This window comes from Parus major, chromosome 5, assembly GCF_001522545.3.
Source record: "Parus major isolate Abel chromosome 5, Parus_major1.1, whole genome shotgun sequence".
Lineage (NCBI taxonomy): Eukaryota > Metazoa > Chordata > Aves > Passeriformes > Paridae > Parus > Parus major.
In genome coordinates, this window is record NC_031774.1 from 31,147,751 (window position 1) to 31,291,929 (window position 144,179).

A 144,179-nucleotide genomic window follows, 5' to 3' on the forward strand; every position below is an offset into this window, starting at 1 on the left:
CTGACACCAGTTTCCTCATACTTCAGCTCTTGGTGAGGCATTACCCATTTTCTAAGAACAGACTGTTCTATAGTTAGTGCACAAAACTTGCACAATGTGCTGCTTCAAAGATCACATGACAATTGAAAAGAAAAAAAAAAAAAAAAAAGGAAATAGAATTGATACCCAAAGTGATTTTTTTTCCATTTAGGGGATCTGAAGAGGTCCTGTTTCATGGTAGTACTGTTGCATTCATCACAAGCTTGGACTCCAGCTCCTTGGGAATCTCACCTAAGCAGCAGCCTAAGTACAAAATAGCCTATAATAAAGTCTACAAGTACTCATGATGAAAATGAAAGATTCAAGGTTGAAATGAAAGAGCATTGATGCACTCTGGAATGACAGTTCACACATTCCTAGCACAGACAACATATTTGCTTTTCATTATTCCAGGCCTTACTCCTCTGTTTAACTGTACTCATTGCTCCTCTATTCCGTGCTAATTGGCATGCAGCATCAGTTAATGCCAGCTTAAGAAGAAGTGTTTATTAATTGGCTGTTAATTGATGTTGTGTATGCTAGTCTCATTGTCAAAGCTCTTTTCTTTAATTCCGATTATGAATCAGGAACAAATTTTGATTAGTTTTCAGTCAGGTAGGAAAAATTATCAGAAGTTTTCGAACATTGGAAATTCCTAAAAATACTGTATGAAAGAGAAATAGGCCTTTGCAAACGCTGTATGGAAGAAAAGGACCTTAAAGTAATTGAAGGAAGAAGGTGACTGTCAATATGAAACTTGTTGCTGATTTAACATAAACTGAGAATGATGGACATCTAACCCAAAGTAAGCTAAAGTTTCACTGACTGTCCCTCACAACTTGCACAGGCCTTGTGGGATCACTGCTGTATTAGTCCGAAGCACAGTGCACTTTCTCATGCAAAATGAGACTACAACACTTATGGTGAAACCAAGAACAGCTTTTTCACAGTTCAGAGCCCTTACAGATGTTAAGCCTAAGGCACAAACCCATAGCTTTAGTCTGTGCTGAAAGAAAAGCAGAGGTAAACAGCATCTCAGAGAAGCAGAGTGAATGAAAATCTGTGCCTTTTTCTGATATAACTGGGTGTAGGGTGCAGTGTGCCCTTACTGCTTTATCACAGACCTCATCCCTTGTCTTGGTCTGTTTAATTAAGGTACTGAGTAAGCTAGGCTTGTGTAGTTCTTTTGAACTCAAAAAATTTTACTTCAGTTATCAGCACTTTCACCACCAGTAACATCAAAACTAGACAGAACTTCTCAATGTAGTTTTTAATCTCCATTTAGAGGAAAAAACCAAAACAAAACAGTAATTCTTTCCTAGGATCCTGGCATTTTCTAAATAGTCAAATAAATAATTGTTTAAGAAAAGGATCCTTAAGAAAGGTGCTTAAGAGCAGAAGAAAGTATTAATTTAGATTAGTTCTTTATAAGGAAAAGCTAATTTGATTGCTTTTTCTTTTAAATTATCCAGAAAAAGTTGTACCAGCTTAAATTTGGCCAGTCAATAAACAAATCCCCTCTCATCTGCAGGAACATTTCAAAAAGTTATTTCTGAACAGCTTTATTTTTTGCTGTTTTGGTGACTGAATGTTGTTTCTGTTTAGGTTAATTATACAGTAATGAACAAAAGGATGCTGTTCTATGAATTAATTTTTGGAGTCTTTCATGGACATTGGTGTGCTAAGCACTGTAAAGACATGGACAAAGTGCTTGTTCCTCCTTGGCTATACTGTTTCTAAACAGGCAAAAAGGGAAATAAGATGAGGGAGATGAGAATTTGACCAAAGTTACACAACTGACTAATAGCAAACAAAGGATTTCCTGCATTTAAGCCTGATAAGCAGGGAACAAAGCTGCTTTTTACATGTATGGCTTGCAGGGAAAACAAAATACTCCATTTTTTTCACTTGCTAGAATGTGGATATTACACTGGACTAAGATAAACAGTTCTGAATTCTCTGTTTTTGTGTCTTGTTTTCAGTCTGGTTTGCTAAGGAAATGAAACTTGTGCAATCACGGTGGGTGTGTATGGGTGGCTGCACACATGTCCTGGTAGTAACTTCTGAACCTGTTGGCAAACTGTAGCAAACTAGACACAAAGTATTGGTCTCACAGTAACGTAATTCAAAAGTCTTGGTCTCAAAAGTAAAGTTATACAAAGGTTGTGAAAACAGGGGGACAGTTGTAGGTTCCAGGCTGTAGCTGGATAGCATGAAAATTCACGTGACAGAAATCATACTGCTTTAGTTTTGATATTAATGGAACCATGCACTTTCTTCAGTTATGTTTTAGAGGTTTCCTCTGTATTAAAAAATTCACTAATTAAAAACCCAACAACAAAATGAAACCTCATAAAATAATGCAACATTATGAACTGAGGCTTAAAGGAAGAAAGCCAGATCCAGTGTTATCCATAATAAAATTATGGACTAGATGTTCATGGATGGATGGTACCAGGTTTCCAGATTTTCCTTCAGAGGGTAGAACTGGTGGCAGCAGAAAGCTTCACTGCTGTGCTTAAAGGAAAAAGGAGGAAACAGGTGAAAACAGGGATGAAGATATGTTCATGATGGAGAATATTTATGTTATGATCTTGCCATAATGAGCCAAGAATCAAAAATAATCACCATGTACAAGGCCTCACTGTGGCTCAAGGAAGGCAACAATTCAAGTTCTAACATTAGAATATTTGGTTTGAGCACGTGTCTCATGCTGGAACTTGCTTCTTTACAAGCACTGCTCCCTGTCCTGCTGGTGAGATACCCTGCCAGGAGGGTGGGATGGAAGCTGGAGAGCAGGTACGTTTGATTTAATTTCATTTGCTTCCTTTGAGTACTCTGGAGCAGGTCAGAAATTTTATTTCCCCTTTTAAAACAAGAGTTCCAGTATAATTCAGTTCCTCCTGCTTCACTGTGAGCAGCTTTCAACCAAACCAAAGCACACAATTTCCATTGTATCATACACATTCATTCAGCATAAGAATAAAATGCAGTGAGAGACCTTTCTACATGGGATGGGCTAGGGAACGTTTTTATTCTTGTTGCTATAGTAATGAATGCAGCTAATTGTGCAATCACTGTGATTACACGTTTTAAAAGGGTGGTACTTTCAAACAGTACCAATACAACTGCAATGTGAAAAAATGATGTAACCAAGGAAAGATGGAAGCACAAGTCAACAGAATGCTTAAGACATGTTTATTGGATTATGATGAAATATTTTAAAGAGGAAGTCTGGCTTAGTTAAGATACTTGCATCAGCTTCTCACACTAAAATCAACATTTTGCTCTTCCACAGCTTTCTTTTGTGACCTTGACCATGAAACACAGAGCTGACTAACAGTTATGAGCAGTAACAAGCCACTTTAGGTGGAACAGAATCCAGAACCTAAAGTTACTCAGATTGACCACAGACTGCACTCTGAGTTGGGAGCAAATGAACACAGTTCGTGGTCATTCTTTGTGTAAATTATATCCCAAAACATCATTTGAGGTGCAGAAGAGGTCTTTGTTGGAAGAAGACATTTCCTTTAATTTGAGGTTATGGAATTTGTTCTGAAGACAGATTCCTTTCAAAAGGAAAGGAAGTTAACAGTTTGGTTTTGTAATTCATTTAAATTCAAGGGCTCAGATATTGGGAGCCCTAATAGAGATGCTCTCACTCATAGAGAACGTTCTGACACTCATTATATCATTCTATGAGACACCTAAGTTCAATTCCTTCCACTGTTGGTAAAAATTCAAATCTTATCTTAATATCTGAAATGCCAGGCTATCAGGTAGGACGCCCTCATTCTCCTATTCAGTAACTAAAAAGCTGTGTGCGTGCACAGGAAATGCACACAACAAACATGAACACTGCCAACTACCAGAATACTTCCTTGGGAAGGGGAGATTCAAGCCACATATCCAGAGGAACAAATAGCCAATGGATTTTGATTGTTGGGGGCTTACTAGCCTGACCAGAAACAGAGCTTAGATGCCACCTGATTGAGAAAGCAGCTATGTCGGGATATTAAGAATTTTAACTCAGACCTAAAGATTTTGAAAGACAAAATACTCTGTGAAATAAGATATCAATCCTGCTGAACACTTGTTTGTTTGTAAAATCACCATGTTGGTAGTTCCTTAATTACCCCAGGTTCTGTGTGATTAACTACACTAAAATTGTCAGAATATCAGAAATTACCACCACGTGGCCATGGATAATAAAATAAACTGATAAAGATTTTGCAAAGTTAAATAGCTTCAAGTTCAAGATTCCTTTAAGCAATTTTTCAAAGTATGAAAAATATTGAAAGAATAAAGCTTGCAAAAATCATAGTGTTTGATCACTCAAAACGTAGCACAATTAGGGAATGCTTTGCTGTTTTTCAAAACATATTCCATAAACCGACTGTAAAGAGCTTTCAGTTATTGCTTTTTAAAATAATTTGTCTTGTGAGAGCCAGAGGCAGATTAGATACAAAGAAATAAAAAAGGAAAAGGAGGTATTTGCACAACAGATAAACAAAATTTTAAAAAAACCTCAAAACAACACGTTTGGATTGATACATAAATGTCACAAAAATGAAAAAGAAAAGGCTGATGACTGAGATAAGCTTGTTAAATAGCTTGAGTGACTTCCTGAATTTCCTCTTATCCCTAATGTTTCCAAAACCACTGAGATCAGAGTCCAAGGAACAGGAAAATAAGGTAAATGAGGAAAGTAGTTGAGACATACAAACAATGCCTGCAAAGGTGGCTGCAAAGTCATTCATACTGTATTTAAATAAATACAGGTAACTCAAATAAAACATAAAACCAAAGGAAAATAATCAATTAAATGTCTCTTCATGGTATACCTAAGCATGTTCTGTTCCAAAGGAATGACTTCCTATAGAAGCATGTCAAATATTAAAATTATGTCTGCTTCTCTGAACATCACCACAATGATTAGTGTAGCACAATCGTGGAAATTTGCATGAAAATGAGATGGTCTAGCACAGCTACATAGCCGCCTGACTTCTAGTGGTGATGAACAATGTTGGGACGTCAGTATGGCACGTGCATGCTTCCCATGGTAGGTCTACAGACATATTCTGTTTAAAAGTTTCCACTATTTTTTCACTGTCAGAACCAGAGACTGAGACAAAAGCACTTTAACAATTTTCCAACCTGAACACAAATATTTTGCACTATTTAAAACAGTGATTTGAATATTGATAGAATATGACACGTCCATCTAAGCACAATTTCTTTATTGTCATTGTTCTACTAGGGAACTACAAATTAAATTCTTTTTGTCTACAGTCTTAAATAATATTCTGTAACTGATGCTGAGAATAATAATGTGTGGCATGCTCTTAAAAGCAACATAAACCAATCTGCATTACAAACCCTAGTTCAGTTACTCTGGCTCATTAGTCACACAGTTTACTGACAATGTTTTTCCCTCCTCTTTGTTTTCTGAACTTTTAAAGATAATACTAAGTTTAAATACAAATTTTAAAATGTGCTTGTATTTGACAAAGAAATAGCACACTTTTTTTAACCTGTGAGTCATCCTGAGCAAACATTAACAGATCTTCCTTTCAAAATTCCAAAGAAGTGATAAAATAGAACAGGTAGATAGGTAGAGAGAACACACACATACAACCATTCTTCAGATAGAAACAGAAACTCTAACTTCCACTACTGTATTATTTTCAGGTTGTTATAAGATTCCACTGGTCTTGTTTATACCACAGGATTTAAGAAGCTTTCAGAAGTGTTTGTCCTGGTTTCAGCTGGGATAGAGAAAGGTACTGTCACCTTTATCACAGATGACTGAGGAAGCAAAATGAAAACAGTTTTGAAAGACCTTCTACCTGAGGCTATGAAAAACTTTGAATACTTTGCCTAACCCTCTTGTAGACTGACAAGCAGAAATATTAGCAGCAAAAGTTTTTGTCATATCTTGACAATTGTGCATTGTTTTCTAAGTTAGATATTCAGAGACACCTATAATTAGAGACTAAGCTCTGGAACCTAATTATACTTGGGCTAGGGCTTTACAAGGACCCTTTTATATTGCCCCTAGAGGAGCTCTTAATAAATAAGGATGTATTTTAAACAAGATTAATTTCCAGCATATGAATTTTCAGCTCCCTGTTTGGCATTTTGCAATAAGAGTGCATTTAAATGTGAATACACTGAGTTTGCTGAATTGCTGTCTTCAAATGATATGATTCAATCAAATGATTGAATACCTTCAAATGATTCAATTATTTATATGCTACTGAACACTGATAATGGTATGTATTCACCATTTCATTTTGTTCACTACAGTTACTCTCCCTGATTAAAACTGAGGCCAACAATAGATAGGGTTTCTAATCCAGAAAAGTGACAGTAATACTTAACAATATTGCTATTCTGAGCAGTCTTTTAAAACAGGAAACAATGCACATCAATTTAAAGTTGAAAAGGTAACGAGGTATAAAAGTGGGAAAAGGAAAGGATCTGAGAAGTTCAGGAAAATTTACATAATTTTAGGTCTAAGTAATTGACATTACCCTCTATTCATTTCACATATAGCCACAATGGACCACCAATATCCATTTTCTCTCTGCTGACTTAAAATTTTCTTAATTGCATTAATTTTCCTGATCCTGTTCCCAACAGCATTTATTTCAAAGCATCTATTAAATCTAGGAAACTCAGGAGCAGGTTTTACATTCCCTTCCTGTAACTGTAAGTTTGATGGTGTCAACAAAAGAGTGTTTTTAAGTATTTTCCTGTAAAGGGTCTGAGAACAGTTTTGCTCCTCCACCTCTTCAAGGTATTTTCACCATAAATGTAAGACCTGTAGAGCCTGACCAGTGTGTTGCCTTATCCTGATATTCTTCAGGGACAACAGAGGAGTTCAACAAAGTACTGTGATGGGTAACAAGTTTTGTAAACAGCTTTGAAAAAAACCCAGGATTTTTTTCTAAATAGCTCCAAATATATTATGAAATATCAGCTCTCTTCAGCTTAAACAGCATCAATTAAATTACACAGTCTACCACCCTTCCTACTGGGCAGGTGGAGCAAAGAGCCTCCAGGTCTAGCCATAAGTATACAGACTAACTGAGAACAAGGGAACACATGGGCAAAAAATGGAGTCTTAGAGAGCTTAAACCTTCCCTTCATGCACACACATGGCTGGTAAATTTACCATTTGCAGCCCACACTAAGATTACTTTTTCCTTTTAAATAACAGTCAACTCAATGTTAGTTCTTGTACCAATAACAGCAGGAGAGAGCCACCTTTGGCAGCCACTGTTACCTGTAACCACATGTTCTTAGCCTGGTTCTGCTTCCTTCTGATCCTCCAGGATTGCTGGAATGGGTTTGAGGGAAGATGCTCTTCCTTCCCTATCCTCTCCCCTTCTTCTCCATTTGACTCACATAATGACAATACCAGAGAAACAGAGAGAGGGGCAAGCAAAATGTGGTGAGCAGAGCAGAGAACCTTCCATTTAAAGTGATGGAACAGGAAAGTCCCTCAGGAGGGAAGAATGGGGCTTGTCTATGTGGCACATCATGTCCACTTACATTTTCAGCATTCAATTCAGTGCTCAGTTGAAATCAGCACAACCTCACATTTCAGGGTGAACTCCCCTTGGAAAAGGTTCCTGCCCTGCAGATGGAATCAGAAAGGGCAGAGAAACACCACTTACCACACCCACGTCCTGTGAAACCCCTATGACTACTCTTCATTTCTTGTCACCTCACAGTCACCAGGAGCTGTCACTCCTACTTGTTCACACTGCCACTGACTTTGTCACTGCAAATAACAAGGGCAAAATTATTATCACTGACCTTGAACACTGCAGCAGCAAAATAAAATTTTGTCCACTCAGTTTGGAAATTTTGAAGCAGTACATGGAAACCATGCCTACATTTCTTTCCAATTTGAAGGACCAGTGTAATTTTAGAAAAAAAATAAATAAACATTACATTAAAAAACCAAACCCCAACACTTCTGTGAGTCTTTCATCCTGTTATACTTTCAAAGGAGCTGATATATCCACAGCAATTTAACTGTGAAACCACTTTTAAAATGTTTAAACAATACACGTAGTATATTTCTAGAGAGTGATGTCTGGCCTCTTACTGCTGTCCAAGAGATATCCTGTAAAGGAAGTAGCTAATCACTGTCTCCTTGGAAAATGTTTACAAAGGGAGTTTGGGATGATGTTATCTACATCCTGTTTAAGTAGTTATTTTGTTCTCTTAAATCAGATGGTAAACCAAAAAGAAGCATTCTTAGTAGTATTGTTATGCTTTTCCTTTCTGTATCTTGAGTTTCTGGACAGTTATTTCAAGGGTACCAGCTGTTTTCCACCTTATCCATCCATACTTTGTATACATGTGTTTTAATAAAGTGTTTTGTGCTATTCTTATCAAAATCAGTAGGTAAATTTTATGTACAGGTAAGCAACCAAATCAAAACTGACCAAATATATTTATTCTTACAGATCATAAAGGAAAGAAAGCTACTTTGCTGTGGACCACTGGAAGGAGATAAAAGTTATGATAAGAATGCTGTTGGACACAGTTGTAGTAAACAAAAACTTTTGTCTTTCTCTGATGCCAGAATTAAATGTGATTTTATTGATACAGGATACAGATTTCAGTTTGCAAAATCATGATCTTTCACTGCATATTGCCCCACTGTGTGCTGTTCTGAAATTTGTGCAAGGTAGACAGATGACCCAAATAGGCAGATGATCATTATTTACTGTATTTCAGTATTTCTCCTAAATAGCAAAATATCAAAATCTTGAATCAATAGAAAGGCTGGGGAACTGAGCCTAAAAGCCACACAAATCAGTGAATCTACTCAGAAGTATGCCACCAGTTAGTAACATCTCCTAACTCACCTGACCTCTTGATGATTTTGTTATCAAGATATATGTTCATTGCTCTTTCTAAATTTTACTAGAAGAATTAATTTTAGTCCACTGCTGTTTAAAATTTTCTTGATTAAAACCAACAATATCTAAGTTTCAGTTATACATAGCTGATAGTGCAAGACTGCTGTCAGTCATTGGCTTGCAAATTATCTGTACATATCCCTAGTGATAAACTTAGGCATAGATCCTAAAGTAAATTTTAAACACCCTTATGATTTTTACCTTTACTTACCTTGATGAATCTGTGAGGGAGCCAAGTTATTAAAAATCAGAAATATCTAAATTTTACTGTGCTGGCTAACACCTTATTTTAAGATTTATCTGAACAGAAGAAAAAGGGAAGAGAAATCTAGCTGTTTTGGGGGGATTTGTCTCTGCCCAGAGTCCAAATCAGATTACTGATGAAACTGGAGTTCTATATGCACTGCCTGATGCATTTTTTCATCTATCAGTCTCAAATTTCCTGGACTGAATGAGAAAACCTCTAATTTGGGTTGCAAAACCATGTGCTCATGTGCATCCCTGGAATATATGAACACTTTCACAATCACATATACAATTCTTTTCAGAGTATACTACTAAGCAATTGGATAAATATTTATCAAACCAACTGCGTATAAAAAAAGACTTTATTGCTCATTGTTGTGAAGGACAGTGAGAGTTTTTTTCCTGTTTAAAAGGGGGAGCAGACACACAAAGGAAGGGCCACAGAAGTTGTAGTATTCAAAATGGGACTAGGAGGACCGTTTTAGGTTGGTTTTTTTTTGCAAGAAACTAATTAGCATTACTTAGTCCTTTGCATGACAGAAGAAGATGTTTTTTAATTAATTTCCACTACTGAATGCTCAGAGTTCTGCAATTTCTGCAGGTAAAATAATGACCAGACAGCACCTAAGGAATAGAGCAAACAAATGTGTAGAAAACTCTTTTTGGCATCATTGCTTAATGGGCAAGGAGCTAGCTCTATAGAGCTCATAGAAGATGCACAAGTAGCTTACACTTATCTCAGTCATTAAACAATAATTTTATTTCTCCAATCCTCATTCCCTAGCGACTACAAGCCATCTAACTTCTGGAATCAAAGCAGCTGAAAATGGCAATTCCCACCAGTATGGCTCTTTATTTGCCCCTACTACATATCCATTCTATGATTTAAATTGAAGCAGAGGTGCTATGAAAGAAATGATGCCTTGTTTCATAGTTAAAGGCAGTATCAACACCCCTACACAGGAAACATGAATTTTGAAATTCATGTCTTTTGAGTCTTCAAGGGGCCTCTCTACATGGTTACACTGTCAACTGCAATGGCTTAATGACACATTCAAGACAAGATTTTTAGGTGTAGATAATGTCTTTTATTGGAGCAGGAAGTATCAGATAGGAAAAAGTACACAGATTTCCAGATGCTGCTGTTTTGTAAGTCTGCTAAATTTTAGCTTCCAACATGATTTCATATAAGGCTACTGCATTCAATTTGGGAAGTCTGGATGAGTGGGCAGCTAGATACACACCTAGTAAAAAGCTTTTTGAATGGCCAGGTTCAGGGAGTAGGTGTTTTACTGTAACTGGAGTCCAGTAGTGAGCAGTGCTGGGGGAGCTGATGCAGTGCTCTCTCCTCAAGCTGATGCAGGCAGCATAAAGAATTGGGATGATGATTCAGTACACATGAGGCCAGGGCTGCCATCCAGAGAGATGTAGACAGGCTGGAGGAGGGATGGACTGACCAAGGACAAATGTACAGTCCTGCACTGAGGAAGGAAGAGACCCTTGCACCAACACAGGCTGGGTACCAGCAAGCGGGGAAGCAGCACTGCTGGAAAGGAGGTGGAGGCTTTGTGCTAATATGAGTGGGTGGTGAAATGAATTAAATTATTAGTTCTGTATGGCAGAATGTGTATAATTTTTATTTAGGTTGTCTGAGTTTATTTTCTTGCCTGGATTAGTTTTTGTGTTCAGTCCCACATATGGTAGTACCTGCTCCACTATCTGGCCCACTGTAAAGAGCAGGTACAGACCCAGGAAAAATAGAAAATTGAATAAGCTTAAAATAAATCTGAAAGCACATCTTCCAGAAAATTACTTTTACTCTGATTCAAGGCTAAGCTATGCTTGTGGACTTGCAGTAATTTGAAGGTAAAAAGGTGTATCTTGAAGACCAACTGAACTCCAAAGATCCAGCTTGAGCTGTGGCAGTAATATGGTTCTTTCACTTGGTTCTGATGGTAAAATCCAATTTATAAGTTACTATTGCTGCAAAATCTTCCAGGAATCTGAGCACATGAGTACAAAAATACCTAGTTGGTTATGTTCCCTTGGGAGCAATATGGCTCATCCTAGCCATTAGCATCTTGCAACTCTTTTAGTGTAGTATCTTTGTATCATAAGTTATACTTCAAAGCAATTAACTACTGATTGGAGCTCTGAGAATGGAAGAAATATTTTGCTTTTCCATAGAGCATATATCTGATCCTCTGAGATCACAAACCAAGCATGAATCTCCTTTACACTAGGAGACCATTTCATCTGAAGAATGTCACATTCAAGGATCAGTATGTCAGACTGCTGTCTGGGCATATAAATTAAAACTGAATGTTTGTATGAGGTTGTGTACTATAAAATTTACTTATGGATTACCTCCAGGCCACAAAGCCAGAAAGCATTCTTTCTGTCAAACTTCCATCTCTTTGTGCATGTATGCATGCATGTGAACTTCCCAAGGAAAATGTGCTAAAGAAAAAGCAAAGATGGCTGGGCTGTACTTCTCTGAAGTACGATTCAGCCAGATTGGCTTAACAACACAACTGCCACAGAGCACATGATATGTGACCTTGGATATATATTAATTGTGTTCCTTAAACCAAGCTCTATGCTAGGAATGAGCTTACAACTTACTAAAAAGAATATCACCTGCTGAATGTGATTTCCAGGAATATGTAGGGTTTTTCCTTTTACCTGGAATTCTTCAGCAAAGCAAAAGTCAGGTTGCCCCAGTCTCTGCTGTGATAATGGTATTTATCACTGCCTCTGAGAAAAGCCAGGGAGCAAAATCGACCATTTTGGAAACCTGAAAAGAAATGCGCCCTGATTGCTGGCAGAAGATTATTTTGAATGTTTGAACCTTATCAGTTAGTCTTAAAATTAAAGAATTAGTTTATGAAATCTGTCTGGATCTTGGTGTGAGGCATGTTGGCAATTATGATGACTAACTAATGTTTAAAAACATAAAATGAGCTCTAAAACAAGATCTTGATAATGCAGCATCTACAGGACCCTGTATTTTGTACTGCTCTGTTGAGTGTATTTCTCAAAAAAACCCCAACTATTTTGGCAAATTTCTGTTAGAAGATAGAGGGTGGCTTTGCCCTTTCAGATTTCTTCCCTATTTCTTCTCAGAAGTAGAAAAGTTGACAACGTTGAGTTGGAAGAGCTCTCAGAAACTCCTAACCGTGATACAAGAACCATGAAAAGCACTGGTCCCCTTTCCTTGCTGTGCAGTTAAACTGGAGGGACAGCGTAAGGTGCCGGATAAACCTTTAAGACGGCAATCATCAAGGCGGGCACCTCAGTTTTGTGCCTCCAGCTCAGCATGGCACAGAGGCACGACCCGGGCACCTCGCCGTGAGCGGGACCCCGGCCAGGCCCGCCGCCCACCCTCTGGGGCTGGCTGCGGGGGTCCTGCTGGCCGCTCGCCCCCCGCTCCATCCGCTCGCCCCCCGGCCCCGGCCCCGCCGGGCGAGCTCCGCGGGCGCGGCTCAGCCACGCGTGAGCGAGCCCCGGCGGCTCGGAAGCAGCTTGCTCAGAGAGGAGGGGAGGGGAGGGCAGAGGAGGGGAGGGCAGGTCCTGCCCTGCCTTGCCCTGCCCTACCGAGCCGAGGTGGTGCCCTGGAAAAAAGTTGAGGCGGCTTCAGAGCCGGGCGGCGAGAGCCGGGAGCGCGTGTGTGTACCTGGTAAAGCCGGCGGCTTCAGAGAAGAGGAGCCCCAGCTCAGTACTTCCTCCTGCCGATAAGATCTCCGCCGCCGCCGTCGCTGCCCTACTTGAGTCGGTTTCAGCCTCGTCCCGAGGCGAGACGGGCGCGGGAGCGAGGAGGCGATGCGCGGGGCCGCGCCGCTCCGCCCGGCCTCCTCCGCCCCGCGCAGCCCCGCTCCCTGCGCTGCTGCTGCTGCTGCTGCTGGCACGGCCGGCCGGCGGAGCTGCGGCTGGAAGCGCCATGGGGACCTTGGGCAAGAGGAGAGAAAACCAGTGAGTTTGCCGTGCTGCTTTCTGCCCGCTGCGGGGGTGCCGGGGTCGGTGTCACCGCCGAGCCTGAGAGCGAACGGTGCCCGCGGGGTTTCCGTGGGGCACGGCGGTACTGCCGGGCCTCCCGAGCGGGACAGGGAGAGGGGAGGAGAGCGGGAGGGGTGAGCGGGGTAGGATTTCGTTTGGCCCTTTGGGATGGCAGTTCTCGCCGGGCAGGAGGGTCAGCGGGCTGGAGCAGCCTCACGTTACAGCGGAGCGGGAGGAGGCGCGGCGCCCGCCCGGGCTCGGCTCCTGCCGCACGGCCGGGGCCGCCGGGAGAGGCTCCGGGAGCGCCGCTGTCACCGCCCCGCCGACACCTGCTCCGGGGTCAGTCCCCAGAGGACTGACATTTATTTGTGATATCCTCCCCACCGCCAAGCGCGTACAGTGGAAATGCAGGGCGGGCACCCCCGCTGCCCCTCAGTGCCGCTGCCCGTCAGTCCTCACTGCTGCGAGAGGAGCTGCTCTAAGGAATAACCAGAGGTGCCGCCGGCTGAGCTTTGCCTGTCCAGCTTGGCCAAGTCGGCCACAGTATTACTGTAAACTTTTTCAGCTGTGGAAACTTCAGGTTTTCTCCTGGGTGTTGCCAAAGCCTGAAATATCTTCTGCCTTAACTCCTGCTTTGTTACTGCTTGCTGGGATCCTCTGCCCTGTGTTGAAGAGGCACTGGAATAAAGCTAGGAAAGGGGCTTAAGCTTGTAAAAAGAAAACGCTGAAAGCAGACCAGGCCCTTGTTCTTTTTATATGAGAACAGGAAGTCAGATCACAAAGCTAAGAGGGAAATTGAGAAAAAGGGGGAAGGGAAGAGAGCATTTACATGTCAGCTACTGTCAGCCTAACTACGGAGGAGCTCAGTGATGGTTACTGCCTCTGAAGGATCAGGCGTGTATTTTCCTGAATTTGAAACTATGGAGGCCTGGGATCAGTGTTGGGTTGTAAATGACACCGTGGTCAGTTTCGTGGCTTTCCCAGCATTCAAATGAGATGGAAAGGTAAGGATAAGGCTAGACTTTCATGGGGATGAGGAAGGGTCCATATGCGTATCTTCTTAAGGCATGCATATTTTTAACTCCATGCAGGAGTGTCTATTCGGCAATGTCTGTGAATTTACTTATACTGTCTCTATTGAATATGCACACTGGAGAAATTTCTATGCCTTTTCTTTCTGGGACTGTCAGCTGGTTAAAAGAGTCTTGAAAGAAAAGTTACATGAAAGCTTAAGATAGCAGCTTAAAGATGCTGGAGTCACTTGTTTAGGAAGGCTGTAGAGTGTCTGAAATAAACCCAAAGAATCCCTGAAATTTCAGGAGTCCCTGAAATAAACCCAAGTTTTATTGAAATGGTGGTGCTTGTTGTTCTTTTGTGAACTGTATGGTTATACTCTCGAGTCAGGTTTTGCAGTGGTTCCTGATATTTGCAGGTGAATCCGTTTCATCACTTTTCATCAATACAATATTGTTCCAATTTACTATTTTATACAGAAATATGAACATGTATGCAAGCAACAAAAATAGCCTTTAATATTATCCATAGATATACACATTCTTGAAGTAGAGGTATTATATGGTCAAAACACAAGACTAAAATTGGATATGTGGGTTTTTTTGGTTTCATTTAAAATTGTTATTAAATGAATTTATTTGTTCATGTGTACTATTTAAAAACAATAGGAAATAATAGTATAGAATAGATGCAAATTAATATATTTGTTTCAATTGTGAAATACTCCACTCTTAAGTTTTGCTTATATTTTGTTTACTTAACAGTGACTTTTCAAATTAAATTACTAAAGTTAGTCTGGTGTTTTCCAATATGCAGAATATTTATTTATTTATTTCTCCTTTACATTTGGTGGGCATACAAACATCTGGCAGTAGGTTATTGTGCACTCTCCAACAAAGAGACAAGACTTCTGATTATCCTGACAGATCATTCAGGGAGCTCTATAACCATGTGCTCTGCAACTGACTTTTAGCAGAAAAGAAGTCACTTATTGAGCAGTCCCTTTGGTGTACACATTAAGTGGGAGGGTTATGTCTTTCAGCACCCTAACCAGAAGGAGTTAATTGTCCTTTACATCTCTCCTTTCCCATACAGCGTAAAATCTGCCACTCTGTCTTGTATTTACCTCACTATTGTGCTTTCTTCTAGGCAACCTGCCCAAGCATGCAGCAGTGCCCCTGAGTCAGCGCTGGAGCTGCAGCAGCACTGTCCCAGCCTCTCAAATCACACTCAGGTCATGATGGTGCCACTGGGGCACCTAGCCAAAGGGGCCACTTTGGAAGACCTTCTTGAAACCTGCATTCAGTCTTTTGGTGAGTGCCTGGAGGTTTTTAGAGTCATTAATTTGTTTCTGTCCTGGCTATGTTTAAATCCCTTAGAAGGGAACTAAATTGATTTATTGGTGGAGTAGAAAGGTGTTAACTAAGAATTGTCTGTGCTACAGGTGATTGTAGTTTTGGTTGATGGATGTGTTTATGCAGATGTGTGTAACGTATGCTGAGAAATTAGATTAACTACTGCTTCCTCTTGAGGGAACTGGAAAAATTCCAACCATCTGCACTTCTAAGAGTAGTTTCGTTGTTCCTTCATGGACCAATTTTGTAAACTTTAGCAAGTAAACCTTATATTTTTGCATATTGCAATAATGTTCTCACAATGCGTGTAAGCAACATGTTTGTATTAAACATTTTTAAACAAGGACTGTTTTTAAGTTAGGTGACATAACACTTATTGTGTTATCAGTATAGATTTAAAGATATTTCATTATAAAAGGGAAATAATCCAAACAGAAATGATAACTGTATTTTTTTAACTTATCAGTTATCCATTTATCCTTTTACAATAAGAATTGAAATATGGATAAGTGGAACCATTGCCTAACCCTTGTATCCCTAGCTTCCAACTTTTTCATTAGTAAATGTGTTTATATTCAATATTATTAAAATATGTTATTACTGGAGACACTTGAAGTGATTCTGAATAATTTGCTTATAAGCAGCACATCTGTTTGTTAATGCTGAGTCTTTCAGTGCTTTCAGCTACTCCCAGAGCATATGTGGCAAAGCCTTCAGAAGTAGTCCTTAGAAGATAAATGTACTTGAACACCCACTCAGCTCTAAAATAATTATCTATATAGTTAAATAGTAACACATCGTGCTGATCAACTGGTACAGTGCATAAATACTGTGTAAACAATGACTAATCTTTCGCATTTGTTTAAAATGGGTTTGGGTTTTTTTTTAACTTTAAAGCCTTCTAATCAGCATGAACAGAGAAATGCATGTCTGAGAAAAGCTGGTAAAACATGTATTTGTCAGTAATGTCTTGCTTCTTTTTTCTTCTTTTCTTCCCCATTTCATTATTGTGAAGACACTGAACTGCTCTAAAGCCCTAATTCTTCAACAAATGTTGATTGATATTTTTTATGTTTCCGTTCAATAGGAGTGGGATAAAATATCTAAAACATAACACCTTCAGGTAGTTGTAATATTGCAACTACTTGACCAATATTAATGTCTCCAAATTTTTATGAAAAAACAGTAATATAAATGTAGCATTATAAAAGTTTAGTATAATTATTAAAGTGATTAATTTAAAGTAGTGCAGGTGAAACTCTGAGTAGGAGATTATTTTGGGCTAATACTCTGTATAGCAATATAGACATGCTTAGGTGTTCTCAGATTCCTGAGTGTCAGTATGTTAAAAGGACTAAGGTAATGAAGAAAACCAAGTGTACCCGTGCAGTTCAGCTACACACGCATGTGAGTCTTTCTTAAGGGTTTCCCACTTCAGCTAGGAAATTGCTGTAGTCCACTAGATAGGGTTTCCTTGTCCCTGGACAAGCTGTGCATAAGTTGAGCAAGGTGAATTGTAGTGCATCAGCAAACATCATTATAACTCACTAAGGACTGCTAAAATGTTGTGTGCTGCAGAGGTTTAGACCTTTAGTTGGACAATAGTAGTGTCTGTATTTATACATCTTCTATGAAATTATACATGTTCTTTTGCTTTTTTGGAACTTCCCTTTAAGGTATTTAAATAAAATACAACTGTTACAACACTAGATAACCAGAACAGTGAAGTTCATTAAAGAAGGCTCTTATAGCTATCACCAAAACCAGTGCAAAATTCATTCACATTATTGTGCCAATGAAGGAGGAGATGAAAAAAACTTTAATCTGAGATTTTAAAATGAGTTGGGGGCAGGGAGCAAAATGGTGGGAAAAAAGCATAGCTGCAGAATGATTACAGAAATCTGAAGGATTGAGCAAGTTTCTTCTCATGCATAGTACTGAAATCTTTTAACCTCTATGCTAATAGTTCTAATATTATCAGCTAATAGGCTGAGATTATGTCTTCAGTCTTGGATATGCTGACCTATAATATTTTTGTATATTATTCTATAAAGTCAGTTTACTTTCTGGAAAAATCCATTGATTCATTTGCTGTCTAGTCTTAAGGAGAATGAGAGGCAGTAGATGGAGATGGTGATGTGTCACATTTCAGAATATATACTGCATCTCCTTAGCATAGTACTTCACAGTACAATCAGCACTTGCTGATGTTACATGTACAAGTACAGTTCCTCTGTAATGGAAGCAGCTGAGTTTGTATTCCTGGGCTCAATTATACAAGTTTGGAAAAAGCAAGCAGTGTGTAAGAGAGGCTGCTGTGCACAGTGGTATGTAAGGAAGAAGCTGGCAGCCTTTTGCTGAATATGCAGAGAATATCACAAGAAGGTCTAGCCAAGAAGGTATTAAGAATCACCACACACAGGTGTGAAGAACACAAGCATAAGTAGTTTATCTTACAACATGGATTAGGAGAAGAAAGGAGGAAGGGGACGTGCTAAATTGAAATTAAAAGTGTAATGACTAAACTTTGCTGCAGTATTGTAAATGACATTTTGTTGACTTTGTCCAGAGAACCAAGTTAATCCAAAACCTTATTCAGTGCAGTTAACTTAAATTCCTGCTTTGGGGTGATTAGTGTGTGTACTCTTTCACCTCTCAAACTTGCTCTTCTTTAGCTTGGACCGACGAATGACAGGCATGTGCCTTAGAGACAGAAAAACAGTGAGGGTCTTAAGAGGTAGTTTGAAGTCATGTAGGTGGTCACTACACCTGGAAGAGTAGCATCATACCAGTGTTTGTTCAATAGCATCATGAGGAGATGCTAAAAGTAGAGGTTTCTTCAAGTCCCATGGAAGTTTGAATCAGGATGACGAAGATGAATCATCCTGCAAATGAGTTGCCAAAAGTAAAGGCAAGGATGTAAGTGAAGGCAAGAGTTTGGGGAAAAAATAGCATGATGAGAGATTGAAGGTAGGAAGTGTCTTAGAAAGGAATATTGTTCCTTTCTTAGGAGATCTGTAGAGGCTTGAAACCACTCTCACCAGTTTTAAGAGAAGAGATTTGGTTCTACATGATTATGCATGTTACACAGGAGAGTGATTCAAAACATGTTCCAAGACATGTCTCAGAAAACCTCCCAACATTATAAGTAGCTACAGGATGGTGTTACTGCTGTGATCTGGATTGACAAGAATTGTAGGGCCCAAATAAATGCATCACATGTACTTGCCTTAGAAAAGAAGGGGAGGAAAAGAGAAAGAAAGAAGGGAGGAGAGTGCATAGAGAGGAAGAGCAGAAGGTAGGGTAAAATGATTAAAAAAACTAGAAAAGGCAGTAGCTAAAGAAAGGTTAGATTCAGTGCAACCTCTACATCAGAGATGTTAATCCTGAACAAAAAGCTCATAAAGACATAATTGAAAGTAGATTTTTCATTGGCAACAAAATGACTGAAGTTGTAAGCTCAGGGAAGCAAAGAAGTAGTTAATGAGTCTTGGTCTGGGATATGACAGCTTCAGGAGGGAGATAATTTATTCTGGAGGAAATTGTCATTAGTGGCTGTGATTCTGGAGTGGAATTTTACATAGAACAGTAACTTTAACCCCCTGCATCCATTTTTTCTTTTCATTATGTATTACATAAAATGTACTTTTGACTAGCAGACAGTTCTCTGAAAGTCAATATGGCTTTGTCTCCTATTTTGTTGCTAGTTGTAAAGGCACTTAACCTGTCAGCTTTGTTGTTGGAACCAGCACAGTAGGGTCTAGTTTGCTGGCAGGTCAGTAGAACACAGGAAGCATATACTTAATAGCACATTTTATGTGTGTTCATGTCACAGTTCTTACATTAATCTTTGTGAGACTATGTAAATGCATAACATATATTAAGTTCAGAAAGTGTTACAAATCAGTGATGAAAAATGTATTAGCAGTGTTCACTTCACTGGATACCTAACTTATTAACTTTGTATCTGCTAAATGTTCATGACATTTATGACCGGAGGGTATCCTCGTGCTACTGTAAACTTGAAGTTCTCAATAAGTGTCGTGAAGTCAATTTCTAATCTAGAAAATTTTCTTTTTTTTTTTTTTTTTGTAACTTCACAATATGTTAGCGCATGGTAAGACATCTCTGTTTCTTTCCTTCAACTGTATCTATTTTTATCTTATAAATCTGTCTTTTTATCTAAAGTTTAAGAGAGCTTATTTTTTTAACAAACATACCTTTCAAAGATTCAATGAGCTATTTTAGCATGCCTTCAAGCTTATAAACCGTATAGGGTCAGAGGGCCTTTTCCTTGCCCACACAAAATGTTTGTTTAAATTGTTTTTACAAGCATTTAAAGATTCCATTGCAGTCAGGGCAACGTGTGTCTTCAACATAGTGCCAGTTTGATATCTGCTTGTTTTCTCTGTAGTAATGTCCTGAAATGCTACCTAGAATTACCTGACAAACAATTCCAAGAGTGCACTTGAAAGCCATCATTTATTCAAACACTTACATTTTCCTAAAAAAGTCTGAGGATCATTTAAAAGCTGAGAATTCCATAAGAGCTGAAGATATTATTGTTATGAAGGTGTTTTTGTCCTTAACCTCCGAGTACAAGATCTTACTCATTGCCTTTTGCATTTGAGTGCTGGAAGTATGTTTACTGTAGCATAGGGATGGCCCATGCTTATCCTACAATTAAGATGCTTCAGTTAAAAAGAAATCAAGAGGTATCATCTTCAAATGTACATCACAGTACAGAGTCCCTGTGTTTGGTTTCTTTAAAGAGATGTAAGTTAAGGGCTTAAGGAAAGCAACAAAAATGTTTCTGAGACCATATAGCTTAATTCCATGTGAAATCTCATCCATGATAAACTGTTTGCAGTGGAGCTACATATATATGTCAGTTTTAATCCATGGAGGACTTAAAGGAAGTGAAAAATTACAACTTCAAAGATTAGCAATGTTCTTAATAGAATTTGTGTGAAACTAACGCAAATTTCAACTTCTAATGGTCATAATAGTCATAGACAGCTAGGTCTAGGAGTAGGTTGTGATAAGTTGTTCTGCAGTGTTTGATCTGTGCTAAACTAGCTTGTTGCCTCAATATGTGGTAAAGTGACATGTTTGTAAACCTTAGTAACACTGGAAACCATATCCAGACTAGTCTGGATGAAAGATGCCACAGAATTCTTTTGATAGAAATCAAAAATCTCTCAAAGGTGCTGATGCTGGTGGCCTGGCCTCTTAGGTGTAAGCTACCTAAAATGGGAGAAGTTAATCACAGTTGACGTTTTTGGGAATAAAAAATAACTACATTATTGAGTTGTGTAGTTACGTGAACAGATAATATTTTTATATTGCTCATATCAATATCATGCAAAAACATATTGAGACTTAGGAAGAGAGTCAGGTATGTATTGCATCCATCTTACAAAAAAAAGCCAGGCAATTTAGAGTTAATTCTTTAGAGCTGTAGGCATTTTCTCCTCTAAAATACAGAAAAAAATGAAAACTATCCAGTTTCTCCCATATCAGTTATCTGGAAAAACCCGCTCTACTTTTAACATACTTCCTTCCAGTCTTGTTCAAACACTCAATTACCTACTAAAACAATCACAGTTCAATTATGAGATTATTCCTTTATCAAATTTACTATAGAACAAATTCTGATATAGAATTCTGATTCAAAGGCCATAAATTCTTTCAAGGCATATGCACACCCACAGAATGCAACTATGGCTATTTGTTTTTTATCTCTCATGTTTGCCTGAACAATCATTTGTTTTTGTCTCATGCTGCACAAACTTGCAGTGTTCTATCCCTTGCCCTTGAAGCCTGGGCTGAATGTTGAGGTCTCCAATCCACCCTCCTCACCCCCTCCCAGGTAGTTAAATTTTATTCACGAAGCTGTTCTGTGTGAAAATGCTGTTGATCATTGTGTGTTAAGTAATCTGAGTGCTATTTGGTCAAACACAGCGCAGAAACCTTAGTATTGCTTGGCAACATAAACTATGTTAATGATCAATTAATGACATTGTGGGAGCAGTAGAGTCATTATTGCTCTGTAGAATGCATGACATTGTGGGAACAGAAAAGTAGTTACTGCTCTGGAGAATTCTAAGTGCTGTTTAGCTAACTGTTAAAGTTAATTGTGGTTGTACCAAAATGAAAATGATTTCTTTTTTAACCTGATGTCTGTGAAAAAAATTTCCCAAAGAAAAGGAACTTTAGATATCTTTATATATATATATTATAAAGTTCTATTTTGCAAATTTGACTTCACTTTTTTTCAATATAATTTTCCAAAGCCAATAAGTAAGTAATAAAACAAAATGAAGAAAACTTAGACTTTTTTCTTTATAAAGCAGTCTCTTTTTCTATTTACTACAGGGATATGATTGTAAATTTTTTCTTCATGTCTCTAAATGTAACTTCAGGAAAAATCAGGATAACTTTTATTTAGCAATGCAAAATATTCTAATTTCCCATCACCAGCCAGCTGATACCCAGACAGTTCCCAAGCAGCAGCAGCCCTGACAAACTTGCAGCCTGTTTTTAAATGCTAAGCATTACATGATATGACCTGAAATATCCCAGTGGTCAGCTGGGGTCAGCTGTTCTGGCTGTGTCCTGCCAGGCTCCTTGCTGCTGGGGCACTGTGAGAAGGCATCCCCAGCTGCTGGGTTACACGCTGCTTTGCCAGGTAAACACCAGTTCCACAAGCATACCTAGAGGCTAAAGCAAAGACTAGGAAGTGAAACGGGAAGTGAGGAATGCTAGAGCAGGATAAGAGCTGGAGCATGCAGCAGTAATGGAAATCGAGGTCAGGAAGTAGCATCCAAGCAATCTGCAACTTCTTCAAGCCCTTGGGAGACTAGCAGCTTGGAGTCTTCTAGGCTCTTGCAGTTTGAACCTTTGGGTGGGACAGGCTTCATCCTTCCCTGGATGTGATGACTAGGTGCCCCAGGATCAATCATGCAGTTAGAGGGAAGCTTGTTGTAAAACACTGCAGTGTAAGGGTTAAGCACACGTCTGGGTTCAGTGGTCAGACAGTGACACTGGCCTCAGAAGTTTCTGGTTCTGTTCTGGGAGTCTGTTTTTTCCTACCCATCAGTGTCTATGCTAGCACAGCTCTGTTGCCAAGGATTGCGCTTGAATTATTCAAGACTTGCCTGCAACTCAAAAAATTCACATGGCTCCAGTATCATGCCTTAAAGCTTTGGAAAAAAAGTCTTGAATGCTTGAATTATGTTTTGTAGGCTTTGGAGAAAAAGACTATTTGATTAAAATGTTCGCATCTAAATTTGCTAAAATCAATATTTTAAATATGCTGTAGAATGATGTGTGGTGTGCGTCCATGTGTGCAAACTTTTTATCTTCTTCTATGTACCTCATCTGAATTTCCAAGACTAATGGAATGCTTTACACCCACATTGCATTTGGTTTCTCTCAAAGTACATTTTAATTTCTGAAAATTATCCCATTTCCCTTTGACAAGAGCTTTTATCTCCTTGTTTTCATTTCAAAGAATTATCCACCTAGAGCTCTTTCTGCAAGATGTAGCTTTCCAAAAGCTGTTTCTGAGAGAGGGTAATGATTTTCCCTAGAGATTTTTTCTCCCCTAATGTTCCCTACCCTCACACAAAACAATCTTATTATTCTTTTTGGATGCATATTATCCTCACTTTTGTCTTGGATATATTTGCATTGTTTATAAGTATTTGGAGGAACAGGAGAGGGTTCCCCCTCCTCTATTCTGTAGGGAGTTTAAAGGGAGTAGACTTGAAGAAACACCAAGTTTATAGGGTTTCTCCTAACATGTGTGTTTGCTTGGCTTGCCTAGAGAGCTGTTGGTGCAGGATGGATCACAAAGTGGTGCAGTTCTTTCCTCTCAGGAAAATACTGATTTCTTCTAAGTTTAGTTTTGGAGTTTTTCTTCCTAAGTTCAATTACTTACATAAATAAATTTATGTAAAGCTCAATAGTTGCAAGCATGTATGGACAATAAACCAATTTAAAATGATACAAAGAAACAAACCCAAAACTTTGATGCAATTCCCTGAGTTTTTTGGTGCCATCTGCTGAACATCATGTCATTCTTTTGGCAAGATGGGGAATACCATCATCCTGTACAGAATTAAATGAGAGCTGGAGAGCTCAATATTTCACCTGCTTTCTGCTGCAGCTAAAACTAAAAAAAACATTCTATTACCTAATTCCTGTGTCATCTTTGTAAGGACATTCTTATTAAGCTGTATTATTTCTGAAAGATATCAACCACTTAACATAATGATTTGAAATAAAGGAAAATTCACTAAGGATCATTTACCAATTCACAAAAATCACAAATTTCTTCTTAGAGTAATCAGTTGTAAAAACAGTATGGTAAAGTCCTTCATATACAACATTTCTGCAGAAAAGGATCTCATTGTGAAGAGGGAGATTAAAACTGAAAATGGTATTAATTACAATTAATGATATTGTATCCCTGCAGAAACTCTGTGTGCATAGAGGGATGTGTGCACTTTCATATCTTTTGCATATACTTTATACATGCACATTTACTTACACTAAAATGTAGGTGTATACAAAGGTATTATGTAAAGGATATTAAGAATAATATTCTAGCTCTGGTGTTAAGATCTCCTCTGTAGTACTATACTCAGGTTTTCTTCATAATGGTGAGGGCTACAAAGGGTCCAGAAAACAACGTCAAAGTTGACCAGAGGATTAGAAAACCTTGAGTCTGAGGAGTAAAAAAAAAAAGACAAATTTGGTGTTCCTTAGCTCAGAAAATAGGTGAGGGATGCAACCCTTAAAAGGAAAAAAGATATTGATAAGGTAAAGACAATTTATTTCTGTCTGTTTGAGTCTGGGCTTAAGCAGCTCAAGTTGCCTGAAATGTTTGATTAGACAGAAAGGAGAACTCTTAAATAATACAGAAACTCAAGCACTGGAATAAGTCACCTACAAAAGCTGTGAAGTCCTCATCACTGTAGAAGTTTAAGAACAAATTAAACTGAAGCATTATTTTGAGAAAGCTGTTCCTATAGTGGAGCAGCAGAATAGAATATAGTCCTGGTATCTGACATCAAGTAAGTGTTTGGCTATGATTAAAAACAGTGTAAGTTAAATCTGATGCTGATTCTCAATAATGGTGTCACAGCTGATAAGGAGAATGGTGGCTTCTTATGAATCTGATTCTGACCAAATGTATTCAGTTTAATGAAGAGAGTTAAATGACTAGTTCTGTTACAGGGTATCAGATCCCAACACAGAAGTAGTAAGTCTGGAGTAAGAAGGTTACTATGGATTGCATAAGTTTTAAACTGAAGGGGAACAGACTGTTTCCTGTTTGTAAAGGGAATTTCCAGGGAGAATCTGTAAAATACTCTTGAAACATTTTATTTAGTTTTGGTTGCTTCTAGCCATTTTAAAGTTATCTTGCAGTAGTGCACCTCACATGTGGGGCAGATGCACTGACTTTTGGCTGTTTCATTTCAGTCACTAAACCCTACCACGTACTCCCACATGTATCTGCATATTTCATACCTGTCCGTGTGTTTCATCAAGGTCTTTGAAACCTTGAGATCTTAAGAACATAAGTTCCCTCAGTTTTCAGATCACATGTTGATTTAATAATCTCTGCAGTCATTTATAGCACCATCCCCACACCATCTTCTTTAAACTACTAGAAAAAAAAAATTTGCAGAAGTCTTGAAGAATTGTATGTAGCACATCAGAATAGCAACCCAGGGCTCTCAGCTTTGCACTTAACTTCTGGCAACTGCATTGTTTTTGGTGCTACATTTTGATAACCACTGGAAGACTTAAGGGAGTTTACAAGAAGATATTCGTGTTCTTAGCAGCTTAGTCACTTATCATGTGATGTCAGCGCTCAGTGATTCACTTCTGATTCATTTCAAATTGTACTCTAGGTGATACAGTTGGAACCTGCTTATGAAATAAAGGCCTCTTAGACCTAGAAAAGCTAACTTTTCTTTCCTGCAAAATTCAGTTTGGTTAAGACATCCTTGGCATTCTCATTACTGCCTTATCATTGGATTCATGCATCGGAGGGAAGGTCTCAGTACAGCGATGTTCTCTACTGAACACATGCTTTCTCTCAAGTGTATTTACCACAGGCTTGTGGCCATCAGGACCTGGTGGAAAACAGGTAGTTTGCTCTTAAAGCCTTATTTACTGACTTCTAAGTAATTTATTTCTCTAAAGTATTCAAGGAACAAGCGATACTTAAGCTATTTCTAATCACAGATTTTGAGGAGTCACTCACTAAATCATGCAATAGAGTGGCTGATGGGCCTGGATTAGAATGTTCTTACACTTGTGTGTTCTGAGTCTCACATCAGAAATGGAAATTCTGTAACTGTAGTTTTTAGTGGCCTTGTGCTACTACAAAGGTCGTAAAATACTTACCACTGTCATTGTGCTTTCCCTCATGGAGTTAAATGCTGGAAAAGATTCAACTTCTGCTTTCTTTTTTTGTTTCAGAGTATGTTTATTAAAAATTATAGTACAGTAAGGGAACTTACAGGAGAAAAACATGCAACCAGTTGGTTATTTGTATTTTGCTGCAGTGAGACTAAGCCAAGGCTTACACAGTAATTTGCAACTTTCTTTAATGTAAATTGATTAACTGAAACACACCCATCCCACTTGAGTTAGCACTCACCCAGTGGTTTTGCTCAGTAGGCTCTGTGGTTAGAAGCAGGTATACAAACGGAAATGAAAAGGAGTTTTAAAACAAGCTGCTGGGGGCTCAGGGGAATGCTGCATGAGAGGCACTCAGGCACGCTTGCAGCACAGTCAGGACACAACTCCTGCTGGCTCCAGTGTTTGCACAAAGATGCTTTGCCATTGTAAATTGTGCCCTGCTACAGCTCCATGCAGGCTTGCTCTTCACTGCTGTACTGGGAACACTTACATTTGTTTTTTGAAGAGTGATTATTTTGTTTTTAAGCCATCACAAACACAATGTTGTTTCATTTTATTTTTTCTTTTTTGTGAAGGTGAGTCTTTTAGTTGGATGAGAGAACAGATAGCCCCAAACCTAGCATTGCTTTAATGTGTGCAAAATAATTGCATGTCATTGTAATGAAGTGTATCTCTGTTACAAGATAATCAGGCCTAGATGTGGTGAAGCATAAATACACGTTTATTATGCAGGAGAACACCATAAATATGTTGACCTAATTGCTAATAGTAGGCAGAACATACTGTTTTTCTCTGCACCTTTGTGACATGAAAAAGCTAAATGGAAGAGAATCCATCTAGAAAACAGAAATTCAAATGGGAGCCTGTGTCCAAGTTATACCTGTGCTATGTCATACAGAGGATTTAGGAATGCACACAATGAAAGTGCTAAGGGAGAGAGAATGTTATTTTTTGTCTTTGTTGTCTGGAAATGATCTATATTGAGCATTTATGAGAAGCTGTATATTCTTAATAGTATGTGTGCACATATTTATTTGGCTTCCAAGTTAAGCATATATTGAACTGTTTTCCTGATTAAACAGGAGCTAGTGAATGGAGCTTCTGGCCGAACACCAAGTTTTGTCAAAGGATGAAAACTGATAGGACCCCCTGTGTGTGAGGCGTAAAATAATGTTACTCTTTGTAAAGACACTCAGAGTACAAAATGTCAAATACTGAAGGCCTGAATAAGTATTTATTCTTGATGCCCCAGCCTTCCCCTGCAAATATCCCACTTCTCTAGCAGAATAACTTGCTGGTTTGCCCTCAGTGCTCATGCTGTAATACCTAGGTAATTTGTATCTCAGAAGGATTCTTTCAGTACGGAATGAAATTATGTGTGCACACAAACAAGGAGCACATAAACTTTGATTCATGCTGTAAAACTGAAGAACTTTCTGTTACTTGGGGTCTATACTGCTCTCATTAGTGGGGCTGTAGGACAGGCAGACTTTCCCCTTGCCCATGTCACTGAAGGTGGATGGATACATTTGGTATCTTCCTGTAGAAGGCCATGGAAATTCTCACCCATTAACTAATGTGGATTATATTGTTTTGCAAATGGGCTAAGTTTAATGTTCCATTTTGGTGATGTGCAAGTTCCAGTGCCTTCTCCCTGCCTTCCCTAGCAATAGATGTCATTTCATTTACTGGAAATCTGCTGTTTCACATCCCTCTTCCATTTAGCTGTATTGTGCTTTGCTTCTCTATCTTGTTCCTGCTACTGCTTTTTAAAGAGATAGATTAACCTCTATGGGAACAAATGTAGCTATTTTAAATTATTAAAAAAAAACCCCATTTTGTTTTGTATTTGAAAGGGTGTCAAATTCCAGTTCAAGCTACTTAGGTTCTCTTACAACTGGCTGTGGGAGAACATTGTCAGTTAATATTTACACACACTCTCCCTACTGTTTGTTGCAGAAATGGAAACTTTTTAAAGTGTTCTGCTACATTTCATGTCCTTGATCTTTTTGGAATATGGGGAAAAAAACCAAAAACAACCCACAAGACCCAGAAGACAGATTTAGTCTAAAGCTCTTCTGCTGAAATCCTTGTAGTGCATAGCTCAAGTTGATGTGCAGTACTTTCAGGTCCACCACAGGGAGTATGCACAGGTTAACCTCCGGGTATCTAGCATATGCTGTATCTCATTCCATGTGCATCTGTGCACATCTGTGATCCAATCCCCTGTGTGCACTTGGGTGTTATGTGTGTCATCTGTACAAAAAGCCTCACAAACAGTTGGGAGTATTGCTGTTCTGTTTGGTAAGGGTAGTCATACCAATGACTGGCTGATCTGGATCAGTAACTGAACTATTTTGCTCTATCAGTTCAACTATTTGTTTCCTAGTTTATATTCATATGCCTAAAGCTAAGCATTTAAGTGCATTGCTATGCTGGGCTTAGATAATTATGCATAATTATTTGGGTATTCTGACTGCTTTTGAGACACAGCTGCTTTTTTGCTTGTCTTTTTTCTTTTCTTATTTATTTAAGCATCTTCCAAACACAGTAGTGAAATATAATAGTTGCTGTATGTCTCTCACCAGAAAAATGATGCACTCCCTAAATTAGTAAGTTACTGCTATCTTCGAAATGAACAGAACATACACAAACAGATCTGATTAGAATTAGGATTCTGGAAAAGGCTGTTGTGAATTGTTTATGAAGGTATAGCAAGATTTCAATATGAATAATCCTTTTTGTTTTTTAGATTTAGAAGGAAATGCATGTCAAAACAACCAGCTGCTAAAAATAATTCTGGCCATGCATCAGTTTTTCATCTCCTCTGCAGACATGCTTCAGAAACTCGTTGATCTATATCCTTTGTAATCTCCACCTGCTTTTAAGGTAACCTGATAGCCTGACAAGTTTGAAATGGGTAAGTAGAGGATATTTAATCTATGGGTGTATTAGTATTCCACTAATTAAATTGCATACTTGTTCTTTACGGTTTTTGGTAGTATGGTGTGCTTTTGTTTGGTTTAGGGTGGGTGTTTGTCTGGTTTAGCTTGCTATGCACAGAGGAAAAGATGAAGCTCCAAGCCAGGTTTTAAGTAGGATAAATCACCCTCTGTTGACTGTGAGGGAATATCTAGCAAGTGTTAGATGGATGCAGGCACTTCAGTCAGGTACTGTGAACCTGGGCCTAAATTCCAGATCTTTTTCTCTCTCTGTCCACTGTCAAGTCAAAGAGCAAAGAACAAAACTGTATAATCGGGATATGAAGATTTTCAACAAAAATTATTTGTCTCACACATGCTCAAAATTGCTGAAATAAATCATAAGATTTTCCTTTCTATTTGTTCCCATTTTGAGTTGACAGCCTGGACTCATATATGTGCGTTTCTGGCTCATTAGGTTTTTCACAATGTAGCTACTAGATCATATTCACAATACTGGCCTTTCTTTGGAATTTTTAATTGTGGAATATGTTACCTGTCTTCTTAGCTTTACAAAATGTTTACTTCTAATTAGATGAGCACAGTGCAGGACAGAGACCTGTCATGCTAAGAATCTCCATCCAATTTTGATACAATTCAATTGAAAAATCCTTTCTTTCCTCAAACTCTGTATCTTCCAGGCATTTACAAGCAGCATCCTTGACAGCAGAGCTTTAATGAAGCATCGACTGTCTGTCTGTAGCAGGAACATCCTGCTGCTTCTCTAATCCCAGGTGTTGGATCAATTGGATCAGTTGGGTCAGTGCTGAGCGTGGTGTGGTGCTGCATTCCACTTAGGCCCATGGGCTCTTGGAACATGGAACAAAGTCAGTGCTTGCATCTTCTTTCTGAGATGGAACACTTTCTACAACCAGAAAAGCAATTCAAGCTTTTATTAGACTAGCATATTTTGCAAGCTTGGTTTTTAACTCTGTGTATAGCTCCCTGTAAAGATATTGAAAGTTAAAGGCAGTTTTGAATGGATCAGGTAGTCTGGGACCCTGGATTTTGCAAAACTTTGCAAGTGTTCCAGCTCCACGATTTCCCACCCCCTAAATTATGGGAGTGATTTTAGGTGGTTGCAAGTTCTTTGTACGTCATCTAATTTCCGACATTCAGAGAGGAGCCCTTAAAAATATTTGGGAACTTATTCAGACTTCAGCAGTTCTATAGTCAGGCTAATGTAAACACACTTAAAGGGCAGATGGCCTGTACCCTCAGATTTGGTAGATTTAGGCTGCAGTTAATTGCAATCAGATTGTTAGAGGATCCACAAGGTATTTGTCATTAAATTGTTTTTCAGACCCTGAAAATATGTGTGTCATCTCCACCAGAAGAATCAAAACATGCGTAATGCATTTTGAAAATGGATTTTCCATGACTTCAACAGACATTGGCTACAATATCAAAACATGTTTTAAAGAGCTAATAGACTAAAAATATTGTTGTTTCTTTCAGTTGCCAGAGCAAGTCAAATGAAAACTGTTGTGTAGCTAGAAAGGTGAGGTTACTATGGAGAGGCATGTTACATTTTGCCCTACCATTGTCTACAACTGGTTATGTTTAAAAGAAAATAGCTTTTTAATTTTTTTTTTTAATGAATTAGCTGAAAAGGATTGCTTCATAAATACATAGATTGATACATTTGGTATGAATATTTCAAATTTTAGTGATTTGTGTCATTAAAGCACAAGTTTAATGAGAGATTATGAGGCATGTTGCAAAGAAAAATGTAGAAACAGAATGCCTTCACTGGTTAACACTACTCAGTACTCTGCCAACTGCATCAATATTACTCACAGTAGTCATAGCTGCAATAAACTTCAGTAACAACCTTGGGATATACTTTGTATACACTTAGGTAAAACCCAAATCTGATACAATATTTGCCATCAGCAGGATGGTTTTTACTGCTTACAGGTTGGGAATGACTTTATGTCATATGTGAATGAAAGTGGTTTTCCTTAACAGTTTTCTACCTATCTTAATGCTTTAGAAAATAACTCTTCCATGCTGTGTGTGAAGATATGCTATTTTGTGAGGTAAGTATATCCTTGGTTGGTAGCTGTTAGTTGTTAGTCTGCAGTCATCCATGTGAGAAATATAAATATATTTTTGCATATCTGAAGTTGACATTAAAATGAGAAACAGGTATTCTGCTTCAGCTTTTCAGTGTTCATTTTAACAGCTTTAGACAAAAAGGTCCAACTGGCTTTTAGCAGATCTGTTTAAGTCAGTGCATGAGTTGTCATGTCATGTCATCAATTTTCAACTGAGTCTATATGAATCTGTATCTTAAACATCTGTGAAAACTGACAGTGCTCAGGAAATGATAGAAGTGCATCTAATGTTATATAGGTCTATTAATAATTAAGTGGGATATTGGAGATATATTTATACTAAGCAAAGCTCAATTGCATTTGGTAGGTAATTCATCTTAGTAATTCTACTTCATCACTTGAAATAGTCCTGAAACACTTTTATTTTTACCTATTAAGTGTAATAAAGTTTGATATCTCAGTTTAGAGAAAACAGAAGAGAGGGAAAATATTCAGCTCTAATAGATTGATTATGCCTCTTTTTTTACACAAAGGGGAAAATTATTAGGAACAGGAAAGGAGAATTTGTTTTAAATTGTGATGATTTTATTATCTCAGAGCAGATTATTACTGGTTATGTCAGAATGCTTTAGTATTGTGTGAGATCTGGTAACATTTTTGCTTCCAGGCAAATTCGTGCATCCATAAGAATGTGCATTTCCATTTTTCCAGCAAGCACAGGTTTTTACATGTACAGTGTTAGGTACTGTGTCTGTCTGGGACGGAGCTCACTTTCTTCACAGCAGCCTCTCTAATGCTGTGTGTTGAATCTGTGAGTAAAAGCCAGCATTATTTTACCTGTTGCTGAGCAGTGATTGCACAGTATCGATGCCTTCTGCTTCACACTCTGTCCCTGCCGGAGTGTGGGATGGGTGTGAGCTTGAGGGTGGAACAGCTGACCTGAACTGACCAAAGCAACGTTCCAAGCCATGCAGGGTCATACTAAATTTCAGCCTAACTTGATCAAAATTTTTTTTTTTTTTTTGTATGTGCTTTAATTTTGATAGGTATTGGATTACAGAATTCTGGATTATGTTCAAAATGGACTCTAAACTATCCACAGCTATGGAGGAATTTCAAGAGGTGGTTCGAGCTAATGGTGAGGAGTTACATTGTCGTCTAATTGACACATCTCAAATGTGAGTGTCAAAGTCTCAATATATTCAGAAAACAAACTTCTGCTCTCAATTTCCTTTACTGGAATATCATGTTGCTCGTAAGACGTATGTTAGCTATCCCTAGAAGAATTTGTACTTTTTTGCAGATGAAATACACATTATATAGAGGAACAGGATGCCTTTCAGGAATGGCTTAGGTTGAATTTATCTGCAGTGTAGACTTTGTGCTGATTCTCTATGACAGCTAGGTTTTTACCCTGTTCAGGGAACTTAGAAAATTTGTAGATGCCTAATGGTTTTGCAAGATCAATTGAAATCAATGAAAAAGGAGAATACAATTTGATTGGGTTACAGATGAGATTAAAAAAGTGTGTTTATATTTTAGCAACAAGGTAAGTGAGAATATAGTTTATTACATTGTCAGACTCTTGATATTGTTTAGATGATTTTGGTTATAAAATACTTGTCATGACAAGAATAAATCCCATAGCTGTACATCACATAGTTCTTTCTTGGGAAGACATCTTTCACTGTTACATGAGAGTGGGATAGTTCTGTGGAACAGTGCAACTGACAAAACAAGTGTCAGTTTGTGCTTTTGAAATGCACAGGCTAAAGCAGAGAGGAATTTGGCATACATTTTGTGTCTGGTTATGAAAGAGGATATTTAGCTTTTCAAACTGAAATAAATTTTATTACTCTGTGGGTCAGTAGCAAAGGGGGGGACACTTCATACTCGGAGATTTCTCAAGGAAGTTCAACAATTATTAAATGGAGGAGTGCTGGATGTAGTCAGTGAAGACAAAGTTACAGACAGCTATTCTGAAAATGTAGAACTGGTTGCAGAAATTATATAGACTCTCATGCTGGGAGTAAGACAGTAGTATAGTACTGAAGATGCTACAGCAATACAATAATGCCTAACAATAATATTTTGTCATATAGTCTCTAATGCATGAAAGGAGTTTGCTGTTTAGAAATTCAGTAGTTCACTTTTTACTGCAGTAAGGCATGAGAACAATGTTACCTCTGACTTAGGGAAAGAGGAAAATTCTGCTCTTCAGTAAATAACTTGGAGTAATTGTGTTTTAAAAGAAATTCTAGGGATTGGTCTAGGAAGCTGACACAGCGTGTAAAGGCCAACACCAGTAAGAAACGGAAAGTCTCACTTCTTTTTGATCACCTTGAGCCAGAGGAGCTGTCAGACCATCTTACCTATCTCGAGTTTAAGTCTTTCAGGAGAATATCAGTAAGTTATTTTTATTTATTTATTTATTTATTTCTATTAAGCAAATATGAGAAAGACATAGAAAATATGGCAGAGAATCTAAGAGAATCTAAGTGGAACGTAGATTCTGAGTCAATACCCTTCTGCTACAACCATATGAGAGTGAGAGAATGAACCTCAGCTGTGGAAGAGTTGGGGCAAGATCAGTTGGAAGGAAGAGGAGTAAACCTTCTTCCAAATCCAAGATCATCTTCCAAAGAAGCTAGTTTTGTTAGAACAAGAGATGTCATGGTCCTTTGACTCAAATCAGTAATTGCTCTGGAGTGGGATGAAGGAAGAAGCTTGGAATATTCTCCTAGAATGCTAACCTTCTGTGGCTGTAGTGAGCAGTGCAGCAAGGCTGTGAAGTGTTTACTGGGCTGCACTGAAGATGGCCACTGGACTCTGCTCACCTTTTTTGATTGTGCATAATAAAATAAAGACTCGAGATAAGAAAGCACTTTAGAAAATGCCATTTTTAATGTAAGGGGGGATAAGCATATTTTATTATACAATTCTCAGGGATTTATCTAATTAATTTTTTCTTTCATTTAATTTGTTTTCTCAGTAATGTTTGTAGCCAATAAGATGCAAACTTCCCTATGCACCTTGGCTTCACTTGCATCATTGTATGCTGCAACGTTGCCTCTTTTCAAACCTGATACCGTTTACACATGGAAAAATGAATGTTAGAGATCTCCCCAACATCTAGGAGGCTTGCAGAGTCTGTGTGATAATAAGACTGAAAGCAAAGTTTTTTCAGTGTTTTTTTTCTGCTGTTGCTGTTATTTAGATGTTTTTGGTGGGATTTTTTGTAACACTACAATATGAAGCTGAACCTGTGCAAGAAAAGGGGCTCTCACTAGATGGTGGAAGATTTCAGTCGTGTTTTAATGTACTTTATTTTAAGCTGACAGTACGTGACTGTGATTTGTGTTAAACTCAAAAAGCTGTAGAACCGAAGTCATGCACAGATTGCTGCCTGTAGGCAGTAATAATATGCAAAGCTTATATAACTTACCATTTTCAAAATCTCTGTGCAGAGGTAAGGTAATTAATGAGTGTAACAAGTACGGTTTTAGTCAGTGTCAGATGTGTCATGGAGTTCCAACAGTCACACACATGAATACATTTTATATGCAGGGTACCTGCATATGTCTTTGTATAAATTGAGCTTACCAAGACTTCAGTCAGAAAATAATATGTAATTTATAATTAACTATATTATTTAAATATTTGAAGAATATGTTCATGATGCCCTAAGCCAAAAAATCCTTTTATTATTTTAATATGGCATCAAATACTGGGAGAAAGACTGAAAATGAACAGCTGTGTTACTAGTCACTGAAATAACTATTTAAAGGTTTGGGCATTTGAAAGTCAGAAGGGAATATTTGATCACATACACAGCATACGGAAAAATCTTCCATGAGATACTATCCATCTTGCAGCAAATTAAAATACAAGGAATGGTGTCCACAGAGTAGTGACTGGAGGCATGCTGGTGCTTGGGAAGTATTTTAATCTATAGTCATCAAGTGCAGGGTGGCCACAGTCCTTGGTAAGAATCTGGATTCTGGCTTCCTGTTGAGGCTCTTAAGTTAGCCATCACCAGAACAGACTCTTGCAATATTTAAGTACCAAAACTTCTTTACTGTATCTGCCATTAACAAGCTTGTTATAGCTGACCTCATTAATAAATGTGTGCACCACAATTAATTAAAGACTTTCAAGTCGTGTTTTAGAGATTAATTTCTTCAGCATTCAAAAGAAAAAAATTCCAAAGGAGATGACTGCTGAGAAAAAAATATAAACTGATTTGTAATTTTACTGAAACTGCTATCAAGTCCATTATTATGTAGTCAGATATCGAAAAATTACCTATCCATACAGAATACTTGCTTAAATTCCAAGATCCAGCCAAACCTGTCTGGGGTTCAAAATTCAAAGAGTAATTGTAATGTAAGTACGATGTAATCTCAGAGATAGCTCTGCTAATTACTAATATTTCTTCCATTTTTAATTTAACAAGGACAAATCTAGAGGTGCCTGCTGTCATATCTGCTTTTAAAGTGCTAATAATTGTTATTAAACAGATGGAAAAATTATAAAGCTGTGAGAAGGTGAGAGAGGGACAATAAGAAACAAAAACCAGCCTGATAATTTATGACCTTTGCTTGAAGATCAATGCTATTCCACATATTCCTGTGGAAAGAAATGTATCTCTCTTACAGCTATGAGTGGTTTTGGTATGATTTTATTAGTGGTCATAGTAAAGAATGGGTGTAAAAATCCCATGTCACATTTTCTGATGGTTCAAATTCATGTGTATTTTTGTTAATGGATAAATGAACAGAGTGGATAAAAATTGCATCAACAAAAGCAAATTATTTCTTTTCTTTAATCTTAATGTAAGAATGGCTTTTGAAAAAAGAAGTGTGTAACAGGTGTTATCTACTGAATAATTTCAGATTTCCTTGATTAAGTAAGAGAATCTCACAAGCTGTATTAAAAGTATTCAGGAATCTGTAGCACTCATTCTTAATGGTCTTATCTTGGTTTCTTATTAATCCCAGTGAACTTGCTTTTTCTATTCATGTAGTTAATTCAGAAGTGTGCCCCAGCGACAGAATACATAAACTGAACACTGAACTCCCTTAAACTATTTCTGAGTTATTAGACTGCAATTTAAATTCAGTTTAACCTTCCCTATAGAGGTCTGGACTCAATGAATCGCTGAAGCCACTGAGACTGGGAGGAAAGCCCCAGTTCTACTCATCTTGGGGTTTGTAAGAGCCAAGGCTCCTGAGATAGGGCAAAAAGATACTTTCAGTTAATTCAATTAGTCAGAGCCCCTGCTTTGAATTCAACAAAGCTTTTACAAAGGAAAGATTTCAGTTTTATGGATATTTAAATGTAAAATACATCTTTCATATTTCATTTAATAAGCAGACCTCTGTCCACACACAGGTCATGAGGCATATGTAACTACATGAATTTTCATCTACACTTCTTTTGTTTAAGTTCTCAGATTATCAGAACTACATTGTGAATAGTTGTGTGAAAGAGAATCCAACAATGGAAAGATCAATTTCTCTTTGCAATGGTATCTCTCAGTGGGTGCAGCTAATGGTTCTCAGCAGACCAACCCCGCAGCTTCGGGCTGAAGTGTTCATCAAGTTTATTCATGTTGCACAGGTCAGTTAAAATCTGGCATGTATGGTGTTTATTGTGTCTTTGTCTGATACAGCCCTTTTTTCTGCTCTTCCCATGCTACTGCTGTAGGGTGAGCTGGGAGTGTTGGCACTGCTCTCCTGGCTCATACACACCCGTGTGTGTTTGTGTGCTCTTACCAGGTGCTCAGACACTACGGTGTCATGGCACCAGGACTTTCTCATGTTCATTCTGAAGAAATTATTTTCACTGTAAAACTAGACTTGCTTTTGAATCAGGGTGTGATATTCCCAGCTGTGGCTGTGAAGCTTTCCAAAGCATGGCTTTGGCTGTAATTAGGAGCATTCCACCAGAAACACCTTTCTGGGTAAAAGGAGAGCTATGGTCCTATTCCTGTTCTTTGCATACTAATTCAAATGCAGTCATAAGCAAGATAATAGGCAGTGTTTCCTACTTGTGCTAGACCGTGGGAAGAGGGGGAGGTACTGAGGAGGAACTTTGAAGACTTAGTGTATTTGAAAATTTAACATTTGATTTAATAACAGAATAAGTTCATGTTACATCCAGTAAAATCACAATTCATTACCAAAAGTAATGAGTTATATGAAGTCAAATGGCACAAACTTGTAAGACTACAGAGCATGACAATAGAGGAAATGAAGATTTGGGTGTGCACATTGAACAACTTGAGCCTTTAAATTATACTGATTTTTTTATGTCAACACAGAAGCTCCACCAGCTGCAGAATTTCAACACATTAATGGCCGTGATAGGAGGTCTCTGTCACAGCTCCATTTCCAGGCTCAAGGAAACAAGCTCATGTGTTCCTCATGATGTAATTAAGGTTAGTATTGCCTCTCTAAGTGTTTACAAATAAGAGAACCCTTAACATATTTGTCACTGCACACACTAAAACCTTACTTTGTTGGATAAGATGGAAAGACAGAACAATAATTTCTTTGGTTTTGAAGAGTTTTTATTAGTATTTAATCTCTACATCATCAGTTACTTCTACACTTCTTGTGACCCCCACCTTTCTTCGAGACTTGTACAGATTCTCTTTTAATCTCAGATGTGATGAGCTGCACTTTCATTTACGTGCAGTAGTAGAGAATAATATTCAAACATGAAAACAGAGAATTGGATCCTAGAATATTTGTGAACCAAATTATTGTCTTCTGTAGTAACACTGACCATCCTTAGTCTGTAAAATGCTAGCACAGAGCTCTGCATTTTGAGTGAAAGGATTGGTTTTGTTCATCTGATCTTTCCATTTGGCAGGTTTTATTTAATTTAGATTTGAACAAATTTGGCCCTTATGCACACAGAGTATGCTGGAATGTTAGGAATCTATTTTAATTTCCAATTTAAGTCTTGTGAAATACCGATGAAAGCTATTAAAAAGGGAAGATGTGTTTTTTAGCAATGCTTCTTAAGAAGCCTTCATGTAGCTTCCTAAGAGACTTCTTAAGAGAATAAGATACTTTATTCTTTTGGAGGTCTGAAAGTGTCCATAAAGGTATCTAATGAGCCTGTTTTGATGACATTGTGATTAACCTAAATGAACAGTGCATACCTGGAACAAAGACCTGAAGTGTGTGACCTCCCCACAGGAAATGGTTACAGAATCTATAAAATCAGTTAGAAAGCTTATTTTAGAAACATATTTTTCAAATTTTGTCATTTTAAGGACTGCATGTGTGCACATCATTTGAGTAACTTTTTTGTATCAAGAAATTGTATACAGGTGCTAATAGAAAGCAGATAAAAATGACTTGAAAACACACTTTGAGGTTTAACTACGTCAAACAATTTGTAAATGTTACAAATTGAGAGCTTCCTGGAGAAAACACTGGTCCAGTGATTTTATTGTATTAATGAGTCAACTTTGTACCTGTATAATTTTAAACAAAGGAAATATTTATACTGCTAGGCTGAAGATTAATTTGGCCTAAAAAAAAACCCCAAGATACTGTTTCTAATTCATTTCCACAAATAAAGTTTTCTTAGAAAGACAAAGAACCATGTCACCTTGAACCATAGTATAACTTCTGACCACACCATGATGGGATCATGGCACAGCATAGGGCTTCTCTGCAGGACCTCTCCAGCAGTTCCAGCTGGTGACCTGAAAACCAGAGATTGCACTCCACATTTTAATGTGAAGATGGCTGCTTTTATGAATGTCAGAGAGCTTGTGCTGTGCTTATACATTGACTGCATATAGATCCCCCTGATTCGAGAGAATCGTATTTCTTTTCATTTGACTAAATGGGGAGAGTAAGGACACCAGCATTACAGACTAGGCTATATATGAACTATCTATAATTACATGTTAGTACCTAATTTATTGGTATAGGAAATCTAGAATACCTTTTGAAGCTTTAAAATTTTCCGAGAGTCATTGTGAGTAAATTCCTTAACAATAGCATGGGAAGTTCTTGTGCTGTATGACAAAAACAGAAACAATAACCAGTGCTGATTTTTTTGTTTTCTTTTTATTTTTAGGTGTTTAATGAAATGACAGAATTGCTTTCGTCTTACAGAAATTATGATAGTTACCGACGTGCCTATAATGAGTGCAGTAACTTTAAGATCCCAATCCTTGGGGTCCACCTGAAAGACTTGATATCCCTGTATGAGGGCATGCCAGACTACTTGGAGGACAAAAAAATTAATGTATACAAACTATATTCTCTGTATAACCACATAGATGAGCTGATACAACTCCAGGAAATGCCACTCCCCCTGGAGGCTAATATGGACCTTGTTCACTTGCTTACAGTAAGTTTGTTAGAAAAGATAAATACATCCAGCTAAAAATGTCATATACCTATCAAACAGCTAAATAGAGAATTCCATTAATTAATTATTTAATGATCAATTAATTAATAATAATCAATCAATGAACACATAAGATTGTAAGTTTTTTTTTCCCCCTGAAGTAGAAATGTACATGAATAGAAGAGAAAAAATTGGTGATACTGATTTATTTGGCAGCAAGGTAGAGGTGCCAGTTCAGCTGTATACTTCCAATAATTTCTATAAGGGAAAGAAATGCTGATTTCTGCTTCACTATAGTAGTATGCACTCTGTGCTTTCAATAAGGAAGGTTCCTTGTGTTGAAAACAAAATCACACGAAAGTTCAGTCTCTCAAGACACCGTATTTCTAGCCAAGTTTCTTCTAGTGCTTAAGAAACTGTCTGACATAAGCATTAGTCAAATATTGTTGATATATTTCACTCCCAGTCATATCTGGTCTGTGTCATGCTACTAAAAAACTGATACTACCTAGGACATTGTTAAAACAAGAGTTTTGATTTCTCCTAGTAAGTTGAAATACTACCTTACATTAAAATAGTAAGTCTTCCTTTCTTGTTTCTCGGTTTTGTTTGGCCTTAACAACTATCTTGTCTTGGAAAAACTAGATAGTCTGCTTCCAGTTTCTGTTTACAAGTCCTGTTTCAGGAAAAAGCTCATAGAAAAAAATGTTTATGTGCCTGAGGTTATTTGTTCTCTCTGGGAGCACTCTTTTGTGAAATTAAGCACATGTCCAGGACCTGAAATACAACTATGTGAAGTGGTGAACTTCTTACTTGTCCCTACTGCTGTTTGAAATTATTCTAAGTATTTTTTTCTTCTAAATAATGTTTTATAGAAGTGGCTATTACAAATATGTAGAACTTTGGTCATAATTTCATGCAGGTATATATGACAGGACATATATGTGAAGGAATATATGACATATAATGTGAAGGAATACTTCATTTCAGTGCAGGAACTTCTGAACTCTCAACACCCCGTGGTACAGATTTCCAGATAATGGCAATAACAGTCTGGAATGTAGAATTGGACACATTTCAAATCACAGTGAACACCTGTGCAGCTCAAGTTCATTTTTTTCTAGGTGTATCTAAATTAGGCACCAAAAATATGAATGCACTCTAGCAGCAAGTTAATAAAGCAGAAGTGACTGTTATGGGATTAAACTAATGTGTCTGCTTTCAGCTGTCCCTCGATCTTTACTACACAGAAGATGAAATTTATGAACTTTCGTATGCACGAGAGCCACGAAGTCACCGAGCTGCGGTAAGGGCCTTTACAGATTCTTAACAAAAGGAGGGCTTTTATGAGTGATTTTAATTTGAAAACAGGATTTTTTTTTAAAAGAAAATTTTATCTCTTGCATTCAATTTATTATTTTATTTTATTATATGCTAAATTGAAAACATTTTAGCTTTTTAGACTGAGTGACATCTATTAAAGCGCAAATTGTTAGGTTGATGATGAAGCCTAAGATAGAATAAATATATGGCAGAGTTGACACCATATCAGGTTTTATAATATGAACACAAAGTCAAAAATGAAGTTGCTGTGTACAGACATGACATCAGTCTTAATCTTGGCAGTTGATACTGTTTTTTTTCAAATGGGGAATTCTTATATGATTCAAATGATGAAACTCATGAGTGTTATGTGGTAGTTTTGTTCCTGTTTCATAAATATGGAAAAGATGGTGATTTTACAGGGCTGTCAGTGAACTTTTTAAGATGTGACAATTTAAGATATGACTGCTCTTTTGAATAGTTCAAGGAAGAGCTTAAGTGCCATGTAATTATCAAAAGAATGATGTTGGATCCAACAGGTCATTTCTGCAGTCCTGTGTCACACAGTCCACTGTCACAAATGGAAGAAGCATAATACTGAAAATCCTTCCATGTGGTACTAATGAAGCTCCTTTCAATTTTTTTCAGCCTATGACACCTTCCAAACCACCAGTAGTTGCAGACTGGGCCTCGGGAGTGGCCCCAAAACCTGATCCAAAAACCATCAGCAAACATGTTCAGAGGATGGTAGATGTAAGTAAGGTTGGCCAGTGTACTTCATATTATTGTAAATCTTTGTAGTCTTAATCTCAAGGTATGAGAAAATACAGGGATGGGACTTCTGACCTCACAAACAGATACTTTTGCCTACCTGTAAATAGCAGCAGTGGCCGTGAGGCACGGATGGAAGCTCCTTCAGTGGGTAAAGAGCCAGCAGGAGGTGTGAATGCTGGTTTGTGTACTTCCAGTCACTCTTTCAGGGAGCCAGGGAGTCCATTTCTACCAGGGCCTCCAACATCATGTTTCTGATGCAGTCTGACAGGAGGCCTCTCAGTGGCTTTGTTACAAGCAGAAATTGCTTTTTCTCTTTCTTTTGTGTCCCCTGCTTTATGGGAAGCTACTAAGTAAGGTGATTGATTCCAAAACTGGTGGAAGTAGAGATGTCTTTGCTTGCCTGCTTCATTGCTTTTCTTTCTACACACTTCTAATATTGTGAGGCATCCTTTGATACATGCTGTTTTGGAATATATTTCTAAATTTGTTCTAAGTGTGCTCCTTGCCTTGTGGCCAGTGACAAACAGTAATTCATTCCACAAGTGGAAACAGGTGTCTGCCTGACAATTCTGGTGTATAACTGATTTCCTCATAACACTGAGCTGATAAAATAAGCTAGACAGCTACACTGATTTGGCTACAGAAACCACTATTGAGAGCACTAACTGAGAGCATTAGTACCAGTTGTATATGTGGGCCTGGACAGAATGGTCTTAAAGCAGAAGTAAAAACCAGCTGTCATTGTGCTGTGAAGCTTTTAGTCCAGCCTGTGGTGATTTACCTATGTTTTGCTGCAAATCAAGAAATCAGAATGCTTTTTTAGTCTCAAGAAAAAAAACCAACCAATTAGACTGGTGCACTGTTTAATAGACACTGGGAGAAGATGGAAGAGGAAATCCATAAATAATAATGGGAGGCTTTCTAAAGTGATAATTCAGACCATCTGCATTATAAACTATTATGCTATTACCTCGCACAGTCTGTCTTCAAAAATTATGACCATGATCAGGACGGATACATTTCCCAGGAAGAATTTGAAAAGATTGCTGCCAGTTTCCCATTCTCATTTTGTGTAATGGCTAAGGACTGGTGAGTACTTGTCTATCAACTTTGTAGCATCTGTTTTGGGAGAGATTTAGGGGGTTTTGTGTTTAAATTGTATTTTATCATTAGGGTGTTAAAAGCATCCTCCTCAGGCACAGACAGAAGCGAAAACATAACTGACAAAAGCATCTTCTAAATGTGTTGTGAGTGACATCTTCATTGGGCTTACAGCAGTGGTATCCAAGCTGATTTAGAAGGAAAATCAGACTATTTCAAATCATATTCAGTATATACTACTAAAGAATTTCCCTACGATAAAGGTGTCCCTTAAAAATAGAGAATTGGCAAATGCGTATTTTGATAAAATCAGGGACTTTTTTCTTAACATATTACAGCACGGAAAAATACAGTAGTGGTTATTCATAGGTTTACTATGAAGTAGTTTTGAGGTTGCATCACACAGACAGGTATTTAATTTATCCTGTCAGTCTGCAGTTTAAATGTGTAGATAAGCTTCTGTATATTTTGGAAGCAATTGGCAAGATTATTGAGATTGCTGTAGTTTTTTGCACATTAAACTATTGCTATTTTAAAATGTGAAGAAAAAGACGATTAACTCTCCCTATGCATTGAACAAAATGTATGTCTCACCAACAACTTTCCTTATTTATTTCCAGGGAAGGTCTGATTAGCAGGGATGAAATAACTGCTTACTTTATGAGGGCTAGCTCAATCTATTCCAAATTAGGACTCGGCTTTGCTCACAACTTCCAAGAGACCACTTACCTAAGGCCCACTTTCTGTGACAACTGCGCTGGATTTGTAAGCTTACTTTTTAATAAATTATCTTTACATTCTTTGGAATTATGCCTTTTTTATCTCTTGATTGCCTTGTGTCATATACAGAAATGGATCTATATAAACCTTAAGTGAAGTTATGTAGAACACCAGACTTCTGCCTCTGTAGATGTTTAAGGTACCCTTTACTCCCCTCTTGGCAGTGCCAGTATATCTAAACATGGTTCATACCTTGTGGGGTTTGGTTGTGTCGCCAAAAACACTCTCAGGCAAGACTTCCTAATGCAGAGACTTCTACTCCACAGGGCTGCTAGAGCTCATGTCCTGATACAAACATGACATGCCCCTGCCTGTGGCACAGGAGGTTTAGTAAAACTGACTGTCCTACCAATCTTCTGTTCAGCTGAGATCAGACAAGGGTGCTGAGACAGAATTCTCCATCTACTCCAGCTCCACAGAGTCTTGAGGAACTGCCAGGTCTCCTGATGTATTCAGTAGACTAGACTAACTCAAGATATTTTGTCATTGACACACATAAAATATTCTATTTACCTTATGCTAAAGGGGTAAATAGTTCTATTTTGACTTTATGATTAGAGGTGTAGGAAAACAAGATATTCTGCGAGAGCTCAGATCTTAGAAAAGAGTGGAGCTTTTACTGTATTTTTCATCTGGATGTATCAAACATGCAAAGATATTAATATGTAGGCTTTCTGTTTGTTTGAATTTCAGCTATGGGGAGTCATTAAACAAGGATACAGATGCAAAGGTAAAGTACTTTATACTTTGTTAATTTTAATCCATAATTGATAGTGAATGACAAAAACTGATGATCATCCTGAGATCCATGGCTATATCTATGGACCCATTTAATCTGACCTCCCAGGGAGGACAATACTGATTCAAGAACAGTATAGCAGAGAAGAAATGCAGAGATGGAGAACTTGTAACTGACACCTCTAATGTTTTGCAAGATGTGACTGAATTCAGAGGGTTTGGAAACAGACCCTTGGATGCAAACATCAGCACTCTGTGAACATTGTGCAGCACATTGCCAAAGTCTGTTTTGCAGTTTTCCTCCTCATACAGCTTTCTCTGCAGCTCCTGCAGTCAGAGCACTGTTGTGACTGAATGGTGCCATTTTGTACTTCCATAATGAAAAGGAGTTTTAGACATATATAGCAAAGAGATGTCAATTTACAGATGTGTGTTGTTGCAGGTAATGCACGTAGAGAACACCTAAGAAGGTTTCTTGCTTCCCAGGAAGGCAGTAGTGTGAGAGCTACCTTAGATGCTACACCAGAGCCACTGAACCATGTAAATGTTGTTTTGTTTACAGACTGTGGAATGAACTGTCACAAGCAATGCAAAGACCTGGTTGTGATAGAGTGCAAGAGAAGACCCAAAACCTCAGTTGCAGACAGCAGCCCAACATCTGCTCTTGCTTCAAGCCTCTGCCCAGTAGGAGTCAAAGAACAATTCCACGGTGAGAAAAGATCACATTAAAAAGATTAAAATATGTAGATAAAATTTCCTTTGCTCCCTTTTCTTTTAAATCCGAGTTATGCAGCATCCTTTTAGGTTTTGTTAGTTAACTGCACTGTTTTATCAACATAGAAACTAGAACCAGGTGTCAAGTAACACCATTTCTGCTCTAGATTATACTTTTTGTGAGATTTCTTGTCACACTACACAATGTATGGTGCACAAATGCCAGCAAAAAAATAAGTAAATCATCTTCCATAATCTCATGAGGACTAGATGCCATGACATGAAGACCTGACAGGTTTCCTTAACTTTCTCACCTTGACAAGCAAGTCTTGCTTTTTAGCAAGTTGTAACATTAACTACTGCACTGTTACAATTCTGACTCAAATTTTAGTGTGGAGTTTAAAAAGTCAGTTTTCCTACATATCTTTGTGCTAGGAAAACCAACAGCTAATTGTCTATTTCTTCCACTTCAGTAGCTGAATCTATAGGAATATAGATTTGTCTTTTACAGAATTGGAAATGAAAAATCTACACCTCTCTGTTCTTTCCTCCTTATATCAAACAAGCTGTATAAAATTTTCTTCCTGTGTATTACTGTGTAGGCTTCCAAAAAAAGAATGTTGTACTTGAAAAACACTGGGATACTTAGGTTGTTTTTTTTTTTATTTTGATGTTCCAACTCTCAGCACATTCACTTTCTTTGAATTTCTTTCCTGCTCTTTGCCTGTATTTAATGTTTTTCGAGTCTGCTTCCTGCCACTTTGTCAATCTTTTGTGCTGTATTTAAGACTCATACTGCTGGATTCCTTCTTAGGCTTCCTATGAGCACATATGTAGAGCTCAATGCAGCCCATTTCTCCTGATGTGCATATCTGTGATTGTGTTTGAAATGGCTGCAGCACTACATAATAACTACCTCTTACCCATATCAAAGTTTTCTTAAGCTGACCTTGATGCCACACCTGTTTTCTTCTTACTGATCTGTATTTGTGTTACTGAGTCAGGGCTAAGAGTTGTTTCAAGAGACAGACACAACATTGAGAAACTTCTAATGACACCTGTTTTGGAGAGCAATGAATGTAAAAGTCAGTAAGGAACAAATGTTTTATTTATTAAAACCATGTTTAATTACCATGCTTCCTGTTTCTCCTTTTCTGGGAGAAGATCTTGCCTCAATTTACCATATGTATTTTAAAGGACAAGAAGAAGGGTCATTCACCTTTCCTAATGGAGAAGTAGTAGAGCACAGTGAAGACAGCAAGGATCGAACCATTATGCTCATGGGTTCCTCAGCTCAGAAAATCTCAGTGAGACTGAAACCAGCTGTGATTCATAAAAGTACACAGACTGATCCTGTACTGCTGGCTGGTGATGTATCTCGTAAGCGGAGAGAGAAGAAAGAACACAGGATGCCAGAAAATCCGTATCTGCAGGCAGCTCCAGCACCCACATTTCCAAGCCCAATTCTAGGCCGCAGAAAGGCATTTGTTAAATGGGAAAACAAGGATTCCAGCCACAAAATGAAGGAGGAGCATCACAGCTGTAAACCCTCATACCAGGAACTTGAGCAGGTACATATGTGATGGAACAAATTCTGTTTTACAAAACAGTAGGGTCAAGTGGTTGATGTGTGGGGCAGTGGCTGGGTGGGAAGGTGTCACTTTACTCCAGTGTAATTAACTGCCAATTTAATTGCAATTAAACAATCCATGAATGGTATCATAAAGTCTTAGCCACTTTAACTTCCAGCAGTGCTTCACTTAAATGATCAATTTTAGGCTTTGAAGCTGTTGTTACCATCACACTGATCCCTGCCAGTTCTAGAATGTGAACATAATCCAATAACTCAGGACAGAATGTTACTCCATAAAATGAGGAATATAGTTCTGAATCTTCTCCTGATATTGGTGGCTTCTGCTCCCCTAAGTGACAGAATATATGGGGCTGAGAGGGTAGGGAGCTCTGCTTTTATTCAACTGACCAAGAAGTAAGCACCACCAAGAAATTTTGATTTCAAAACATGATGCTTCACATCAGAACAGATGTGATGCTTCTTGGCAGATTTCACCTGCATCAGCCCAGTTGTGTCTCAGCTTACTCTGAAGTGTTCTGACAAAACAGCTGCTCATAAGACTGTCACCTCAAGCATGGCCCAAATTCAGGTTTACAGAAACACCTTTCCAGATGGAATTGTGGTAGTCTCTAATCTAACAGCACAACTAATGGATGGATCCAGCTATAATTATGAGGAACAAAGATTTATTTTCATACTTTTTACTCAGTATTTATCACTATTCTGTGATGAAGACACATGGAAACAGTCCAACAGGACCACAATCTAATCTTTGAATGATGACTATAACGTTCAAAATATCCCTTGCTGCTGATAAAATGAACTCATGTTTTATGAAAGATGAACCGTTTATTAAGACAATCTTCTAGTACAAACCACCTCCCTTTCAGTCTGCAGTATATTCAATACAGTAAGGATGTGAAGCATGGATGTAACTTGTAAAAATGCAGTCTTTAAAATGTCCTGTTCATGTGGGTGCCGTAATTTACACTTGCCCTTGCTCCCTCATCAGATTCTGACCTCAATTACTAAACAGCAGATGATGTTATAAATTAATGGCTTCACTTCTGATGCATCAATTTCTGCAGCAGTAGAGTGGTGAAGTGTGACCTGTATTGTTGTTTCCCCAGACTACTGTTGCTATGAGAGGTACAGTGGAGGGTAGGTAAGTGCAGGTTGTGGACATGACTCAGATACCAGCTGCTGGAAAGTTTTGAGAGTATACACAAAGCATAGAGCAGGGACTGTGGAAATATTCAGAGAAGTTACTGGTTCTGATGAGAGCTGCACCATCTCATTATGTTTGTGGCAGTCAACCTAAAATATACAACCAGACAGTCCTCAAACAGTTGCACTGTAATATACAATTCTCTATTTTTTTTGTTTGTTTGTTTAGGAAAGAAATATTCTAAAGGCAGACAATGAAGGTTTAAAGATCCAGCTGGAACAGGCACATAAAACAATCGAATCTCTCACAATCCAGAAAAGAAACCATGTAGTTGACAGTCTACAACACAGAGACTGCTCCTAGCAGATGAGAGGAACATCTCCTATGGAATGGAAGAATATAAGACTGAAAGAGGGGCTGTGATAAAGCTGCTTACCAAGTGAACTGGAGAGAGAATCTGAAGGATGTTAAGCAGACATGCTCTCTTTACTCAACACATTTCCCTTTTAATCATGCACTCCCAAATGTATAAAATCATTCCTTTGACCTTGTAGGGTAATTTAGCATTATCTGTGCAATGAAAGTATCTTCTGGGTTTGCTTTTAAAAGGAGTGAGAGTGTGGCTGAAGTCTCCGTTCATGTTGAAAACCATATTGATTTCCCTGTGACTTACTTGGCTGCCAGCAGCACACCTTACTGTACAAATGTTCTGACAAAGTAGCTATTCGTAAGACTGTGTCACCTCACATTTGGCCCAAACTCAGTTTTGTAGAAACAGATGTTTGATAAAGCTGAGTAAGTAGAACTGTAGAAGTACTATTAAGAAAATATATTAAGAAAAAAAAAACCAAATCCTTCTTGGAGCTGAAACCAATTAAAAATATGAAGTGAATGGTCACATTTAATTAAAAAAATTAACAAGAACGTTAAAATAAGTAGCTAAGCTAATGATATTTGATTGATCCTTACACTTTAAGATAAACTGACATTTTTTTTAAACATGTTTCAGAGCTTTAGAAGTTCTGCTGCTCCAACACCTTTATCAAGGTAACAGAGGTAACATAGAGACTTGACATTGAATACTGCTTCCATTTTTGTGTTCTATGCCATGACTTGGAACATTTAATTCCACTTATTTGGCTTAAAGGGTAACTTTTTGTCCCCATACAGTAGATAAGGGACAAGGTTGATTATATTTGTCTCACATCAAAGTAGATGCCATTGTTGAGCAGAGCCATGTTATGAGGGACACTGTACAGCAATCCCTGTGCTATAGCTACTGAATTTCAGAGCTCCTCACAAGATTTCTCCATTTTCTCTCTCCTAGATTTCACATGCACTTTACATAAAGAGTCAAGGTGAGTGTGTTTCTATGTCTGTAAATTTTGTACAGTAAAAGATGTGAGAGAAGTAACTTAAAGATACAAAGTGTACATACTGTTAAGAGAAAATAAAAGTCTTTCAAGTTACTGATAAATCTACTTGTCAAAATAGCCAATTTGAAAATTGCATTTGCATTCCAAGAGAATCTGTACACTTAGAGTTGTATAAAACTTCCTTGTATTTATCAGGTATTTCTCATCACACATACAAACATCAGAAACAAAGTTCACTTAATGCTCAACACTTCTAAGTTACTAGGTCCATTACAGACTGAAATTTAGTCAATGACAATAGCATTTGTGCTTTGTGTTCAAAGTGTATATAAATATACATTCCATCCACAATTTACAGTCATTATCAAGTATACGAATGCTTTATTTATAAAGTTAATTTAAAACTATTTGCCAGTTTAGTGAGTCAAAATTCTTGTTTTGAAATTGGATTGTGCTTGCAACTTCACATATAAGTAAAAATAAATGGAGGAAAACAGTAGAAGTAGTAGTAGATTTTCTGTAACATTACTGTAAATAACTGAAATGCATAGGAAAACAGCTCTGAAGACTGTGCAGCTTTTTTAACTCATACACTAAACCTGAATTATTAACAAGTAACATGGAATTGCACTTTGATCAGTGAAGCAATCAGAATGGCTGTCTTGTCATATCTGCAAACTTGGTTCACCCATTTTCTGTGAGCTTCTTGATTCTGTCCTCTATTCAGGGAACTACAGCAAGGTGTATCTCTAATAGGCATTTAGCAAATAAAAGTCTGTTTCTACAACTATTAAACAAGATAAAAGTTGAATATATTTTCACTTATTCAAAAAATACCCCAGAGGAGCAGCTAAGACTCATAAATCTTGTACAGCCAAGGTAACTGCTCACTGGTGGTCTAAACTCTGGAATTGAATAGAATTTGTGTGTATACATATACCATGATGGAGTGTGATCATGAACAAAACCTCTTAGTTAAAAGGAAAATTCCCTAACATCAGCACCTGGCCCAAAGGCTACTGTATAAATAGGTAACTAATACTCCAAAGGGAGTTATGACCACAGAATTGTACAGTCCTAAGTGCTAACTTAATGTTTTTCTGTGAAATTTGGTCGTTCAGTCTGAAAGATTTAGAAGGGCTCTGTGTCTTACAGCACAAGTGTGCAGTGCTTCAAGTGTGCTGAAAACTTCCTGCTTCAAAGAAGTCAGTTGATACCTGGATAACTTCAGAGCTCTCTAAGTACTTTCAGGTTCTCTGTTTGCCCAAAGCCCCGAACAGTTATTTCCTCTCTACCCTCCATCCCTTTCCCTTCCCCTTCCCCTCCCTGTGCTGTTAGTCCATTCTTTTCTTTCGGGACTTTTCTTTTTCCTGCATGAAAGACTTAACAGCGTAACCTTAACAAGGAAACTGTTAAAACTGACAATGCTACCCAGAATCACTTGCCTCTCTGTTAATCTTTAAGCTGCCTTATGTTAGGAAAAAAAAGACACAATTAAAAGTGCTGTTTAGAAGTCATGTTATCAAACAGTGATACTGGAATTTATCCTGTCATCTAAGTTAAATGGCTAAGTTAAATGGAAATACCTCTTCCTTCTCTAGGTCTAGCTGTACTTACAAGAAGGCAGAATGAACAAGCACCATTCCCTGTTTATTTTTTAAGCGTGAATTCTGATTGTTTAAAGATAAAAGTAAATAGATGGAATAATATCATTAACAAGGCAGGGCTATTCTTCATATTCAGGTTAAATACAATTGCTTTAATGTTAGCTTGTGTATGTTTTGGAAATATGTTTTTGTTCTAGCAGCATCTATTATTTTGCTGTGACAGATCTCTATGGCAATTTGAAAAAGCTTAATGCTGTCTGAGAAGATTGAAAAAGTGTACAGATTGTAAAGATTTTATATAAATTGTAAGATTTTGGTTTAATATTTATAATAGAAAAAATATTAAAATTGCATTTCATGCATCTGATTTTGTATCTCAGAGAAATCTATACAACCTATATTCATCATCCTTGACATTCATCTGAGACCAGTCTGCAGCTTTAACCTAGTACCAGTCTCTAGACCAGCTTCACCTTCTCCGAGCCTTGGAATGGTGCCTGGGGAAAGTCAGGAAGCTAGGTATTTGCAGATTATTTGTTTGGTATTTTAGTAGCAGTGTTGCTACTCACTATTTCAAGTATTACAAAGCACCAGTCTTTATTATCGTAGTCTCTCACTTTTGTTAGGAGTGCTAATTTTGAAATGATTTCACAGCACAGCAGCCAAGTTTAAGCAAGACTTCTGTTGTGCCTGATGATGCTGCCTATTGCACAGGCAGAACTGTAGCACCCTAAAGACTTGCTATTTACCTTGGAGTAAATATCCAAATACCATATCCTACATTGGTTTTTATATGGGGAAATGGACATCACATTCTTCAATCATATTAGGGAAGACAACAAGAGGTGAAACTCCTATTTGTATGGCAAATCTGCTCTACAGTCTTACACAAAACAAGTTGTGGTTTTATTCATGATTATAGAAAGTAGTAAAATAAAACCTGAGAAGTAACTGGAGGGTATTTCCTTAGTTTACATAAAGACAAAAGCAGTGATCATACAGATCACTACACTTCTAAATTTTTTTCAGTAAGATAAAATGTAACTGAGATTCCTTAGTAATCCCGGACAAAATCCCAGACTTGTGACACACCTTGCCTGTTGAAATTTTTCTATAAAGTTATCTAATGCCTTCTCCTTGTGGTCAAAATACATGTTATTTCCATTACCATACAAAAATAAGTTTCATCACTATTGTAAATCACCAGCAGGAATTCTTTCTTACAAAGGAGGAACATATGATAGTGGATCCAAATCACAATACACGCAGATGATGCAAATAATTTCAAATACAGTACTTTATTCCTCAGTGTTTACAGCTGTTGACAAAACTGTCTCTCTCAGTTCCTGAAAAAAATCCCCAGCCTTTTTTTTCAGTTCTTCAACAAACAAAACAATATTAACTTAGGTATTCATTAAGTGCGAATAAACACAAAAATGTTCACAAACATATAGATGAAAATCTTTTGCTTACAACAGAATTTTTGAAAATATTTTTTTCAAGACAAAACTTGAGGTTTAAATCAATTACTTCCATGGTGTTATTGCATTGTTTGAGAAATTAAAAGCATACATTCTGACAAGAGGACAGCAAAGGATACCTCCATGAAATACGGTGGTGCTTACTTTAACTATTTACTAAAAACTATTTACTTTAGTTTTCAACTACTGGGTTCACATTTTGAAGTTACTTAAGAAAAACAGAAATGGCCATATTAAAAAAAGAAAATCTCCAGCCTATTTGTATTTTCATATTTTACATGGTCTACATACATATAACTGAAATATGATACTGAAATAATTTAACTGTTAGAATTCAAGTGGGCATGTACCAGCTTCACTTGATGATTTACTTCATTCAAAACTGTCCTGCCTACTACAAACAGGATGGACTGATGAGTGTAAAACCACCGAGGCACATCCACATCTGCAGTTACAACAATCCAACTAAACTGCTGCAAGCTTGCATCCTAAGACTAATGAAACCCTTAAACATAGGTAAGTTGTTTGTTTTTCCGAGTGTATTTCCTTGATGAAGCCACATGATAACTGCTGATTACTTGTAGCAAAAAGTAACACTGGGATGAACAAACAGAATTTAATGTCAAATCTTGAATTGTTAAAAAACTGTCCTCTATTCCTTTGCTGACCAACACTTCACTCCAAGGCCAGCAGTCTCATTTGCTGTGCCATCAGTTTGGGAGCTATTCCAGAGCATTAGGCAAAAACCAAGCTCAGAATCGAGAGACCCAGTACTGTGCTCCCATGTGACCCATCAGGGGTCTCTCCATAAAGACTGCAGAAGCTGCCAAGGCTTAGGTCAGTAAGAAGCATAGAAAAAATTTGGCAAAGGAACTACAGTGCTAGCAGTTGGGTGACATGATGCCATTATTGCAAATTTCACATCCCAGCTAACATGTTCTAGCAAGCAAAACTTCTGCTTCTTTTTGTCAGGCACCTGCTGCAACCTTAAAGCCTGCCTAAAGCCATATTTATCACATTAGAAGCAGCATTCTCAAGCAAATTGATGACAGAAGAAATAACAGGAGAAAAACTTTTGAAAGATAATAATTTGATTTGGAACAGAACTTTAAATTCATGCATGAAGTTGCCAATCAAACAGGCCATGATACATATGTTTATGAAGGTAAAAAACATCTTTAAAGCATACCAATGGACACCAATAGGACATTTGTGCAGAAAGAACTTGTAACTAAGGAACATAAATCCAGAATCAAATCCAGAAGTTCAACCTGCAGTTACACCTACAATTACAATGGCTCAAATTTGCTGTGCTATTTAATCATTGGACACACCAGGTTAATCAGATGTCTTCCTGAATTCTCTGGGGTGACCTGACCCTGATAAATGCTGTTATGAGAACATACTCAGGCATCATCCCCTTTCCACCTCTGTTCTCAGGAGCGGCCTCACAACATGGGAGAGCTAAAAACTGAAACTGACTTCTTTAAGTGACAGCTCTAAATTTAATTCCTGTCTACATATATTTACAGCCATGATGGGATGACAGCTAACTCCTTCTAGACTAACAGTGTATGTGAGGGAGAAGGCACCCATACCATGTCAAGACAGGGCTTCTTTTAGGTTGGCAGAGAAAGAAAACACTGAGAAAAGGCAACTGCTGCAAGAGGTGTCTTGTTAACTTATTAGCCAGGCAGTTGGTGACTTGCAAACAGAGAGCAGGCAGGGGAGAAGAGGATAACTTAAACAAGGGTAAAGAAAGAAAGGTGAGAAGAAATGTCACATTCTTACAAAGCTCAGCTTATTCAAATGTTGTGTCTCAAAGCTGATCCACAAGGATATACACATGAATTCATATCAGACATGATGGCTGCAGGTTTTCTGCCCTATATGATTTATAATTTTTTTTAATGAAACACCAACAATGAACAAGTAAAAGGAAAATAAGACATTACCAAAACTATGAGTTTACAGTACATGCTCTGACCATTAAAGAGTGTCTGATACATTATGAACACAAAACCCCCCTGATTCAATTAATTAGTGCAGAGTATTAATTCACAATTTTACTATAATGTGAAGTTCTGCAAGAATAATCAAATCTAATTGAATAACTGACCAAAGCATTAAGGATTTTAACATTTGAAATTAAAATTTGTTTACATGTCCTACATGAAAACTGTGAATGAAGAACAACGAGATGAAGAGAACAAGCCTGAAAGCAGCATTCTTGAGTCTTTTAAAAGTGGTTTCATCCAGTTCTTAGGCCTACTTTGTTTTTTCTAGACAACATTTTGGAGCAGGAGAGTAGACATGCAACATGCAATAATTAGGGAGGTCTGACCATTAATATATTTTTGTTTGTTTAGAAAGGGTTTTATTCAGTTTTCTGAGACTTATTTTAAATAAAATAACATAATAAAAAACACCATATAAGCAGTACGAAAAACAAGGACTTTAGTAATCAGATTTTGGTATAAAACTTCTGTTAACTAAAAGAATTCAGCGAAAACATCAGTTGGACTAATGAAATTACTCATATGGTCATACTTAATTCTAACCTAACCCAAGTCGACATACCTAAATTCCTAGTACCAGTAAACACCACCACTATATTCTGCCAGTTACTCTGTTAAGATTAACAGTACTTTAATATCTTCGGTATCCTCCCCCTCCTCTCCCACCATATGGATCACCATAGCCTCCCCTGCCACCATAACCTCCCCTGCCACCTTGGAAGCCACCTCCACCCTGGAAGCCACCTCCACCCTGGAAGCCACCTCCACCCTGGAAGCCACCCCCACCCTGGAAGCCACCCCCACCTCTTCCACCACCTCTGAAACCTCCACCTCCTCCTCCTCTACCCCCTCCACCCCCCCAGTTACCCCTTCCACCACCACCACCACCCCCCCAGCCACCTCTTCCTCCGCCTTCTTGTCTTTTCTGCCATGGAGGCATTTCGGGAGGAGGTGGTTCAATTTCTGTTGGTCTGCCTCCACGGTCAGGGACTCTCCCCATCAGAACCTGTATGGAAAAATAGGTCATTTTCAGAGTTGAAAAATAGTAGTAATAATTTGAAGAGACACAGGATTTTCTCCTGTGGACACAGAAATGCTGCCTGCTGTTTTTAGGAAATTTGGCTCCTCAGTGCAGTGCTTGACAGCAGAATCACTACCTCCTGTCCTTGTAACACCACAGCAGAACTCTGAAAGTGTTCTCATTTTTCACCTCTAAAACAGAAATAACTGCAGCTAGCTGGCTCACATCACTTTTGTGAAGTTTTTATGAAGAACGCTGCACACCTGAAGTATTAGGATTGCAATAAGCAATATACATACTTCATATATAATATATACAAATACACATATATATATATTCATATAGAAAAGACTCCTTATGATGTGGCTCTTTTACTTAAATTTCAAAATTCAAGTTCAAACCTAATCAGCTGGCACAAAACAAACTGGCAAATTCATGTGCAATTCTCAAAGGAATACCAGTTTGCCTAACATTAGAAACTACTGACACTCAGTTAAGACCCAGAACAAACAAAACCAGCAACAGGCTGCAGTAACACTTCCAAGAAAAGGCAAAAAAAGCATCTTAACTATGGCAGGTATCACGCAGCGTATGAAAAGAGAAACTGCACTGGACAAAGCTAAACAAAACAAACATCTTTGAAGAACAAAGATGTATCCAAGTAGGTCTTTTTGCTGCTGCTTTCATATTTCCTAAACTCTGTGTGATCAATGTTAACATTTACTGATCAGTCCCAAGTACTCCAACTAAAGTCCTCTCAAGAAAAAAACCTCACCTTTCTCTGAGATCCTACAATAATTAAGAAATTTCAGTGTTAAGAATCAAAACATATTAAAGAGTATCTCAATGAGGCAAAAAGATTAGAAAAATCTTTAAATCCAGGATTAATAAAAGTAGGTTTAGTCACCATTTGAATGGTGAAACTCATGTCACTACTTGCAAGCTTCAGCTTTTATCACACTCAAGAAAGCAGCACAATGTTGATTCATTACTGCAGCCAAAATTTTACTTTGCAGCAAAATGACATTTCTACAGAAACTTTCATGATTTATAACACAGTGATGAACTAGAGATGTGGGTTTACAAACCAAACAATAATATCCTAGCAATGAGGTACGCAGTTCCACTGAACTCAAGAGGTCAGTTACACACACACACACACGTATCACCCTCATCTACATGACTGTTTCATCCTGTTGCATGACTGACTGTCTAGGAAGATAAAAAAAGGACTTTCTGCAATGTTTACTGGAATACTGCAAGCCTTCCTTTCTTAAATAGAAAAAATTAAATTACCAAGCAAAACCAGTGTAATTCTATAATTCCTTTTGACAGGTCTGTAAACCCCCATGTCCATTTATCACATGCCAGAAAAGCACACCTTGTTGATAGCACAGGCAGTCTTCTCCCGTGTTGATCCACTACTTGTTCTTATGATCTTGGACAAATCCTCACGAGCAGCAAGAAGGTGAGCTAATGAAATGGTCGACTTTGCAGACAACGCATAGCGCTTGGGCTGATAGATCCGTGCTATTTCATCTGTTTTTACCTAAAGGATAACATCAAACACAACTTACTTGCCAGGGATCAAACACACCAACAAACTTACTATAAACCACGTGCTGGTCTCAGTCAGTTTCACTTCTGAAAATGCAAACTATATTGCAAAACATAGTGCCAGTTATCACCAGTTCTCTTCCCGTTGGTGGAGCTATTTCACAGAAAGTGCTGTTGATTATGTTTAATTGATGCTGAAGCTTCGCACCAGTACAAAAGAAACTCTTCTACCCACTGGCATCAAACAGATTCTTTAATGCCTTCCAACATGTCTACAGAGTAAAACTTAAGGAGTCCATACTGCTGTCTCAAGAGCTTTACATAATCATATTCAACAGATCACTTCTAAATGTGATAAAAACAGAGCAGCTCCAAAGTAAGGTAAATTTGTGGAAAAAACCTGAAAACCTATCAATGCAGCAAAACACTTATGCAAGCCATGAAAAAGTGAGACTGAGAAGGGGACAACATTAGATTTTTTTCCAAGCATGCTTTGGTGTTTCATTTATTTTGCAGAAAAGAAAAATAAATACACTTTCTGGGAAGATCTGGAATGACTTTCAGAGTGAAATAAAACATTTGATATTGGCTAGACCAGACAATACTTGCTGAACCTTTACAAGACTGTTTTGCTAGGTAATTACTTTATAGTTTGTGAACCCATTTCAGTCTGCAAACTTACCCCTCTTGGAGATTGAACAAGTTACAAAAAACCAAAAAAAATCCCCAAAATGACAAACCATCAAAAGTAAAGGAATGTATCAATATCTATATAATGGTGGGGAAAAATGCAAGCTAACAAATTTTAAAAAGACAACAATTTGTCTCTTTGTTTAAAAAAACCCCAAAACTCTAAATTACATCAATGCCAGAACATTTTCAATCCCTAAAACCATCTCAAAGAAGTTATGAACATCCTTCAAGAGAAACAGGGGGGAAAAAAAGATTGAAAACAGTATGTAATTTTGAAATAGTATGTAACCTGGTTATTTCTGTAACTGCATATATTTCACATCAACAGTCTTTGTAAGACAGGAAAATGAATCATCTGACTACTTTATCATCAAAAATCTTTTTAAACTATTGTTCTATTTCAAAAGGGCATTCATTGTTTTTCACATTGTTTGAATGGAACAATAGCAAGTGACAAAGTTTTAGTCTGCTTAAGTTAGTCATCAGTCACATCAAGTGCAAGTATACTTTAAATCTGAAGATACATAATTGTATTGGTACAGCTATAAGGAAGTTATACAAGTAAGGACATCTCCTGGCTTCTCCGAGCTAAATGCCCCCCATTTCCTTTCTTGAGGCATGAAAGCATTCACAACCCCCTGAGAAATTAAACAGTGAGATATTCCAGTGCAGAACAGCAGCACCTAGACTCATGTCTTCCAGTGAGACTTAGTGAACTTCATGAAGCTGACTCTGCATGTGTCAATGATAAATCATGATGTCACAAAGACTTGTAACAATCCATACATTTGGTAAGCTTCCCAAGCTTTAAGATTTTAAAAGCTTGAGCTTTCTACAGAAACCTTTGGAAGGAAAGCTGATCTTGCTGCTCATGAACAAAAACATCTGCCTCCAGCTTCCCACACATGTCTTCATCAAATTACAGACTTTATGTATCCCCACGCTTTTAGTTTGTATCTTTTAGATACAAACAAGATATATTTGCAGTTCAGAAATGTAATGAGTATTTTTTAATATACAGAGTTCTAGGAAATAACACAAATGAAATTATCACAATTAAAGCAATACCAGCAGAACAAATACAGAGGATGGCTTTGGAATTTTTAGTGACCTGAAGGATTACAAGTAATTGTGTGATTTTTTTCACACAAGCTACTATTGAAACAACCTGTTCAACTGAAAAGGTGTTCATCTAGTAGCACAGTATCCAAGATAGGGAGCAGTCACTGTAACCTCTCAGACTTTATGAACAGTCACTTTTTACACCCAACCTATATTAAGGCCCAGTGTTTGTCTTACTTTTCCATCTGCATGAGAAGTCCTGAGGTTCCCTCCTAGTTTACTTCATTGGAGGGTGTTAGATATAAAAAAGAAAACAGGGATATGGGAACTTTAATTAAAGTGAGAAACCCCAACAAAGGATGCTGTAATTTCTAACTGTGAAGCTATAAACAGTCACAAAGGATGGACTGTGCCACCTGGTTAATTCCATCCCCTTCCTCTATGCCTAGGATTTGGAGATTACAACCTGACATGAGAAATAGGCTGGAAAAAAGGTAACAGTGATGGAAGCACACTTGTGTATTTACATGGTGTGCATATTCTGTAGGAAGACTTGGGGAACAGTAGCAGACTCCCACCTACAGGAAGCAAAAAATACATCAAGTTTACCTTTGCTCTATCAGACCAGCCAAAAGACTGCACAGTCACATCAAGCCTCTTCATCAACATCCGCCGTCGACACTCGTACTCACTGCAAAGAGCATCATTGATTTTTTCCAATCTTTCCTGCAGTGTTACAATAAGAAATTCAGTCAAACACATAAAGTTATAAAACTCAATTGAAGTTAGCCCCATCCATCAACTATGATGTCTATCTGAAGGTGATCACTATAAACCACATAGCAATGTAATGCTACAGTAGGATGTGTGTAAAAATGGTTTGAAAGTGAACAATGGATGAATCAACACAAGGTCTGTTTTATAACGTCAATTCTGGAAGTATCTGATTATCATTGTTAGTATTTAGCAATTGAATTTTAGTATTAATATTCAGCAATAGAACAGTGACAGTAAAAAGGCAAAGTTAAATGAAGCCATATGCACTTATTTTGACCATCTTGTTAAATACTGAAAAGAAATGGAGAAACTTTTCTTTACCACTTGGTCAGAGTTCAGAGGTTTTGTTAGCAGTGATTTCCCCACATGGTTATTTTTAACTTTTGAGAGAATGTCCTTTATCTGAAAAAAAACAAAACACATACATCTCAGAATACAAATATTTAGATTTATTTCAGCAAAATTTGTTACAATCTCATTTTGCTACTCAGAGGATCAAACACAGCACATTCATTTTAGCAGACCCATGAAAACACATACACATCTTCTTATGATCCACTATAAAAAGATTTCCTGAATACTTTTATAAGATGACCAGCCTCTATAAAAAGGTATTTTATGGCACATCACTTCTGCTCCCATTAACAGAACAACAGCTATACAGCAAATTTATCAAGTGCATACAGAAAGTAGGACTAGCTAAATTACTCATTTCAGAAACTACTAAGTGTTGTAACTACAACCATTGGAAATTTGGATTTCTGTTGCCAAATGTTACACTGGGCTACAAAAAATCTGGTGATGGGTGCTATTAAGAAAGGTAGGAGATATGATAGGTATGCAGTCATTCATTCTTATTAATTTTATTCTAATCCTGTAATTGGTTCCAGCTAACATTATGTTTAAAACTTTTGCATTCACTCCAAATCAAATCTGTTTATACTTCTTCCACTAGTTCTAAGCAATTAGAAAAGAAATATGCTCTACCTTCCAAACCACTGTGTTCTCCCTTCTCATTACAAGAAACCTCTACCTCCTCTTCTTGAGTGAATTTCCTTTAGCAAAGCTCATCTAAAATCACTACCATGAATGCCCACAACTCTTGTACATAACTTGAACACAATCCAACTGATTTTTCAGCTGGAGTTGACAGCATGCATATTAATGTTCCTCCAAGTTTTGTACAGTCTGATGGAGAGAACTACATCTTCACTTGGTTTAGTAAATAACCATGGGGAACCAAGCAAAATGAGTAAAACTAGAGATAGTTTTCTTTTATATATCAAAGGAAGGATTAAATTAGTCCATGATCTACAGTAAAACCTGTAACTGGAGACAGGCATTAGATCCATTTGCAAGTATTGTAAGACTTCAGGTGGGCAACAGGCATTTACATTACGTTTGTCATAAAGGCTCAGTTTTGAGATTCACATGTTACAGAAATATCATCTCTACTGATTGCTATGAAAAAAATCCCACAAGTCAAAAATAAAATTCTAGAGAACCTAGTTAACTGTTAAAAGAAATACTTAGAAAATTAACTCTCATATGTCAGGATTTTTAAAATTATCTCAATTTTTTTTGGCATATACGAAGAAAAATTCTGATCTCAAATTTTGTGTGAAAACCAAGGTGTATGGATCTTGTTCTTTCTTTTTACATCACTGCTGGACAGCACTCTGGCAGGTTAATAATGTACTATCCCAGAAAAAGTCTGAGGTAAATATATTGTGCAGTAAACAAATTAAGGAAAAACACTGTTTTGACTCTATCAGAAAAGACAGCCCAGTAGCACCTGAAAAGTGGCAATCTAATTACTGTAATACTCCTTGTATTCCATTCGTATCAAAAGAGGTTACAGCAAAGGGTAAAGTTCAGTTCCATGTACCACATTGATCCCAACACTCCTCTTTCTCTGATGATTCTTCCTTCTCTATAATATTTTTCTTTACAAAAAACACTCCAAGGCTGTCTGTCTTCTGAATGTAGCCAGTTTTTTTACTGAAGCATGTACACAGTGCCATATTCCACTCCAAAATGCAAACGTACCTAAGCACAAACTATATTTAAATTTAAATAAATGTTTGAAGAATCAAAATATAAAGCTTATAACCAGCAATAGAATAAGATCAGTATGATAGCAAGAGATGAACAGATCAGTAATTAGTATAGAAGAAGGAATGAACAGCAGAAGAATTAAAATGCTATTGGGCAAGAGGTGTCTACTCATATAATTGAGGTCAGAAATAGTACCTCAAAGGTTGAAAGGAAGAGAGTCTATCAAAATGAGACCAGACGCTGAAACAAAAACACAATAAAAAATCCTCAATGTAATTTACAGTTAGAGTGTGAAAGAAGATCTGAAAACCAGTGATGCTGGATACTACCTAGAGATTAGAATTATTTTAAATTTGCAGCTGCAAGGACAACTAAGAGGTAAACACAACACTGGGCTCCACATATAACCCACACAATCTGCCATCACAAGTCAATCACTGCTGCATACTCCTGATTTCCATGAACTGAAAAGTGAAAGGAAGTTGAGAGAGAACAATTAAGGAAGACAATCAATGCAAATCAGAACTAGAAAAAACAAAAACAGATAAATGAAACAATCCTTTACTGACTTAGAAACTGCTCCCAAATTTCTGCAATGTCTTCATTCCAAGTTAAAGAGAATACCTATGTAATTTTTATCCAGCACAGCTTTACTAATCAGTAACAGTTAAGGTGGAATCTCTTCACTGATGAACTGGTTTATGTTTTTGAGACACTGTAAAGTCATATTCAGATTAGTGAATCTCCACTTACTCCCATCAGCAGGGCTCATGGGGAAATCCTACAGCTATAATGGTGGAATAAACTGAGCTGCTTTACAGCTGCAGAATGCATTGTCCAGCCATGACTGATGACAGAGGTATGTGCAGAGGAGCTCTGATACACAATAGTCTGCCACAGGACCAGAACACAACTGATGTGAGAATCTATGCTATAATCCATATTCCCACACATGATAGCTGCCCTGGATTGAGAAGGGTATGCAGGAGTTTAAAAATCCCACCATTACCCAGAAAGAAGTCTGCACATGTAAGTGGGAACAAAACCAAATGCAGCGCCCAGATAAAAGAGCAGTGAAAAAATACTCAGAGAAACATAAACCAAATTGTAATAGCCAAATCATCCTAACATTTTTACACATTCAGGTGTAAAAAGCAAACCAAATAATTAAAACTAGATGTGGACAAGTATATTTGACATACTGTGTAATCAATGACCTTGGTAACACTAAAAATTTATGGGATTGCTTTGGGAGCTCACACACTCTCTAAATAGAAAATGAAAAAAAAGCAGCTGTTGGATCTGCTTGAGACAGAAACACCAAATTCAACTATGCTACATAAAAATGAATAGTTACTCTGTTACCAAATAAAGTGTATCTTTATTGAACATGACATTTCTCATTTGTTATTTTGTACTAACGAAAAAAAAATTTAGCTCACATTTCATTACCATCTTCAATGTATTTATTAAATATCCTCATCTTCTGTCAAAATAGAGCAGTCATTTTTACATTTGACACCTTTTGCACAGAAAAACATCATATATATGTATGCACCTCCAGGGTTTTTCTGGATTTTGAAAAAACCTGACCTGTAGAAAGGTTATTAATTCAATTAATTAATTAATTGAAAATAGCAATTATTAATTCAAAATAGCAACACTTTGAGGAAAGAATGTTGCCTTAATTAGTCATAAAGTGTACTGTACATTTGCAGAGAGATCACCTAAAATATTAAGCACAAAATATTTGTAAGCCTCTCTTTCATATACCTGCAGATAAATTCAGTGTTGATCTAACCTTAAATACATTTCAGTTTGGCCCTCATGTCTGGTGAACAGGACAACTCTTCAGTCTTGTTCCCTGCAGTTACTTACTGTCCAGGCACCATTACATCTGTAAAATTACTACAGATGAACAGTTAAATGAAACACATAAATTTAAGTATTAATAAATTCTAGTATGCATACACAAATAATGAAAAAAAAAAATTCTACTCATATTTCGCTTAAGTGTTATGTTAGCTTAATTCTGACTTAGTTTGTTCAGAAGCCCTTTGTAATTTCTATTCATTCAACTGATGTGTGAAAAGTAGTGGAGAACTTTTAATAATGTGGGCAAAAAATGTTCAGAAGTCTTCTGAATAATATCACATTAAAAGTTTTCTTCAAATAAACAGCATTAGAATGGCACTTTTTAATTAGATGTGAAATTCACACTATCTTGATTAGAAAACAGCCAGATGTAACTAGTTACAAAGCACAACACTGTGTGAACTGTGTGAACTTTTCTGAATCTCTCAGAATGTTCATTTAGAATTTATGGAGGTTTCGGAACTAAATTTCAGATTGACTTATAGATTCCCTCTTTGTAAATATACAAGGGAACAGCATCTTAACTGAAAAATTACTATTAGTTTTTCAGTAGTATATAGTACGATATATTTAGTGGTAGAAAGCTGTAATATTGTCTATTTTTCTCTCATTTTGTTAGGTATATTGACAACCACTATCCTAGGTAATTACAGGAGATACAAAAAATACTTGTTATGATTGTACATTCAAACTTTGAGCTACTATAAAACTCATTTTGAATGAAGAAAGCAATCCTGATTTTATACTAGTTTCTTAAATAAATTGGAAAATCACTTGAAACAATAAATGTTCTAATATTCCATACCAAAATACAGTGTGTGATCTGGCCCTTGGTAGGTTGCTGCTGCACAGCCAAACTATTCTCAGAACTACTCCCACAGCTACTGACAATGCTGAAGATGCTAGACAGAGACAAAGAGCAGACATGTTGAAATGATGCAGATACATTTGCAGATACACTAAGTAAAAATACTAGATCAGTATGTAAGTCTGTATTATGAATAATACTAAACATCAACAGTGCAATTTTACACAGAATCTAATTAAATCAAAAGAAAAAAAAATTGGAAAAGTAAATGGATCATTTCAAGTGAATTTCTGTGAGCATATAAAAAAAGGTAACAAAATGGTGCTCTTAAAAAAAATGTTTACAAAGCCAATGAACTTTAATTAGTGGCACCACCTTTCTATAGCAGCTATACCTACAGTGTAGGTCTCTAAATCTGTCATCTACCAAAATAACTCCAAATTTGTCCTATATTAAAGTAATGGATGAAGGACAAGTAAACACATAGCAGAAATTCTACAAGATCTCCTGTGAGGTAAGAAAAAATCCATTGTTTATAAGGGATGAAACACACGGAAAACAAATTACACTGTTAATCTGGAGTCACAGAAGATGAACAAACTAGTTTTGCCACCTTTCTATATGCTGAAGTGAGTACAAGTAGTAAAACCACTGTGGAACTGACAGACTTGAAAACTATTGGAAAATAGTCCATGCAGCACTATTAAAAAAGCCAAACCCTAATCAAAATCAAAGATAAAATGCTTTGAAGATCCTGCTCATTTTTGCATTTCTGAAAGTGCAACAGTTTATACAAATTGGGATGGCAACACTATGCACAATTCAAGCCTGTGATGCAGTGTGATAGGAAATGTTGGACTTTGCAGAAGGTATCTAACAATTCAGAGAAAATGTTCTAGTATCACTATGTGTGATATGTGCTCCAGGTCTGGTCTTGCTGTCCCCCAACTGCAGAACTGGAGTCCCCTCCCTCTAATGAGGTGAAACTAAATCTGTACCTGAGCAGTGAAGCAAGGAATTGAGCAGGGGAGGCCCTGGGCCATGGCTGCAGCCTATAAACACTCATGGATGTAAACACAGCTAACACTCACAGAGGGAGATCAGCAGAATCAGGCCATTAGTTACCAGCTCTGACATTTTCCTTTCCAGAACAGTGCTAGAATTGTTTCTTCATGCCTTCAAAAATATTTACTGAATGTAAAGATTTCCTTAGAACTAAATAAATCAAGCACAGTTACAGTGTAGGAATAGACAGTTCCATTTGCACCTGGGTGATGTCTTTTATAAATTAATGTATTAAAGGTTTTGTTTTGTCACACTGAAGACAGATGTAAGAAAATCATGCAAGTAACAGGCCCTCTCCCCGAAATCTCTGAATGTTCAACTGCCCACTGGTTGATGAGGAAGAAAGAAAAAAAAACAAGCACAATCATGTAAAATTATTAAATTCAAAGACTCAGCAGCAGCAGGAGTTTTTATTCTACTCTTAAGGGGCGATCAAGTCACCCTCTCCCCTAACACCAGAGAGAGATGAAGAGCAGAACTTTTAGGTGTGTGACAGAGAAGATAAACTGCACCTCAAAAACCTATTTACATTCTGCAATAAGGAAATCAAATTAAGGATCACATCAGTGAAATGAGTCAGAACCTTGAGGGACACAACAGAAAGAACTACCTTAAGGTTTAAGTTGGCTTATTCACAGAATACTGGCAATTCAGCCATTTTCATCCTCTTCTGCAACTAAGGCAATACTACCAAGAAATCCACACTTGCCATTAAGAAATTAATAAACTAAAAAGAACTAATTTAAGTTTTGGATATTAATTTTAAATACATGTCAGAAATTACTTCAGGTATATAAATGCACAATCAGTTATTACCCAAAGTTTTCTGCTTGCTACAGTACATTTGAAATGGGAAAGAGGAAAACTTGTACCTTAAATTTGCATGGCAAAGTATGTCTGATCAGGTACATTGCAACCTCAGGGAAATGCTGAAATACTTCACCTCAAAAAACAGTTCAACTTAAAACACTAAGCTGGCTTTCAGAATTAAAATGCTTTTGCACTTGTCAGATAGGGCTTTTGTGGGTGAGACTGCTGGGGGCTTAACTCAACAATGAATGCTTACAGAGATAGTGCTTACAGTTTAGCAATAGAGAGAAGATGCAAAAGGCCATACCTTTTGTTCCACACTGGTTAACAAGGGAGGAATACCAGAAGATGAGGAGTTTGGCAGACCCAGTGCACCGCAAATAGCTTGCACTTCCTGAATAACATCACTGTGCTTTTCCAAATGAGAGCCTTTAATTTTCTTGCTCTGCAGTATCTTTAAAGCCTGAAGTTCTGTACTTAGAAATACTAGAGAGAAAAACATCATAATGGCAGATTTAGATACACTTAAGTATTTATGCATCTACATTCTCAGTACAGCTACAGTATATACATTATATTAGATAATCATGATAGAAGGGAGACTTTCTCAGTTCTCTCCTGAACAGGTAAGTATGTTTCCTATTTTTTACTTCAATTTCCTCTCACCCGACTTCCTACCTTCAGTCTACAAATTGCATTTAACTGTTCAACTCCCTTCTGTGACCAGACCTCAAGTTCTTTGGCTAGTTTCATATTACCACATATGGTGGCTCCTGCTGCCATTCCTTTGTCCAAGTTCAACCTAGACTTAGACCTTGTTTCTCTCTATTCTGCTTTCAGCACCCTCAAATTGTACAGCATTTCTGTTCAAGCTGCCCTGAAACCTCTCACAAAGACAAGAAGCAAGGTCGCAGTTCCAGTGAGCTGGAAAAACTGTATCAAGAGAGAGATCAGGAGGCCTCAGTAGATTACACCATACATACATAAAAATAAATTTTAGTTTCTGCTAAAACAGCTTTCTAATGTTGCTCTTTTTTTCACTTTGCACAAGTGAGTTGATGCATGCTGAGCTAGTATGTAATGACTGTAGACATCAACTTAGAAACACATAAAGAACTCTTCTGTGTAAATTGTACAGTTATGATAAAGCATGCACATAAAATACTGTATTATAAATGGGAAAACTATCATTACTCACACAGGAGTTTAAGACAATCTTCTTTCTCTTTTAATCTGTCTTTGATGTCTCCAGACACCAGTGACGAATACGGACAAGACATTTCTCTCAGAAAGCCACTAATTTCAAGCTGGAAGCTCTCTATATCTTTCACACCTACGGAAAAAAATTCACAATTAATGGGTTTTACAGAAACATCAAACTGCAATCTAATTTTTTTAACATACACTTACATTTCAGATTTCAACAGCCCAAAGATTAACCACCTACCACCCCAGCAACATTTTTCTTAGGAAAGTCCTACATACAAGCAGACATGCCTTCTAATATTATCTTGTACTCATGCTTTTAATGAGGTAATGCTACAGCAGTCTATGAAGACATGAACACAAATGAACATCACAAGGAAGTGAACAGTTTATGTCACTAAACAGTGTGTCAGTGTAACTAATTTTCTGATGAAGAAGTGACAGGAGTCATGAACCCATTATTTTCAGTGACTGGTTTTAGTTCCTCTACTTTTTTGGTGAACACATAAGTAATATAAAATCTTAACAAACTGCAGCACTTGACAGAAATAATCAGGCAGCACTACCGAGCACTTTGTGTATCCACACACGGTGCTGACTGGAACACTGCATTGGACCAACAGCCAAAAATACCACTGCAATTTATGCCATCAAAACACCATCACATGTGTGAATGTACTTTTAACATTTATGTGTATCTAAAACCACCCCAAATCACCTTCTTTCTCCCTTTTGAAAAAGTCTTCACAATACAAGGCCTTAATCTAAGAGCCACATAAACAGAAATATCAGCCTGAGTTTGGCTACCTTTCAGCTTTCTTGTAAACTTCAACACTGTAATTTCACTATTAGCTGAACATGAATATGGGTCTAAATCCACTAAGAAAATACTAAATTTACATTCATATACCATCTGTTGCAGTGATGCTTTCTTCCATATTACAAAGTGACTTTATCTGGGAACCTAACCAAATGCAAAGCTCAAAAAATTCTGGTGAAGATAACCCATTTTCTGCTGCTTTTTTCAGGGCCTCCTCCTCCAACAGGGCACCCGTGTACCTGCACAGACAGATGAACATTAGTAATAAAAAATTCGTATTAATACATATTTTATTATTATTGAATTATTATTTATTGCATTTTTATTAACACACACATAATATACATGTTTTCAAATTATTTTACTCTAAGCTGCTTAGTAGCTACACTTAAAGGAATTAATCTTTCTACATCCCTTTCATCAAGGAATAATTCAGACTTTTTTTTTTTAAACACACCAAAAAATTATTGGTCATTTATAAACAAAACGGTCTGTCAGAAAATAGCAGACTTGCATTTTCACAAGTGTATGTGAAAACAGACTTTGATCTCTCAGAATACGCCTGGCAAAGAACTCAAGTATTAACTCAAGTGTTTAGTCAAATTTCCTCCTAACAGTAACAACTGACTGCCCTGGAGTAGTGGGAATAACATAACCGAAAAGTGAATTCCGCACAGTTGTGGTCCCGTCCCACCCGAAGCACATCGCGGGAGGCGGGCAGGCACCACACACCGAGGCTCTGCCCCGCCAGCCTCCAGCGGCCGCCCCAGTGCCGACCACGGCTGCTGCACCCCACGGAGCGCCCCGCTCCTCTGCCCTCCCTCACAAAACCGGGGCGAGCCCCCCGCTCCGTTCGAGGCCCGGCCCCGCCGAGCCCCCGGCGCCCGCCGCAACGCGGGGCCCGCTCCTCCACCGAGCCCGCGCTCCCCTTCGCTCCCGCCTCCGGCCCGGCCTCTCGCCCGCGGCTGAGGCTGCCCGCGGCCCCTTGCCCCTCGCAGGGGGAGCCGCCGCTGCTCCCCGGTTACCCCAAGGCCTCCAGCGCGTCCAAGATGTCGCTCTCCATCCCCGGGCCCGGCGGCAGCTCCCTCATGCCGGCGCCGCGCCGCGCGGTGCGCGCCTCAAAGCGGCCCTCGGCAACCAGCGCCCGCCGCCGCGTTCCGCTGCCGCCGCACGGCAGCCCCGGCCGGGGGGAGGCCCCGGGCTGCCCCCGCCCCTCCCTCGGCGGCCGTCCCCGATCCGACGGGCCGCGGGGTGCCTGTGTTTGCGGATGACTCTTCCATATAGCCCGGCTCTGCCTTTCCGCCCGTGCTGGGGAACGTCCGGACACCCTCAGCCCTCCTCGGCGGGGCTCGTCGCCTGGCCCTGAGGCTGTGCTCCGCTTTGGCCCCAAAGCCCTGCCCGCTGCAGTGGCGTACCCCGCTCCACCTCGTACCCGCCGCCCGGAGAAATACAGGATCAGGAGCGACCACAGCCACCCTTCTGGGCTCCGGACAGGGCTCATGCCAGGGAAGCCGCCTCTGGGTTCAAAAAAGTGGTTCAAAAAAGCAGGTTTTGAGGCCCGTACTTCTGCATTATTTCTGGGACCTCTCAAATTGAGAAATTCTGCCTGAGATGGGGCAGGCCGTATCTCCGGGGCACCTGTAGTCCTGATTTTCCACTGTGGGGTGCTTCAGCCCTGCTGTGCTGATTTTGGCTGAGGTGAACTCTGTTCATTGTGACTAGTATGGGGACTGTATTTTGGGGTAGTGCTGGAAGCAGAGTTGATAATACAGAGATGTTTTTGTTACTGCTGAGCAGTGCTTGCACAGAGCAAAGGCTTTTTCTGATTCTCGTACTCTCATAGTACCCTACCCTGTGAAGAGACTGGTGGTATGCAGGAAGCTGGGAAGGGGCACAGCCAGGACAGCTGAGCCCAGCTACCAAAGGGATATTCCAGGCCATGTGGCGTCATGATCAGTACATAAAGTTGGGGGAAACAGGAGTAAGGAGGGATGGAGAGCGACATCTTGGAGTGATGGCATTTATCTTCCCAGGTAACTCTTGTCCTGGGGATGGCTGAACACTCCCAGGCAGCTCATGGGAAGCAGTGAATTAATTCTTTGTTTTGCATTGCTTGCATGCATGACTTCTGCTTTTATGTATTAAACTGTTTTTTACCTCAACCCACAAGTTTTCCAGCCTTTGCTCTTTACTTCTTAACCTAAGTGTGTTCCCATTTTTTGGATTCTCTCCCCAGCCATAGGTGGGGGAGCGAGTGAATGGTTGCATGTTGTGTAGCTGCCAGGTGGTGTAAAACCACAACAGCCCTTTTGACCTTTTTAAACCAGTGTTTTCTTATATGGACCTTCAGAAAATCCAGTGACTGAAGTGATGAAGACCAGAAAGGCATACAATCAGATGAAAGTTATTACAGCATAGATGTCCTTAATGTGTGAAATTTCCACAATTTTTGAGGCAACTCTTTTGAATTATTTCTATTTAACTGAAGACGTGGCTTTATTGAGTGCTAAGCTTTAAAAGGTGGGAATCAGGACAGCTATGACATCCTCCCACACCCACAGACAGAAATCCAGAAATTAAAAATATTGTTTATGGCAGTCAGGGGAAGGAAGAGCATCCTGAAGGCTGACACACTTATGTTGACCACATGTGTATGTCAGTGCCAGTACCTCAGTGATCTCTTTCACAGCTCTCAACTCATGTACCATATGACTGAACTTTGAATAGACTTTTGTTTTAAATGGGCTAACATAATTTCACTAAATGAAGGAGCACACATCTGAGAGCAAAGATTCAGAACATAAACTCTTTTTAAACATTGACATCCAGGTAGTAGAATTAGAAGACAAGATACGCAGAACTGGACATAAATAGCCAGTTCTCTTTTATTTTTTAAAGCTGTATCTCTATGCCACCCAGAGTGATTCATCACAGTACAGTTGTTCTCCAAAACTGGGAAGTTTTCATATCAGTCAACAATGCAGGCTAAGACAACGAACAGGGAACAACTGGAAGCGAAACTAGCATAGCATTGTAAAAACTAAAAAGAAACCTGGCAGTTTAAGAGATACTGTGTGGTACAAGTAGGTGGCAGCAGTGGGTCTCTCTGTGAATATGCCTAATAAAAGTATTTTGCTAATTTATGTTACAGGAAATTAGTAATTTCTAAATTAGTAATTTCTCCCACTGCTTTTTGATAGCATTTTTTACATACATATATAAGCAAGTGTAGCCAAGCGTGTGTATCAGTTCCTGTTTTAATTCCACAGGGCGTTCTTGAAAAAAATTAACTTTTCTGTACATTAGAGATGTTCTGTGTATGAGGGAGAACAAGTTTGAATTTCCCAAACTGTCTCTTGACACCCACAATTGAAAGATGATTTTGGGTGTGATTATATACTTATGCTTCTCTCAGAGTGTTACCCTTCATGCAGGCCACAGCTTTCTCCTTGTTCATACCTAAGTTTCCCATCTCTGGGAAAGGGAAAAGGAATCATGAGAACGCTGGCTAAAACATGTTTTGTAACCATCTAAGCCCATGGGCGTGGGCTTTGCCTTTGCCCCATGCCCTTTGCAACATACAAACACAAACATAAAACCACAAGCACACAAGTGAGAACACCAAAAGAAGAGGTCTTGGCACTCCACTGCCATTAGTTTCCAACAGAGGGTCTGTGTCACTCTAGCCTGGTCACCAGTGCCCTAGAGCTTTGCAACTTTTGTCAGAATTTCTTTTTCACTGGAGTGCCAGTTAGCCATCTCCCTCAGCAGTGAGAGAATTCTTGGTGCTAGCACAAGGGAGAAATAGAGGTGCACAGCTAAGGCTAGAAAATGAAGATAGCACTGGATCAGCACTGACCTGAATCAGCTTGAACTGACACAAAATGGCAGCTGTGTCTGTTGGCACAGCAAGGTGAAGATGGGAATTTTGGGGAAAGGTCTTCTGCCAATTAATATGAAATCTATAATTACAAGTTGCCTGTAATCTTACTAAAAAACAAATTACATGACTCAGTTTTCTGTTGAGGTAGGTAAATCTCAAGCATTTACTTGTATGAGTATGACAAGTCCCAAATTGTTACGCTGTGCGAAACTGCTCGAGAAGCGTTCCTGCTGCCAGGCTTGCAATGGGCATTCTCAGACAGCCTAATGGCAAGAATGGGGTGGAAGGGTCCTGCACACTGCTGCAGCAGGGCCATCACCTCCTGCTCTGCACTGCCAACAGAGACAGCTTTGGCTTCTATGTGGTGGGCACAATCTGTCTGCTTCTAGAAGGGAAAATAAAGCTGCCCACAGATGCACTAGCTGCACATTTCAAAAGATTCATTGCTTTGTCCTTCTCATATGCAGCACAGGAATAAAAAAATGAGGTCTCTTGAATTCAAACAGAATGGAGCCAGACACCGTTTTAGTGCAGGAGAGGTACAAGTAATTTGTAGTACCAAGAAACATTTAGCAGACAATTAATTGACCACTAGAGGGGATCATAGGAGTGGAGAAGGAGTTGAACGTACTACATGATAAATGCTTTCCTCTAATCCAAGCTCGCCTACGTGCAATGTTGTACTGTGTGTGCACAGTTTGAAAATGACTGAGAAAAGACAGCACTCTGTGCGTACTTAGCTTGATATAAGAAGCTTATATAAAGTTTAAAATACATCAATAACAGGTTTACTTGTTACAATGAAATAGCTTCTTTACACAGATATTTTTTTATCAGTTTAACTTAGTCCAGAATAAGTCTGTTCAGCCTCCTTCGGTAAAAACGTGCTAATGATTCTTTTACCCTATTTAAAAAAATAGGTTCTGTTTATCAGACTTGCTATCATTTAAACAAGTATAGCTTGCTTGTTTAAAAGCTAATGTTAAATTACTGTTAATCCTTTCATAAGCTTGTTCTTATCTTTAAGGATGATTTAGGAGTAGCCACCCCAGGCAGTATGAACCTCATTACATCATTGTGGAATCAGACTGAAAGTTGACATTGATCTATATATTTTAATTACGTCAGTCTCACAAATGAAGTATTTGCAATGTGAATGATGTGATATCAATGTCACCGAACCCGAACAAATTTCCACTAGCTACAACAATCCTGCCCATCCATTTACTATCTTGCTGAAATTGAACTTGACATCCCTTCATAAATACTTGATTTAGAAATCCCTTCTAACATCTTCCAGACCAATTCAAGCCACCTGAAGCAGTGACATCAAACTTTTCAGTCCAGAATGAATTCTTTTAAGAAACTATGCACAGTAATAAATTCAGCAGAATACAAAGTTCAGTTCCTTGAAAACGGACTGCTCTCAAATGACTTTCTTGTGGCACATCTTTCTGCACAAGGGTGGGAGAGGGCAGAACCAGGCAGCCATTGACACCTTGCACAACGTCTGCAACATACCCACTAATACCCTTTTCCCAGTACTTGTCTAAGAAGATGGTGGCTTTTCACTGTCCTTGAGTTGGAATAAAATGAATAAAGCACTCTAGCTTTGACAGGTTATAGACTTAATTGCACATAGTTGAAGTTACTGAGTTTTGTCATTTACCTTTGATGTAGTAGGTGTGGGGCCTAAATATTTCAGTGAGATGTGCTCACACCTTTCAGCATTGCTAAATAAATATGAATAATTGCTTCTCTTTTTTTCCTAGTGGTGCATTACAAGAGAAGCAGTATGACTATTAAAGAACCTAGATTTCCTTTTGCTTAAGTGCAGTCTCACAGGGAATATATTAATACACAATAATACTGAAAGAAAGGCATTGAACATAAGCAGCTTTACAAAAGGGAAAGCTGAGTGACACATGGAATTGCCAGCACCTTTCACCTCTGTCAGGGGACTCAGTTTAATTGTCTTCTTGCTACCAAGATAGTAATTATACTGTGAGGACTGATTACAGCTGAAATTTCTGTTGTTGTTTTTTTTTAGCTTTTTAAAGAGAAAGTGAGAAGATGATTTAGCTGGTAGGTGTCCAGTGAACATTTGTTTCCAGAAGAGGCTGCAGAGTGCTGGTTGTAATTTTGTAGCCATGATTCCATTATGAATGAGATTGAAGCCACAAACTAGTGCAACATATTAAGTGAGCAAAAAAAAGACAGACCTGCAGTAAGTCTGGCCCCTGTTACAGCAAATGTTCAGCCTGGCAGGACAAAGCAATGAATATTCCAAGTTCATATTTCTTATTCTTTTAAAAATAAACTGTTCCCATTTTGCTCTTCAGACCATATGGCATGAATCATTTCAGTGAAGCATTCATCACATCATGATTTACACTGACATTATTTCTTAGAAGTTAAGTGGTGGGGCTTCACTGGGAGCAGCTTCGTGTATTACAGCCATTCTCATCTCTTTTGCTTGTTTCACTGAAAGGTAATTTCATTAATCTCAGCTCAAAACTGGAGTTACAGGAGTGAAACCCAAGCACAGTGTTCCTGCTTTTAGGTTTTCTGGTTGAAAGTTAATTCACTCTTAAATGTACACAAGCTTTTTATTTTAAGCTTTTATACTTGTGTATGATGTAGTCATAGGTGCCTGATTGCTACTCACCCTGTTTTCATTGTAAGAAAGTACAGCAAAGTCTTACAATAGTTATAGCAAACACAAATTTAATTAGAAAATGCTGAATATTTAAATTGCAAAGAAGGTACGTGACCAGGAGTGTGAGTTACCTGAGAGGGATTCCTTGAGGTCACAAACCTGCTACCGAGTCCTGGAAGCCTGTGTCAGTAGCACTGTAAAGCTGCAGGGCTGTCCAGGAAAGCCTGTCAACAAGGGCACAGACACTGTGCTGCATCCATAGGGAAACCAAGTATGTAGATTTGCAGCAGCCCCCTCTTTCAGCTCTTAACTCTCTTTTATCACTACCTGTATTTTTGCCTATGGATTTCCCACAATTAAGTGAATTTTCTGTGTTTTTTTCCCCTATTAACCCCCTGTTGATAGAGCAGAGAAAGGGAGAACTTCTGCATACAGTAAGACAAAATTATTTCTCTGATAGTTACATACACAGTGTGACCTTGGGAAATCACTTAAAACTCTGTACTTCAGGTGTAAAAGAAGAGTGTTATCTGGGTAGTAAAGATGGTAGACCAGAATTGAATAAATAGAAGAAATAATAATAATACAAATTGTAATACTGTCCTTGACTGATAAAATGTGAAGTATCAGAATATCTATCCTAGTTAAAATAAAAGACAGGAAACATGGCATATTATTAAATGATGGGGATAATTTAGTTCCAAAAAAAATCCCTGAATCAAAACATCAAGTGGCAAATGTTGAGTCTTAAATGTAAAGCTGAGACTTTCAGAGTATGAGGCATCCATTCCACTGGGGCTTGACTCACAAGTCATACTTCACAATTTATAGCAAAACTGGATTCTTAACATATTGGAATAAAGATTTTTTAACAAGCTTCCATCTGTTAAACCAGTGAATTGGCTTGGTCTGATCATGCTTGCTGTTTTAATAAATAGCCAGCATCATTTTTCAAACCACAGCTTTCAAATTAGTTTGGAGCATTTCAACTCACACTAGTTGTGGCCAGTCCTGAAAGATTGACGTTGCTTGTACATTTGGAGGAGCCTACACCACACAGAGGGCCCAGCCTCCCGTCCTGGTGGCTTGGAAGAAAGGCACAGCAGTGCCATTTAGGAAGGGTGGGCTGAGAAGTGACCTCAGGATAGCCACTTCCTTGACTAATGGTATTGCAAATGAGACATAATTGGTCTCAAACAGGAAGGGAGTGAACCGCTAAAGTCCGAAAGCAACTCCCTGTCTGGAAGGTGTGTTTGCCACAGTGAAAAAAAGCTACTCTGTTAGCATGGGAAAATGAACTGAGGGCATATTTGTCTTTTTGCTGGGTTTTTCTTTCTCAGCAGCACAAATGAAAATGTCATCAAAGAAGTGTGCATGGAATTAAATTCTTGCTATTCCCTCTCTACAACAAAGCATTTAGGGTGTATGTATATTTTTCAATCATTTTATATATTAGTATTAAAGGTTAAAGCAAAGCATCAGTAAAGTTAAAATGAATGTTTATAGTCCACAGTAAAGCAGTCAAAAAGTCATTGAAAAGAAGTCATAATGGGAGAGGTGATTAAAAAAAAGGGGGATGAAAAACATGACTATTAACAGCTAAAAATATACACTAGCATGAAAGGCTGAACATGCTTGTGTTATGCAATCTGCTTCTCAAGTCCTGAGTGATGGGAGTATCCAAAACAGGAAGTGATGAGGATTTGGATGCTGACCACCAGTCTATACAGTCAAGAGTTTTACTTATGCGACAACAGAAATAAATGAATTGTGCAGTTTGTTGTTTCTTCTCCATCTTCTCTATTTCTACATCCATCCTCACCAGTTTCTCACCCATGCTTTTGTGGGGTGCTTGATCCAAAGTTTTTCTCCTCTCCATCTCAATCTTCTCCTTGTTCCAGTTCCCCTCATAAACTTCAAGAGACTGCAAAGCACAGGAAGTGACAAAGGTTCAGAGAAATGGTTGCTTAGTCTAATCTGTGTGAAGCAGTTGAGGTAACATAGCTGAAATAATAAAAAAATAAATTAAAGGACTGTCAAGCATTTGAGCCCAAAATACTGAAATCTGACATCATTACAACCAAATAAGAAAAGTATGATCTGGTCTTTAACAAATGTACTCTTCCTCTCGTGGAAAATTCAGTACAAACTCACATATGTGCTCACATCCATACATATATATATGTATATATTAAAGCAGGTCCTTAACTTATATTTCAGGTTGAGGGAGGTTTTGGTTCTTGGTCTCTCTTTTTCAAATGATTCACCTAAGTACTGCTTTTGTGGAAAGTTCTTAGCATAATTCTATTGGATTCTCCTAGGGAGAGAACTAAGGTATTTCTTGAAAGCTTATTTTCCTTTCCCTTGAATTGTAGGCCTTTTTTTTTTTAATAGTAACTCAGCCTTTTGGTTTTCTTTTGCCCCTTTCACCCCCTATGTGGGGGTTCCTTGAGAACTGTGGGTGGCCAATGAAGTGGTGAACATGACATGATGTCACTTAGCAACCTGAGGTTCATAAATAGCAACAATCATTTTTCTAATGGCTATTTTTGCCCATCAGAAAAAATGTTTAGACCCATTCCATTCTGACAGTGCTGAATTCTTCATTGGACTTTCAGTGTATTCATTACTTATGCTTTCCTTTCTGGGGGTCCAATTTCACGTGATTATATCATGGCTGATGCTATTAGGATGCTTCTAACTCTTTTCTAAGCTTACTGGTAACATATACTGACAGTAATAGCTAGCACCATTGAAGCTCTTTAAGAACAGTCTCTTCTCCCTATTCTTAAATGCCTCCATTCCATAAGTCTCAGATGCTCTCAACATACTGTTGGTGAGATGAAATAAGAAGGGTCATCAACAAATGTTTTTTTTAATTTTTAAATGCCTTTGGGGAATGCTCAGGATGCTCAGAGATTTATCAATTCTTTCAGAAAGAATCTGGTGGGATTTGTAGTATCCTCTTAGTATTAGTATAATCATTTAAAATATTTGCTTTGGTGTGAAGGACTGTCTCTGTTAAATGACAAGTTTTTGCAAACAGCTTACCTTCACGTGAGTATTAGGATGGAAACCAGAAGATTATAAACTATGCAAAGTAGAATTGTGCAAGCCTTTGAAAAGGATCTTGCAAAAAATTGCCTAGGAAATACAGTGGAATTATGCAACCACCTAAGCCCAGCTTGTCCTGAAGGGGTTCTATGTCTGAGAGCACAGAAGAAAAACCAGCCCCAAATCCTGTCTGAGCAGCATCAGCTCCCCTCTCCCTAACCATATGGCTGCTCCTCAGAAAGCTGGGGGCTCTGTAACTGAGAAGAGGGAGTAATGTGGGTGAAACCAAGACACTGTCGTGTGTGCGTGACCGCTTCCACAAATCCTCCAGCTACTCTGTAAATACTCCTCTCCCTCTCACTATTTGCATTGGTAATTCCTACACCAAGTAAGTAATGGCTGAACAACACAGATAGGGAAAAATGTCTGGTTTTCTTGCTCCCTTCATTGTTTTGGGTTTTTCATTTGATATAAAAAAAAAATAATTATACTACAGAACAGAAGACCGTACTTCCTATTTCCAAGACATCTTTGCCATTCATACGTTCTTTCTGTGGATCTGAATTTCCACCATTCTGTAAGACTAGGGGGGAAAAAACCCTCTGACAGAAACACTTATGCCCCAGAGCTCTCTGATGCTCTCACATAGCTGCAGTATCTGCAAACTTCTGCTATCTGAGCCACTTCAGGCACAGTGGCTCATGTCTGGAGGGTGACAGCAATCAAATCGCTACAAGCAGTCTTGAAATTCCAACTTCACTGTGTCTGGTGAAAGCCAGAAGAATAAAAACTGCAAAATAAACTGCTTCCTCTTATTGAGGGAAGTGAAGACAGAGGTACCTAATCAATAGCTCTCAGTCTACTAAAACCCTTAAACTCGGTTTAACAGGAGAGGCAGATAAAGTGTTACATGTAATGTATTACTTACTACATTTTCTGCCTGCAAGCAAGCAAAATTAAGATTACTGTAATGAAAGATGAATTAATTCAAGTTGGGATTTGATGTAAATTATGCAGACTGATAAAATCAGTGGAAGATTATGGTCTCCACAAATGCATTTTTTATTCTCTGCCAACACAAGGTTTATTTTTTAATTCATTTTTTTATTACAATATACATGATGGGATTATTCACAGAAATCATCACATTCAGGGTGTTCTGGCTGGAGACATAGGAATCAGTCCTTAGCCTGATTACTTCCTAACATATTTTTACTTGCCTCATAACCCTTTTGCATTTTATAGTGTGAGTTAGAGTTGGAAGACATATCTAAATCAAAGACAGGTTGTGGGTTGTAGCAAAACTGAAATCTCAAAACAGAGCTGCAATGAAGATAATTTAGAAAGAAGAGTATTTCATGCTCTTTATATGTCAGTAGATGGTGCTCTATATACTATCTACACACACAATGTATATGCACAGAATGGTTTTATAGATGGTGATTGTCATGTAGCCTTCCCTTTGTGCAATGGAAAGAACTTCTGTGGGAAAAAAACTATGTATTAAATTCAAAGTATTCACAGTTGTAGTTACATTTACTTGAAAATATACATTTTGCCCCTTGTTTTCTTAACTCATCTTTGAGTTCAGGTATGTTCATAGAGAGTTTTTGCTTCAGTAGATCTGGCTTCTGCAGCAAAATATCATGTAGCAAGTAAAAACAAACTAGTAAATAAGTTTGCTTCACAGCTTAACTGAATTTCATTGTAAGCCCCATACACAGAGCTGCATGCTGCATTTAGATCCATTTAGGTACTTATCTGAGAATAATATTCCTTAATAGTCTTTTAAAACCCCCATTTTAACAATAAACTTACTTCTAATACATTTCATGTTAGCTCTTGATACTGACTGTCCCAATTTATAATTCTCCTTATTTGTTATGAAAATAGGGGCCACTTCTAACACATTATTTAGGACTTTTTTTCTAGGAGCTTTTGCTCATCTTTATTTTTTTACAGTACAGGCACCCATTCAGACACCAAGCTACCTAGAAAATCTCCAATCATAAATGGGAATGAAAAGTAAGTAGCAGCTGAGACATGACCAAACTTTGAGGTATGGCATTCCTATTTCTTTTACTAAAGGAAGAGTTCAACATCTTGCAAGACAGGACAAATCACAGTACATGCGTCTAAGTTGTCAATGGCCCAACTGTGGCAAAGGAAAAGCTCCTTTAAGACAATTTAAGTACGCTTTGTAGGCATCTGGGGATCTTTTCACCACTCCTTTCTAGCACAGGACTGGTGCTCCTTGCTCTCTATTAGAACATAAAGACAGTGAAAAAGTATTTTTAGATGGAAGAGGTTGGTTTAGTTGGTGATTCCACTGAGATGCTGCTGTGTTTCAAGAAGAAAAATACAGTGGACAGAAGGAAGGAGTCAGGATAACATGCTGGAGCAGTTTCTAGGCCAGTTTTCAGCTCCATCAGTTTTCTTCAAGACAAGTTAATGCAGGTGCCCAAGTCTTCCCCTAGGTTTTGCATGCTACCATCTGCAATGCTGTGGTATGAAAGACCACCCTACTTTTCGTAAAGCATGAAATGTCTTAGATGTGGAAGGATAAAATATCATAAAACAGATTGATCTGAGCAAGAGATAGCTTCGTTATCCACTGGGAAATACCAAGGGACAGGCAAGGGCCCAAGGGTTGCTGTTGTTCTAAGCAACAGTCAAATTCTATTTCTTAATCAATAAGAAAAGAGGGATGGATGTTGTATAGTTAACTCACTATTTCTGCATTTTCTATATTGTGGGAGATCCAGATTTGAACCTCTACTGTGCAGCCTTTGGTCAGACCCCTCCAACAGCCCCAGACCCGTCTGCCACCCCCACTGCCCATCATGTGTCACCTCCCCCTACCTGCTCTCCCTGCATCATGTCCCCAGCCACAGCCCCCATCACATCCCTGTCCCCATCCCATCAGGCTGCAGGCTGAGGCTTTCTCAGGCAAGCCTTCTTGAAGATTGACTTGAAGTCAGTCATGAATAAATAGGTTTCACTGAGAAATTTCTAGAAGTAAGTCTGCCCCTACCTAGCTGCATGCCTTGGAAATGTGCCTTTTTGGCACAGCAAATGTGTGTTCTGTAGAAAGCACACTGCACTAAAGTAATTTTTCAGAGAGTCTGGTAGATGGAATGATCGCCATCACTTAGGAGCGCTGACACCAGCACTGATGGGATCCAAGCCTGGCACTCTTAGCCCAAGGGGTCACTCAGACAGGCTGAACTATTGGGACTAATTCACACACCCTTCTTACTTGAGAATTTTAGTTAGTAAATCAAGAATCATAGATAAACTATGAGGAACGTCTGTTTTGTGAATCCTGGCAGATCCCTGGAGCTGCCCAGCAACTTGCTGTTTGATATGATGACAATCTGATGCACCTGTATGTCCAGCCAATATATAATATAAATTCACACATTAAATAGTAGGCACTGAGTGATTTCAGGTGCTTTTTAGTGTGGAGTAGATAAAGACAACTGAATGTGTCTCTAAGTGCCTACAGAAACACCTGAGGAAAAAAAACATTGCTCTGAATTTAGCTCACAATCCCTATGAGACACAGTTGGCTGTCCATGAAAAGGGAACACCTCCTGGAAGTATTGTAAAGGAAACCACTTGGTAGCAGTGAGAAGTGTAGAGGCAGTACAGCTGTACAGAAATGAGGGCAGGTTAACTTGATAGAATAAGACACTCTCTTGAAATATAAATTTCAGTTGGAGAAAATACATTTTCAAACCAAAATGTTAAGTAAGTTTCTTCCTAGATTCTACGGCTGTAGTAAACATTTATGAAAAAATGACCAATTTGAGAATCAAAAGGAAGATTAACAGCTTTAGTTTTATATGCTAGCAGCCAAATTCATTTCTCACTTTGTGCAATTCATCCAGGCTTCTACTCTCAAACTTTAGTGAGTTATTCCAGATTTAAACCAGTGTAAGCAAGGGCAAGTTAAAAATACTTGTGCCACAATTGGCCTTGAAAATACATTTCTCCATGATAGACATTAAACTGACTGCTGAGGCAGACAGAATGTCTTGCCCATAATAATTTTGTATTTGCTTCTTTTCCTCAGTCCTTAAAATGAGTTCATGACTTCATGACTCTAAGAGTAAATGCATTATATAATGAATACACTTTTTATTCAATATTTGGGGGAAATTAAAGTAAATGCTGTATGTAATAATACTGCATGGAAAAAGCAGTGATAATAATCTGATGAGGGAGTCAATAGGAAGACATTTAGTTAATCCTGTGGTCTGAGGTAAATGGCAGACAATCATGCAAAGCTAATTAACATCCTAAAACAAACAGCATTAGCCCTTAATCTAAGGGCTTAATCTCTTATTTTCTTCAGAATATCATTGCTTGAAAGGGTTAGGGCTTATATATTCAATTAAATCTAATTCCATAAATAATATGTCATGCTTTAGCCAAAACTGACCCAATTTACACTCCTGCAAGCCAATCTTACATAGATGGACCTTTGGAAACAAGGTTTGTCTAATGGCATTTCCTCCATATTCTGGTACCTGAGCACTGCACAGAGAGAGGGGGATTAGAGAGAAAAGAGAAAAAAACATAAAACTGTTGCAATAATTATGATATCAAATTTCAGGGCAGACAGTTAAGTGAAAGGAACCTTGCTGAAGCAGTAGCACCTGGGAAAAACTCCTGGGAATAAGTACATTTTCTTTGGATTATATTTTTGGTTTGGGAGAAGAATTTGTGGCATTTTCTTTCGGGTTTTGTAAAGGAAATACCCATAATGTATCAGCAAATTTAATTTCTAGTCATTTTGTTGTTTTCTTCTGCTCTTCATTACTCCTGGAGGACTCTACATCATTTTTAGGTAGTTTTTCCATGAATATAGCACTGTGGCTAAACATTACAAGATGTATTTTGGATGTCTCAAAGGCCATTTCTTCATACATTTATACACAGATCTGAACAGAGTATCAGAGTCTCAGACAATATGAGACTTTTTAAAAAAATACTTATTTTTCATAAATTAACTTAGAATTAAGTAAATCTCAGAAGGATTTTTGAAAACTAAATACTTCTTTATCTACCTGAGCTCTCTGAAATAAACTAAATTTCAGCTCTCAGATGAGGATGATTAACAATTTAACACATCCACCTGTATGATGAACTAGCATGTTTTACCTAGGGAAAAGGGTAACACAGTATTTTCTTTTCTTTTGTTTTTTTTTTCTGTTCATGTAGTACATGTATGTATAAAACAGTTATTTCATTATGTCAGCTGTTAAAGGGTAAAATGCTAAAATTGGGTGCCAGCCCTGAATCCTTGTCCCTATTCAGTCCTGACCTGGCAGGTGGCCATTGCCAGGGAGAGTCAGTGGGCATTTTCCTGTGTATATTACGAGTGACAGGGAAGACATGTAGAAGAGCAATTGTCCCTTTGCTGCAAATCTCTATTATGTGGTTCTGCTCAATTTTATCTATGTATCTTCATCTCCAAAAGGAAGAGGAGGAAAAAAAAGACTACTGGAATAAAGAACAGCTTTTCTAGTTCAAACTCAGAATTTGTACAAAATATTGGATGCTTTGTCCATGATTCATGAAATTCAATGAACATTAGCTATAAACATTAGAATTTTTTGTTTCACACAGATGTCACTATGATAGATTTTGAAGAACCTTTCTATGTGTTTTGTGTTGTCATACTGTGTTAACTGTATTGCCCTTTCCCTTTTGCCCTTCTTGTTGCATTATTTCTCCTAATGACAAAGCAAAGTCTAATTAGATTTGTAAAAAAAAAGTTACCCAAATATTAGTCTTTATGGAGAACTAACAGAGTTAAAGAACTCACTGTTAAGAAATACAACAAATTAAGAGGGATACGTGCATGTAGTAAAGAGGTGTCATGGAATGACAGGAAAAGGGCAGCACCTTTAAATTAAGAAAGGAAAATGATGTAATAATGATTAAACCACAAAACAGAACTCCAACACAGTGAATGAGCAATGAAAATAAGGTAATAAAAAGGAGTACTGAACTAGCTCATGAGACATGTTATTACAGTGAACATTATGCTAGGACTGTTTATTTTGCTTAGCATTATGGCCACCTTCAAGGTTGCTATGACAAATGTGTGAGCGTTTAACGGAAAATGAACAATTTTTTTAAACTAAAAAGGCATCCACCAGCTCTCTGCCTACTCAATTTCCTAAATTACGTGCCACATAAATTTAACTTCATTGGCACTAAACAAATGTTAACGTTAACCACTTACAGGTTAAAGCAATTTTTTAAATATTCAGTGTGTTTCTCTGTTGATATTCCTTATTCCATAAATCTTAATCCATGCAGTTTTGCTTTATTCAAAATGTAAGGCACAGTAACAGGACCTAAATAAGAAGTTCTACTAGCAAAAGCGCTGATCTAGTTTAAAAATTAATGTATACAGCTTCTACTAGGTTTAAGGGATATTCAAAATTTTTTTATGACTGGCCTTTCAATGACTTTTTTTTCCATGGCACTGAAAGAGTCTTATTCATGTGTGACTAAGTGACACTAAAATTTATGCAAGGTTCTTACAGCAGAGGGAGTAAGGGAGGAAAAGCACAACGGGGTTTCTCCATGCAATTTACAAAAACATTATCAATGTAGCTCATTCATTGAACAGTGACAAACTCAGAGGCCTGTTACCAGCTGGAATAGATGTACCAGACCAAACAAAGAGGGAAAGTGGAACTGGGACAACCACAGCCTGAAAGTGAGCTGAAAACAGAGCACAAGGTCATTGGAACCCAATGCACAGGAGGGTCGCACATTTACAGGGCTGTTCTCCAGTCTGTAATCCAACTTCAAAAGATTAGGTGTTTGGGATGTTTGGTGGCATAGGAAGCAGGTATGGGGTTCCCACTTGGCCTTTCAGGATGTGTAAGGGGAGTGGTAGAAAGTTAGATTAGCCTTGCAGCATTTGAAGCTGTGCAGGTAGTGCTTATTTATGTAATTAATAATGAAAATACTAAATGGTGAGTGGGGTCACAACAGACTGAGATAATAGCTCTGAGATAAGAAGAAAAGGTGGTGTAAAAAGAATGTAAGATCAGGAAGTCAAACTCATCACATTTCAGAGGAACAGATCGATTTTTCTTCTAGGACCTCAAGCTGAAGGTACATTGCCCTCTAACTTGACAACTGAAGACATTATGTGTGATATTATTGATAAAAACCTTGTTATATGCTTTTTCTTTCCTGAAATATTGTTTAGGAGTAGTTTTTTTTGGCAAGTTTTTTTTCTGTTTGTTCCTAGAGGATGACTGGAAGAAAACTGTCATGGTTTGTACACTGTGGCATTAGATTTTCAATCTCATCATTGAGGTGAATGGTGATGAGATGAAGTATAACTCCATCACTGCCAGATTCACAAAAACATCAGGAGGCTTCAAGTCACAGCAGAGGAACCTGTAAGACTACAAGTGATACCGATCATGTTCTTGCCTGCTGTTTGCTGTTGAAGATTCAGGTTTATAACAGATCTCCTAAAAGAGCTGTCCATGACACTGTCAAAAGAACTCTAGAGCAATGTGCATATAGATGAGGCACTTTCTTCCAAAGCTGATGATCTTCAAAAGCTATAGGTGGCAAATAGCATAAAAGCCTAAACTTGCTGCTCAGAGATCAATGTATCTAAGAAAACAAGTGACTGAGAACAACAGAGAAAAAACCACAAAAAAACCCAAACCCCTTTTCTAGGATGTACTTGGTGGTGGGAGAGAAGCAGAATCTCCTGGCTGTGGAGATTTTGCTTGAGACACCACTATTTGTTTACCTGGCTATGGAGATTTTGCCTAAGATACCACAATTTGCTTCAACATTGGGCTGGGTGTGTTTGCCATTCCCTGGGACATGCTGTGGTTCACTGAGCTCTGCTCAGCTGAAAAGAAACTTTTCATGCCATGCCTCTACAGAGTGCTGCATGCAATATTTATGTTGGTAGAAGAGTTGAAATGACTGTGTTTGAGTTAAACAGATGAGCAGAACTAATGCAGGGGTTGAGCAAGGCTGTAAAACAAGCTGCCAAGGTAAAATCCCAGCTCAGCTGTCTCATTCTGATCAGTTAGTGGCTTGAAAACCTTGAAACGAACTTATACAGATTATGTGTAGCATCAGCATCAATAACTCATCTGGAGACCTGAAAAAGACTGTCAATAAACCACTGTAAGACATTGTTTACATGTTATCTAGCTGACTGATGAACTGCTGCTTGCTCACTGACATACATACTGGATGGGCTTAAAAATCTTCAGCAATAGTAAGTTTTTGGATAAAACCAAGACTCTGCACTCAGCAATCCTTGGCATTCACCACACTGTATATGAGCCCAATTAAGATTTTAAGCAATTTTACATTCTGAATGCCTGAGATCTATGATCACTGTAAGTTCCTATATTCAAACATATAATTGACATGGAGGATACTACTAAAGAAAAAAAAAAAAAAAACATTTGGGAAAGATCTTTGCTTCAGTCCTGATTTGACATCACAAATTACTATCAGCTGTGATTGTCAAAAGAAGACAAAGGTAAGTTTTCAGGTACTGTGCTGATCTACACGATGACATGGCTGGCTTTTGAATGACTCTGCATAACACAGCTGTATCTATATCTATATCTATAAATAACATGGTTAGACTATGCCTACTGACACTAAGCAGCACCTGTTGATACCTACTTGTTACTAGCATTCTCCACTTCTGTAAGAAATCAAAGAGTGAACTGACAATCTTTTGAGATCTTTAAAACTCTTGCTGTGCATGTGTTATTGACTAGTAACTTACTGTCCAAAACAGGAAGAACTCACTGAAAATTCTATCAGTGTGTTGCTACCAGCCACATTTCAGGAGTTGTTTAAAGTCTAGTAAGTGACTCTCCAAGCATGTCAGCAGCTGGTGAGATTACTGAAAGTACAGTTGATCTTCAAAGTTAGAGATATAGTTAAGCATTTATTGCACCATGTAGTGGAAATAGGGAAGAAAAGATCTTTGCAAGGCAACTGCAGCTGATGAGGTGCCATCCAATCATCCATGTAAACATGTGATCTGAAATTCTTCTTGGGCTACATCACAGATGCCAAAGTTCCACCAAGTCCCAGCAGTGTGTTCACCAAATGCTCTGACAGCCAAGACTTTCATCTCAAGCAATGTTGTGATACTATGTCAGTTGCTGTGTTTTTGCAGACATGAATCATTAATGATGTCAGCCTTTCCTAAATGACCTTTGCAACACGTGGGAGCGGTTCCATTTAAATATTCTTACGTCCAGTTGCCACACACATGGTTTTAAACTGGGCATACTTGAAGATCTTTTCTACAGTACAGTCATTGATTACACAAGGTGAGATTTTTCACATACACAAAAATTTTAGAAGGCAAACAATCCCAGAAGAGGTCCACACATGTAGCAGGACCTAGTTTGTCCATTTACAAGTCTGTATCACTTTGATGTCTTGCAAAAGACAGTTCTTTAGCCAACAACCTGATAAGGAAGCCTACATAATATATATAGGTCATTTATATATAGGTCATAATATATAAAGGTCATTTGTGGATAAACCATAGTAACACAACCCATCACTGACTTAATACATGCTACTTAGGAATTAAAGAGAAAGCCCAGGTGGTGTTCTGTCCAGGTCTACATATAGACTCCACTGTATTACCTTATGATTGCCTGCTTTATGAAGGGAAAGGCTTCTGTATCTTCCCCGGAAAATTAAAAGTAGATTCTCAAATGCAAGCACTTAGGAAAAGAGTGAAAAAATATACAAATCAAGGGAGCAAGGACTTGAAATAAGCTGTTGCCGAGTGCAGGCAGCTTTGCACTCCAGATGTAACTGAAGCCTGTCCCCAGGGGACAGGTAATGTTTAAAGGTAACTTCCATCTCATTCTTCAGCAGATAGATAGACAATTGGGAGTACCTGCACTGGGCAAAGCACATTGTAAAGGTCAGTTTGGAAGAAACCATTCTATGTCATCTAGAAATAAAAAAATCAACTGAGCATTTTCTAAATTATTCCAAGTAATAGCAAACTGTTACAATACAGATCTTCTAATGTTCTCACCCTACTTTTCCCTCTACATGTAAATGTTCACGTTAAAGAAAGAGGGAATGGAGATAACTGCTGCAGTGAAGGAGTTTCAGTAGATACATCTGGGCCACACATTCAGGGTGTGAAGTCAAAGTGAGTCTTACCAGCTCCAGTGCCTTACAATCCTGGTGCCAAATATAGATTACTGCAAGACTGAGCAGTGATAGCATGGAAAATACAACCAACATAACCACTCCCACCCTCCCTTAGCTCACTTCCCACCTTATTGGAGGAGTAGGGGATTTTCGGTTATCTTGAGGCAAAATCCTTCTACTTTCCTTGCACTACTGTAAAGCCTCACAGCAGCATTTACCAAGAAATTATATTTACGATTAATAAACACTGGAGGAAAATACTATTAGTAGTGAGAACTGCCACCACATTCATGAATGTTAGCCAGTTCAGAGGTATCAGGCTGAACAAATGAGGACAGAGGGGAAAGCAAAGATGTGACTGGTCTAAAGGGAAGAGAAACTTTAGGGAATAATTGAGCATTTTTTGGAGACACTGATGGATTAATGGAGAGAAAAGGTACAGAGAGAATGAAGTCATCAAGGATAGCGCAGGAAGGACTTGAGTCATGATCAGCATGTTTTTTGAGTAAGCTGAAGAGCCAGATTTACCACCTCACTGCTGGCTGGAGGTAAACTAGCAGGAATCTGCTGGCAGCAAGACACCCAACAAGCAAATGATACAGTTCAGGTGCTTTTGAATTTTCCAGAAACACAAAAAGGGCCAAAGTTTTTAGAATATTTCATTTTCCTAAACTTCATAAGAGAGACAGGACTAAGAAATGTGAACTGGCAATTACATAGTTAAAATCTATTCCAGCAAACACTTGAGAAAAATGTCTGTCTAAAAACAGGATGAGTATTTGTGTGCAGTAACACCACTTCGATTTTTTAGTAGTGGCATGAAGGGGAATGACTCAGTCTTCTTAAATCCCCACCCATCCTCTGGCTCTGGCTACTAAGAACAGTTTAAATGTTGTAGTAGGTACAGGGTCCCAGATTCACTGACTAGCTGCCAGCTCTGCCTGTACTCACCCACATCCAGTCTCACCCTGCTGCTGATGCTTCAGCCTGAGCAGATGTGTGTGCCTTCCAAATATACTGTGCCCAGACATTTTTACCTAGCTTGGCTCAGGCCCCAGATTACAACCAGGTTTTAGAAGTTCTTTTAAAATAGATTGGTAATCTGGAAAAGGTTTGGAGGTCCTGAATTTTTATTTTTTTTTTAACTAAACTATCTTGAAGTTAGCAACTCTGTGAAAACATTTTTGTGCCAAAAATGCATGTGAAACAGCTGTTCAGTACTTATGCAAACACCTGTGAATATTTTTGAGCTTACTAACACTTAGCTTTCCCCCTCACCTCAATACCATGCTAATACCTATTACTTATATTGAAAAGCCTTTGTTCATGAAATACATTCATATTTTAATAATTCTGACAGTGAAAAACATTGAGTTATAATGATGACATGACTAAAATGACAATCCTTCGATCGTAACTTGAAATATTCAAGCATTAACAGTAGGATTTGCCTCAAAATTAGAGATGAGGCACAAAATCACACCAGTTATTCTGAAACTATCTTGCTTCTTCAAAATCTGTAATTTTCTTGAAAAACCACAGAATTGCTGATGCAGGAAGAGAATTCTGGAGATCACCTAGCCCAACCTCAAATGCGCAAAGCAGGGTCAGCTTGAGCAGATTACTCAGGGACCTGCCGCAGTGAGTTCTGAATGTCTCTGAGGATGGAGACTCATCACTTCTCTGGCCAATAAGCTCCAAATGCATTACAGCCTTCAGAACTATGACTTTAGAAATACAAGTTTAGCAACGTAGCTAACACAGAAATCTGTGCAAGTCTGCCACAAACTAGAATTACTCAGAAGTCTGGATAGCACCACTATTTTAGAACAATGTTGTTAATTCAAATGTCTGGACAGCAGTCAATCTTCAATACCAATCAATCAACAATTCATCTGTGCAAATCCCAGACATGCACCATGGGCAAAGGAGAGTGGTCTGTACTATGACTTAGCAGATTTCTGAGACACTGCCAATTATGGAAGAGCCAGGACCTTGACTGTATCAGACTTTACTTTTTAATTCAGGTACACAAAAAGGCTCAAAGGCACTGAGGAAGAAACTACATAGCTGTATTCAGAATGTTTGATATTTCTTGTGAATGCTGTATCACTTGTCAACACATCTTGAAGCGTTTAATTTTGTGAGCAGGACCCAGATGATGCTTCTCTTCCTCTTCTATTCCTCTCTATTCCCATGATTCCACAGAGGTAATTTAACCTCTGTCCCACAGTGTACCTCTTCGCCTTGCAGGGATCACCATTCTCATTCTCACATCTCCACCAATTTCTAGGCTTCAAAGAACTAAGAGAAGACCACTATGCCCAAGGAAGCAGGAAGAGTCATTCAGCATTCTCATGAGAAGCAGCCCTGAAAGAAAGAGTTCTCTCCCTCATAAGCAGCATTTTTAACACTTAGCTGTAGTCATGGAAAACAAGAACAGTGGATCCTGCACAGCTGGTGACTCAAGTATCTCTAGTACTGTTGAAGGCCAACAGTGACAACCTTTCCAAACTAATTTTTTCCACCTTGTTGGTTTCAAAATAGTTCCAACAACAGCTAAAATTATTTAACTCTATTACCAATGTGATTGCTAGGGCAAGAGAGCAAAACAAGGGCTGTTTAGAGCTTCAGTGTTTTCATTTTCCTGCTCCCCTTGAAAAGAGTCACCCAATAATTTTTTGCAGGATCCAGCCCATTATCCATCTTATAAACAGTTAAATGCAAATAGGCAAGAGACAAAAGAAAACTTAGGTAAAACCATATGAGACTTGGAAAACGGTTCTTTGGATTGGTCAGTCTGCGGCTGAATGTCCACCTAATGGAGACAGCTTCTCAGCATTACCATACTCAAGAGTGATGCAGTATTTCTAACTCTTTTCAGGCTTGCAATACAACTTTTAAATACTATTTATGATGGGCATTTAGTAATCAGCAGCCATCATCATCAGATGCACACACAGACTGTAAAAACTCTATATGATGGCAGAGAAAGCTGAAGACGACTTCAGAACACACAGAAAGAAAAGGAAAACAAGTTATGGAGAAAAGACATGGAAGATCAAGTCACTGTAACACTTCCCTCATAGGCAATATAAGCAACAACAGAAAAGCACCTAAGCACATTGTCATGTACAGAGACAGCCAGCTCCAGCAAAGGGCAGTGGTAACTGTTGACAGCAGCAATATGTTTGCACAACCCCTTTCTACTCCAGAAACAATATTCACATATTTTCAGTTTCAAAGAAGTAGTTCACTACACCACTTGCTGTTTACATGGGATACAAAACGGCAAGTTAGTTACACAGAGGGCTAGGAAGTGCCACATGTAAATAGATTTGTATCCTACAAATGTAGTACTGGAAGGAGAGCTCATACAGGAATGGTTTGGCAGGTTGCAATATTGGAGTAAGGAAGATTAGCCCATAACTCAAAGCCAGTTTTACATGCCACAGTAAGTTTAATCATCTTAACAGGCTTTCTTATAGCTACTTTTAGCACTGACCACGGAAACAGATTTGATCAGTACTGGGTCCACATTTAGAAGGGTGTCTCCTCTTCTTCCAAACAGTTACTATTTATTTGGTCAGCTTACTTACCCTGATCCATATTACTTAAAATCAGAATGCAGAAGAGGTTTTTGTTGGTGGTTTAAAAAATAAAAAAGAAGCAAATGCCAAACATGAAATAATTGTTCATGTGCATTACCTTGAACTGACATAGATAATTGCATATTGCTAAAAACACTGGATATAATTTGGTGGCTACTGAGATGTGCCTGGAGTCTGCCAAACCACCACTCAGCTGAAATCACAACTAATTTGAGAAGCTTATTCTGTCAAAGACATTATTTTCACCAATATTCCCAAACCCATCAAGTCAGGGCATGGATATCTAGAGATACAAGTTTCTTGTAGATCTCCTTTTTTCCTTTTCCTTCTAGGCAAAACCATGTATTGCCAGTGATTCACAGTATGCATTAGTCGAAGCACAATTAAGTCAGATCCCATAGTGTGTGTACACACACTGTCCAATCTCAAATAAAAGGTATAAAATGTGGACTATTTTTTATTGTCATACATTTCTTTACTCGTTATGTCTGTTTCCAGACTGTTAAATTACACCTCAGTGTTCTCAAATTATGGAAGTGATACAATCCTACAGGTTGAAGTCTTTCTGTTCTGGCACAGGATCCCATAGTGATCCATGACAATAAGCCAAAAGGTTCAGGAAACAGTGATACAAAAGGCTGAGTATTAATTGCTAAATGACTTGGATATTTTTGTGAATTCTCTTTAGAAACTGGCCACCAACTCTGTGAACTCCAGCAACTGAGTTTGTCTCGGCTGTAAAGAAAAAAAGAAAAAAGAAAAATAATAAGAAACAAAAACACCCCACAAAACCCACCACCACCACCACCAAATCCCCCACCCCCCCCCAAAAAAAAAAAGAAGAAAAAGGAATGAGAAAAAAGAACAAGAAAAAGAAATCAACAAGAAAAAGGAAACAAGAACCCTTACCTATTCTTTTTTCTTGTTCAAACCCCCAAGCTTGTGCATTAACCATGGCATTAAGGTTGATTTGTCTGAGATGTAACACTAGGTTTTCTAAGTTGTATGAAACCATGTTTAATGCTGAACTACTTTCTCATACGTGTTTTTCACATAGTTCTGTAGTCTTCTCTAACTCCTCACCTTATTTGTCACTCAATTAATTTGTCTGTTCCAATTCTCTGGTAGAGGTGCATTCTCACATCATCAATTAAAAGCTCAAGTATCTACACTTAATAGTCCATGTAACATTTACACCTGGCAATAAAAATTCTTTAAGTTACCAACTGATGAAATGAACGGGGAGAATTACTTTATTGGCTGTAACCAATAAGAAAGCATTTATAAAACCTAGAGGCAAATACAACTCAATTTAAAATCATCTATCCTAAACCTTGACCACTGAACTTTCAAATTACAGTTTCACAGTTTCTACTTGTTCATTTTTCTTCATGGACTGACTAGTTTTCCTTCCTTTTCTGATGTAGGTCTTATTCTGTAACTTACACAGAGCTTGGAATTATATTCAGAGATACACATTTTTGTGGTGGGGTCAAGTGGGAACTCAGATATATACATTTTATGTAAAGGAATCTTGACCTCCTCAGCATGATGTCAATGACAAGTACTGCTGTGCATACAAAGCAAGCTGGTATAAGCCCATTTTTCTTTAAAGCATTATAGCAACTCTTAAAAATGGTTCCTACAATAAAAGATGCTGGAGTTTGCAGGTAACACCTGTATTTACTTCTTTTTATTCTGTTCTTGAGCTGCAACATTTCACTTCATGTGCACTGTTCTGAGCGATCCCAACAAAGATTGGAAAAACATATTATTTTTTTCATTTCAAGATAGTTTTAATTAGGCAATTACAGGTAAAACATTGAAACAGTTTTTATGGTGTTATCTACTATGTCATCTTACAAGGATATGATGTAATAAACCAGTTACAAACTTAAAGACATATTTACATTATATACTCAAAATAACAAGCTATATTCATATTCTTTAAGCAAACTCCTATGGGATGAATTAATTAAATTATACATCATTTAGTAGACACAAATAGCAGTTGAGGTTTAATGGAAACAATATACACGTGAGGCACTTTGAGGTCATTAGGGTGAAAAGCAAATGGCACCAAGCAAAAGAAGGAAAACCATGTACAGCTTATACTGCAGCTTTAAACACGAAGGCTGCTTTTTCACCAAATGCTTTGATTTCTTTAACGAACCACAACTTTTGCAATTAAGAGAAATTTTCAGAAAAAAAAACCAAACCCAAAATGAAAACCCAACAGCCCTCTCAACCCCTGTTTATATTTGTAAATGCACCAAAGTTAACAAGTTTTATCCAGCCAGCTGCTGGACTAATAGTACCATAAGGCATCTTCTTAAAGTTCTTGTTTTTGTTGCCAGCCAGTAATCCTGATCTTCATTTCACTAATATGAATGTATAGCTGTACTGGCTGTACATTGTGCCGTAAGCTTGGAAAAGATTTAAAGTCTAATTTAAACCTGGGCATTGTTTACACAAGTGTCTGACAGTATCCTCCAGGTACACACAAACAGATCATTCTGAAGAGAACTCATCCAAAATGGGAATGTTATATTCCAACATGCACAATTAAGGCATTCTTCAAAATACCTTTGTTTCTCTAGAGGAAACTGCATTGGTTAAGACTGTTTGAAACATCTCTTCTATAAGCTCTCAGAGTTTTATGACATCGTGCTCTTTACTAAACAGTTACCATAATAATTGTAATTATTATTAGATATTGCTTTAACCATGCACACAGCTGTACTGTGCATCCTTCACAGCTACTGAATTTTATGTGTGAGAGCACACATCCACCTGTGCATACTCACAACTTGATTTGTATCACAAACCGAAAGGCCAAATTCCCTCTGCATGAGCATCAAAACTCCATCACTTTGCTGTGGGAAGACCTTTGAGAGGGGAAATAAATAAAATAGTCATCATAAAAAAATAAAAATAATAAAACTCCTTTCTTATAAGCCCAGTGACACAATCAAAAGAATTTTCATTTCATTCTTTGTCCTTATGCTCCTGTGACAGGCCATCACAACAATTTTAAACCTAACAAAATATATGGTTAAAGGGTTTTTACTTCCGTATTAATAATAAATCTTAAGAGGCATGATGAGCTAAAGCATCCCGGTCAGATTGCAAATGACTGTTCTGTAAATTCACGGCTGAAGCGTAACCTAACCGTGTGCCTCAAGCTGTGCACGGACAGCTGGGCACTGCGACGGCACCGAGCTGGGCCCGAGCCGCCCAGCCTTCCTCCAGCAGATGGTGCCTGAGCAACGCTGTCCCCCAGCTTCCCCACTGCCACGGGAAACAATCTGCACCGGAACCGCGGCTTTCAACGAGCGAGGGAACTTCATATTCAGTGATGGTTTCCAAAGGCTCGGGTCTGACAAACTACAGCACCGATGTTAAGGGCAAGGATTACAGATCGAGGAAGAAATTTCTCTATTTCCAAGTGCTCAAGAGAGTATTTCAGAAGAGATAGAATGAATGTTATGTGCCGCCAAAACCAGAAGATGCATGAATGCAACAAGCTGTTCTGGAATGGGTATGCTCTATGTCTACCTTCCACTGCTCACCTCCTAAATGTAACAGTGGGTAAGATCCCTAGCACCAGAGGAAAAGTACACGTGCATGCTGCTAAAACCAATCCTTACGCAACCTCGGATCCTCGCACTCACTCCTTTGGTCTCTCAAAGCAGGCAAGCTGGCTGACACTTGCAGCACAACAGGAACAAGCAAGCACGGGCCCATCAGTAACCGTTTTTAGATGATACAAGTCTTCAAAGAGAAGAGCAAAAGGTGAAAACATTTTAGCAGCAAAGTGGTTAAATGCAAGGTGAAAATATTAATGCACGCATTTAATAAAAATATTAAAGGATATGTGTCATATAAAATACAGTACAGGACCAGGAGTTCCACTATGTTGTACAGTGCTCAGAGGAAACTGCTAAAACTAATTGCTTTCTGAAGTATATATACATTTTCTTATACAGCCAGCAAGTTCTTTTCTTAGGTTGTTCATACCTCTCCACCTTGAATTAGGAACCTAGCACTTACAAATATTAAATTCTTTTCATTCAATAGAAAAACATCACCATTTTTTAATGAAAGTTGTTTTTAAAGTTAACAGTCTATTCTAGGCAACCAAGTTTAGCTGAAAATGTGTGAAGCATGAAAACCAACCAGAGTAGCAGCATTCAAAAACATTAAACAGTAAAAACCAAGACTGCTGCTACCAGGTCATATTCTTGGACTTCAGCCATCCAATCAACTCTTAATACAAAACTAGAAGCTCTTCCATAACTTCTGTAGTTATCAAGATATCTGTTGTCTTTTTCAATGTGAAATAATACTTTGAGATGATCTATGTACACAAGGTGGTCAATTCAAGCTGTAATATAAATATAAATGTTTTCTTTTAAAAAGTATTTTACAGACAGTTATATACATTTGCTCACATCTGGGCTACATGGGAAAATTCAGGGGCTTGATACATGCAGAAAAATAATTACACAAAATATACTGAAGAAATGCATGTAAGTGAGAAAAGTAAGTAATGCATTTTTTAAATAAAATGATTTGTTTCTGTGTTTAATAGGGTATACTGAAGACAATCTGTCCCACTCCAGCCAAGATGTCAAACAGGCACCTTTGCTAATGAATTATGACTGGTTTTAGTGTTTTACATATTTCTAACAAGTAGTATATGATTCTTTCTTCATAACACAGCACAACATGTAATGCTTTTAAAAATTCTCTGTGGGTTAATTGATTAATTCTTACCTGAAAGTTAGGCTCACCAAGTACAAAACCATAAGAATTACCATACACAGTATACCAGCACTCATACACATGCACACACACACTCCCTCCCCAGCCCCGCCTTCAAATTTCCCCAATTAAGAAGTTCACTCAGTTTTGCCTGGGCCGTAATTTATTTCTCAAGCTAAGTCTTTTGTTGTTCTTTTTGAACAAAATACACAGTACTTTTGTTCTTGTCCGTTCAAATTAGAAAAAGTTGTGGTTCAAAATAATGAAAACAATTTCACTTTTGTTATTAATCTTTTGTTTTAATCATAGTACTTGATAAACAGCTGAACAGGATCCTAGTTTAACAGAAGGATAAACAAGAACACTGATGACAATTTGTTACAACTGCCTTAATGTACCTTTTGCTTAATGAACATTTGAATATGCAAGAAAGTATTTTTGGAGGACACCCCAAAAGAAAACAACTTGCTGGTTGAACAACAGAAACAACATCCTTTTTGCTATTATGTTGAAATCAAAGTAATTTATATATAAAAATAAATGTTATGTTCTAACAAGAACATTTTAGACAATTACATCTGTGCTTAACAAAAAAATATTGGTCACTCAAGACTAGAATAATTAATATTTTAAAGGTTTTTAGATTATCAGAATGCATGGATACAACTCAACACAAACTGTAGCTGAAGGGAACCAGGACTGAAAATATCAATTTGTCCATCTGGAATAAAAATGCAACTAAATTAACTATTTAAAATACTACCATGGAATGTGACAGTAGATATGGTCCATACCTACTATATCAGAGGGAAGGAAAGTTTAACATGTAATAATTCGTACCTTACACATTTAGTTAAATATAAACATTTGTTATTTATACATAAAGTTGCTTCCAAAAAACTATTAATAAGTGATTTAGTTGCACTTAAAATCAGTTTCATTTCTCATTTGCTGAGTATTAACTTTTCTTAATCTTAAATCAACTGTCACTAGTGCACTTTTAGTTAAAATTTCCCCTCAGATAAGTTTTAATCCTTTTAAAAGAGCCCCCTCACCTAAACCATGAATGTACAAAGTGGCAAAAGTTAATCCCTTTTAGTATAATCATAGTTTATATACTCATTTTATAGCCAATAATAAGAACAGGCTTTCCTTTGCAAAATCTCCTTCACAACTCGCAACAAATGCCACGCACTCAAAGGAAATAGTAGTTAGGCGTGGCTAGCACTTGTAAAATGCCAAGGTCTGACAAGTCTTGTGGCTTCCTCCACATCAAGCATCTCTTATGTGAAAGAAGATTCCCTTCAGCTTGCCAAAAAGCTTCCACAAATCCAAGTTAGATGCTTCCTGGAAACAAAGATTTTTCAGCTCTGTTTGGCACAAGACTGATTCATCCTGCAGCTTTATGCTTTCCTCCACAGCACCCACACACCTCACCACAGTGATGGCATGCTCTCAAGGGGAGGTAGCAGCACATACACGGAGCTATGAACGAGAGTGCCACCAGTGCTAACCAGCGTAAGCAGAACTTGTCATCACTAGTGTCACACGAGCAAGGATCAGAGAAATCGCCTTCAGAGTCTGACATGCAGTGATACAGCATGCTCTCTGCGCAAAGCATGCAACTAACTTGGTAGATACATCTTTTAATAGGATCGGGTGCATCTTGACATTTTCCTCTGCCATTATCTTCATGATTAAACCTTTCCTGGCAGTATATACAGCGGGAACGCTCACCATCCTCTTTCCTTCTTTTTGAGTTTTTAAATTTTGATGAGGAAGGCTGAGTTTTAAATACCACAGAACTCTTTGAGTCTTTTAGGGAATTCAACTTAGTTCCATCCCCACATGGGTATAAATAGTCAGATTTTTTACTGTCTGATTTAGAAAATGGTATATTTGAGTCTGCATCATCCCTCTCCAGGTCATTCTTCCACATGTCAGGATGCCTGTAGTCTGCATAACGACGTATCAAAATGTCACGAGGGTTTATTCTGACAATCTCATCTTCGTCCTGAAAACTAACGTGTCTGATTGACTTCAGTGGGACCTGAAATGGCAAAGTAAGAGAAGTTCACTATGGTGAAGTCCCAAATTAATGTCAACCTACAATGTAAAACTTAGATTAGAAAACTAAAAAAACCAAGTCTTTTTTCTCTTGTTGCCTGAGGATAAAAAATTCAGTTTATTTTCTCACTACTACAATTTACAAACATCCCCACAGTACAGAGTCTTCTGCAGGGTATTAGGTCTGTGAACTTTAGTATTCTTTCCTGACTTTTTAGTGTCTCATAAGAGCTTTGGGTATTTTGGTGTCTACATAAAATTTGATGCTGCTCTGTGAATTATGTTTAGAGTGTTAATATCTTAAAGTGAAAACTAATTCCACAGATTAATTTTGCCTAATGTGCTGATTACATGTGATGATCTGCTGCTTTAGGACCAACGCCCCGATACATTCACTATTGTGTTATCCAGGAGAAGCTTTCCTTAATTCCTGCTGTAAGTTTTCAAACTCTCTCCAATTTATAACAAGAGTATTGAATACTGGTAAGTTATTATCAAAGCTGAGTTCTAGATAAGGATTTTGCAGTACGAAGAATATGATTCAGTATGATGCTCAATCAGTAACAGCATCTTCTGAATGCATTTCCCCTTAGCTAATATACACTACTTAAATTGATTAGTTTAGGACACCAGCAGGCAAAGACCCAAGTACTTCTTAAATTCTCAGTTTGTAATGAGCTGACCGTAATTTAAGACCTTTTACTTCAAAAAGGCAAGTAATAAGGAATGTGTTAAACACATACAAAACCAGTAGAGACATTAATAGTTGTCCATTCCACCTTACAATTAAAGGGGATGGAGGCTTGAAAAAGTTATCAAAGATGACAAAATTCAGATAATCATCCAAACTGAAATACTTCAGGCTTTAGATATCTAAGTGTAAGATAGTGGATTGCCACTAAATGTTATTGAACTCATTACAAATGACTTGCAAGCAAATGTGCAAATAAAGACAGGATAAAAATTTAGCACATGTGTATAAAAGTAGCTCCTGAAAATAGCACAGTGCAGCCAAAAAGCAAGGGTCTCAGTATGCCCCAGTATTTCTACCTTACAGGCAGGCAATTATTTTCCTACACTGTAGGGCTATTATAATCAGAGCCAGATTATGAGTGGGCTTCAAGTCAAATTCTGCCTTTTTCTCTGTCAAGTGCACAGCCTGTAAACCATTTCTCAGGAAAGACAAAAAACCCTTGCAATCCCTAACCTATTTGTCTTACAGATTCTTCCAGAATCATGAATTACTTGGGAATAATCTTCGGCATCAGTACTGTTGCTTTGATAGGGTTTATGTTATTAGTACTCAAATTAATGAGAATTAATGTGTCACCATTCCATAGTCAAGTACAACAATTGAACTGCATGTTCCTAATCTGTTGCAGTGTGTGAAACTGAAGATGACTAGGTTAAAAAATTTCTATGTCACTTTGTATGTGTCTATGCTCCTCCTGCACTGAAGTCTGCATGTCCTGGTTTTGGGGTAGGAGACAGAGAAGGGGAAAGGGAAGGCAGCTGGAAAAGAGGAAGGAAGAGCTGCTTAAAATATGCTGTCTTCTGATTATGTAAGAATATCTGTAGCCTGCTCTAACCACCACTTCCCAGCTCAACAGTCCTTGTGTGATGAGTACAGAACTGTAATTAGAGATGCTTTGCCCTGGGACTTTCAACTGGAGTACACTAACAAGAACTATTTTTTTTTCTTGGCTCCAAGCCACATAGTTGAACTTCCACAAGGTTTCAAGGATACAGGGAGAAGAAAGGTTATATCCTATTCAGCTAACATTGCTTCTCTTCCATACTTTCCCGGGCTCCTATGCAAGCAGTTAGGACTCCCCTTTGCATAGAAAATCAGACTGCTTCTCAGCCCTATTCTGTTTTCAAACAAGAGGAAGAACGTATTGTTTAGCAAAAATAAATAACTATGGCTAATTGCCTTATTTGAACATTTTATGGTATAAATTTATTTAAGAAAACAGCCGCAAAATTAGAATGCCCTATGTTACAGGCACAAAGGATCCTTACCCCACTGTCCACATAGAATATTATGCATGCATTTAAGACAGTAAATAAAACCCATTGTTTAAAAGAAAAAAATCCCTAAAACCTCAGTATAAGAAACCCACCCTCAACCTCCCATTGTCCAGACAGCTATGAGCCATTAAAGGTCACTACAAATACTAACAGCTGTAGAATCTGAACTCTCCTTATCCTTTGAAGGCTTTTTATTTGTTTGAACAGAACCCACCACATACATAGAACTCATTTATTTTTTTCAAGTCTTCAGCTCAACACCTGAAAATGCTTAACTGGCATGTTACAAATAAGACACCACTACATTCTTTATGTCACTGATATTAAGAAATATTTTTTGAGCAGAAAATTCTGAAAAATAAGCAAACTGGAGAAATCCTGGAAAGAGCTTGTTCATAGAGTATTAAATGGGACCTCTGTGAATGCATCAAGTACATGAAAACTTATGAACAATTCACAACCCAAATTTACAACCCAAATTCAGATAGGTACAAACAGTAGCAAAATTTAATGAAAATAATGTACCCAGACCTCTAAATAGTCAAAATTAGAACTCAGTACAAATGTCATCTATGTGAAGCTGAAGCAGGAAGGGAGGTAGAATGTTACAGCAAACTGAAATTCCACAGAGAATCTGATTCTGAACACGATTAGCAAAACAGAAATTAGGCAGAAAATTTTTGTTGAAGCAACTGAACCCACAAGTATCACACCTTACTTGAAGGGGTGCACATTTAAACAAGGCACAGTCAATTCCTTGGTACTTTAACCTTTGCTGCTTCTCCTCTAAGAGATATATCTAATTTTGCTCACCTTGCAACTTCTCAATATGAAGACACCAGCAGCTGCCTACATCATCACAAAGCATTAAGTTCAACAAACATCCATGTTTGTCAGCATCAGAAGCTGGAATGCTGAAGGACTTGAGTGTTTTTTACTAACAGTCAAAATATTACAGGTAAAATCTGAATTGTCATTAATCACTTCTTTAGTTGGAGCATGTACTTTGTCAGCTATTCAACTTATGAGTACACTCTTACTTAAGAGTGTTCAAACTTATTTACACAAATTGAAACAAACCTAGTAACTAGGCTCAAGATCTGCTGTGCCACCTGGTCCCATGCATGGAGTTTAGCAGAGCCAGTGCATTGTGTACACACACAGAATGTGAGGTTTTGGTGACCTGCCTGTGTTCTAAATGTGTGTACCACAAGACCATGCAAAAACCAGAGTGTCTGTTGCTTGCAGATGGTGTTACAATATGAGAAGAATATTTTAAAGAATATCTACTTAAATTTTCATGGAATCTCCCATAACTTCCCTTTTCAAGAACTGAAATCTAACACTGTAATTTGAAAGAAATTTCTATTTAATTTCTATCAGACACAAGCTAATCAGTTTAACACAATGTAAATTATTACTTTCTCAGTAGCTGATTTTATACGTGCTTTTAAAACATACAAGTATTTCAAGCTATTGCATTTTTCTTTACATTGCAAGGAAAACTAACAGGATTTAGATCAAGCCATTAAATATTAGCTGTTAATATTATCACACATCCATTCTACTCTAGCCTAAAAAGTATCTACTATTCCCTTTGCAAGTAAATGGGAAGAGGGAAAAATATGTACCTTAACAGAAACAAATATATGATGTGACTTATACAAAGCGATAACTGGAGTAGATCAATGATTAAAGATCAAAAATTAGTAATTTCAAGCTTCTTAGTTCTCCAGGTAACACTGCTTGCTTCTTTTGCCTACTAAAGCAGCTTAAGAGTAGCTGATATGAGACTTAAGTACAATCCTATTTTTCTCTGCAAAAATAACTGAGGGTACTAAAAAGCTTTATCTCAAGCAGCAGCAATATTTTTTTGGTTCTTCAGAACTAGCTGAACTTGCATTCTGCTTTGACTTCTGTTATTCAGCGTATTCTTAGAAGCTTCCCATGTCTTTGGTTCTAGACATAAGACCATCAAATTAATTAAAATCCAACTTACTAAGACTACTTCTACAGTCCACAAAAACTGTCAGTTCTTTTAGCTGTAGAAAAGAAGAAAAACGTATAGTGCTAAAGGAAAAGCTGTACCAATGGCTGAATACTTGTCATACATAACTGATATATATATATAAATAGAAATGTTTTCCTTTCTGCACCAAAACAGAGTACTTTAGTTTAAATAGGCATTTAGAAAGCATAAGCAATGTTTCAATAAAAATATTTAGCAGTGCCCTACTGTACAATGCATCCAAGACATCAATTGTAAAGATACTTTCCAATATTTCTAAGCAGAAGAGTATTAGTTGCTTGATATATGCAATCAAGATTGAGCTAATGTCCAATTAACATTTTCTGAAAAATTTTAAACAGATTTTTAAGGCTGCAGATACTGAAATCTGCAATACAAAACAGACTTCAGAGAAATTAAAGATTTATTCATGTAGTCTAGTGCATTACAAAGATAGGTAAATACCCTCAAAACGCCTTCCCTATGCCATAATAATGCTAGAATATTTCAGCTGCAAAGTTCATATTGAACATTTTAAGAAGTTGAGAGCACACGGACTTAGAATGCAGTGATTTCTAGTCAGAAACTACATACTGTGCCATTAATACAGCAAGCGAAGTAAGGACTGCTTCTTTTATTGTTATTCTTACCTGGTTCGGTTGGCTAGGGAAACAGACTCTCCTGGTGTTGAAATCCTCAAATGCTGAAGGCCTTAAATTTGCACTGTTGTAAGTTTCACTGGTTACTACAGTTTCATGTTGAAAAAGGTGATCTTTCATTAGTGAACCTGATGTGTTTTCTTGAGCAGTCTAGAACACATAAGAACTCCCTTGAAATGATTCTTGCATTTATATAAAAACACCACCAAACCAAACAAGTTCATACATAAATGTGTTAATACTCTACATAATGTATTAGAGGTATCTAAAAACACAAGTATTCTTAAATGCACATTTTTTAAAGCATTTCAAAGTAGGCAAGTATTTTCTTTACTTTGAGTCAGACTTGGTAAGTACAGAATTTTTCTGCAGACAGTAAATAACTTGGGCACTAGAGATACATGCCTTTGAAATACAGTTGCCAAATCAGACTTCTTTATGGAAGTAGAGATTAACCTGTCTCTGAGATGGACGTTTTCTCTAACTACCCACAAGGCTGCCAGTATTTACAAAAACACAATTGGAGAAAAAAAATTCTGAGACTAATACGGCAAAAGCTAGTCAGATCTTTTAATAAATTAAAAGCAAAATCAGCTGGAAAGGAAGAGGAAGTAATTTTTAGCCTATACTGGCCCAATTAAAAGATGTTATTGCAGCAAGTGTGCATTAAACATGTAATGACTGTCTTTTTGCAATTACAGTTGTATTGGGCAATTTGATATAAATGTGGGACCATGAAGCAATATATGATGAGATAGCTGCAGGACCTGTGCCATTCAGAAGAAGGAAGAGGAAGTTATGTTTGGGTAGAATACTGGCTTCTAAGATGATCCAATTTCTGAAATTAATTGAAAAACAAACAGTTCTCATTCTTTAAGCTTGATTGACTGGGATACTTAGGATACAGCAGAGCATTTTGATACAAATTCAACTGGGTCGCCAAAAATGTACTGTATGTTTGCATAGAGGGATGCTGTAAAGTTAACTGGCTGTCATCACGGATAGCACTGAGAAAATTCTGCCATCATTCAGCTTCCAGCAATGAGGTTGTTTCACCTTTATTATGAGGATTTGTATGTATCAAGAAAACATTTAGAGGAAAAGAACAAAAATACTACAGAAAAATACTGAGGCAGAGGCAAACCTAAAAGTTTTGGCAAGTTAAGTATTAACTTGGAATCATTAGTTTTCACTTATCAAAATACTTAAGGAATTTATTCCAGGATTATGTTAGTACCTCACAAAAATAAAAGCCTAATGTATCAAATTTTAAGACATCTAGATAATATGAAGTAGCTGGTCTGTAGCTTATTTTGTAGGGGAAAGAAAATGATCACATCACTAAGAATTTATATGTTGTTTCACAAACATCATGTGGGAAAACATTAAATTTAGTGATTAATTCATGATCAGCGTAATTAATACTAGAGAGCATACACCCCAAGAAAGACAAAAGCTCACTCAAGCAGGTGAAAGTTCCCATGAAAAACTTTGAAGACAGGCAAAATGCCAAAAGTACTATTTTCAGATCCTTGAGCATGACACCTCATGAAGTAATTGATCCTGTTATTGTCAAAATTTAATTTTCTGGTCCAACATTGTTGGGAAAGAAATATAAAAGAAATACTGGAATGACTGACAACAATTAGACTTCATACATGTATACTTATTTTAAGAGCAAAACCCATCAAATATTAGTGCAATAGCAGACATCTTCATAGCAGGAGGTACTCCTGGCAGATACATTGCCCAATGACATAAAAGCTTCCAAAACAGTGGCTCAAACCACAGAAGAGCTGTATTCAAAATGAGGAAGAAATGCCTACAACCATTTTTGGTCTGAGCAATGTTTAAAATGACTACAAGCATTTAAGCTAACAGCTAGAAGCCATTTTACAGAAACCACAGTGATAAGCATCCCCTTTCCCCTTCCCCTGGCTATTATAAATCTGAGCGGTCTAGGGAGAAAGCTGCAAAAACTTCTACTCCTTCCTTCCCAGGGTAAAAACACATACTACCCACAAGCTAGTCTTTATCCCTGGGTGAGATGTGCAGCTGCCTGCATTATTTCCTGTCCCTGCAGGTGATTCACAGCTTTCTTCTTTAAAAATAAACTATCTGCACTACAGAGCAAAAAAGGACACACACACATGCTCACACAGGCAGACACAAGTACTCCCCTTGGCAGTCAAGGAGGGCTCCCTCTAATGAAGGACACAGGCACAGATCATCTCTTACTGTGCTAACTAGCAGTGCCAGATGATGTACGAAACCCAAACCTTAATCTTAAAGCAAACCTTTGTGCCCTATACACAGCAATTATCAAAGAATGCTTTTAGAAAATTCCAACACAGATACCACAATTCAAACTAATTGACTTCAAGGACAAATTTCGGGGTGGCAGCAGAGAAAAACGTGACCTTTTGTAAGGCAAGAACTCGACAGACAGCATTTCTGAAAGCACAATGCTCAGCTTACCAACCTATACACTACAGGTAAGTGGACACAGACTAACTTCTGGTATTAAAATGAAAAGCAATCATTTCAGTTCTTTAGCCCATAAATATTCATTATGCCGAATTACAGAAATACCAGATGAACACACTGAACTCTGCTTTTAAATTAAACTGTAGTTAGATACATTCAAACCACATTTATTAGTATCCAAAAACCTTTTCCTTGGACAACACTTCTTGCTCCAATGTGATGTTTTATTACAAGGTCATAAACACATGAAAACCCACATTTATAATGTTTCCATTATACTGACAATCTGAAGTAGGAAGCCCTAGAAACAAAAATGGCACTGTGTTGAAAATACATTTAAGTAAGAAGCAAACACAAAGTTTTCCACAAGAACCTGTACAGAACAAACATACAGAGTATCACACACTAGCACAGATGCACACATTCTCCTTTTCTACTGTCCAAAGCAATTACACCGCCCACATTCAATATTCTTTAACCACAGCCTGCAAAGTACAGTACTGGCATAGGTTATTCAGTATCATCTGTAAAGTAACCTACGCCAGTTTTTAATGCACAACGGAAATCTGGTTTGCTCCCAGCTGCTGGTATAATAATTACTGTCCTATGGTTGCTAAGAGATACTCTGAATTTTTTTCCAAGACTACTAAAACATTTCTGTGCGCTCAAGCAAAAGGATGCTGGGTAAAGCAATAAAATGACTCCAGCTGTAGCTCTCCAGCAGAATTCAAAGCCAGATGACAGCTGTAGAGAAAATGAAAACCAGACTGAGCTTCTCTTGTTCTTCAAATTTTCTCTCCTTACTTCTCCCAGTTTGTCAGAGTTAAGTCTGGGAGAGAATTCAACATTGTTCTGCAAACATTGTTAAAAATGTTCTCCTCTAAGTAAGTTTAATGATTACACAGAAGGATGGATGAGAGACCACATTTCCGCTGCATCCCAGTTCTTGCATTTACTTCCCATGAGGCTCCAAAATCTGCTGTTTGATGCTAACAACACAAGAAACATTTAAATGCTTTTTCCTTAATTTTTCAATTCTGAATAAATGATACAGGTTTCAAAAACATCTGAATGACTTCCTTCTGCTTTGGCTATTTCTCAGACTGATGGAGCAATATATTTGGCAAAGAAACTCTATTATTTTCAGGTATGTGTTTCTGACATAGACTGAAATATTACCTAGATTACTCTGAGTATTTCATACAGTTTAAACTAAAAAATAAGACATTTGACATGCCTCTTTTTTCAAAGGCTTTTCCACCCGAAAATGTAGAGAACACTATATGTAAAGAGGCTGCTAGGAATACTGGTGAGGAAAAAAAATATAACTTATCCTCTTTTTTACATACAACTCCAACAAAAAGAGCTTACTAAACCAAAATGATTTAGCACAATGTATGAATATATTTATTTGAAACTGATAATATGAATTAGTATTACTTTTAGTTCTAAGAACTGGACCTAAGCAATTTATTAACTGCACTAAATATTTCTAATCTTTAGTGCTTTACCATGTAGTATTGTCATATCCATAAAACAATAGAGTATGTCAAGGGTAAATTATTTCACATTTTCTTAAAAGTCAATGTTATTTTAGTAAAATAAAACTTCTGCAAACATTCTATTAGAGACAAAATAAATTGAGTAGTCATTAAAGGCCCTTATGAAGAGGTCACTAAACAGTGTATTTACAGAATGGCACACGAAGAATAAATGTCTTCCCTGCCTGCACCAAGACACCTGAAGATGCATGGAAGCTGCAGGAATTTTCCTGTTCCTATTAACAAGAAGTCCAATGTACTAACTTCTGAGAGAACAAGAGAAACTTTTTATTTTCTGCTTATAATTTATCAGTCTACAGTTTTCTTCTGCCAGCAGTAAGAAACTCAAAAACATAAATGATCCAAATCTAATTACCTCAAAACAGTTAAAAAGTGATGGTAGCCTATAACACCAGTATGGCTGAATCAACAAAAACTGAAAAAAATTAAAGCTCAGCTACTCTGTTTTTCAGTTCACAAAAGGAAGACTTATGCATTACAGGCTCCAAAACCTCCACAAAAATAATTTTAAATGTATGAGCTCTAGATTTAATTTAGATTTACTTTTAAGGAAAAAAAAATTAATTTTTTTTTCAGTTAAGCTAGATAAGTTTTAGAGCAAGAAGTTTATATTTGGAAGAGGAAAAGAACCTGAACAAATCTGTTAACAAACAAGGAAACTGCCTTACACAAGCTGATTATTTACTCCATTCAAAATGCAAGGTTTTATACCAAAAATATCTAAACTTCCTAACAAAACAAATTCCCAATGTGTATTTCCATGTAGATACATATACTTTTCCAGGTTCCATTTACCAACATTATAGGAAGTCAGATAGCTCTGCCTTAACTCATGTGTGTATTTCTGTTTGAAATTAATCTGGTAAGACTAGGGCTTATTTGATGATATGAACAATTTGCATCTAATAAGTTAATTAAACAACTAAAAATAATTGCAATAATTTAAGCAACCATGAAAACCCTTAAGGGATCATATTATTTTAATGCTAGGATTTTAACATTATTTCTAAACAACAGAAAGGCTAAAGAAACTATAATGAAACTATGTCTTCTTAAAAGGATAACTTTGATCTTCAGCAAAAAGAATAGTTTCTCTGGAAAATTTTATTTACAGAATGTAAATTAAAAACCAAAAAATTTAGTGAACCAAGGTATAACATAGCAAACCAACTGCTAGCCTAGAAGGCGAAAGACAAGAGTTCAGTTTTTTGATTTACATTTAAGATATGCACATACAATTTTTGGATAATCACTGTTTCTGCTAACTGCTTCCATAAAATATGATGATACTTATTACAAGGAAGCAATGAGATTTCACACTGAGATGATAATTTTTTGATCTTCTTTGGATCGTTTTTTTTCTCTCTATAGCACAAAATTTAACCAGCTAGTAAAAAAAGTTATGAAGCATGTTTAGCTTTCTTCATCATCTAGTCATCTTCATTAAAAAACCAAACAACAAAAAACAAGCCATTGTTAATTAAATTTATGTACAAACTAAATACTATATTTATACTTCAAATGTATACTAAATAAAGGATCTCTGCTGTGCAAGATGACTAGTACAGGAAAAACTACTCTTTAATATTCTATCCACATTCCAAAATGCCCTTGCATAGATATACTCCAAAACACACTCAAAAAAACTGATAGAGACTTTGGAAAACAGCTTGTAAAATAAACAAGGAAACAAAAAATCACTAAGCCTTTTAAACTACACAGAGGTGGCAAGTAGTAGGGGACAAGTCAACATGACTCTTCAAATACTCAACACATTATCTTTAAAGAACGATGGCCTTATGCATCAAGTTCAAAAGACCCTGGGGTATCCAGTTTCACTTATCATAGTATAAATCTTGGAAGTGGAAGGAACTAATAATTTAAGAGAATGTGGACTATTTGGCATTTCAAAGGTATTTTTGGAGGCTAGACGTGATGCCTATAACTAAAATGGTGTAGCTTTTCTACACTCATGTTCATAATCCTGCAATTACAGCTTCACTATTGATACATAAACCTGGTTTAGATGAAGCATAGCTAAACCAGGGTGGATTCAGTTTTCTCTGCATTTCTGGGCTTTTTTCTCCCTTCTGGTATTGTTACTGATGGGCAATGCTACGATCATTTATTTTATTTTATTATGCAGAGATATGGTGAGAGATATTGGCTATTTTTTTTGCTTTTAGAAAACAGGATATCTACCCACAGTTACATAATGTCTATTATAACTGTCTATTGTAACTGTGATGAAGTCATTAAGTATGTTTTCCTGTCTAGAATGTAAAAGATAGTTCTGCCAGCAGTTTGTACCACACATGATTATTTGTACCTGTAATATATATATATATATATATATATAGTGTGTGTGTGTTTTTATATATAAAATTTGGTTTACAGACATTTTAAAAAATACATACATTTATTTTTTAAAATAGAACATAACGTAAACCTGTATTTACAAATATAAATAGGTGGTATATTGATATTAACATATATAGAGTAGATGTAGTAAATACACTTTTCTTCACTTTCCCAATAACAAATTTGTAACTATAATGAATCTCAGGTATTTTCCTCAATTTTGGCATCCCTATATAGAAACGTAATAGCTAGGCAGCAAAATCAAGAGGTAATTGGTTCTAATCTCATTAGTCCTGTAGAAACTGTTCAATTATTAATCCTTGCAACAAAGCATGTTTAAGCAAGTCCTTTAAAAGCTGATTAAGGACTGCATTAACTTTGGCACACATTTCCTTCACCCTGACAAAATCTCATTTCGTTTTAAAATCTGAAATATCAAATATTATAGCAATTTTACTTTCAAGTGCCTTAAAAAAAAGCACTGCACATAAAGAACAACAGGTGGTTACATAGCCAACACTTAAACAAAGAAATACATTTCTTCTACCATAAAATGAAAAGATATCAGGAGACTTCTGAATTGCCACTGCATTGCAGTATCCTTTCTAAATATCTGACTCTCAGCTGAATGTCTCTGAATGTCTTCAAAGTCAGCTGCTAGTTTTCTTGAATTTGTGTTCTAGAGGTTCTACTTACACTGATACAGGATTTATTACTGCGTAAGTGACAACACTTTTTCCCAGAAGAAATCAGTTAGCAACACTATCAGTTTTCTGAATAGTCACTAAGACCTCTGAGCCAACTCGTTTCTTTAGCATCTTCATAATAATTTAAATTTCTGCACTCTGAAAGCTGAATATATGTGTGAATGAAGACACAGCTTTCCCTAAAATTATAAATAAGAAGGAAAAAATTACAAGCATACATAGACACAAGTAGAATTTATTCAGATATATTATAGTTATTTATCTTGTTGTGTATATATTTGTCTCCATAATATTTTTTTATACTGACTTTTTAATTACATAGATTCTTGGATATTACCAAGCAGTGCTATGCATCAGTTTTACAGTATTTATTGTATATGATATGCTATATATGTAAAATACTGGAACTCTGAAGCAAGGTTGGACATAAATTTTTATCTCTTAAGCCATTATGACCTACAGCAATAGAACAGTGCAAAAAAAATCAATAAAAACTTAAATCTCAACAAGCGACTTGAAGACTTTATCTTCAGTGTGTTTTTAAAAATTATCTAAACTCCTGTCTTTGTTTGGACTAGATTCTCAACCATTGTCTCAGCATCTTCTCAACTCTAACCATTTGATATTAGAAGTGTTTTATCACTGCAAAGTGGAATTTAAGAAAACAAACAGGATGTACAAGTAAAAAGATTTTTCATCCCTCTATTTTCTGTTTCCCAGAAGAATATTTCATATTTCAGTAAGATCAAAGAGGACATAAAACTTGAACAGACATTTTGATCTCAAAAATTAAAATCAGGATACTTAATGATCCTATGGATTAAATAATAACTACTTTATTTAGGAGTATTCTAGATAATTGTTATGGAACTTATTTAATTCAACTGAATTTTACTGTTGCTCTTATTTTCCTTACTCTCACTAATGAGAGCAAAACCTGTTCAGTACATTTATAAAAGAAAAAATTCACAATTAATTTTAAAATTTACTTACTTGAAAGCAGTCTTCTGCCACTTCAACATCATTTTGGGAGGGTGGATAACCTTCATATAAAAAAAAAAAAGTAGACAAGGTTATTTTCTTCTTATTTACCGTTTAATGCTTCCAGTAACCCACACCATTTCTCAATATCCAGTGATGATGATATAAATATTCTTGTTTACCTTTTTAACCCATAGATCACTGCATTTCAAGTTGATTTAGTAAGCATCATTCATTTCTACACTCCGCATTTTCTGTACTGAGTATTCCTAGCCACACTCCTCTCTGTTGCTCCCACCTTCCTTATAAAAGCATTTTCAAAGCGTCATCAGCATTCAGAAGCAAGGGAGTACATTCCTTTTAATGTAGAATTTTGAAAATTAAAGGCAGACACATTTAGTTGGCATGAATGCACACTGTGCTGTATTTTGCTATAAATCAGCAGAAATTGAAACTGTGAGACCCTAAAAGAAAAAAATGACTTTCATGTTCTCTAATTATTTGTCTTGAAAGGATATTGATTATACCAATAAAATTCCAAAGCAGTCATTAGAGTATGTCAAAAAGCATTTTCCTTCAGAAACATGCTCCTCCCTTCATTAGTAGGATAACGCACACAAAATCCCTAAAGTTATTTTTTACAAATTGGAAAGAGATGTTTATTTAATTCAATAGACACCTGTTCTCTTCCCTCCCTGTCTCAATCCAGCAAAACATATATATATATATATATGTGTGTGTGTGTGTGTGTATATACATACATACATGTGTGCATATATATTTGTGTGTGTATATATATACACACGTTAATATATTTTCAGCTCAGAATCTAGGCTTGATGATATCCTTCAGTTTGCCCACTGGTTTCCACTAATTGAGACAAACTCAGGAACCAGTTGGCCATATTGCTATCCGAGTAAATTCTTCTGTTCCTAAAAAAACCCCGCCCTCAGAACTATGCCGTCACCTGTTAGTGAAAAATAAAACTATCAACTGAAAGTATGTGCAGATAATGAGAGAACTCAACAGGTCACAAATCATTCAACTTCCCAGCTTATCCTACAACACAGGAGTTGCAAAATGCTTCTAAGATCCAAGTGAGAGAATATAACACTCCAGCTTCCTCCATTTCTTCATGTCTAAAAGAAAGAGGGAGTGCTTTATTATGTAGGGAGGGATGTTTCAGGAAATTACATTATTAAGGTTTGTGAAACAATTTAAGACACTTGGATGAATGGCACTTTTGAAATGCCAAAAGTACTATTTCAAAAACTATTAAAATTCCAATATATTATGGTTTAATCCGCATCCTTAAATACTGACAATGTAAATGTTACACAAAGTGCTTTGACATCTTTTTTAGTTAACACTCAGTATTCCTCCATCCCACCAAGTTTTTCACCTGAAATATGTACCTTGAGAAATATCCTCCACTGCTCTCCGAATACCTCTGTCAAATGCTCTTGCATCAGCAGGACTCTGAAATGTGAGGCCAAACTTTTTGTCATCAATCTTCCAGTGGTAAAAAGTAGGAGTAACTTTGTTGTAAACGAGGTCTTTCTTTAATGTGCATTCCAAGACCACCTTTCAGAAAGAAAACAGAAGGAAAATATATCAATGACCAATATATAAAATTTGAGAACAAAAGGTAGTCTTTGTGAACTACCTAAAAACATACATCATAGAGGTCTCTTAAAATTTCTTCCTGCTATGAGGATGTAATTTTAACTTCATTTCCATTACAGCCAAATTATTCACTATCAATTGCTGATAAGTAGTATTGGTTGAAGACACTATTTGTTTACTGAGTCAATCTTTCTACTCAAAAATGTCATATCCGCAGAAGTATCTCATACATGCAAAAACCAGTACAGACTTGGTAGATATTCAGCAAATGAAACAGGTCGCATGTCCCCAAAAAGCATTTTGTGTGCTGATATCAAATTTTAGTGTAGCACTGGGATCTACAAAATATTTTAGTGCCAGACTAACTCCATGCTACTTTCAGGCAGATTTTCAGATTTCTCCCAGAAAGTCTACTAAACAAGTAAAAGTAATACAAGAGAATTGTTTTAAAAAAATAAATTAATAAAACCTAAAATCTTTATGAATGTACTACTGCCTGCACCTAAACAAAAACACATTTGTGGCTCTCGTTCAACTATAAAAAAAACCAGTAACTGTGTATAATTAGCAGAATTATCTGGCTACAAAATCATTACAGGTATACAAGCACATTCAGTTATAAAGCAAAGTCACAGTCTTCATACAGAATCATAAAAGGGTTTAGGTTGAAAGAAACCTCAAAGCCTGTCCCATGGGCAGGGACACCTTCCACTAGACCAGGTTGCTCACAGTTCCATCCAAAATGGCCTGGAACACTTCCAGGAATGGAGCATTCACCACTTTTGTGGGCCACCTGTTCCAGTGCCTTACAACCCTCAAAATAAAGATTTTTTTCTTAGTATCTAATCTAAATCCACCCTCCTTAAATTTGAAGCCATTCTGCCTTGTCCCCAGTATACCTCTGTTAAATAATCCCTCTCCAGATTTTTTGCAGGCTCCCTTCAGGTACTGAAAAGTCTTATTATTGCCCCTTTGAATAGTCTGGTTTTAAAAATATATTTGCACTTTCACTTTACTGGCAAAAATTATTTTAAGCAACATTGTTACACTGAGTGTTTATTGATTAAAAAAAGTCGAATGTGAACAAGAAAGTATGGAGGGAGACGCATTGATCTGCTCCCATAGCAGTATAATAAAGCCCCCAGCAAGACAACACGTCTCTGTGTATTGGTATTTGATGATGAAGGAATCTCACTATCATTTCAATAATATGCTATCATTTCATTGATGCACTTTTAGAATTTTCATTTTTTGTTTTGTTACATATGTGGCTTTTTAAAAGAGAAAATACAAAATTCCTCACAGGATACGGTAAAATTAGTTTAAGTATACATAACTGAGAAAACCCCTCAAAAAAAAAAATATCTATATGTGTACTTAGGTTATTGTTACATATTCTTTGTGTTTCTCTTCTTCTTTCATTGTCTAACTATTACATAGGCAAATAGGTTTTTTCTCTCTTGCTCTTCATTATTTTTTCCCCCTACAACCCACCAGTAATCATCTCCTCTCAACTGTTACTGCCTTTTACCTCTGCCTCTAGAAGGATAATATTCTTTCTGCACATATAAACTCCTTCAGCATTAAAATAATTTTTTGTTTCTCCACTCGGATCTCCCTTAATAGTCAACAATATGTAGGTAAAACTGCCTAAAAGAAAACATAACAAGGAATCTGTTTCTGTTGGTCTGTAGGAAAAGTTGTTGCAGGCAGAAAAAAAAGGATTATTCTGCAGTTCTAAGGCGCATCAAATAATTGTTCCTTGTTCCTCTGGATGATTTTAAACTTGCTTCCTCTTTCAAAGAGCAGTTAAAAATGAAGGCTTCTCACACCACTGTCTTTTCTAGGTCTGAAAGCTCTTTTGAGGGATCTCTAATACATTAACACCAACTATTTTCACAGTATAGTTTGTGTGCAGTGTTATCCAAAACATCAACAAAAAGGACTGCAAGCTTGATTTTATAGCATCACAATGAATTTCTGGTGCTGAAGGGATTAATCCAGATTACTTCATATTGCAAATTCATACCCAATAACAATTTTACCACTAGAGATAAAAACTGGATTAAAACTTCACTTAGTAGATGCTATGGTTTTCAGACATACAAAGTGAACTAGAAAATCCCCAAACCAACTCCCTCCAGCCCAAGAAGCACTTACCCCCACTTCCAACCCTCACATTTCTTATAACAAGCTATGATTAACAAAACAGGTAAACATCCCATCCAACACTAATTGTTTTCAACTTGATTCAAGGAAACAACATTTGATGGGGTGACACTGATTTTTTGCCATCTAAACCTGTATGAAAACAGACCACAACACAGAAGATATAAGTGAAAGGGCATTGAAAAGGGAAAAATATGTTGCATCAAAACTGTGTATGTTATCAGATATAAGAATCTGTACAAGCAAGACTTGCTATAAAGACTTGTCTGCCCCATCTGAGAGAAAACTGAAAAGCTGTAGGTCTCAATTAGCAGTGGAACAGAAATTTATAAACATCCAGCCCTTCAATACTATTTGTTATATCCAGAAATACAAAAAAATCTAAATCAAATAAAAAAACATACCAACCATCCCCAGAAGATTTTTTCTCTCTTTTCTCTCGCTGAAACACTTCTATGCTTTGCAGCAATAGTGAATTTTTAAATTGTAAAACCTAATTGTGCCAAAGGCTTCCTGATGCTCAAGCATGCGAACTATCATGGGGGCTGGGGAGGAAGTATCCTCATACACGTATTCTCCAAGGCCTGGAAATGGAAACCAAGCTTTTTCAATGCAGATATATTTCGAAATCCCATTTATTTTTTAGTGCACTTTGCTATGGTTCAGAACTCTCCACATCATAGGTGAAGATCATATACTCTCCCACATGGTTACCCAAAATATGCACTCACAAACCTTTTCAAGTAGACCTTCCCCAAGATCTCCAGTGATATGCACAGAAAAGATCTGAAAAATTGTAAATAAAGTGCCTATAGCTTAACTAAGTTTCATTCCAAAAAACACCCCATGGGTTACTGCTGTGAAGGTTTTCTTCATTTGGAGACTTTATATAAGACTTCCATGCAAGTATGAAACATCTACCTTGGCACATAATGGAAAATGTTGCAGAATCATCAGGCTCAAGACAGAAGAAAACCAGATGCACATAACCAAAATTTAAATTCTCAGAGCATAAGTAGGGCTTTAGGTCTCCTATTATTTAATGAAAAAAATCCTTTTAATATCTAGATGTCATTAAGTATAACACTAATGGATTCATTGCTACTCAAAAATGCTTGCTTGCTTGATGTTTCTTTTCTCACCTTTAAAAACTAAATGTGTCAAAGACAATAAAAATCTATCTGGCTTATGTAGACAAGCTCAATCTCCAGAGTCAGAAATTTTCTACTTCAGCACTTAAAGCCCTAATATTTTTAAGCAGAAATAAAATGAGCATTTAAGACATTACATCATTATTTAGAGCTTATTTCAGAAAAAAAAAAGAAAGAAAAAAAACAACTTTTGTATTTCATACAAAATTCTATCTTAACAGACCAAATAATTGAACATTTTGAGATACTGGATACTATTTTACTGGTTTCTAGCTGTACTTTCAAAACGTACAAGAGCACATGTAAGATAGATAGCTTCACTGTTTCTCATTCCCAACCCAAATCTACAAACATAAATAAGCACATAGTTTTAGAATGCCTTTTCTGCATTACTCTTGGGAACAGGCAGCACAGCCTGAGTAAATTCATGCTACAGAGTATATGAACCTAGTGCCACAGTAACCATATGATATAATTATTTTATGCGCACTTTTGGTTCAGTTCAAAAAAGAAGATGATGTAAGGGCTGCACTATAGGCCATCAGAATCAATCTTTCCTCAAACTTTAAAGACAATTAAAAAAAATAAATATTTAAGTTTGTAAACAGCAGATTTTTTAGAAGAGAATGGTGTTTATATTCAGTTTTAGCTTTGTGTCTCTCCTGTTACACAATTAGTACCTAAAAGATACTAGTAATATTTTTTTTTCTCCTTTGATAAAAACTTGCATGGCAAAAGTCTGGAGAAGAAAATAAACTAGAGTAGTCTATCAGACTTTTCATTCAAGAAGCTAAAATTCACCAAAGCCTAAAACCAGTAAGTTTGAGCCTAATATGTGTTTAGCACTAGTTCTATTAAGATAGAAGACAGCTGCTGTGAACACAGAGAGAACAGCAGACCTGACCAGGTTACACAGGAGTACAATTGTTCCAAGCAGACCAGCTGGAGCCTGATCTAGGAAGGTGATTATAATAAAGGGGGAAATGTGTAATTATGTGAAAAGTCTTCATGAAATACCCTTACATTCCAAGACAAATCTAAATAACCTGAGCAAATTAGCAGGGAGCATTCTCTCTCAAATTAATTCAATGGTGCCACTACTTTGATTTTCTTCTCAGATAATTAGGATGCTTTTTGTGAATGCCAAAAGATGTTTTAAATAGCTCTGCACCACACAAACATTTTGGAAGTTCTACATGTAGTCTGAAGCTGGTTCACAGAAGGGCTGACAGCAACCTGCCTCTCAGGTGTAAAAAAAACACAAGCCCTCTTCAACAAGGATCTTCAGTACTTTCATTTTCTTTCTGGAGTATTTATTTCTACAGCTGACTTACAGATTGAAGTCTGTAGTTGTATTTAAATGCCTCCATAGCCTATAAAATACATGGAAAGATCTGGAACACTGGAATGGAACTGCATGTAGTGATGTAGTGTCAGAAGTAGCAGTTAAAGCTGATTAATTCCTCTTCAGTATAACCATTTAAGAAGCACCTGGAAGATACCTCCATCAAATACCTCACCTATGGATTTCCAGCTGCTTTGGAGAGAATTCCACCTTTCTACTGACACATTGGTTAACCAGTTATATTGGGATTATGATTCCCATTAATCTTAGGGAAAAGCTATAGATCTGAACTCCATTTACTTTCTAAACTTTTTCAAAACCAATGCTTCCCCACATCACAGAAAAGCGTTCCAAGTTCCACACTCTAGGTTTCCAGGATTATGGAATTTCGGTACATTTTCTGGAAGCTAAGCCAGTTCACAAAAGAAGAGACTTACTGGCCAGAGAAAATTGAGATATAATCTTGATTAGGAAGGTATTTAAGCAATGTGTAATGTGACTTTAGAGAATGTGGGGAAATTCATTTGTAAAGATGACTTTCTCTCTCAATCCATAGAAGTATTTTCAGAAACAGCTGTGTGTACTTTGCAAAAAAGTTAGTAAACTGGAAACTATGGTCCAAGTGACTTGTAGATATTACAGTAGATTATAAATTAAATATTTCTGAAGATACACATACTCAAAGTCTGAATAACTGAAATGTTAGAAACTGTTTGGGAAGTTTTTTAAAAAAATTGTTACACTCTCTTTTCAAATACGATGGAAGAGCAGCCAACTGAACAGCATACTACTAACTTTTAAGATTATTCAGGCATTGAGATTTACCGAGGGCATTCTAAAATGAGACTAGAGGGAAGCTGGTGCACAGAAACAGTAGATTCAGCATAACACTTCTGAAAAATCTGAAGATGATCAAAATATTTGGTATCCACTCAATAGCAAATACATTGGCTTCCACTTTTACTTTACTTTTAATAAAAAATAAAATATATAATTATTATTTAATTCTAATTATTATGAAATATAATAGTCACCTGTCACTTCTATTTGGACTAAAACACCAAATGTTTGGCTTCATAAAAAAAAAGGGTTAAAATTTGTGCTTGAACTGTGAATCCACAAGAATATCCTAAGAATGAATGTAAAACCATTAACCATACTGAAAGTATAATGATCAGAACAGTTTTAGAATCAGTGACGTGTCCAACAGATTTCTCTTTCAGTGTCTGCTATCTTCTGCCCTTCTAAGTAAGTGTCATGACCTAATTTTGTCATCACATATCTTGGTACAGGATTTTGTTGCTTCTGTGCCAAGCGGGGTCTTGTTGCATACCATACAACTTGGTTGTTAATACATTACACAATTGCTGTTGCTTATAATTGCATTATCTGAAGTCTGTAGAAATACATGAATATGCAGTGACCTTTCATTCAGTTATCAAAGAATTACTGATTCTCCTCCACACCCTAGATCTATATTTGTTAGTTACCTGAGCTTTATTTAATATACACAGGAGAGATGTTTGTTCTAGCTGCACTTATTCCACCTTTTATCCTGTGTTTTTGAGGGGCTGACTTCTAGCAGCAACTTCCCATAACTACAGCAAGATTACAATCAGACAATCATTACAATTACTGACAGACTAGTTAGGTCACCTTTTAAGGGCAAGTACAAGGAAGACAGATGGACACAGGATGGGACACACACGAAAAAAATCTAAAATAAAACAAACTGTTCAAGACAATAAAGGTTTGGAAAACATATTCATGCTGACATGAGCTTGATTTTAGACAGGAAGAGGAGCAGAAACATAAAAAACCTTCTACCAGAAGTGGAACTAAAACAAGTCTTGCCTAGGGGAAACGGGTGAGAGGACACTGATGGCTGGACATCTTTATATGCTTGCAGACACACTATTAAACCAGTCTCTAGTTTGGAGCATTTTATTATTTTTAAGGTAAGCTGTGAATATTCCAAGTATTAAGAGTTAAGAAAAAAATATCAAGTATCTCTAAATGCAATTAAGCTTCTCAAAAAGAGCCTCAACAAGGCTAAAAAAAGTTCTAGAGGGAACTACTGCAAAGTGAGGAAGGAACTGCAGGTGCACGTAGCTGTGCGGGAACACAGGGTTCTCTGCTAATAGCGCTACGCCCCTCAGAAACAACTGAGTCAGCAGAATTTCTATTTATATGCTCTCTTCCTACAGTAGTCACAGTCAAGGCAGAGAACTCAGCAGTCCTGCCTCAGGGGACAAACTGTTGTGCTTGAAGAAGGGTCAGCAGTACAGTATAAGAAGTAATTCTATCTTTTAAGCTTACAGAGGGGTCAAAGTTTATTTGCAGAAAAGAATATATTCTTAATAAAAGTCATTGAGATGGAGCTTTTGTGCCTCCTCCACTTCTCTTTCCACAGTGAGACACACCCACCCAGAAATCTGTTTGCCGCACAAGTAACCAAGCAATCCTTAGTAAGCCCATTCTGCCTTCCTTAGGTCTGCATGTAGAAATGGCTGAGATCCTGCACCAGGTTTCCTTTTCTGAGGCTGATTTTCATGATGCTTCTTAAGAGATGTTTATTATCAGTGTTTTATGTAAGGTAGCTGATGAATGAATACTGGCTATGTGTTCATCAAGCCAGGTCAATTCTTGGACCTGTCCGCTTCATTCCATCTTTCAATATCAAGTAGCTCTCATGTAAAATGGCTGCTTCTTGTCATAGCCATATTCCACAGCTAACCAAATCACTACTGAGGAATTCCACCTGATTTCATGTTCTCATTTCCAACACTACTCCTAAATGCAGTATCACTGGTATAGAAACTCTAATATTTCATTGGAAGAAAAATTAATAGCAAAATTTTTCCCAAAATGGATAGTTTCTAAAAAATCAATGTGCTTAATTCTAAAAAAAGCAGGGTATTACATTTCAAACAAATAACTGGTTCTTCTGGTGAACAACCATTGATACAGAAAAGTTCAGCAACAGCATTAGACTGAGACTTTTAATTTACTTTGTCTACATAAGCATGTCACATATAGTTTTAATATTATCATTAAATAGATACAAATTTTTACCGTTTTATCCCTGAGTCGTTCTCCATGGATAAGAAAATCAGCACAGCTATTCTCTTCCTGGGGAATGACTTTGAAGACTGTGACACAGCTTAGTCCACCCCCTCCAAGTGGTAACCATCCACCACTTGAGTCATCCCGGGTCATCACCACAGCTCGCACTCGTGCATAACTATTACTGAAAGAGAAGCAAAAGAAGAAATTAGTTTTCCATAAACAACTTTTTGTTTTTAGTAAAAAACAAAACAAAACCAACAAACCCACAACCAAGATCACAATAATTAACAGTCTTTCCACAAATATCACCTAGAAGAAAAGAATTTAAGACCACCCTCTAAAAAATGTTCCTCTGTATTTTTATGCCTTCATTAGGGCTGCTCAGAGCTCGTGATTTTTTTGTAAAGGGGCTTAATCAGAGAATACAGTTGCCAAATCAAAATTCATATTCTTCTAAAATCTTTACACTCCATGATCTAGCTAGAGGGCTGGAAAGAGAGTAAGAATCAACTCCTGATTTATTTTAGACTAATCGTGAAGCTAGTCAGCCACCATGAAATTGCACAGAAAAGAGAACAAGAAAACAGAAAGAGGTCAGGCCTTCTGTCACTGAAATATAAACAAGAACAGGCTTCTAGCCAGAAACCCTGCTTCCCTTGATCCATCCCTCCTCCCCATGCACATAACCCATCCTTTGCAAGGGTAGGTCAGGATACACACTGTGGGGCTTGAAAACAGAACCAGTTACAACTACTTAAAATCCATAATTGCAGTGTCTACTTGCCTCTTCTCTCCTGTATTTGCAATGCAAAATTTAGTATTGTAAATGCAATGTAGTATTACTTGCATTTTACAATCTAACATCTTTCTCCATAATTTAGTACTTTTATAAAATAAACAAATTATTATCATGCCATTACTTAAAAGCCAAATTCCAGAGTATTGGAAAAAGAGGTTTTTGTCATTTCCCTCTCTCTCTGCTTAGTTTTTTTCTTATAAATTAAATGAAAATTTCTAGTTTTGGTTATGAATTTGCCACTACACCACTTGGAAAACCCCAGTGATTGCCAAGGATGTTATAAGATGCTACATTTGAAGTACAATTTACTGGATGAATGTAGCAGTTGACGATTGAACATTTCAACACCTTAAAATAAGGTGTTATCTTTTTGTAACATATTCTTGATTGAGGGTTACGTACTTATGCCACTTAGCACCAGTGATGTCGAATTTAAGGGCTGAAGAGGAAATATTAGAAGAGATCAAAGTGTTCCGTATGTATTTGAGATAAAACTATTCACCAAGCTGTTGCACTTTTAAAAAATCACTTCTTTACTTCCAACACCCCTCCCCCCAAAATCCCAAAAATAAGAAAGGTAGGCTTTTTTGCGTAATTAATATATTACATTCTCACACACATGTATGATTCACAAATATGATTCACTTGTGTGTGTATATATATATATAGATATATATAGATATACACATATATAAAGAATTTTGCTGCAAGTATCTAAAGCTCAAATACATAACAGTTTGTAAAATGGAAAATTATACAAGACTATAAATTTTTATCTTATAGGTAGCTGAATTTTGTTTGCTACCTCTGAGCAAAGCCCCCTCCTCTCTCTAAATCTCACAGTTAAAATGACAGTTCAGTGTTGCTCACCGTTTCTTTACCAACATTTTTTAGTTAAGTACTCAAACACATCAGACAAATACAATAAAGAAAAATCCAACCCTTCATTGTACACATCTATCATAATTCTAATATCTGCAAATAAAACTGGCTACATCTTGATGCTTCATAATATTACTGATCAGTGGTCTCTATCACTGTGTTTCACTCAGAGCTAAGGTCAGACTGCAGTTGTACACTTCATGCACAAGTAGTCTTCCATCTCATTACTTTCAGAAGAACCTCTTCTGACAGAAACTAAGGACACTAGGACTCCAGAAGAACCTCTTCTGACAGAAACTAAGGCCACTAGGACTCTCCTGTAAACCAGTAAGAAATAGGATGCAACAACTGATTAAGCCTAAAAAACTGTCTTTGCTATTCTTGATTTAAGTGAACCACAAATTTAACTTTTAAGTTATTCACTCTATAAATTTGGTCATAAATCTGAACATTAGAGCTTTTATTCGTATATCAATTGATTGCAGCAAGAGTTCAGTTAAAGAGAACTTCCCTTCAGCTACATGAGAAACCTACTACAACACTGATTTTTTCTTAAAATGAAAGTTCACACTTCACGTCCATTTTCTTTCCAAGAACTGCTAAGGAGAAACAAAGACAGAGGCTTAAGCTCTTCCATGCAATAGAATTCTCTGTCAATGTTGGGTTTTTTCTCCCTATCCTATACTGAGATGCCTACTCTGGTCTAGTTAACAATCTTGTGATATGCTTTCCATATATTCTAAATGAATGTTTTAAACATTTATCCTTTCAAATATTTTAGAAACTATTATCAAATTCACTGCATTAGTGCAAAATAAAATTCCTCAAAAGGTAATATTTAATGGACCATCTCTTAAACTGAAACAAGCCTATTTTTCCATAAAACCACCCTGTAGATTAACTAGATAAATTCTGTACATGTAACAATGCCTAAGTCTACAAAGAGATTATTAGTTTTTTGTTTCTGTTGGTGGCTGTTTTAGATTTTTTTTTTAATATTTGAATGGGACTTGTAATTGGTAACAATAGCTATTTTTGGCAATACAAGCTGGGTTGCAACTAACCAGAATGCAGTAGCAGGACCTATGGATGGTTCCCATTTCCAAAATCCTGTGTAAACAAAACAGGATCTGCCTGTCACACTACTGGCACTATGAAAGCACTTGGAAGTCTTGTATCTGTAAGCATTATAGCCCCGTCTTCTATTGGGAACCTTAGAACAAATTGTTATAACTGCTGGTGTGCCTTAGCAGCAGGAAAAAGGGCAGACAAGGCTTCCTAACACAACCTAAGGCTTTTACCTACTCTTGCATGATTAGCAGCTCTATCTGGAATACCTTAACAAAAGAAAAACCAGCCAAACAGGGTGATCAGCTGAGCACTGCTCTTACAAAGCCTTTTACCAGAGCTACCACAAGCATGTGAAATGGAGCATGAAGAGCAGCATTGCAACAGCAAGTCCAAAGCTACTGTACTGAGTAGCTGTACTCCCTGGTTTTGGTTGTGGCCACTGGAAACTCTTGAGAATTAAAGGTTTAAAGGAAATGGTATTCTGGCCAAAGGAACATGCTGCTTTTTTAAAGTCACTGCTGAGGACCAGTGAGACTGGGAACAAGACACTGGAATCCAAGATCAGTTCTTAACAAAGAAACAGATCTCTCTAACATCTGAGTGCCCCAGGTGGGAGCTAAGAATATGGTATTCTTATGTGATTAAAGGGAATTATAAATTGGAATAAAGGAGAAGGAGAAAAAAAAAAAAAGCTATCTACACTGTTTTTTCCCCTCTAGCAGTGAAGACTTACTGAGGAGTACAGCGTGTATCTGAGTAATATACCTAGTAAACCTGAAACCAAACCATTTTAAGATAGCATAATAAATATGCTATGTGAAGTTTCATTCTAAAAATATAATCAAATGAAGATTATTCTTACACCAAAATCAAAATCTGAAGTGGGGTGCATTAAGCAGCCTAAGAAAGCATTTGGGGAAAAATGAAAGGGTTATAAACCATAAGTGGAGTGGAAAGATATGACCTACAGTCCCTGCCTGCCAGCAGCAGGCATTATAAGAGTATCAAGCATTAAAATCTGACAAGAAGTTTTAAAGGCTCTCTCCTCCCTCCAAAAGCTGTGTGTTTATATCACTGTAATGCTCTTGGGCCCAAACTGACTTATGAGCTGGATGACCAAAGTGTTATGCAAGCTCAGGAAGCATGCCACTGGACAAGACAGGCTGGGACCTTCAGCTTGAAAACTAAGGAACAAGCCTGCTTCTGGTGGCTGGAGAAGGAACACAACTTCATCACCCTGATTATTTTCCTTTTTTTTGTGAAAAATAAATTACTTTTATAATTTGGGGTGTTTCTTACATTTAATATCAAGACAATAAAGATAACAAATGTTGTTACATTTGTCCTTTAATTACATTAGCCAAGCAAAAGAGAACAAATATTTGGAATTATCTGCAAAAATACTTTTCCCACAGAAAAAGGGGAAGAGACGTTTGGGATAGTGGGGAGGCAGCTATCTTGTTGCTATACATATATTTTAACCTAGTTGCAAGAGTATGCAAATTTTCCCTCTCCTACTTCACATTAAACATTGCCATTCTTGTACTGCATTTTGCACATTTCCATTTTAATGTAGGACTGAAAAACAAAAGTAATTTCAGAAATGTTGCTTAAAACAATTGTACTGTAATTACAAATTGTTTTTTTTAAAACTATACAGCTACTACCATTATCATCAAGAAACCTGAATCTGCAAGTGGAATTATAAACTGACTCTTTCAACTTTGGTCAAAATATTTAGAATTATAACTTCTGTCAAAGGAGATCTGCAGGACCTCGAGTTTCATATGGACACAAACATACCCTTGGGACAAAGGAGGCTAACAACGTTGCCAGCAGGTCACAAAAGCTGATCCTCTGTCTCTACTCAGCCCTACTGAGGCCACATCTGGAGAGTTTGTCCAGTGTTGGGCTTCCCCGTACACAAGAGACGCGGAGCTCCAGGAGTGGGTCCAGCAGAGTGCAAGAAAAATGATTAAGAGATTGAAGCATTCATCATATGAGGGAAGGCTGAGGGATCTGGGACTGCTTGGCCAGGACAAGAAAAGACTCGTGGGTGTTTTCTTGGTGTATACAATTAGCTCAAGGGCGGGAGCAAAGAGGATAGACAGAGGCTCTTTTCAGTGGTGTCCAGTGAGAGCACCAGAGACATCAGACACAAGCTGAAACACAGGAAGTTCCAACTGAACATCAGCAACCACTTTTTCACTGTGAAGGTACTGACACTGAGTACTGACACAGGTTATCCAAAGAAGTTGTAGAGTCTCCATCCTTGGAGAGTTTCAAAAGCCATCTAGACACACTCCTCAGTAAGCTGATTTAGATGATCCTTCCTTGAGCAGCAGGGAAGATGGCATTCGGAAATGCCTTCCAATCTCAATTATTCTTTCTTCTCCTTAATAGCATATTTCAAAGCACAGCAATTTCAATGAAATACAACTTCGTAAATATAATCCATAAATATATGGGTTAATTTGTAAGAATTCATGATACTTTGAAGCAAGAGTTATCACTGTGAAAACTGCTATTTAAACACTTCTGACAAGGCTAAGGGGAAAAAAAAAGGCGTTCTGAAAAATCGTGACACACTCTGCCATGAAATTAAACTACCTTTGCTGGCACCCAAGTAACAGCTCCAGGCTGGTCTCCAAATGTGAAATGGTCATGGATCAAAGATCTTTACCTTTGACTGGTACTTTACACACATACTTTTCTCCCTCCAACTTTTGGTGCGATACACTTTTGTGTTTGTAGCCTTACCAAAAGAGCATACATGAACCACACTTGGCTTTTAAAAGCTCTTATTATCCAAACAGCTTAGCAGAAGACTTTATGATTCCCTGCTAGAGAAGTGCTCATGAGTACATACATGTCCACATACCAAAAGGTACTGCCAGACCACGAAGCTAAAGTCTCTTTTACTTGCAGACAGCATTTTTTGAGTATTGACTCAATATAGAAAGAAAAACAATGTCACCAACCACATGACCTTATTGGTACTGATGTTATAAACCCTTTGTTAGTAAAGGTTTAGAGAATGAGTGCTACTGGCACAAAATACTAATGACTTACCTAAAACAGAAGGAAATGCAAATGTAGCACAAGTGCTAAAGAAGACATAATTTCCATCAAGAAAATGTATGACAGCATATCTTATTATTTTTTAATGAAGAGGATATTGCCATAATAACAGCTACTAAATGAGGCTCTGCTTAACATGACTGTTACCTGTCTCCTCTCAAATTTATATCAACGAATCAGAATATACACCAAACTCTTACACTGGCAGAATGCAAGATTTGTCAGATTTTTTCCTTTAAAAAGAGGCAAGAGGTATTCCTCACAATAAACAGCAAATGTACATGGCTACTATGCCTAGGAAGTTTATTTCTGTGAGGAGTTTAGCAAGAAAAGACCTGGATTTCGAGGAGGAACTACAGACAAATGCTGATATATTTAGGATATTGGTAACGATACTGATTTAAACAAGAGCTTTGGATTTTGTCAAAAAACCTGAACGGAACATTTCTGCTCTAATAACGAACACCAAAAAACCAACAATACAAAACAAAACAAGAAGAAAGTCTATTTATAGAAACCTGAGCTACCAAGCAAAATGGCTTGAACACAAAATGGCAAAAGGAAAAAGCTACATGGTAAACAGTATTATGTAATGAAGGGATAACTAGTATCCTGAAAGAGCCAAAAATACATGATTACAATTATTATTTAGTAGAAGAGGCTCATAAAACCTAAGAAGTTGTTTAACAGCACACCTACAATTCAAAAGGGAAAATGAGACACAAAGGAACAAACGTAAAAATACTGTATTGCTCCCATGAAGTGTTCTCCTGGACACAACGTAAGAATAATTATAAAAAAGATAAAAAGTAGGGATGGGTTTCTAGTGTTCCTATTTGAATACAGACAATTTAAGATTTATGCCCATGTAAAGTAATCAGTGCTGAAAGGAAGAATGGCTGCTGCTGTAAGCTCCTTTGCAAAGCACAATAGCATATGTAGAATGGAGAAGCTGTTAAGATTTGAAAACTATCAAAATTACACAAAGTATGCAGTGACATTTGTATGAAAAACATTTCAGCCCTGTTCCCCAGCATCTTTTGTTTGGTAATTGTAGCTAGTTTCTATTACTTCTGTATGTCATCCATGAGGGCTGGTTAAATGAAGTAATATTTTATCACACTAAAGAAGATCACAACACACACTTGGATTCTACTCCTTTTAAAGAAACTGCCTTCTGAAAGCCTAAATTTTCATAATAGAAGGAGCTCTGTAACACCATCTGGTCAAGGCATATTATTTAGAATATGGCATCTAATATAAAATATACAATCAAATAAAAAATCCAAACAAACTTATTTTCCTTTCAATCCTTCCCCACAAAAATGAAAAATAATCAAAGTAACATTTGAAACTGGCTCTACAGGTTTTGGTCACATGTAGCAGAACTAAATAAATAGCACATTGGATGTAATTCCACTTTGTAGTAGTTTATGAGATAGGCTGGACATGGAAGATACTTTTTGACCACTTCCACAGCTGCCCGTTCACAACAGAGAAGTGTTGGTACCAAGGACTTCCAGACTAAATTCCATCCAGTTTTAGGCTGATGGGTAAAACTTGGTATTAAGTGGTCAGATCCTAGTACTCATGGACCCTCCAAGTTTAATGGGTTTCTTCCAACACCCTAAATTTGCCTCATTTTTAAAAGCTGACAGCCATAAATCCAGAAATATTCACCTTCTATTTTAGCCTCTCTTCCCTTCTCTGCATATATTCTTAAAGATTTTGCTTCTTCCTTACCTCTGAATATCTGAAGATCCAAAGGAATCTCTCCATTCCATTCATAGAACTGTTTGTACCCTCTTTTAATTCTGTGAAATAATTACTTGTTTCTGACCAAGCTGTTGGACACTGATACCATGTATTAATTCTGATTTGCTTAAGATGGAAATGTGTAGAGAAAGATGGAAGAGCCACAAATGAAACAAGAGAAAGACGTTTCATTTGGAGTTTTTTTAAGTGAGAAAAAGTTACAATTTCTTTCCAACCTTGCAAAAACAAAGAAACATCTAAAGAAATGATAGAACACAAGCTTTTCATTTTCTTGAGCTCTTCAGCAAACTCAGGACAAGCACAAGTCTGCAGCCTAGGGCAGGTTCCACTGAAACTAAGACAACTTGACACTTCCAGTAAATTTAAGATAACACCATCCAGTCTAGATTTTTTTTTTTTTTTTTTTAATGAAGCTCACAGATTTTTTTTTTTTTTTTTTTAATGAAGCTCACAGATTCAGTTGCGCTTTTCATTTACTGGGAATGACAATGATTACTACAGTTTAGGACAAAAATTTATGGAAAGATTTTAGGTAATATTCGTATCTGAACAGGGCAGAATTCTCTCTTCTTGCACAGCCATTTTCCTCCAGTCTTATATGTTCACAAAGTCCAAGTATGAAGTATGCAAGTGCAATTAGATCACACTCATTGTCAAAGCTGGTCATCTAGCCACTGAGGTTATGGATGGCAGGACTGGAAACCCTGTTAACAGAAGTGAATACATTCACCAACAAGCCACTGTGTAATAAAGTTTCTGACCGCTAAAATAAGATGAAGGTAACTAACACACTCCCTATAAACAATTTTAGCTACCCTAAGGTACAACAGACTGTTCTAAATATGTTATTTTCAAACAAGTACCTGTGTACATATTATTCCACTGCTCATTTTATTTAGGAATAGTACTCCACAAATGCTCAGGTAGCTATTATTTTCCTCCACCTAAGAACTTACATAGCAAAAAAAACCCGACAAAGCTGTTATACTTTCTCAAACAGGTCAGAAAACATCATCATAGATTTTTTGTATTTACTCTGTCTGAATTTGCAAAAACTTCTATTATAATAATCCATCAAACCAGAAAAAACAAAATATTAATATAAGATTATACAAAATGTTTCAATGGTATACCCTTTTTATTTGCCATACATCAGTGTTGGTTTTCAAGCAAGGCAAGCACCCTGACTTAGAAGCCAGCACGGTGGCTCTCCTTGGCCACACGGACCATTTACCCACAAGACATCAATGTGATGGATGGCATAGAAATGGCTTTTATTACAGGACAATTTAACATTATATAACCTTGGGTCGTTGTGTTACTCCCATCTGCTTTCGTCACAGCTAGGTGCTATTGGCTAATTGCAGGAGGCTTTACTATCCTAACGGAGAGGAGGGGTTTACTAACTTTCCGTTACATCCCGTTACCTTCCGAACCGCCATGCCCTAGACTACAACACATCAGCATGAATAATGTAACTTACATAGCCACTATATAATTTTATGATTATGTTTGATAATCTCAGTAATAATTAGCAGTCTAACCAGCAGTCTAAGCATAGAAATAGGTCACTCATGAGCCCTGAGGTCAGAACATTGAAATTACAACAGCACATCCCAAAAAAAGTGCAACTAAGCCTTGGTTTACTACATTCCCCATTCCAACTACTGCTAAAGTATTATTCTTCACAAGTTTCTACAAAAAGTTGCATGCAATGAATACATAGGTCATGTATGAACGTAACAGAGCCAAGCAATAACAAGGCACTGCAAGGCCACTGAGCTCAAAATGAAGATTTTATATAAGTTCCATTATTTGCTGCTTTTCCAGAAGCAAAGTTTAGAAACTTGTAAGCAACTGCAGAGAAAAATAAGGAGTACACATGCATTCCTCCTCCTTACCAAATATGTAATAAACCAAAATAAGAACAAATTCACACTTTATAAATGATACTCATGAGAACTCCTACAATAATCACTGAATCTCTATTCAGCAGCTTAAAAGGTATCCAGTAGATACATTTTATTTGTTTTGGCAACAACACAATCCTAAACAAAGGGTTACAACAGAGATGATACAATAATGAGATAATTTAGTATTATAATCACATCTCCTTGTTTCCTCTTTAGACTTTTAAAGCCATTCATACCATTAAAAGGGTAACAGCCTTAAACTGATGAAGGATAGGTTTAGATATTAGGGAGAAGTTCTTTATTGTGAGGGTGCCTTGGATGGGGCTTTGAGCAACTTGGTCTAGTGGAAGATGCCCCGGCCCATCGCAAAGGGTTGGAACGAGATGACCCCTGGGGTCCCTCTGAATGCAAATCATTCTATGATAAATTATGGCTTAGGGTGCAATTTCACCCTAAGGAGGAAATTCTGAAAAAGGTGATGGAGACAGCCAAGTCAAACTGCACAAAACACATTAGAGTACCAAGAACGCAAATGAAATATTGCACAATGCAAGCTCAAAACAGGTTTTGGACAGTAGAATCCAAGCAAGGAGTAAAACAACAGCCTTTCAGCTGCAGTCAATCTATGAGGCAAAAATGTCACGTAGGAACAACTAAGCAGATTTTTTTTTTTTGATGCAGCTCTGACATCAGTGTTGTACAGCTTCACTAGACAAGGCTGATTGCTATCCACTGTAAAAATGTTTTAAGTGGCTATTTGCCCCTTTTATGATACAAAATAAAATGTATTAGCTTATAAAATATAGGCTAAAGTACAAAACTAAAAAAATCTTACTAAATAAATGAGATTTACATTAAGCCATTCTAGAAATATTTATGTTCTTGTATTTAACAGTATTGGAAGTTAATCATAATTGCATAATTGAAGAAATACAACCAGAAAATTAAGTATCTCTGCTTAGAAACACAGAAGACATTATATGTTCAATAAACATAAGGAAAAATTAAACTGGTAGAACAGACAAATAGATGTAGATGGAGAAGATCAAATTCAAGGATTTCAATTTGGCTCTTTTGTTAGTTACAGACCTTTGCGCTTTCTGCAGCAACAGAAGGACCTTCAATATTTATACTCCAAGGACAGGATCCACTATCAAAACAGTGAGGATTACAAATAATTTTCCCTTATTATAAATAACAATGAATTCTGAGTACTTTTATTTGCAAGGATACCGAACAAGTAATTCAAATAAGCCACGAGAAGTCATTAACTGTTTCATTAGCTGAAGAAAAGTAATCACTATTTTACTATGCATGCTGAAAAGCAAAGTCAAAAGACCAACAGCATATTATAAGTAACTGCTTTAGTGGTACTAACAATCTCTGAATTTTGAGCTAAAATGTTCACTATTCAGGAATTTAAGCCTCAAGTATTGGCTGCATCATGCAGGTTCATCTGACAAAATTCTGTACATTTTGCTTAAAACCCAACATTGAGAATGGATTTATTATATATAAGCTTTACATAAAGGACGTAAAACAGAGGTTTTGATGGTTCTGCTTCTTAAATTTGGTTGCTCAAATATCAAGAATTTAAATTGAGTTGGAAGAAAGAACCTTCTCTAGTCATACAGCAACTCCTAGACAGATTAATTTGTCTGTAAGCTCAATAATACTGGGAGGAATGGATAAAAAAATTTTTTAGTCAGTAAGTTCTTAAAAATAATAATATTGATAGAGAAAAGTGATTATTTGAGTAGAATTTTAGAACTGTCACTGAAATTTCAGATACCATTAGGTAGCTAAATCCTTGTAGCTTATCCTTGCTTTCATCATCCCTGCGTTGACTAGGAAGTGTTGTGTGTCCAATACTCAATACAACCATATATATGAGGCATTTTCAGTAGACTGAGAAAAATCCTAATATTGCCTATTCTACATTAAAAGATGACAAAAAAATACCAAACAAAAAACAGCTGACATAGTTGTTTCTTTAGGAAGCACCAAAAAAAAAAAAAAAAAAAAAAAGAAAGGATTGCTTAAGAGTTATTTAAGGGGATATTCAAGGGGAAGAAGAGGGAGCTAAAAATGCTAGAACTCAAGTCACCAAAGTAAAGTAACAGCTGTTTCAAAGACTGGGGAGTGGGGGAAATATTGTTGGTATACATTGTCTGCTGCCAAGTAAATAGCAGTAGTGGAGAGAAAAAAAATATAAAAGAGGAAAAGAGGAGGAGAAGGAAAAAGAAAATAAGGGATGCAGAAGTAGGAAAGAGAAAGGAAAGAGTATCTCCTTTACCCAAACAAGAATCATGAGGAAGAACTAGGTGCCCTTTATCAATGATAAGCATAATCACAATGCACATCACTGTTTAATATGCAATTGTTATGCTATGGCTTTCTATAATACACTGATTTTTTTCTGGATCAAAAGGACTGTATCTTGTAGCCAAACTTAAGTCAGGAAAAAATTGGTTTGATTGCTTCCAATTAAAATAGTAAGATAGAAATTTTTAATTTTTAACTGTACATTGATTAAATAATATTCAGCAAATACAAGTTATTGTATCAAAATCTATACCATATTAATAGTTTCAACAGGTGGAAAACTGGTAAGCATCATGAAGAAGAGGAAAGAATGGTTTTAAGAAGTGTTTCCAATGGGTAAGCAGAGACAGCTGAAAATGCAGAGCCATCAGATTTCTTTTAATCTTTTCTAAAACTACTCTCTGCAGCATGATCTCAGGAGGTACTTTAACAGAGTTGTGAGAGGACACAAATCTACTGGCAGTAGTTTTGAAGTAAACTTCTACGCTATCTCCTGCTAATAAATCCAAGGGAACTTGCATACCTACACTACAATTATTGTTATAAATACTTTAATATGATCTGGCACTGTTGCCAGAAGCACTCTCCATCCTTCTCTTGCCCTGATCATTCATTTCTACCATGCACTTTCTCCACTGCTTCTGTAGCTTTGCAGTGGTCAACACCGGGAAAGCTGATGTGAATCAAGAATAATCCAGAAGAAAGAACAACTTCAATCCAGAACAGTAAATTGCAGCCCAGCTGGAGACTGCCTGTTTATCTACATTACATATGTATTTTAAGATTAGGACAAACTAACAAATGAACACCCAGGATTCAAGCCACAAAGTTTGGAACATTTGACCCTTTTCTGCAGTATAAACATGAAGAGAAAATCTAATGATGAAGTATTTTGGCTTCATATGTGAGGAATTATGAGTACCAAACATGTAAAGAAGGAAAAAAATGTACTTCTTCCCAAGAAACATGTATTTTCTTTCTCTGAATTCTTACTGTGAGAGGTTTTGGCCCTCCTAGTATTAGTAAAGCGCAGTTTACACGCTAACAAAGCAAACAATTTCCTTTATGTAATGACTGAGTACACAAAAGGAAAGCACTCTTGATTCCAGAAGATGCAAAGGCATTAACTCTGGTAGCATAGAAAATAGGTATTCTGAACACTAAAAAGTTCATCCCTTAATGCAGTGAGAGAAACCACAATTTTTAAGAAATACAGTTGAAAATACATCACAAGAAGATAATTATAAGCACATATGACCTGCATGTAGCTTTAAATCTGTGCACCACTAATACATGCAAAACCTAGTATTTTCAGTGCAGATATAAAAGAAATGAATACTACCATTCTGCACATTAAAACATTTATCTAGCATATATGGCCGAACTTTTATACTAATGAAGCTATAATTTTACAATAAATTAGCACTAAAAATTGTAGTCCTATTGTATGAATTTATAAGGCTGAATGCAAACTACTCTAAATTTCAGGAAGGGTTAGGAATTCTTTTCACTGGAAAGGAATTGTAGCAGCCTCTGTTTGGAAGAAGTTTAATATATACCAAACAAATGTGATTTGCCTGAAGTGATTCATCACCTCATCTTCATTGATGCATAGTCACCAATAGTCAAAGAAATATTACTCAAAAGAGGTTTTAAAATAGAAAGGTAGCCTTTAAAAACAACCTAGAAAAATTCACTCGGCAACTGAACCTTTTCTACTACAAAACATTTATTCACAACAAACAAAACCAAAAATAAATTAAGTGATCATACTGCTAACTAACTACTTGTAAAGGAGATGATTTAAACTGATTTTTAAATATTTACCAATAATTTCAATTTATTGGTAAAACACATTTTCCAAACTACAGCACTACTGCCATCATGAACGACTGTTGCTTGTAACCACTCTTTTTTTTTTCCTCCCCCAGTTTGTGCTCCTGCATTATTATGCCAAGCACGTAAGGGAGAGGAAATACAAATCTCCTCTCTACAAAAGAGGAAGAAGGAAAAAAAGCCCCAAACATGAAAACCCTACAAGTTTTGCAGCTATTCATCGTCTAGTAAGGATCATAATTTACAAGAAGTTATTCAGCATTTGTTGAGAATGCAAGGAAATAATACAAATACAAAATCCATGGATTCCAAACTTTAAACATTGGGTTCCAGTAATCTGGCACTCAAAGGAAAGAAGATTGTACTTATGTAAGCATTTTGACACAGACAGACGATGCATCTCCAGGAGACAAATTAAAGGGTGATGCTCCATTGAACAGTTATGTGATAGGAGTACACTGTACTATGCATAGCACATAAATGCTACGTAGAGCTCTCATTTTTTGAATTCCTTATTAATTGCAAGCTGTTATTCACAGGAGATGTCTAAGCAGCCATAGAGCTCTATCAGTGATTCAGCACCTGTAGGTCTGCAGCAAAAATTATTTGCTTTTATGAGATAATGGGAAAGCAGCTAAACCTCTACACCTAAATCCAGCCTGAATTCTTATCCCTTTCTTCTCCAGTCTTGGGGTACAATTCTCCTACCTCCTTTGTGTTAACTTAAATCAGTATACAACTGTAAAAAGAACTGGCTGTGCAACCAAAGCAGAAAGCCCATCCTCCCAAAAAGATTGTTCTGATAGATCTGATAGTGCCCCAACTTACTTTCAGTCATGGGCCCCTTAATGTCTAGGGCCAAGGCTGTGTAGGTCATTGTCAGCTCAAAACTGTATTTCATCATCAGATTGCAGGTTTAGATAGGTTTTTAAAGACTTATCTAAAAAATTCATTTTGGGGGACACACATATGTATAAAATATTTTTTTTCATCCACAGGAAAGACATGGAAGTTGCTCTATAGTCTACACAAATCTTTTAATCCTAAACAGACCACCTTTTCATTGTCTATTACTTTAATTCAGTAAAGCAGTAAAGATTTAAAAGAGACTGAAACTGATGACCAATATCCTAGCCATTTGTCTGACAAAACAATCAGTTTGTTCCTCCTGTACATTCTGGGAAGCACTAACATTACCCCTTTGCTTTAAGGGACCCAGAAACAGAGAAGAAAATTCTGTTGCATTTGGCATATTTCAGTCACTGTAGATCTATTTATACACGTACTTCCTAGGTGTGAACCCTAGGAAAGTCTCATTCAGTCAGGATACTGCCACAGCAGTGCTTTCCGGATAAAGCCAGTAGTGCATACATTCAGTCAAATGTAGAGTTTGAAAAAAATGGAAGTTAAAAACAAAAGGAAAATCAGACCATGATTAACTTCCCATAGCTAGAGGCTGAGAGCACCACGGCATTGTTTCAGATATGAAATAAACACTTTTATAATTTTAAATTGAAACGATCCCTTTAAGTCTATTTATGCATTTACTCTTCATACTCATATTCCAGCTTCCTGAGCAGCATACACACAGTTAAAACACGACGCTTATTAGAATAGACTTCTGGTGGGAAGTGCTAAGAATTCACCCCACTGCCTACCAATCTATCCAGAAATCTGTTCTCACTCCTACTTCCTCCTGTCTGTTCCTTTCTGAAACAGCAGTAGGGGGGTTGGGAGTTTGCCTTTCCTCTACCAGATCACAGTTGTGTACATGAACTATACCAGACCATATGGCAATCTATCGCAATTTGTAAGAGGCAAAACAAGCTTCCTACCAAGCCAATCTGAAGAGAAGCAGGTAAGAGCAAGAGCCCACAGACAGCAGTGTCCACATGCCTATGCTCACAGAGACCAGTTACTGCATCTGTGCCCTGTGTAACAAGTAGGAAGTACAGAAAATGGTACTTTAAGGGTAAGAGCAGCCCTGTCCGTACACACAGAAGCCTGCTCCAGCTTCTATCTAGCTGCCTACATGCAACTTGAGGTGGTCTGGAGAAAAACCAAAGACTTGGATGCATTGTTTAGCATGCAGGAAATTCTGCCCTGAAGAAATAACAGGGCCTGTTTGATGAGCAATGCATGCAGAGGATAAGCCCACTGCTGGAGAGAAAGGTTAGAATCTGAAAAGAAACCTCTATGGCTGCCTGGAAGCTGCCAGACAAAACCAGGCCAATCAGAAACAGTGAAGATGGATTTTCCTTTCATGAAGGGAAAGCATTAGTTTTATTGAACACCAAATTGCAAAAATCCAGTAGGAAAACCACTCCAAGACACAGTGCCTGAGGAGATATTCCACTACTCACTCTCAACGAAGAGCTGATAAGATTCCCAAAAGAGCCCAGCCTTTAGATCCGTGAAACCTGTGTTTAACTCTGGTAAAACCAGAGCTGTCTGATTAAATACACTGAAATAGGATCTAGCTCATGTTCTTTTCTAGGAAGTTATAAATTATTTTTAGAGATTTTATTTTCAATCTAATATATTAATAATTGCATTTTATAACACCTTTTAGCACAGCAACTAAATTCTTGTCTAAAACAGTACTAAATTTTGTCATCAATTTTAACCCTAGGTTTTAGGGTATACAACATACATAAGCATGCAAGAAGTGACTTGACAGAAAATAGTTCCCTCAGCTGGAGCTACGTAATTTTTACATTTTAGTTTAATTCAACTAGTAGAGACATTATATCTGCATAACAATACAGTAATCTAATTTTCCTATTTAACTTTTCTGCTCACTGCTATGTTCTTAAATTCTTTACTACCACATAGACAACTTACTGAGAACAACAAGAATTGGCTTTACTAGAGGGAATAGAGGGCAAAACTGAAGCAGCAGAAGGCGTTGCCTATTACTTGCCCTAAAGAAACATGAAAACCACCAGAGAAAGAACTGTCAAGTAGCTGGAGATACATCCAGGATCTGCCTGTATTAAAACATTACTGAAATGAAGACCAAAACTAAAGCACAGTTTTCCATTTTATCATTTCTATATACCCTATACAACATGGAAATAGACACAGGTCGCATAGCATAAGAATTGCATTATAGTCTGCCTTTAATTTTTAGGTGTTAATGCACCTGTAACCTGCAAACAATGATCTATGACATTTGATACACTAATACCAGAAGTGTTATTGTAAACCATTCAATCCTCAAGGTTAAATAATCATCCCTCTCAATTTAAAAGAGATATATTTACACTACATTTCACTCTGTCCACATTACACTAAAAAAAGTACATAAACAATTAAATAAATAAGTGATTTTAACAAAATCCCTAAGCACTAAACTAAGAAGAAGCCTGACCACATATGTATTTCCCTTAGAGAGAAAATGCTATCCTCTACTGAAACGCTGCTCTAGATATGATGGAAGAGTCACACTCCCAGAATACCAAAGAAAAATAACTTTCTTTTCATTGATAAGCAGCTAGGAAAAGATGGCACCTTTTTACTTTCTTGGTTCTGCTTTAGGTCGTAACTTCATGTTATGAAGATTAAACATCCAAAAACCTTAAGGGCTCAAATGTTAGTGTGAAAAAAGTTGAAGGAAGGGTTATAACTTTTCCTCACTTAAACATTATAATGAATACTGACTAGAAAGCAAATACCAAAGATGCCACTAGCCTATCACATTTTCAACCTTCAGAAGACAGCTGTAAAAAATAAAAACCCAAACAAAAAACTCACAACCCTCTCCTACTCCCCCCCCCAGTGCCACCTCTGATAGAAACTTAAAAATCAGTGTTTAACAGTAATGAGTTTAAATACTAAAACTTAGAAGTCCTATAGGGCAATATAGATTTGAGAAACCTCATAGAACCTCTTTAGGAATGAGGTTCTCTAATTCACACAACAATAATTTGAGAAATTTGAGGTTCAGTTAGTATCAAACATCATTATTTCTAAAGGGTTTTTCCCACACAGATTATATGTCAAATAAAATTAACCCCAGAGATGTAACATGATCTTATAATAGTTTGACTAAATTACAAGTTTTAAAGTAGACAGCCATCAAAGTAAGGAGAACAGGCAATCATGAATTCAGGAAATGTACATTGCCCCATAGTCAGCTAATGGCAACTTTAATAGGATGTGATGGATTTTTCTCCACCAGGAGAAAATACTGCCTGCATTTTTGCTTCAACAACCCACGCCAGCTGACTAATGGAGTTATATTTTTGTCTCATATGAGGATGGTTACTTGCCCATCCTCTAGCAGTTGCAGAATGAAACATTAACAACAGCTGTGGGGTGAACAGAAAAGCTGCTCTATTTGGTAGCCAAGATCCAAAGTACAGGCCTTTCCTCTCCAACAGTGGGAGCTCATTTTCTGTCACAGGGTGACAAAAAAACACAGCATAGAACAAAGCCACTTTTAGGGCCTGAAGTAGCTAGCTGAAGAACTTTTAAGGAATAATACATCTTCATGGGAAAAAAAAAAGTAAAAGATTCACAGAAATTAAAAGTAGGGTACTTGGAGAGATAAGTGCCCTTGGGAGCTTAGAAGTTGGTGCTGAAAAGAAATACTGGTGGATCCAGACAGGTTTCTTTAAACAACTCTTATCAAATACTATTAAATATAAAACTCTTTAGCTTGGCATACTAACAATCCTAATCATAACAGACCAATCCCAAAGAAACACTCCTGCCATGCTACTGAATAATCAGCATATGCTTGCAACTAGAAACATCTTTTTATGCAAACACTTGGGCTTCAGTCCTGCAAAAATTTAAATATATCACTCTGAGTAGACCTACAGATCTCTGTGGAAGTCTGTATCACACACATAAAAGCTAACACATATTTATAAGTCTTGCAGGATAATTGCTTTTGGCAGAATATAAATAACATTGCTCTAATGTGTTTCAGCATCATGGTCTCCTGCTTTAAGAGCCAGACATTCTGGTGAAGCCTGTCATTCTTCATATAAAGAGTGGCAGCTGTATAGCCCACAGAGACATTTAAACTTCTCTTTGCATTTTCTTTAAAGTTTCAGAATAGTGTTTGGGCATTCTTTTAAAGTAGCAAGAAAGCTAACAAGTGAAGCTGATAAAAATTGCCTGAAAATGCTTTCTTACTAGTGCCATGGATACCACTGGTAGGACTGGAAGCAATTCTTAGACAAACTATCTATAGCTTCCAACTCTGCCAAACAGAACATCAATTAGGCTGTGGAGTTTACTAGGTATTTTTCCAGAACTCAATGCACTGCGCATCAGGGCAATAATTTAATATGAGAAGCAGTCTTAATAAAGGATTCTAATGTTCACTGTACTATATACTTCAATGGAAAACCTTAAAAATCTGCTACAAGAAGAGCTTTCAAATTGCAAGACAAGCATCTGAAATAATTTTAGAAATTTAATGCCAGCAGTTTTCCTAATTGATTTTTAAATGTGTACCTAAAACTAGGCCCCAGATTTCTCTCCTTGTCAGTCTTTTTTATTTTTTTTTCTTTCAGCATTGTCTCTATTGCCTTTCATTTCAACTTCCAACAAGGATAGACAGGAGCAAAGAAAATTAGCTTCAGGTTCCATCAATGCCATTGAGAATTAAAAGAATGGTATATATCACCTACTGCAAGCCCCAGCTGGAACAGCAGACCTGTCTTGGCAGAAGGTCCAGCTTTAATTAGGGGCAAAGAATTACTGTATTTGGTAGACATTACAAAACTTTTGCTGCCCTTACAGCAGCTTTACTTTTGCTCTTCCACACTCCTGCTCTTATTTGCATTTGATACCTTCATCTCTCTAATACCACCTAGAAAAAAGACTTTACAGCTAAGGAATTGTTGCATGCAACAAAACCAGCCCTGGTATAATTTAACTCTAGTCCAACAACACAAAAAATGTAATTTAAAACACTCAGCAGCTCTCTCAAACCCATATGAATTCACATTTGTATTAAGTATTGCCTTGGCCCAAATAACCAGTTAGAATTTCCTTGAACTCAACTGATTTACATTGTGCACTATTTGTTTTCTGTACAAAAATGACAGACCTACAGTTAAGTGGAACACACAGGTAAATTTTGAAATACCTAACTTTTAATCAATAAATCCTTTGTTAGTGCCTCAATTGCATCTACTGTAAAGCAGCATCTTAAAAAAAATACAACAAAGCACACAAAAAAAACCAACAAAAACTCAAAACAAGCAAACAAGAAACCCACCCAGTTTCCAGGTATGAATGAATGACCTTTGACTGAATGGAGCCTGAAGGAAAGTGACACAGGCAATCTTCCCCTTACTTCATGAGGTTTTTGTTCAAGGCTAAAATCCAAGAGCACCAGCACCCCCCAATGCCTTTATCTGCTAAAATACCACCTTAACATCAGAAAGAAAGCAGTTGACACTGGCATGACCATGAATTCAATGCATTTCCTAACCAAATTGAATTGCTAAGTTCTTCCCTAGAACATCATGCTTACCATTTTCCCGCATCACCTTATTCATATGGTTCTTATGAGACACATGGTTTCAAGAAAAGAAATACCCATGCAGTACATAGATACTGAAATACTTCATTTAGATAAGACTAATTTCAAGTTCTACCATCAAGCATGAACAGCAAGTTACATCAAAAGATTAAAACTGCATAAACTGGCATAACAATTTCAGTTCACTTGAACTTAAAAGTGCCTGAAAACACAACACTTGAATGAAGAACAGATAAACCACCCAAACCTAACTTTCTGCTAATGTCAATGAAGCCCTACCAAACAAGCACATGATATAGTTCCCCACCAAAGAATCCAGAACAAAATAATATATTTCAGCTCAAACCTACTAATGAGGAAATAGATGCATATGGAATTTAACCAAGTTCCATAGCAAGGGGAAAAGTCAGAGAAAGGATGTCAACAAAAATTTTTGCCAGATCCTTCATAGCAATTCATGTTTTTATGTAAAGCACGATAATCTTCAGGTAACAGCAGCATTAAGAAGTTAAAATAATAAAATACAGCACTAAATCATTATTCATTTGTGATGCTCTTGGAACACTGTCCAAGAGCAGATCTCTAAACATCTATTGAGTTTCTCAGACATTTTCAAAGGGGCATTTCCAGTCTCCCAGAAAGGAGAAACTTATCTGACCCCTCTGTAGTCTTACAACAGCTCTGAATCATCATCTGTCTTGTCAAAACTTCCCCAAACCATTTCAAAGCACAGATCTGTTTTACCATTAAAAAGCAAACAAGTGAGCATTTAAGTTCAGTAGATTTTAAATAAATCTACTCCCACTCTCTCTCATTCACTGATTTCAACTGTAAATTTGCTTCAGTTGCTTTAAGAAGGGACTATTAACTATATAGAGACAAAGTTATTTTGTGTGTCAAAATGATAGCACCAGTACTCTTATATTTAGTGAAACTGGATTTGTCAGTGTTGATTAAACACTGTGCATTAATGGAATTCTTTTATTTAGAGTTTAAATGGCTTGTGTACTTATATAACAGTAGCTTATTCTGAAATACTTCACAGGTTAACAGAAAGTGTCTGAAAAAAACCTCAAACCAAACCCTCAAACCTATCCTGAAGAGTTAAGTATTTCTAATTATGTAGGCTATCAGAAACCTTTACAACAAACCCACTGACAGCACATATCAGGTATCATATCATCACAAATCTTCATACTGCTTGGGGGCAGGGGCATTTACTTACATCTCTTAAAAACACCCACAGAATTATGAAGATCTGCTTGTGAGTACCCTTTTCTATGTACTTTCACAAACGAGCAACAACTTTGAGACTCTTCAGAGTCACAGATAAATAATTTTGTGTAATCACAAGGAATAGGACTAATACTGAATTCAACTTAACTCCTGTGGATCTTAGAACCTCACTTGGTAGCAGCCAAGACTGAGCAACTGCAGCACAAGGATAGTACTGGAATGAATAAACCACACACACAACATTTTCCTTTGTGAAGAAAATGGTACATAATGGAGCTCAAGAGACTGAAGATTAATGAACCTAATTTTATCATTAGGAAAAATCAAACCTTAAAAAAAAAGATAGAAGGAATACAAAAAACCTCACTACTTGTACTGCAAGAGGCTAGAACAAATTCTGATCGTACCGTCATGGAAGTTAAAGGCATGCAAATAGTAGCTGGCTATTTAAAGTCTGAGAACTATTGATCTGAGCTTCTTGTGATCTACTGGAATACTGCATGAAGAAAGGGTTAGACCAAAAGACTTTCCTACTTTTTGTCCAGCATTGTTATTGAAAAAGAACAAATTACGAAGACAAACAGGAATACATCCTGACAAAATTATTTGCTGAGTTATAGTAAGAACTCATTGCAGAGGAAAGCAAGATCACTCCTTTGGAGAACACCATTTCCCAGTGTAAATAAAGCTAACTGAAGTTATATCCTACTGAAAACATGATACAACCAATTAGTTTTTGGTTAATGATAACATATTGAACGGCATCTTTCATTTCAACTGTTAAGACTGAATTCCACAGGAATGAAATATACTGTTTTATTCTTTAGACAAAATAGGGGAATCCAAGTATTAACAACACTGAAAAAAACTGCCTGTCACCAAATACACCACAGATCATGGACATTAATGCTAATGGGAAGTGAGAGTTATGTTTTCATCACTGTAAAATACATAGGGGTAAAAGTGAAGAAATAAAAAATGCAGAAAACAATTTCTACTGTAGGACACTACAATTTCTGCACAACCTGATTGTAATTACCTTCAAAACAAACCATGAAGCAATCGCAGAAAAGCTGATCAAAATCACTCTTGCCCTTGAGAAGTGTCACTTGATCCTTCCCCCTTTGCCATGCGAAATACAATTAGGATCTCCCTTGCAACTTCTCTACTGAAATGATCTTTCACTGAAGTACACAGCAGAGATTTGGATCATCATTTCTTATTTGGGATGCTAAGTTGATCCAAGCTCATACTGAAAGGAGCATGAGGATCTTAAAATGAGCTAAAAGCTCTTACTTCATCCACTGAGCTTCAGTTGTGGGGGTCAAACTCAAGAAGCATAGATTTGCCAAATAGTATAAAAGCCAATCCTGTATCTGCCAAGAGCTACTCAGGCCTAAAAAACCAGCTGAAATAACAGACTTGATAAACTTATTGCCAGTTATTCCTCAAGTCTAATCCATACATTTTAGTTTTTTTCTGAAAAGAAGCTATACACATAACTGTAGTTCTACTTCAGAAAGATTTGTTTGCAAGTATCAAAAAATCTGAATTTTCTGTATCAGAAAAGTGAATCAACATTGATTTTCAACATTTCTGTAATGTCTTCTTCTTTCACTGAAGAAAAGAGGATGAATCTGTAGCCTGTGGGAAGCATTCTTTCCTTCCACAGCAAACACATATTTTTATTTGGGTTATATTTTTAGTGTTCCAAAGTGGTAAAAGATAAGCTTCTTGATAGCATGGCTCAAGGGTAAAACCCTGGTATTAAGACCTGTAAGGATGCTCAATGGGCCAGTGAAATGTCTCCAAGAGACACTAACCAGTGGCTCACTTTTCACAGAAGCTTTTCAGGATAACCTGTGTGAGAACACTAATAGAGAAATACTCAGAAAAAAATGCTTCCTAAAAATACTAAAAACAAACCAAAACCTGAGGATGGCTAAAAACCCACACACTTCAAAACATGGAAAAGGTAAGTCACTTTCAGCAGTAACAAAACAATGAAATGAAAAACAAACCAAAAACCACAAAGAAACAAAACAAACAAAATAATTAATGCAAAAACCTACTGGTTTTAAAATGTAAAGCAGAGAAGGGAGAACCTGAAAAAGCTCCTCTAATTAGAGAGCCAAGCTTATCAGTTTTCTCCTAGTTAACCACAATTTACTCCAAAACAAGGAAAATAAAAGGCCTCAACAGGAAATAACACTATACTAAAATGCAGCACTCTAAATTCATGTGTTGTTCTGGAATAGCTTCCTTGAATAGACCTGTTCTTCATCTGGAATTCAACTAACAGCTGAAGAAGAGCTCATGCTTTCTACCTTGCTTCAGGGAATGAATGTGGACATGTTCTCCTTGTGCAGGATTTTCAGGCAGCTGTAACTGAGAAATGAAAGCTTGTGAATTTACGTATTGCCAGCCCAGGTAGTTCAAAGAATGAGGTTTGTGCCAGTGACAAACATGTTTGCCCAAGCATCTCCTTTATA

General features: G+C 37.2%; 3 protein-coding genes across 6 annotated transcripts in view; 1 reads left to right on the forward strand and 2 right to left on the reverse strand.

Annotated features, from left to right (window-relative positions):
- The first annotated feature begins 12,811 nt into the window (after nucleotides 1-12,811).
- On the forward strand, nucleotides 12,812-50,947 carry RASGRP1 (RAS guanyl releasing protein 1). 4 transcript variants are annotated; one of them, XM_015630390.2, is made up of 17 exons: nucleotides 12,812-13,181; nucleotides 15,369-15,532; nucleotides 28,770-28,875; nucleotides 30,978-31,040; nucleotides 32,105-32,236; nucleotides 33,311-33,464; nucleotides 36,507-36,680; nucleotides 37,384-37,500; nucleotides 39,165-39,440; nucleotides 40,666-40,746; nucleotides 41,412-41,516; nucleotides 42,517-42,626; nucleotides 43,259-43,403; nucleotides 44,088-44,148; nucleotides 44,719-44,865; nucleotides 46,068-46,441; nucleotides 47,840-50,947. In XM_015630390.2, the coding sequence occupies exons 1-17, from the start codon at nucleotides 13,150-13,152 to the stop codon at nucleotides 47,972-47,974; spliced, it is 2,376 nt and encodes a 791-aa protein (XP_015485876.1). In that variant the 5' UTR covers nucleotides 12,812-13,149; the 3' UTR covers nucleotides 47,975-50,947. The 4 variants fall into 4 exon arrangements, with proteins under 4 accessions (XP_015485876.1, XP_015485878.1, XP_015485875.1 ...); XM_015630392.2 differs by having other exon boundaries at nucleotides 12,813-13,181; nucleotides 44,112-44,148; XM_015630389.3 differs by lacking the exon at nucleotides 12,812-13,181 and adding an exon at nucleotides 13,815-14,209.
- Nucleotides 50,948-51,873: 926 nt separating this feature from the next.
- Nucleotides 51,874-68,999, reverse strand: FAM98B (family with sequence similarity 98 member B). The gene is made up of 8 exons (XM_015630393.3): nucleotides 68,871-68,999; nucleotides 67,936-68,084; nucleotides 67,018-67,152; nucleotides 66,127-66,305; nucleotides 59,525-59,605; nucleotides 59,036-59,152; nucleotides 56,496-56,663; nucleotides 51,874-55,099 (listed from the first exon to the last, which is right to left on the reverse strand). Exons 1-8 carry the CDS (start codon nucleotides 68,933-68,935, stop codon nucleotides 54,725-54,727), a joined length of 1,269 nt encoding a protein of 422 aa, XP_015485879.1. The 5' UTR covers nucleotides 68,936-68,999; the 3' UTR covers nucleotides 51,874-54,724.
- Nucleotides 69,000-96,182: 27,183 nt separating this feature from the next.
- The window catches only part of SPRED1 (sprouty related EVH1 domain containing 1), a 57,985-nt gene continuing 9,988 nt past the window's right edge, over nucleotides 96,183-144,179 (reverse strand). The window contains exons 2-6 of the mRNA XM_015631126.3: nucleotides 120,267-120,441; nucleotides 112,316-112,484; nucleotides 110,913-110,962; nucleotides 102,794-102,952; nucleotides 96,183-98,087 (exon numbers count right to left, since the gene is read on the reverse strand). Of these exons, the coding sequence (XP_015486612.1) occupies nucleotides 97,428-98,087; nucleotides 102,794-102,952; nucleotides 110,913-110,962; nucleotides 112,316-112,484; nucleotides 120,267-120,441 (1,213 nt within the window). The 3' untranslated portion in view covers nucleotides 96,183-97,427. The remainder of the gene's footprint in view (nucleotides 98,088-102,793; nucleotides 102,953-110,912; nucleotides 110,963-112,315; nucleotides 112,485-120,266; nucleotides 120,442-144,179) is intronic.

Bases quoted from the DNA above. Each gene is read 5' to 3' on its own strand.
- RASGRP1 (XM_015630389.3), top strand. From the start codon at position 14,157: ATGACACCGTGGTCAGTTTCGTGGCTTTCCCAGCATTCAAATGAGATG. The intron at 37,501-39,164 runs GTTAGTATTGCC...TTTTATTTTTAG, and splicing joins TTCCTCATGATGTAATTAAG to GTGTTTAATGAAATGACAGA. The intron at 41,517-42,516 runs GTAAGTAAGGTT...TACCTCGCACAG, and splicing joins ATGTTCAGAGGATGGTAGAT to TCTGTCTTCAAAAATTATGA.
- FAM98B (XM_015630393.3), bottom strand. From the start codon at position 68,935: ATGAGGGAGCTGCCGCCGGGCCCGGGGATGGAGAGCGACATCTTGGAC. The intron at 59,153-59,524 runs GTAAAGAAAAGT...GTAACACTGCAG, and splicing joins CTCTGAACTCTGACCAAGTG to GAAAGATTGGAAAAAATCAA. The intron at 55,100-56,495 runs GTGTGCTTTTCT...TTTTCCATACAG, and splicing joins CTGCCTGTGCTATCAACAAG to GTTCTGATGGGGAGAGTCCC.